General features: G+C 42.3%; 3 protein-coding genes across 7 annotated transcripts; 1 reads left to right on the top strand and 2 right to left on the bottom strand.

The window, feature by feature from the left end:
• The first annotated feature begins 8491 nt into the window (after window positions 1-8491).
• Window positions 8492-12200, top strand: LOC139584521 (putative nuclease HARBI1). Of its 4 annotated transcripts, XR_011676772.1 has the most exons (10): window positions 8492-9242; window positions 9330-9506; window positions 9597-9658; window positions 9741-9827; window positions 9909-9950; window positions 10001-10174; window positions 10254-10289; window positions 10388-10942; window positions 11224-11335; window positions 11430-12200. XR_011676772.1 is itself a non-coding variant. In XM_071416486.1 (6 exons), exons 1-6 carry the CDS (start codon window positions 9648-9650, stop codon window positions 11798-11800), a joined length of 972 nt encoding a protein of 323 aa, XP_071272587.1. In that variant the 5' UTR covers window position 9647; the 3' UTR covers window positions 11801-12200. The 4 variants fall into 4 exon arrangements, 3 of the variants coding, with proteins under 3 accessions (XP_071272587.1, XP_071272586.1, XP_071272585.1); XM_071416486.1 differs by lacking the exons at window positions 8492-9242; window positions 9330-9506; window positions 9909-9950; window positions 10001-10174; window positions 10254-10289 and adding an exon at window positions 11012-11127 and having other exon boundaries at window positions 9647-9658; window positions 10668-10942; XM_071416485.1 differs by lacking the exons at window positions 8492-9242; window positions 9330-9506; window positions 9597-9658 and adding an exon at window positions 11012-11127 and having other exon boundaries at window positions 9909-10289.
• A 4808-nt stretch (window positions 12201-17008) lies between these two features.
• LOC139584520 (caldesmon-like) lies at window positions 17009-19874 on the bottom strand. Of its 2 annotated transcripts, none has more exons than XM_071416481.1 (4): window positions 19338-19874; window positions 19057-19150; window positions 18655-18742; window positions 17009-18400 (listed from the first exon to the last, which is right to left on the bottom strand). In XM_071416481.1, exons 1-4 carry the CDS (start codon window positions 19387-19389, stop codon window positions 17468-17470), a joined length of 1167 nt encoding a protein of 388 aa, XP_071272582.1. In that variant the 5' UTR covers window positions 19390-19874; the 3' UTR covers window positions 17009-17467. The 2 variants fall into 2 exon arrangements, with proteins under 2 accessions (XP_071272582.1, XP_071272583.1); XM_071416482.1 differs by having other exon boundaries at window positions 19661-19758.
• Window positions 19875-50604: 30730 nt separating this feature from the next.
• On the bottom strand, window positions 50605-122407 carry LOC139584553 (guanine nucleotide-binding protein G(i) subunit alpha-1). Its single transcript, XM_071416553.1, has 9 exons — window positions 121945-122407; window positions 90747-90789; window positions 89822-89963; window positions 85174-85331; window positions 72471-72599; window positions 72113-72242; window positions 68453-68606; window positions 67966-68157; window positions 50605-51673 (listed from the first exon to the last, which is right to left on the bottom strand). Exons 1-8 carry the CDS (start codon window positions 122120-122122, stop codon window positions 67967-67969), a joined length of 1125 nt encoding a protein of 374 aa, XP_071272654.1. The 5' UTR covers window positions 122123-122407; the 3' UTR covers window positions 50605-51673; window position 67966.
• Between the last annotated feature and the right edge of the window lie 20646 nt (window positions 122408-143053).

The raw sequence follows: 143053 nt of genomic DNA, 5'->3' as shown, positions 1-143053 counted from the left end.
CTCACAAGATTGTACATACAGTGCCTTGAAAAAGTCTTCATCCCCCTTGTCGTTTTTCTTATTTTGTTGCATTATAACCTGTAATTTAAATAGATTTTTATTTGGCTTTCATATAATGAACATACACAAAATAGTCCAAATTGGTGAAGTGAAATGAAAAAAACAACTTGTTTCAAAATATTGAAAAATAATTCAAATGGAAAAGTGGTGTGTGCATACAGTTGAAGTCAGAAGTTTACATACACCTTAGCCAAATACATTTAAACTCTGTTTTTCACAATTCCTGACATTTAATCCTAGTAAAAATTTCCTGCCTTATGTCAAATAGGATCACCACTTTATTTTAAGAATGTGAAATTTCCGAATAATAGTCGAGAGAATGATTTATTTCAGCTTTTATTTCTTTCATCACATTCCCAGTGGGTCAGAAGTTTACATACACTCAATTAGTATTTGGTAGCATTGGCTTTGAATTGTTTAACTTGGGTCAAAAGTTTCAGGTAGCCTTCCACAAGCTTCCCACAATAAGTTGGGTGAATTTTGGCCCATTCCTCCTGACAGAGCTGGTGTAACTGAGTCAGGATTGTAGGACTCCTTGCTCGCACGCGCTTTTTCAGTTCTGCCCACAAATGTTCAATTGGATTGAGGTCAGGGCTTTGTGATGGCCACTCCAATACCTTGACTTTGTTGTCCTTAAGCCATTTTGCCACAACTTTTTGCAACCAAGCTTTAACTTCCTGACTGATGTCTTGAGATGTTGCTTTAATAGAGCCACATAATTGTCCTCCCTCATGATGCCATCTATTTTGTTTAGTGCACCAGTCCCTCCTGCAGCAAAGCACCCCCACAACATGATGCTGCCACACCCGTGCTTCACGGTTGGGATGGTGTTTACATTTACATTATACTTGCGTACTATTGTTTGTTTAGATGAACGTGGTACCTTCAGGCGTTCGGAAATTACTCCCAAGGATGAACCAGATTTGTGGAGGTCTACAATTTTTTTCTGAGGTCTTAGCTGATTTCTTTTGATTTTCCCATGATGTCAAGCAAAGAGGCACTGAGTTTGAAGGTAGGCCTTGAAATACATCCACAGGTACACCTCCAATTGACTCAAATAATGTAAATTAGCCTATCAGAAGCTTCTAAAGCCATGACATAATTTTCTGGAATTCCAAGCTGTTTAAAGGCACAGTCAACTTAGTGTATGTAAACTTTGGACATACTGGAATTGTGATACAGTGAATTATAAGTGAAATAATCTGTCTGTAGACAATTGTTGGAAAAATTACTTGTGTCATGCACAAAGTAGATGTCCTAACCGATTTGCCAAAACTAAATACATTTGTGGAGTGGTTGAAGAATGAGTTTTAATGACTCCAACCTAAGTGTATGTAAACTTCCGACCTTAACGGTGTGTATTCACCCCCTTTGCTATGAAGCCCCTAAATAACACCTGGTGCAACCAATTACCTTCAGAAGTCAAATAATTAGTTAAATAAAGTCCACCTCTGTGCAATCTAATTGTCACCTGATATGTCACATGATCTCAGTACATATACACCTGTTCTAAAAGGCCCCAGAGTCTGCAATACCACTAAGCAAGGGGCACTACCAAGCAAGCGGAACCATGAAGACCAAGGAGCCCTCCAAACAGGTCAGGGACAAAGTTGTGGAGAAGTATAGATCAGGTTTGGGTTATAAAAAAAATTCTGAAACTTTGAACATCCCACGGAGCACCATTAAATCCATTATTAGAAAATGGAAAGAATATGGCACCACAACAAACCTGCCAAGAGAGGGCCGCCCACCAAAACTCATGGACCAGGCAAGAAGGGCATTAATCAGAGGCAACAAAGAGACCAAAGATAACCCTGAAGGAGCTGCAAAGCTCCACAGCGGAGATTGGAATATCTGTCCATAGGACTGTCCATAGTACACTCCACCGAGCTGGGCTTTATGGAAGAGTGGCCAGAAAAAAGCCATTGCTTATTAAAGAAAAAAATAAGCAAACACGTTTGGTGTTCGCCAAAAAGCATGTGGGAGACTCCCCAAACATATGGAAGAAGGTACTCTGGTCAGATGAGACTAAAATTAAGCTTTTTGTCCATCAAGAAAAATACTATGTCTGGCGCAAACCCAACACCTCTCATCACCCCGAGAGCACCATCCCCACAGTGAAGCATGGTGGTGGCAGCATCATGCTGTGGGGATGTTTTTCATCGACAGGGACTGGGAAACTGGTCAGAACTTAAGGAATGATGGATGGTGCTAAATACAAGGACATTCTTGAGAGGAAACCTGTTACAATCTTCCAGAGATTTGAGACTGGGACGGAGGTTCACCTTCCAGCAGAACAATGACCCTAAGCATACTGCTAAAGCAACACTCGAGTGGTTTAAGGGGAAACGTCTTGGAATGGCCCAGTCAAAGCCCAGACCTCAATCCAATTGAGAATCTGTGGTATGACTTAAAGATTGCTGTACACCAGCGGAACCCATCCAACTTGAAGGAGCTGGAGCAGTTTTGCCTTGAAGAATGTGAAAAAGTCCCAGTGGCTAGATGTGCCAAGCTAATAGAGACATACCCCAAGAGACTTGCAGCTGTAATTGCTGCAAAAGGTGTCTCTACAAAGTATTGACTTTGGGGGGGTGAATAGTAATGCACGCTCAAGTTTTCAGTTTTTTTGTCTTATTTCTTGTTTGTTTCACAATAAAAAATATTTTGCATCTTGAAAGTGGTAGGCATGTTGTGTAAATCAAATGATACAAACCCCCCCAAAAAATAACATTTTCATTCCCTGTTGTAAGGCAACAAAATAGGAAAAATACCAAGGGGGTGAATACTTTCGCAAGCCACTGTACATTTGTCAAACCTTCTAATTTCAATAGATCCTTGGTTATGTGACCTACTGACCTCAAACAAGGTTCAGAATGTACACCGGCTACCCTTCTATATTGCACACTGTTTAGTTTGTCCATTTTCATCTTACAAGATTTTACATACATTTTTCAAACTTTCTAATTTCAATAGCTCCTTGTTCGTGTTACATACTGGACTCAACCAAGGTTCAAAATATCCACTGACTACCCTTCTATATTGCACACCCTTTAGTTTGTCCATTTTCATCTCACCTGGTTTTACATGAATTTTTAAACGTTTTAACTTTCAGTAGTTCCCTGGTCATGTGACCTACAACCCTCAAACTACTTTCAGAATATCCACTGACTAGTCTTATACATGGCACACCCTTTCGTTTGTCCATTTTCATCTCACAAGATTTTACATTAATTGCCTGCTCTGTTCCCCTGAAGGACAGTGTCACTCACACACCTATTCACTTGGGCCTTCCTGACCTCCAGGCAGGCACCCATTGACATGGTGACCTCTGACTCCAGGCCTCTATGCCTACACTCCCTGCCGCCTGCCTGCCCTCTCCCTGGGCCTGAGAGTGTATAGCTTACTCCCTGGAACTACAGACCTCCGGGCCTCTACACCTACTCTCCTTACCCGGTCAACACCCCTCTCACTGGGTATCACCCATCACCGCGTCCCGGCCAGGGCTCAGCCATCTCCATAACCTTGCCCATCAGGCAAACCGGGGCAACCACACTTAAGCACCCCTCCCCGGACACTAAGACGTCTATATTTCCGCTGTCAGGAACCACGTGCACCTGGTAACCCGAAACAGTCTCTGTGCAGTTGGTAACCCGTCCACTTTTTTCCACTCAGAGACTCTGAGTGGGGCTCCTGAGTGGCGCAGAGGTCTAAGACACTGCATCTCGGTGCAAGAGGTGTCACTGCAGTACCTGGCTCGAATCCAGGCTGCATCAAATCCGGCGTGATTGGGAGTCCCATAGGGCGGCAGACAATTGGACCAGCGTCGTCCGGGGTAGGCCGTCATTGTCAATAAATCACATTTATTTATAAAGCCCTTCTTACATCAGCTGATGTCTCAAAGTGCTGTACAGAAACCCAGCCTAAAACCCCAAACAGCAAGCAATGCAGGTGTAGAAGCACGGTGGCTAGGAAAAACTCACTAGAAAGGCCAAAACCTAGGACGAAACCTAGAGAGGAACCAGGCTATGAGGGGTGGCCAGTCCTCTTCTGGCTGTGCCGGGTGGAGATTATAACAGAACTAATAATAATAACAGTAGTTGTCGAGGGTGCAGCAAGTCAGCACCTCAGGAGTAAATGTCAGTTGGCTTTTCATAGCCGATCATTAAGAGTATCTCTACCGCTACTGCTGTCTCTAGAGAGTTGAAAACAGCAGGTCTGGGACAGGTAGCACGTCCGGTGAACAGGTCAGGGTTCCATAGCCGCAGGCAGGACAGTTGAGACTGGAGCAGTAGCACGGCCAGGTGGACTGGGGACAGCAAGGAGTCATCATGCCAGGTAGTCCTGAGGCATGGTCCTAGGGCTCAGGTCCTCTGAGAGAGAGAGAGAGAGAGAGAGAGAGAGAGAGAAAGAAAGAGAGAGAGAGAAAGAAAGAGAGAATTAGAGAGAGCATACTTAAATTCACAGGGGACACCGGATAAGACAGGAGAAATACTCCAGATATAACAGACTGACCCTAGCCCCCCGACACATAAACTACTGCAGCATAAATACTGGAGGCTGAGACAGGAGGGGTTGGGGGACACTGTGGCCCCATCCGACGATAGCCCTGGACAGGGCCAAACAGGCAATAAGAATTTGTCCCAAACAGTCCCAATAAGAATTTGTTATTAACGGACTTGCCTAGTTAAATAAACTCCATGGCCTCCGTGTCCGGCCGCCCCTGCTCGGACTCTGAGTGCCCCCTGCCTTGATGGAGTGCACCTGAGTGCACCTCCTCGTGCACCTGGTGACCCTTTGACTTCCACAGCGAGCCCCAACCTGACTCACAGTCCCACCAGAGGATTGGCCCGGGGTGGATGGGTGACCACCACCTAGCCCCCTACCTATCCAGAGACCCATGTTAATGTCTTACGCCTTCTACCTGCCTGCTTGGGCTCTCTCACACTTTTGGCCCCTGGCCCTTCTGCGTACATCTGGTAACCCATAAGTAAAGAAGGAGGATGGTGGAGGAAGACGCCTTCCGTCCCCAACAAAAGCTTGGATAGATGGCTGACTTTCAATAGATCGCAGCGAGTGAGCTGCTCTGCTACTTACGGAACGCTGACCCAGAATCAGGTCTTCTGCAAGTGATTTAGCACCATGTTCCCCACAAACATGCGGTGCGCATCAGGAGAGGGGCGGTAACTCATCCGGCCGCACCCCAACCCCGTCACAAACAGCTCTACTCACCTGCCAAAAGAGCCAGGCTATCCCGGGCCAACCGAAGATCTGTGGTGCTACGGTATCGTTACGTTTAGGAGGGATTCTGACATAGAGGCATTCAGTCATAATCCCACAGATGGTAGCTTCGCACCATTGGCTCCTCAGCCAAGCACATACACCAAATGTGCTTGTGTGATTTGAGTGCGACCGCGACAGGTGGATATGCTCCTTTGAATTTCATCAAGTTGACATTCAGTGATCCGTGCCCAGTGGGAACCTAGGCTTCACTCGTCCATTTTATGGGTCTGCAGCAAATCAATGGGCGTGGATGGTACTACCCACATCAGATGTAGGCCTCCCTCCCCAGACAAGCTGGAGATACCTCTCCCCACTTCGTAGGGCATGATCCAGATCCATTCAATGCCCTATCACTGTGGGGCCAATGGGTTTAGTCTCTGCCTCGAGTCTAGTGAGCGTAGAGGAGACCTCCCCACCTACAATGTGTGGTGTCCCGCACTCAGGCAAGCCTGAGGCTTGGTAGTGTCAGCTAATGGTAAGGCACACGCTACATGCTCCAAGGAGTGTGGAGGAGAGCCCTCACATAGAATGTGTAGAGTCCCGCACCCAGGCGGACCTGAGACCTGGCAGTGTCCATAACCGCTAAGCACATTCCATCTCCATTTAGTGCTCCACTGTTAGCGGGTCCAGCCGAAGCCAGCGTTCGATTGACACCTTTGCGGTTTACAGTTAGCTAAGTATACGGGGACGCGTGTTTAAACGTTTCACTACAGCCGCTCTGTGATAAGACTGATGCCAGTAGTACACTTTCATCAGCCATCCCCAGGACTTGACTCCTCCCCTCCCAGCCAAAGCCAGGGATAGGTTTGAGCCATCATTCTCTGATTGGCTTCCTGTCAAGGTCAGGATTCGTTTACAAGAGCCCCGCAGCAAATCATTGAGTCTGGTGGAACCGCCGTCACATTTTCATGCTTGAGCGAAAGTCCCATATTCCAGGACCGACTGCTGCCTTCCGTTAACTATCAACAGCCACCCCCATCTGCAGGACTCTCTTTGCGTACGTTAGCGACACCTGAAAACAGGTGACATACAGGGGGGGATTGGAAGAGCCCTACTAGAGGGCTACCTCGTTTTCTCCCTTACTAAGGCTAAGGACTCCTTAAGAGAGTCCTTGTTACTCCCGCCGTTTACACGCGCTTCATTGAATTTCTTCAGAGCACTGGGCAAAAATCACCCACCTCGGGCCTTCGTGATGCTTTGTTTTAATTAAACAGTCGGATTCCCCTGGTCCATACCAGTTCTAAGTCAGCTTCTAAGGGCCGGCTAGCACCGTAGCTGGGGAGATCCGCAAGAAGGGCCCGGGGCGCGTCCAGAGTCACTGTCACCAACCGCTGGACCCAACCCCCCACCGGTCCGCTTTCTGCCCGCCGACGGAGACCAGCCCGACGAACACCCGCACGCAGCCACTTGCGAGACCACGCACAGGAGACCGCACAACGAACTTCTAACGGTGGCGAGAGGAGGCAGAGCGGCTCGAGCCCCGCTTCGCACCCCAGCCCGGCCGACTCAGCCCTTAGAGCCAATCCTTATCCCAAAGTTACGGATCTGACTTGCCCACTGAGTGTACATTCTGAACCTTGTTTGAGGTCAGTCCGGTCATATGACCAAGGAGCTATTGAAATTAGAACGTTTGAAAAATGTATGTAAAAACGTGTGAGATAATGGACAAACTAAAGGGTGTGCAATGTGTAGGCTCACTGAGTGTACATTCTGAACCTTGTCTGAAGTCAATAGGTCACATGACCAAGGAGCTATTGAAATGTAACATTTTGAAAAAAAAATTTTTTCAATCGAGTGAGGGGAAAATGGACAAACTAAAGGGTGTGCAATATAGAAGGGTAGTTAGTGGACATTCTGAACCTTGGTTGAGGTCAGTAGGTCACATGACCAAGGAGCTATTGAAATTCAAATGTAACAAAAGTTTGTACTTTGTTTACCCTCCCTAACTAATTCAACTAGGAATACTTAATGCTGCTCACATTTCCAAATGTTTATTAGCTTTGGAAAGCGAATGAATGTCCAAATCGTGAAAATAAGACCTGTGCAGTGTTTTGCGCAATTTTTCCAACATCGTGACACTTATTTGGAGTCTGTGGCTCAAGTGGTTTGAAAGTGCGAATATCCAACTTGAAACTGTCTTTACCTCGGTTATGTTTCTGAACAACAGATCCTGCTACCTTGTTGACAACATAACTGAGGCGAATGGTGCTATTCTGGCTGCACTGTTTGACGTGACTGTAAATTAGCCGTAGTTGGCTAGCTAGCAACCATGGGATAAGAACGTTGCCAGCCAGTATGGCAATAGAACATTTAGATCGAACGACTGGGTCCATAGATGCAGAACAAAAATACTTAACGACTGGGTCGCGTCTCTGGCAAACGAACCGATAGAATGAACGACCAACCAGTTAGGGTAGCAACCCTAGATTTGTGTCGAGACTACATCTTGTTGAAGGAAGAATGAATTCATAAAAATAAAATATGTAATAAAAATATGTAAATCATTATTTGAATATGTTGGTAACCCGTTGTATAAAAGTGATCATGCCCTCAAAGCTGGTGTTTGGAGGATATATTGGCCAATATATCTTACAAATACTGGCTTCGAGGGCATTATTACTTAAGTAAGGTTGGCTTCTTAGTGTTCATAGCAATGGTTAGCAACTGTACCGCAGAAATGGAACATAAACCACAGAAAATAGATGTTGTGGTGGTAGCTGCAGAGAAGTATTTTGGTATACGAGATTTGACCTCAGAAGTTACAGGGTATGTTGAGTGGTGGTGTCCCGTCCTCCCAGGCCGTTGGCATGGTGCAGGAGTTGATAGGGTCAAAGTAGGGGAATGTGGTAGTGGGTTTTTAATGAGTGTAGGGTTAGTTTGAAGGGAGGGTATCTTTATTATTATTTTTAACCTATTTCTTTTCCCATTTTGTATTACAAAGCATAATATATTTATTTTATAGTCCAGTTGGGGGCGGTAATGTAACATATTGGATGCCAACCGCAGTTAATCCCCAAAGAAGAAGGGCGTGCCTCCCTCACAGCCTTCGGCCGGTCACGTGATGGGCCATAGCCCAGTGCACCCTGGGTCAGTTTAATAGAATCCCCTCAGTAAACACTTAATCGGGGAGGAAGAGGCAAAGCGAGAGGGGAAAAAATCTGTCTCCAGGGGCCTGTTGCACAAAAGTAGAATTAAGACATCCGGGATAAATGACTCAGCTGAGCTCAATGAAGCCAAAACATGTGCGTCCAGGCTTAATTGGTTGCACAAAGACCAAGCCAGGATGAGCAGACACGGATTCATTAAGCCAGGTGAAACCAATCCTGGATAGGTGCGCGCTCACGGCTCACTCAAATAGACCCCGCCACAGATCACAGATTAACTGATTTACCATGGCAACTAGAGCCGCGTACTTTTCCCCGTCGGAAGCACAAATCCTCATGGAGGCATACGAGGAGGTAAAAGATATAATTAAGAAGAAAGGCAACACCGCCACAGTGATAAAGCAAAGAGAAAAAGCGTGGCAAAGTATTGCAGACCGCCTGAATGCGTAAGTAGTGCACAATTACACACTCACCGCTCCGCTGAAACATCACAATTACAATTCAAATATTTAATTCACATCTCCAAAAATGCAGTTGTACTGTAATTATGAAACGGTTAAATTTTTAATTGAAATGCACTGCAGATATGAGTGAAATTGTGTAAAGTAACTCCATCACACTGTATAAAGCTATGATAAATTTTTTGATATTTTTACTGAAAACAAGACAAAAATACCAAGTAATTTTTTGCAGTGTGACTCCATTAAATGTGTGTGTGTGTGTGTAGATTAAACATGAACGGGCCAAAACGGACATGGCAGCAGGTCAAAATCAAATACAAGAACATTCTGCAGAATGGTATGGTCCCTGACTAATATTTAACAAAGCACAAGCATATATTGTACCCAGAAGGTGCCTGCTCACACATTGTCTGTACTGTTTTAGCAGTGAAAAAGAATACCCACAGACAAGGCACGGGTGGTGGGTCACCAAAGGCTGACCTTACCCCAGCAGAGGACATGGCCTTGGAGCTAAATAAAGGCAGGCCCGTCTTAGAGGGGATCCCTGGGGGGAAAGAGACGAGCATAGGTTCCTCCCAAGATGCCACCCGCTTCATTCAAGGTATGTCCTTCCATCTCTACATGGGATACAACCACATTCATATTGAATCAATTTGGACTGTCTGACTTTGGTTTACCTATTGCCTTGCAGTGTCTGGCAGCACTGTGTTCCTGTTAGAGCCACCAGCACAAGCACCAGACGATGCTGATCCAGTGAGTACTCCATCAAAGGCATACTGTAGGCCTGGCATGTCTTGTCTACTAGCTTCAATATGAATCCGATTAAATGTGATAGGGTGAAGGCCCCAGTGCAGCAGCAACAGCACATGATGGAGACGATGATGAGGAGGAGACCATCTCTCTGGATTCCAGAAGGCATGAGGTATCATGTTAAGACTGTGAAAGTACTATTTACTCTACAATGGTGAGGAGTCCTCATCAAAAAATCTAATTTCTTTTACAGGACCCAGATGCTATACAGTGGGAAAACCAGCCTGGCAACATAGTGCGTATTAATAAAAGGACACGACACCGCTAATTGTATTGTGTTCACAGAGCTCACAAGCTATCAGAAAGTTGTATGGCAACCACCTCCGGCGCCAAATAGAACTGGCAGACATAGACATTCAGTACAAGAAGAAAAAGATGGAAAATCTTGCACTGGAGTCCGAAATAAAAAAGAGGACAATTAGGAAACTGGACCTTGAAATAAAAAAACTTGAGAGGGAGGTGAGATATGCCTTCAATGTACACTGTATGCTAACTGTAACACAAATGTATTAATCATTATTTTTCTTTCCTCCCCCAGCTCCAAGAAGATGACACAGCTCAAAATAAAAATTAGGTATATTCTCGTAAAGTCAAGTGAGCCATGACATATGAGCTCTTATTGTGAGCACACAGGACGGTGGCATCTTTCTAAGGTTTTTTTTATTTTCCCAGCAATCAGTACAACCAAGTCATCGTTATAAGGCATCGCCCTCTTTTGCCCACCCCCCCAGCACCAGGTGTGGCCACTAGCCTATATGAAGGCCCAAAATTGTGTGTTCCTTTCTGCTCTGACAATGGCATGCCCATTCGTGCGAGATGTGGTGGATGAAGAAGCACTTGTGCTGAGGAGAGCCTTCAGGCGAGAAAGGGTCTTCAGGGACCGGTTGGACCCACTGGCCTTCCCTGATGACCATCTATATGAAAGATACAGGTTTTCTGCAGATGGCATCAGGTATCTATGCAGACTACTGGGTCCCAGGATTAAGCACCGCACTGCACGGAGCCATGCACTGAGTGTGGAGCAAATGGTTTGTGTGGCCTTGCGCTTTTTTGCTAGTGGAGCCTTCCTGTACTCAGTGGGGGATGCAGAACAGCTGAACAAGGCCACAATTTGCCGCACAATAAGGAGTGTGTGTCTGGCTATCAAAGCATTAGCAGATGTCTTCATCTCCTTCCCTGGCCACAGAAGACTCTGTGACATCAAAGAGGAGTTCTATAGGATTGCAGGTAAGAGGATCTACAAATTACAGGACAACTGTTAACACATAGTAGGATACTCATTACTTTGTGTGACAGGTTTCCCCAATGTCATTGGTGCAGTGGACTGCACACACATAAGGATAAAAGCCCCCTCAGGTGCCCATGAGGCCGATTTTGTGAATAGGAAATCCTTTCACAGCATTAATGTTCAGGTGAACATAACTTTTTGATATTGTCCATTGACGAACACTCTGCATTGCCAGTGATGTGCATTGATTGGTGTAATATTCCTCATCTTATGATTTCAGATGGTCTGCAATGCTGACTGTGTGATCAGCAATGTTGTGGCAAAATGGCCTGGCTCAGTCCATGACTCCAGAATCTTTCGGGCCTCTGAAATCTATCAGTGCCTATCACAAGGTAAGCCACACAACCCCTATTTATAACCATCATGGCTGTGTCAAGAATATCACTGTGTTTATGAGGTAGTAATGATGAGATTTTGTGTTGACAGGTGAATTCTCTGGTGTGTTGCTGGGAGACAGGGGGTATGGCTGCCAGCCTTTTCTCCTGACACCTTTCACAGACCCCCAGGAAGCACAGCAGGCCTACAACCATGCCCATGCCAGGACCAGGGCCAGAGTTGAAATGACCTTTGGCCTCCTGAAGGCACGCTTTCACTGCCTTCACAAATTAAGGGTCAGCCCTGTTAGGGCATGTGATATTACTGTGGCTTGTGCTGTCCTCCACAATGTGGCCTGCCTGAGGAAGGAGAGGGCCCCCAGAGTGCCACCAGCCATGGACTGGGACAATCCGGCAATCTTCCCTGATGACGACAGTGGTCGGCTGCTGAGGGACCAATATGTGTTGAATTATTTTAGTTAGTATGTGTGCTTTCAATTTTGGTTAAATATGTCCTGCGGTGGCAGAGGAATTTGGTTTTTTTTGGGTTCGTTTTTTGACGACTTTGGCCTCTTATGATGTTTGTGCGGTATACTGTGTGTAATACAAGGCTGCAGGGAGGCTACTGCATCCATTCATTTGTCTGTTCAGTTGATGTGTATGGATTTGTCCTGCATTTATTTTAGTGTGCAGACATGCAGGGTGTGTTATATACAGACCTTTGAATGTGTATGTATCATTTTGTATAATATGCTTGGATTCTGTGCTTTCCATCTTGTAGAGTCACTGTGACTTCAGTTTCGAAAGGAGCTGATGGTTTACCTGCTTTGTTTTGTCCTTATTCAATAAAGGAACATAATGTTACACATTGTGTTTTTATATTCATATGGAATGTGTATTTGTTTATATGACAGAGTACTAGGGCCACACTGAAGAAAAAGGATAAAGTCATAAATTTATGAGGCTGGTTCTTTTTGCAGAAAAGCTACATATTGTTTTTACAGTTTTGATACTTATGACAATGTGATACTTAATATTCTGGCACATCAGCATGTCTTTGTTTATGAAACCATACTGAAGTACAATTTCACGAAATGCCCCACATCTGTCATTTTAACAACTGTCCTCCTTTAAAACAACTGGTTACAATATTATGACTTGTGTTTTTTTCCCCTCTGTGGCCCTAATATTCTATCATTTTATATATAGCCTTATAGTCTATGGGAAACTGTAAATTATCTAATGATAGCAACATCATCTAAAAATCATTTTTTATCCAAAATCATTGAAATTAATGATCACAAACGTTTAAATAATAACAGTGGGTCTAGTTATATGTGATAACAATGTATAGTGAGCAGTGAAATAACTATTGGTTTCCATTTGTGGTGACTGCTGACTGACATTAGGGATGAGATTAAATAGATCCTGGAATTTAGCCTGGTCTGGAGCAGGCTAGCTCCACAGAATAAATCTCCATGGTAATTTATACCATAACATATCCTCCTGCCCCCTATCCATCTTTAGTGCAACCGGATTACGGATCAATTGAGCCAGGATCACCAAGATATCCTGGCTTAATCCCTTATCCTAGTTTTGTGCAACAGGCCCCAGGAGGCAATGTTTCGTTTGTTTTGCATGGAGGTCAATGAGAGTGGAATTTGGTCAACAAAAAAGTGTATGGCTTATTTGCTACGTAAGGTTTATTTAGATTGTTATGAGTGTACTGATATAGTGGTGCAGCTGTCTAAGGCACTGCATCTCAGTGCAAGAGGCATCACTACAGTCCCTGGTTCGAATCCAGGCTGTATTACATCTGTGATTGGGAGTCCCATAGGGCGGCGCACAACCGGGCTACCCCAGGTTTGGCCGGGGTAGTCCGTCATTGTAAATAAGAATTTGTTCTTAACTGACGTGCCTAGTTAAATAAAGGTTCAATACAAATAAATAAATGGACACGTGACATCCTAGGGGGGAAAAACACTATCGGAGTTGTCTCGAGATGGCATGCTGCATTCATTAAACGAGACTACTAGCATAGTCTACTAGCCTATGCCACGTTCATCTGCAAGTCGGAACTAGGAAACTCAGACATTTCCGAAATGCTAACTGATTGAAAGCGGTTGTTGACTACAATGAGTTAGCAAGTCTGAAATTTTTCGAGTTTCCTAGTTCCGACGAGCACGTGAAGGCGACAATAGCATATCCCAATTGAATACAGGCTGTTGACGTCAACAACCCTTATCGAATACTAAAACATGTATTTAAATAGATGTATCCACCAATCCAAAGAGAGGAATAGGCGGGAGCTTGACACAGGTGCCGCTTTGTGGACAACTACTCCCATTGAGACAAGTATCTTGTCAGTATATGCATATACTTCGACGTTATGGACGATCCGTATGAATTTGATGAGTGTCATGTATTTCAACCAATATGCTTGGTTGTTTCCTGTGTCGTAACCGTGTAACATGGGGTAGAAAAACAACGCACCTGGATTCAAATATTTGTTCATAAATTCTGCAGCAGTTTATAGTTGACACATCGCCGCTTTAAAAAAATAGTTTTTTCTTGCATATTCCGAGGATATTCAATATTTTCAACAAAACGAAAACATGAACAAAAATATTTTCTGTAGACGTCAATTCTGTGATATGCTAGCTACAATAGCCATTTGACAGAAAGGACCGTCCTAAACATAGATAACTTTTTCCCCAGGATATTAAAAAACAAACATTTGGTAGCTATGTGTTTTGATGCAATGGCTTTAAAATAACCACGAACATTCAGTCCTTGCTATCGGAAGTCGGTGAAAAAGCCAAGATGTTGCCAGGGAAAACAAGGTCCTTTGAACAGCAATCTGAAACTTCAGAGACAAAAACTACTCGTCATTAGAGCAATATCATGAAAGTACAGGCCAAAGAATCGCCATCACCGAGATGTTTATTATTGTGTCTCTGTGTGACGAGAAGAAATTGGGAGTACAATGTGGGCCTTTCACTTCGCCCCTTGGAACCATGGCCACGAATAATACTACCCAATATTTAATGAACATTGTCTACCAGGATATTTTCATTGATTCTGAAAGATTAGTCAATTCTACAGTTAAATGACCCCAGATAATTTTCTGCAAGTGTTTTCCTTCTCGCCACGGGACATGCATACATCAGCAGATAATGTGTTTGACTTGTCTTTAGACTTAACACACTTAAGATACTTTTGGTCATGTAGTGTATGTGGACAACTGCTCGTCGACCATCTCATTCCAAAATCATGGGCATTAATATGGAGTTGGTCCCCCTTTGCTGCTATAACAGCCTCCAGTCTTCTGGGAAGGCTTTCCACTAGATTTTGGAACTTTGCTGCTGGAACTTGCTTCCATTCAGCCACATAGTATTGGTGATGTTGGGCGATTAGGCCTGGCTCGTAGTCGGTGTTCCAATTCATCCTAAAGGTGTTCGATGGGGTTGAGGTCAGGGCTCTGCAGGCCAGTCTCTAAGCATTCCGGCAGGTAGCGGTTTCCTGGCACCCGCTAAACCCAGATTCGTCTGTCGGACTGCCAGATGGTGTAGCGTGATTCATCACTCCAGAGAACGTGTGTCCACTACTTCAGAGTCCAATGGCAGCGAGCTTTACACCACTCCACCCGACACTTGGCATTGCGCATGGTGATCTTAGGCTTGTGAGCGGCTGCTCGGCCATGGAAACCCTTTAAATGAAGCTCCCGACCAACAGTTCTTGTGCTGACGTTGCTTCCAGAGGCAATTTGGAACTCGGTAGTGAGTGTTGCAACCGAGGACAGGTGGTTTTTAAGCACTATGTGCTTCAGCACATGGCGGTCCCGTTCTGTGAGCTTGTGTGGCGTACTACTTCGAGGCTGAGCCGTTGTTGCTCCTAGACGTTTCCACTTCACAATAACAGCACTGACACTTGACCAGGGCAGCAATTTGACGAACTGACTTGTTGGAAAGGTGGAATCCTATGACAGTGCCACATTGAAAGTCACTGAGCTCTACAGTAAGGCCATTCTACTGCCAATGTTTGTCTATGGAAATTGCATGGCTGTGTGCTCGATTTTAATACAGGTGTCAGCAACGGGTGTGGCTGAAATCAAATTGCATTTGTCACATGTGCCGAATACAACCTTACAGTGAAATGTTTACTTACAAGCCCTTAACCAACAATGCAGTTAAAGAAATAGTTAACAAAATATTTACTAAATAAACAAAAAAAGTAACACAAGAAAATGACATAACAATAACAAGGCTATATTACAGGGGATACCGGTACTGAGTCAATGTGCAGGGGTACAGATTAGTCGAGGTAATTTGGTACTGTTTGCTGTGCGGCAGCAGAGAGAACAGTGACTGCATAGATAATAAACAGCGAGTAGCAGCAGTGTAAAAACAAAGCACTCTCAACATGACTGGCACACATTTGAACTTCGCACACACCGACTGCAGGCATCAAGGTGTGCAGTAAACAGGTATAAAAAATGACCAACATTTTATAGAGCTCCATCTTTTGTATATTGTATGCTCTTCTCTGTCTGATGACTCCTTCCAAGTGTTTATAGTTATTTTGATGTTTCAGAGCTTGTACTGCTAATGCATGGTGGATTATCACATGCACATCTCTATTTCCTCTTGGAGGGAAATTTTGAGTCACTTTGGATTTTCCGTCCCACAGCCATGCACCCGTTGCAACCTGTCAGTAGGGGTGCATTTTGTTTGGTCTTGCCCCTTGAAGTCAGCCAGTGTCTTCTCTGGCATGTCGTGCCACTGTCATGTAAATGTGTCACGTGTTGGATACAGGCATTTCCTCTAATGAACATCTATGCTGTGACAAGGTATCCCAGATGTTTTGTTTAGGCACATCACTCTTGTGAGGTAATGGCCTAACGTTTTTCCAATGACTTCAGGATCTCTCAGGCCCTGGTGACCACAGCCAACCAATGGACACTCCCTGGCCTGGCAACCAGCTATCTGTCAAGAAAAGGTCATGAGTGTTGAGTTGACTGGCAACTTTCTCTAGTTTTTTTGTATGTGAGCATTTTAAAATGCTAACACGTACAAACATTTTGCAAGGCCCGTGACACCTTTGGAAGTCTCCAGCCAATGGAATCTTACTGATTTTGCACAAAGCCAATAAGGTGTGACAATGCGTTTGGTGTTCAGAAAACATCATTACCTTTTTGACTTTATTAAACTTGTAATGCTGTACAATAGTGTCTCAGGAGCTGTCCATTAGGCACAGATGGAATTCGGCCACCGAAATAATAATTATGGAATGACTGTTGTCTAACAGATGTTTGAGATTATTTCTTTCTGCAAATTTTGACTGGATAAATACATATCTGGAAACCTGATAACATTAATCTGACTGTTTTTGCAAGATTCAAGCACACCTTTTTAAAGTAAATATAATGAAATGATCATAACATTGACATGGTGGCAGTGAGGAAGGCTATGTCATTATGTTATAGGTATTATTCCAGGGTCATAGAGGAGCATTACATTGTACCAGGTATGTAAATATAGGCAGTTGCATAGTGCTTATTGTAAAAGACTATAGGGGGAAAGGGGGGATACCTAGTCAGTTGTACAACTGAATGCATTCATGCATATTTACTAGCTTGGTAGAGGGTAATTACATAGTAATGGCAGTATATGACAACTACAGGAACGAAGAAAAAAAAAAGTGGGCTTTATTAACAGTATAGCATTACACTGGTACTCTGGCAGATCGAACAGAACATAAATAATGGTCAAATGCAGTTTAACAAATGCATTTAGGGAACAGAAATTCTTGTCATTTCTCATAGTGTAAACCTATACTTAAATAGTGGATGACATTTAATGGTAAACAATCTACAAAGAAAAAAAAAAACAGAACAAGCGCAACAAACATCGTAAGGGTTCTTTTTCCAGGTGAAACCTCACACTCAATGCTCATTTCACCCAGCACTAATTAAATGACTGCACTCCCAGTGTCTGCAGGGAGGATCTGAGAGCCACCACTAGTTAACTTTATGAAAATGATCACAATGATAAGGGGCCTGGTGACATAGAAACCTGTTTATGTCTTGTACGCACTGTGTCACCTATAGTATCCTTCACCTAGACACTTTTTTTGAATGATGTTTCATTTTCACAGCTTATCAACAAGTCTTTCAAATATGGAAAGCAGTCTTTCTCTCTTCTCTATAGTAGATGAGTCCAGTTCTACATCAGCAGAGCCGTTGTTCCTGGAAATCTTGCTTTTCATTAGGGCTTCCTTTTCTTTCTGCAGCTCTATCCTCTCTCTCTCGATTGACGCCCTATCCCTGTCCAGTATGGCTCGCTCCCGCTCCATCGCCGCTCGCTCCCTATCCATCGCCGCTCTGTCCTTGTCCAGTGATGCTCTGCCTCGCTCAACAGCCACCCTCTCTCTGTTCACCACATCCCTCTCTCTGTCCAGTATCAACCTCTCCCTGTCAAAATCAGCCTGCTCCCTCTCTAACACTTCTCTCTCCTTCTCCAAATCTGCTATCTGTCTCTCTAGTTCAGCAGTCTCCCTCTCAATGTTCCTGCCAGGATTTCTCACCAACATGGCTCTTCCGTCTTCAGCTATTGTCTCTACATCCTCAGCCATGGTCCTCCCGTATCCACCCACTGGCATCTTGTCAGGCGCGGCCCTCTCGTTCTGACCCCCACCCCTGCCCTCCTCTCGCAGGGCCCTCTCACACTCCACCGCAGCCCTACGGATCTCCTCTGTAGCTGCGTCTGTGTACGCCACTTGTCCATCTGCTACCGTGCTCGCAGCCCCAACACTCTCCCCCAACTGTGCTTTGGCCCAGAACTCAAAAATGTTTGTCCCCTCACCCCCCTCCGGCCTCATACAAAGTCTCTTGTTTGCTATGGGAGAGGTAGTGGGAGAGGATGCGAATGAAACGTCCCCAACTTCCCCAAAATCAAACAGTGAAGGGTTTAGGATACGGGCAGACCCAGACAGGCGACCCTCGATGGCATCGTCCATGAGGTGGAACCAACGCCAGGACATTGGATTGACTTTCTCCATGCCAAGAGGAGGGTACTTAAAATCCTACAAAGAAAGATGACAAAGGGTACAATCAGGTTAATGTTCTATTATTTGTCTTGGGTTGCATGATTTATGGTTATGACACACACTTGATTAAATGCGTCATTGAGTCCTTGATTAGTTACATCGGGTTAGTACTGGGCTGGAACCAAAGCCTAGAATCTGTGTTCAAGAGTGATTCAAATAGGAGATAACACATCTTGAGTTAAGGCCAAGGGTGTTTGTTTCCTGTTCTCAATTGCATTCATAATCATTACCTTATATTTCTTTTTAAGGTTTTCCCACTTCTTTTTCAATTGCCCAGTTGTAAGCTTTCCTTCGAGACCCAACTCCACTAACATTGCTCTGCAGAATCAAAGTGAGTTAAGTCAGATATTGATAGGGTTTCATCTTCATAACTAGCTCTTAAAACACTGACTTTCCTATAGGCCTTCATGTTTTTCAAATTCTATTTTTGTTAGGAAATGCACATCAGTGATTCAACATTGATTTATCAACAAAATTGATCAAATATAACATTCTCATATCAAATAAAGTGGCATACGATACAGTTTATTTTGAGGCAAGCATATAGATGAAAGCCAAAACTAATTGTCATTATCAAAGCCATCAAACATCCACTTTTGTTTTGAGTATCAGACATTGTATCACTCACTCACCTCCAGGCAGGCATGGCAGAGTTTCTCTTCCCAGTGAAGATGGCGTCATTCGTTGCACGCAATTTTATCAATCTGGATATGTCATTTTCCGACACTTATTGGGTGAAAAATACAACAATGTTAGCATATCCATCATCAGCAGTAAACAAATAACTTTGATAACTTTAACAGACTCCAAGTCGGCGACGTCGCAAAATAATACCATATTCTTAACATAAACAATTAACGTTAGGTTAACACACATGTTAGAAAACGACATTCGTGGTTGGCATAAAACTTACTTTTATAGTTATATTCTGAACCAAAAGGCCTTTTATCCATCGCTTCCATCATGAACAAATACAAGGGTACTAAAATGAAGGGTACACGAAACAAAGCACGTATCTCGTAGTGCACTAGCTAGCAAGAGAAAATATGGCGGCGTCCCTCGATCCCTCGTCGCACCCGCCTAGTCCTCCTTCGTGAAGTGCCCTATTTATATAATCCACAATAAAGTCCAATAATATACGGGTTTTCTTACTATTAATGATTTACATATATCTGATTACAGTCCGATGTTTAGGACTGATCAAATAAAAAGGAAGGATATATTCATTCCACTCACCCTGGAGGAGGGTTTTTCACAAGGGCAGTAGGGAAGAAGGCTCCGTCGAGAAATAGACGAATTCGATTGGTTAGGTTGTGCGCGATGCTTTCTTTTAGTATGCTCAGTAAGGGAGGTCCCAAAGGGTAGGCTACTTAAAGCATCTAGGCCACAAAATACTGCTAGGCCTACCATCTTTGGTAAACATATTCTATTTCAAACTAGCCCGAACTGCGTCATTTTGCAATTAAAGTGTGAAACCACACAGAACACAGCAACCCCACAATTTTGGCCTATGAACTACCCCTAATCACATGTCTGTGCCAACGTTATATAATGCATAACCTATTATAAAGTAAGCCTAAGCAAATATAAAACAGAGCGTTCCAGAGTCTGCTTTAAAACACAATGAAAGCTTTGGAGATGTGTACATTTATCACTGCATAGATTACAAGGGTTTACATCTCATTCTCACTTATAGAAGTTGAGAAAGTAAAACCTCATTAAAAATATTCATACATAATCAAATCAAATGTTATTTGTCACATGCGCCGAAAACAACAGGTGTAGACCTTACAGAGATATGCTTACTTACAAGCCCTTAACCAACAATGCAGTTTTAATAAAAAATAAAAATAAATAAAAATAAATAAAAGTAACAAATAATTAAAGAGCAGCAGTAAAATAACAATAGGGAGGCTATATACGACTGGTTAGTCGAGGTAATTGAAGTAATATATACATGTGGGTAGAGTTACTAAAGTGACTTAGGCATAGATAATAACAGAGAGTAGCAGCAGCGTAAAAGAGGTTCTACATTGGGCATTGCAAATAGTCTGGGTAGCCATTTGATTATGTTCGTCCAAGGTGGCTTAGCAGTTCAGACGTCTTTTTCTGTTCCGTATTGTCGTGTCCTGTATATATATATATTTACACCTTTCTTCGCATATCTTTTATTTATTTTATTATCCAAGAACTCAACTACAAAAGCTTTCCTGCAAAAGCTTTCCTGCAACCCGCTTCACCAATTACAAAAAGTATTATTTACCTCAATCTGAAAATCCATCGTGGAAGCTAGCCAGGGGCTAATTCAGAAGCTAGCCTGAAAGCTAACCAGAAGCTACTCCGATAGCTAGCCAGAAGCTAATCTGTAGCTGCCCCGAAATTAGCCGGTTTGCTGGCTAGCGTTGGTGTTTCAGCTGCCCACGTTTAGTGGTCATCAGCTATTCCTTTAGCTCGATAATCTACCGGCACTTTTGTGCAACGCGACTCGGACCGGAGCATTCCGGGACTCTTTTTCTCTCAGTTTCCCCGGATTCCAGCCGCAGGCTCTGGACACTTGCACCTTGATTTCGCAGCTAGCTAGCTGCAAACCGTGTGACTATTGGCTTACGTCGACCCCGGAGCAAACTCAAATCATTCTGGAGCTAGCCAGCTGAGGAGTTCCATCACCATCCGGACCCGTTTCTTTTGTTGCTGCTGCAGATACGGAACCCCACCGGGCCTTCACGACTGACTGCCGCGACTGACTGCCGACGTTATCTGCCCGAGGGATTTATCCAACTGGCACCTCCGTCCCGACGTTACCTGAACGCTCATCTGAGGCCCGCTAATCGTTAGCTGTCTTATCGGCTGCTATCTGAACAAGTATATCGGACAACTATTATTATTATTATTATTTATTTATTTAATTTTTTTCCTTGGGTCACTATATCTATTTTGCCAATTTGGATTGATCCCCTCTACCACACGGAACCCCACTACACGGAACCCCACTAACCTACCGACGGAAACGTACGAGGTATCTACAAACAGACCTCCATCCTATGCTGCTACCGATAGCCATATACCCGGCCAGCTGTCTGGGTCGCCACGACCCCAACCAACCTCTACTCACTGGACCCTTATTGATCACTCGATTAGCATGCCTCTCCTTAATGTAAATATGCCTTGTCCATTGCTGTTCTGGTTAGTGTTTATTGGCTTATTTCACTGTAGAGATTCTAGCCCTGCTCTCTATACCATATCCAACCTCTCAGTTCCACCACCCACATATGCGATGACATCACCTGGTTTCAATGATGTTTCTAGAGACAATATCTCTCTCATCATCACTCAATACCTAGGTTTACCTCCACTGTATTCACATCCCACCATACCTTTGTCTGTACATTATTCCTTTAAACTATTTTATCGCCCCCAGAAACTTCCTTTTACTCTCTGCTCTAGTAGCTCTAGGCGACCAATTCTCATAGCTTTTAGCCGTACCCTTATCCTACTCCTCCTCTGTTCCTCTGGTGATGTAGAGGTGAATCCAGGCCCTGCAGTACCTGGCTCCACTCCTTTTCCCCAGGCGCTCTCTTTTGATGACTTCTGTAACCGTAATAGCCTTGGCTTCATGCATGTTAACATTAGAAGCCTCCTCCCTAAGTTTGTTTTGTTCACTGCTTTAGCACACTCTGCCAACCCGGATGTTTTAGCCGTGTCTGAATCCTGGCTTAGAAAGACCACCAAAAATTCAGACATTTTCATCCCCAATTACAAGATTTTCAGACAAGATAGAACGGCCAAAGGGGGCGGTGTTGCAATCTACTGCAAAGACTGCCTGCAGAGTTCTGTTATACTATCCAGGTCTGTTCCCAAACAATTTGAACTTCTACTTTTAAAAATCCACCTCTCTAAAAACAAGTCTCTCACCGTTGCCGCCTGCTATAGACCACCCTCTGCCCCCAGCTGTGCTCTGGACACTATATGTGAACTGATTGCCCCCCATCTATCTTCAGAGCTCGTGCTGCTAGGCGACCTAAATTTGAACATGCTCAACACCCCAGCCACCCTACAATCTAAGCTTGATGCCCTCAATCTCACACAAATTATCAATGAACCTACCAGGTACCACCCCAATTCCGTAAACACGGGTACCCTCATAGATATCATCCTAACAAACTTGCCCTCCAAATACACCTCTGCTGTTTTCAACCAAGATCTCAGCGATCACTGCCTCATTGCCTGCATCCGTAATGGGTCAGCGGTCAAACGACCTCCACTCATCACTGTCAAACGCTCCCTGAAACACTTCAGCGAGCAGGCCTTTCTAATCGACCTGGCCGGGGTATCCTGGAAGGATATTGATCTCATCCCGTCAGTAGAGGATGCCTGGTCATTTTTAAAAAATGCCTTCCTCACCATCTTGAATAAGCATGCCCCATTCAAGAAATTTAGAACCAGGAACAGATATAGCCCTTGGTTCTCTCCTGACCTGACTGCCCTTAACCAACAGAAAAACATCCTATGGCGTTCTGCATTAGCATCGAACAGCCCCCGTGATATGCAACTTTTCAGGGAAGCCAGAAACCAATATACACAGGCAGTTAGAACAGCCAAGGCTAGCTTTTTCAAACAGAAATTTGCTTCCTGCAACACAAATTCAAAAAAGTTCTGGGACACCGTAAAGTCCATGGAGAATAAGAACACCTCCTCCCAGCTTCCAACCGCTCTGAAGATAGGAAACACTGTCACCACCGACAAATCCACTATAATTGAGAATTTCAATAAGCATTTTTCTACGGCTGGCCATGCTTTCCACCTGGCTACCCCTACCCCGGACAACAGCACTGCCCTCCCCTCTGCTACTCGCCCAAGCCTTCCCCATTTCTCTTTCTCCCAAATACAGTCAGCTGATGTTCTAAATGAGCTGCAAAATCTGGACCCTTACAAATCAGCCGGGCTAGATAATCTGGACCCTTTCTTTCTAAAACTATCTGCTGAAATTGTTGCCACCCCTATTACTAGCCTCTTCAACCTCTCTTTCGTGTCGTCTGAGATCCCCAAAGATTGGAAAGCAGCTGCGGTTATCCCCCTCTTCAAAGGGGGGGACACCCTTGACCCTAACTGCTACAGACCTATATCTATCCTACCCTGCCTTTCTAAGGTCTTCGAAAGCCAAGTCAACAAACAGATTACCGACCATTTCGAATCCCACCACACCTTCTCCGCTATGCAATCTGGTTTCAGAGCTGGTCATGGGTGCACCTCAGCCACGCTCAAGGTCATAAACGATATCGTAACCGCCATCGATAGGAAACAATACTGTGCAGCCGTATTCATTGACCTGGCCAAGGCTTTTGACTCTGTCAATCACCACATCCTCATTGGCAGACTCGACAGCCTTGGTTTCTCTAATGATTGCCTCGCCTGGTTCACCAACTACTTCTCTGATCGAGTTCAGTGTGTCAAATCGGAGGGTCTGTTGTCCGGGCCTCTGGCAGTCTCTATGGGGGTGCCACAGGGTTCAATTCTTGGACCGACTCTCTTCTCTGTTTACATCAATGATGTCGCTCTTGCTGCTGGTGATTCTCTGATCCACCTCTACGCAGACGACACTATTCTGTATACTTCTGGCCCTTCTTTTGACACTGTGTTAACAACCCTCCAGGCGAGCTTCAATGCCATACAACTCTCCTTCCGTGGCCTCCAACTGCTCTTAAATACAAGTAAAACCAAATGCATGCTCTTCAACCGATCGCTGCCTGCTCCTGCCCGCCTGTCCAACATCACTACTTTGGACGGCTCTGACTTAGAATATGTGGACAACTACAAATACCTAGGTGTCTGGTTAGACTGTAAACTCTCCTTCCAGACTCACATCAAACATCTCCAATCCAAAGTCAAATCTAGAATTGGCTTCCTATTCCGCAACAAAGCATCCTTTACTCATGCTGCCAAACATACCCTTGTAAAACTGACCATCCTACCAATCCTCGACTTCGGTGATGTCATTTACAAAATAGCCTCCAAAACCCTACTCAATAAATTGGATGCAGTCTATCACAGTGCCATCCGTTTTGTCACCAAAGCCCCATATACTACCCACCACTGCGACCTGTACACTCTCGTTGGCTGGCCCTCGCTTCATACTCGTCGCCAAACCCACTGGTTCCAGGTCATCTACAAGACCCTGCTAGGTAAAGTCCCCCCTTATCTCAGCTCGCTGGTCACCATAGCAGCACCTACCTGTAGCACGCGCTCCAGCAGGTATATCTCTCTAGTCACCCCCAAAACCAATTCCTCCTTTGGACGCCTCTCCTTCCAGTTCTCTGCTGCCAATGACTGGAACGAACTACAAAAATCTCTGAAACTGGAAACACCTATCTCCCTCACTAGCTTTAAGCACCAGCTGTCAGAGCAGCTCATAGATTACTGCACCTGTACATAACCCATCTACAATTTAGCCCAAACAACTACCTCTTTACCTACTGTATTTATTTATTAATTTATTTTGCTCCTTTGCACCCCATTATTTCCGTCTCTACTTTGCACTTTCTTCCACTGCAAACCAACCATTCCAGTGTTTTTTTAGTTTTTATTTTACTTGCTGTGTTGTACTCACTTCGCCTCCATGGCCTTTTATATTTTTATTTATTTATACATATATTTGTTTGCCTTCACCTCCCTTATCTCACCTCACTTGCTCACATTGTATATAGACTTATTTTTTTTTCACTGTATTATTGACTATATGTTTGTTTTACTCCATGTGTAACTATGTGTTGTTGTATGTGTCGAACTGCTTTGCTTTATCTTGGCCAGGTCGCAATTGTAAATGAGAACGTGTTCTCAATTTGCCTACCTGGTTAAATAAAGGTTAAATAAATAAATAAAAATTAGATGTTCAGTAGTCTTATGGCTTGGGGGTAGAAGCTGTTTAGAAGCCTCTTGGACCTAGACTTGGCACTCCGGTACCGCTTGCCGTGCGGTAGCAGAGAGAACAGTCTATGACTAGGGTGGCTGGAGTCTTTGACAATTTTTAGGGCCTTCCTCTGACACCGCCTGGTATAGAGGTCCTGGATGTCAGGAAGCTTGGCCCCAGTGTACTGGGCCGTACGCACTACCCTCTGTAGTGCCTTGCGGTCGGAGGCAGAGCAGTTGCCATACCAGGCAGTGATGCAACCAGTCAGGATGCTCTCGATGGTGCAGCTGTAGAACATTTTGAGGATCTGAGGACCCATGCCGAATATTTTCAGTCTCCTGAGGGGGAATAGGTTTTGTCGTGCTCTCTTCACACGACTGTCTTGGTATGCTTGAACTATGTTTGTTTGTTGGTGATGTGGACACCAAGGAACTTCAAGCTCTCAACCTGCTCCACTACAGCCCCGTCGATGAGAATGGGGGCGTGCTCGGTCCTCCTTTTCCTGTAGTCCACAATCATCTCCTTTGTCTTGATCACGTTGAGGGAGAGGTTGTTGTCTTGGCACCACACGGCCAGGTCTCTGACCTCCTCCCTATATGCTGTCTCGTCGTTGTTGGTGATCAGGCCTACCACTGTTGTGTCATCTGCAAAATGAATGATGGTGTTGGAGTCATGCCTGGCCATGCAGGCAGTCATGAGTGAACAGGGAGTACAGGAGGGGACTGAGCACTACCCTTACCACCTGGGGGTGGCCCATCAGAAAGTCCAAGATCCAGTTGCAGAGGGAGGTGTTTAGTCCCAGGGTCCTTAGCTTAGTGATGAGCTTTGAGGGCAATATGGTGTTGAACACTGAGCTCTAGTCAATGAATAGCATTCTCACATAGGTGTTCCTTTTGTCCAGGTGGGAAAGGGCAGTGTGGAGTGCAATAGCGATTGCATCATCTGTGGATCTGTTTGGGCGGTATGCAAATTGGAGTGGGTCTAGGGTTTCTGGGATAATGGTGTTGATGTGAGCCATGACCATCCTTTCAAAGCACTTCATGGCTACAGACGTGAGTGCTACGGGTCGGTGTCATTTAGGCAGGTTACCTTAGTGTTCTTGGGCACAGGGACTATGGTGGTCTGCTTGAAACATGTTGGTATTACAGACTTAGACAGGGAGAGGTTGAAAATGTCAGTGAAGACACTTGCTAGTTGGTCAGCACATGCTCGGGGTACACTTCCTGGTAATCCATCTGGCCTTGCGGCCTTGTGAATTTTGACCTGTTTAAAGGTCTTAATCACATCGGCTGCGGGGAGCGTGATCACACAGTCATCCGGAACAGCTGATGCTCTCATGCATGTTTGTGTTAATTGCCTCGAAGCGAGCATAGAAGTAATTTAGCTCGTCTGGTAGGCTCGTGTCACTGGGCAGAAATCGGGAGGGTTGGGCTTCCCTTTGTAGTCTGTAATAGTTTGCAAGCCCTGCCACATCCGACGAGCGTTGGAGCTGGTGTAGTACGATTCAATCTTAGTCCTGTATTGATGCTTTGCCTGTTTGATGGTTCGTCGGAGGGCGTAGCGGGATTTCTTATAAGCTTCCGGGTTAGAGTCCCGCTCCTTGAAAGCAGCAGCTCTACCCTTTAGCTCAGTACAGATGTTGCCTGTAATCCATGGCTTCTGGTTGAGGTATGTACGTACAGTCACTGTGGGGACGATGTCATCGATGGACTTATTGATGAAGCCAGTGACTGATGTGGTGTACACCTCAATGCCATCGGAAGAATCCCGGAACATATTCCAGTCTGTGCTAGCAAAACAGTCCTTTAGCTTAGCATCTGCTTCCTCTGACCACTTTTTTATTGACCGAGTCACTGGTGCTTCCTGCTTTAATTTTTGCTTGTGAGCAATCAGGAGGATAGAATTATGGTCAGATTTGCCAAATGGAGGGCGAGGGAGAGCTTTGTACGTGTCTCTGTGTGTGGAGTAAAGGTGGTCTAGAGTTTTTTCCCCTCTGGTTGCACGTTTTACATGCTGGTTGAAATTAGGTCAAACGGATGTAAGTTTCCCTGCATTAAATTCCCCGGCCACTAGGAGCGCCACCTTTGGATGACCGTTTTCCTGTTTGCTTATGGCGGTATACAGAGAACAAGAGAAAGGTACTGAAAATAGGTATTTAATCAACATTTAATCAACATTTATATTCATGAAGGCCCCATCCCATATGTGCTCTGCCCATGTCACATGGGCAGGGGCGGACTTAGAGATTTGGAGGCCCCAGGCAGAGACCCCCCCAATGTCAAAATGCATTACCTTTTATTGTCAGAGAGTGTCTTTGTCACACCCTGACAAAGACACTCTCACAAACTACGTGTTGATTTAAAGTGAAGTGTCACCTTTTATTCTCACTTTACTAATGGCTTATTGATATATGCATTCATTAATGGTATTTCAGAATTAAATCATTAACTTTTTGGACCCTATAGTAAAGTTGGACACATTCATGCTATATAAAGCTCTTATCTAAAAAAGGGGCAGTGCAGTCAAAAATGTGGTTTCCCTTTGTTTTATTTTCTAAACAATAGAATGACATGTTTGGAGTTTAACTATGTTACCTCCAAATAAATGAAATCAATAGTTCATTATTTTGTTCATTAAACAGAAAATACATACCTACCCCAATCACAGTAAACACACATATATTTTGTAGTAAGAATATAGGCCTAATGGAATATAACAAAATAAAATATAAATAATATTTTCCCCACAAAAACTTGTGTCACGGGAACGTGTGGAAACGCTGTCATGTAAAAAAGTTATATTTTGAAACAGACCGCAAGCCTATGCTTTATTTTTTTACCCCCCTTTTTCTCCCCAATTGCGATCCAATTTTGATCTCGTCTCATCGCTGCAACTCGAGAGAGGCTCGAGAGAGAGAGAGGCGAAGTCATGCATCCTCCGAAACATGACCGTCTAACCTCGCTTCTTAACACCCACCCGCTTAACTTCTTGTGGCTGCAGGGATAGTATTGAGTAGCTTGGATGAAAGGTGCACAGAGGTTCCCAGAGTAAATGGCCTGCTCTTCAGTCATAGTTGCTAATATATGCATATTATTAGTAGTATTGGATAGAAAACACTCTGAAGTTTCTAAAACTGTTTGAATTATGTCTGTGAGTATAACAGAACTCATATGGCAGGCAAAAACCTGAGAAAAAATCCAAACAGGAAGTGGAAATTATTAGGCTGGTCGATTTTCAACCAAGATCCCATTGAAATTACAGCAAGATATGAATGAGTTTTCACTTCCTACGGCTTCCACTAGATGTCAACAGTCTCTAGAACTTTGTCTGATGCCTCTACTGTGAAGTGGGGAGCGAATGAGAGAGGAATTAGTAAAGTCTGCCATGACCTGACCATGCTTTCACCATGCGCGTTCACATAAGAGGGAGCTCTGTTCCATCGCTCATCTGAAGTCAATGTAATTCTCCGGTTGGAACGTTATTCAAGATTTATGTTAACAACATTCTAAAGATTGATTCAATACATCGTTTGACATGTTTCTACTGACTGTTACTGAACTTTTGGACATTTCGTCAGCTTTTAGGGAACGTGCTTCGTGACTTTGGAATTGTTTACCAAACGCGCTAACAAAAGTAGCTAATTGGACATAAATAACGGACATTATCGAACAAATCAAGCATTTATTGTGGACCTGGGATTCCTGGGAGTGCATTCTGATGAAGATCATCAAAGGTAAGGAAACATTTATCATGTAATTTCTGGTTTCTGTTAACTCCAACATGGCGGCTAATTTGACTATTGTTCTGAGCGCCGTCTCAGATTATTGCATGGTTTGCTTTTTCCGTAAAGATTTTTTGAAATCTGACACAGCGGTTGCATTAAGGAGAGGTATATCTATAATTCCATGTGTATAACTTGTATTATCATCTACATTTATGATGAATATTTCTGTTGAAACGATGTGGCTATGCAAAATCACTGGGATTTTTGGAACTAGTGAATGTAACGCGCCAATGTAAACTCAGATTTTTTAATGTAAATATGAACTTTATCAAACAAAACATACATGTATTGTGTAACATGAAGTCCTATGAGTGTCATCTGATGAAGATCATCAAAGGTTAGTGATTAATTTTATCTCTATTTGTGCTTTTTGCGACTCCTATCTTTGGCTGGAAAAATGGCTGTGCTTATTGTGGTTTGGTGTGACCTAACATAATCGTTTGTGGTGCTTTCGCTGAAAAGCATATTTGAAATCGGACACTTTGGTGGGATTAACCCAGAAGCCAGCTGCACCAATGTGTCGGAGGAAACACCGTCCAACTGACTAACGAAGTCAGCCTGCCACAAGGAGTCACTACATGAGCCAATTAAAGCCCCCCGGACAAACCCTCCCCTAACCTGGACGACACTGAGCCAATTGTGAGCTGCCCTATGGGACTACCGGTCACGTCCGGTTGTGACACAGCCTGGATTGAACCCAGGTCTGTAGTGACCCCTCAAGCACTGTGATGCAGTGCCTTAGACTTCTGCGCCACTCGGGAGGCCCAGGCCATGCTTTTTTCAAATTTAAATTTAAGCTCTTTCCTACCCTCAATTCAGGATGTCAGGAGATGACGTGGAAACAGGGTTTCCGCTAGGAAAATGTGGCACCTGATATTTGACCATAAACATTTTAATTTACCAGACATTTGAGCAATTTACCAGATCCATATTCATTGCGTGCATAACCTGATAAGGGTGTCCACACATAGTGCTCAGAATGACATAAATTACATTTAGAATATGGTAATTCATATTAACAGAACATGCAAGTCAAGGATGCAATGACGTGCAGGCCTTACCGAATTATGATTTGCACATGTTAGAATAACTGTCCACATTTACTTTTCCTCAGCCAACAATGCAAGTAACGAACAGCAAAATCACTAGCCTATGTCAATCTACTATAGTAGAAAAGTTTAGGCTATCTATTCTATTGGTTAGCTTGTTGAGTAAGAAATAGCCTATTCCAAACCAGTAGCGGTGCGTGGGTAAAATTCTCAGTATGGAGAATTAAGTAAAACCAAATCCCTATCTCCATCCATGGCTAATTTACGAAAGGAACAATTTTATCTAGCTAGCTAGCCACCGGTGGACAACAACACAACAAGATGCAACAATTCAAGTTCTCTCTGTCAATGAGGTATGCTCTCAATGGAATTTGATAGGAGGGATGCCAAAATAAAAACTGGTTTCGCGAGGACTATTCACAGTTGAGGTCGCTCAGTTTAGCTCAATGCTGATCGGCAACTTTTTGTAACTTTTTTTTATCAAGGAAGGCCAAATGCTCGCTGGCTTCCCTTGCCTTCAATGTTACGGGAGGCAACAATGTCATACTCGTTTGGACCAGACAGCATCAGATAGATGGCCTACACGTAGAGACACAGAGGGGTGCCGCTTCGCTCGCTCTAATGCTTTCTCCTTGTATATGCATTCAGCCTCTTGCTAATTGAAGGAAGCTTATGAAACACAGAGAGATGAAAGAAACGATTTAATTTAGTTATTATTTATTTATTGGTCAATTTGTTTGGGAGGCCTGCCTTCCCTTGGCATCCATAAATACATGCCACTGTTCCAAACAGACTCTGTGACAGTTGTGGGACAATATTTTAAATTTGTTTCGGGTTCCCGAGTGGCGCAGCGCTCTAAGGCACCTCATCTCAGTGCTAGAGCTGTCACTACAGACCTGGTTCAGTTCCAGGCTGTATCACAACCGGCCGTGATTGGGTGTCCCATAGGGCGCGCACAATTGGCCCAGCGTAGTCCGGGTTAGGCCGTCATTGTAAATAAGTGTCACAAAGTGCACAAAAACCCAGCCTAAAACCCCAAACAGCAAGCAATGCAGGTGTAGAAGCACGGTGGCTAGGAAAAACTCCCTAGAAAGGACAGAACCTAGGAAGAAACCTAGAGAGGTACCAGGTTATGAGGGGTGGCCAGTCCTCTTCTGGCTGTGCCGGGTGGAGATTATAACAGAACATGGCCAAGATGTTCAAATGTTCATAGATGACCAGCAGGGTCAAATAATAATAATCACAGTGGTTGTAGAGGGTGCAACAGGTCAGCACCTCAGTAGTAAATGGCAGTTGGCTTTTCATAGCCGATCATTCAGAGTATCTCTACCGCTCCTGCTGTCTCTAGAGAGTTGAAAACAGCAGGTCTGGGACAGGTAGCACGTCCGGTGAACAGGTCAGGGTTCCATAACCGCAGGCAGAACAGGTGAAACTGGAGCAGCAGCATGACCAGGTGGACTGGGGACAGCAAGGAGTCATCAGGCCAGGTAGTCCTGAGGCATGGGCCTAGGGCTCAGGTCCTCCGAGAGAGAGAGAGAGAAAGAAAGAGAGAAAGATAGAAAAAGAGAGAGAGAATAAGAGAGAGCATACTTAAATTCACACAGGACACCGGATAAGACAGGAGAAATACTCCAGATATAACAGACTGACCCTAGCACCCCAACACATAAACTATTGCAGCATAAATACTGGAGGCTGAGACAGGAGGGGTCGGGAGACACTGTGGCCCCGTCCGACGATACCCCCTGGCAGGGCCAAACAGGCAGGATATAACTACACCCACTTTGCAAAAGCACAGCCCCCACTCCACTAGAGGGATATCTTCAACCACCAACCTACCATCCTGAGACAAGGCCGAGTATAGCCCACGAAGATCTCCCCTATGGCACAACCCAAGGGGGGTGCCAACCCGGACAGGAAGATCACGTCAGTGACTCAACCCACTCAAGTGACGCAACCCTCCTAGGGACGGCATGGAAGAGCACCAGTAAGCCAGTGACTCAGCCCCTGTAATAGGGTTTGAGGCAGAGAATCCCAGTGGGAAGAAGGGAACTGGCCAGGCAGAGACAGCAAGGGCGGTTCGTTGCTCCAATGCCTTTCCGTTCACCTTCACACTCCTGGGCCAGACTACACTCGATCATAGGACCTACTGAAGAGATGAGTCTTCAATAAAGACTTAAAGATCGAGACAGAGTCCGTGTCTCTCACCTGAATAGGCAGACCATTCCATAAAAATTGAGCTCTATAGGAGAAAACACTCCCTCCAGCTGTTTTCTTAGAAATTCCAGGGACAGTAAGGAGGCCTGCGTCTTGTGACCGTAGCGTACATGTAGGTATGTACGGCAGGACCAAATCAGAAAGATAGGTAGGAGCAAGCCCATGTAATGCGTTGTAGGTTAGCAGTAAAACCTTGAAATCAGCCCTTGCCTTAACAGGAAGCCAGGGTAGAGAGGCTAGCACTGGAGTAATATGATCGAATGTTTTGGTTCTAGTCAAGATTCTAGCACTAACTGAAGTTTATTTAGTGTCTTATGCGGGTAGCCGGAAAGTAAAGCATCGCAGAAGTCTAACCTAGAAGTGACAAAAGCATGGATACATTTTTCTGCCTCATTTTTGGACAGAAAGTTTCTGATTTTTGCAATGTTACGTAGATGGAAAAAAGCTGTCCTTGAAAGAGTCTTGATATGTTCGTCAAAAGAGAGATCAGGGTCCAGAGTAACGCCGAGGTCCCTTACAGTTTTATTTGAGACGACTGTACAACCAAGATTAATTGTCAGATTCAACAGAAGATCTTTGTTTCTTGGGACCTAGAACTAGCATCTCTGTTTTGTCCGAGTTTAAAAGTAGAACATTTGCCGCCATCCACTTCCTTATGTCTGAAACACAGGCTTCTAGGGAGGGCAATTTTGGGGCTTCACCATGTTTCATCGAAAAGTACAGCTGTGTGTTGTTCGCATAGCAGTGACTGTTAACATTATGTTTACGAATGACATCACCAAGAGGTAAAATATATAGTGAAAAAAATAGTGGTCCTGAAATGGAGCCTTGAGGAACATCGAAATTTACAGTTGATTTGTCAGAGGACAAACCATCCACAGAGACAAACTGATATCTTTCCGACAGATAAGATCTAAACCAGGCCAGCACTTGTCTGTGTAGACCAATTTGGGTTTCCAATCTCTCCAAAAGAATGTGGTGATCAATGGTAACAAAAGGACCACTAAGGTCTAGGAGCACGAGGACAGATGCAGAGCCTCGGTCTGACGCCATTAAAAGGTCATTTACCACCTTCACAAGTCCAGTCTCAGTGCTATGATGGGGTCTAAAACCAGACTGAAGCATTTCGTATGCATTGTTTGTCTTCAGGAAGGCATTGAGTTGCTGCGCAACAGCCTTTTCAAACATTTTGGAGAGGAATGGGAGATTTGATATAGACCGATAGATTTTTTATATTTCAAGGTTTGGCTTTTTCAAGAGAGGCTTATTATATTAATTACTGCCACTTTTAGTGAGTTTGGTACACATCCGGTGGATAGAGAGCCATTTATTATGTTCAACATAGGAGGGCCAAGCACAGGAAGCAGCTCATTCAGTAGTTTAGTTGGAATAGGGTCCAGTATGCAGATTGAAGGTTTAGAGGCCATGATTGTTTTCATCATTGTGTCAAGAGATATAGTACTAAAACACTTGAGTGTCTCCCTTGATCCTAGGTCCTGGCAGAGTTGTGCAGACTCAGGACAACTGAGCTTTGGAGGAATACGCAGATTTAAAGAGGAGTCTGTAATTTGCTTTCTAATGATCATGATTTTTTCCTCAAAGAAGTTCATGAATTTATCACTGCTGAAGTGAAAGCCATCCTCTCTTGGGGAATGCTGCTTTTTAGTTAGCTTTGCGACAGTATCAAAAATAAATGTTGGATTGTTCTTATTTTCCTCAATTAAGTTGGAAAAATAGGATGATCGAGCAGCAGAGAGGGCTCTTCGATACTGCACGGTACTGTCTTTCCAAGCTTGTCGGAAGACTTCCAGTTTGGTGTGGCGCCATTTCCGTTCCAATTTTCTGGAAGCTTGCTTCAGAGCTCGGGTATTTTCTGTATACCAGGGAGCTAGTTTCTAATGACAAATGTTTTAAGGGTGCAACTGCATCTAGGCTATTACGCAAGGTTAAATTGAGTTCCTCAGTTAGGTGGTTAACTGATTTTTGTACTTCGATGTCCTTGGGTAGGTGGAGGGAGTCTGGAAGGGCATCTAGGAATCTTTGGGTTGTCCGAGAATTTATAGCACGGCTTTTGATGAGCCTTGGTTGGGACTTGAGCAGATTATTTGTTGTGATTGCAAACGTAATAAAATTGTGGTCCGATAATCGACCATGGCTCCAAAAGCCTTTTGGAGTGTGTCTGTGGACTTTTCCATGTGAATATTAAAGTCACCAAAAATTTGAATAGTATCTGCCATGACTACAAGGTCCGATAGGAACTCAGTGAGGAACGCTGTATATGGCCCAGGAGGCCTGTAAACAGTAGCTATAAAAAGTGATTAAGTAGGCTGCATAGATTTCATGACTAGAAGGTCAAAAGGCGAAAACGTCATTTATTTTGTAAATTGAAATTTGCTGTCATAAATGTTAGCATCACCTCCGCCTTTGCGGGATGCGCGGGGGATATGGTCACTAGTGTAACCAGGAGGTGAGGCCTCATTTAACACAGTAAATTAATCAGGCTTAAAACCTCTACGGACCCCCCATCCCGGATCCGGGATCATTCTCATCAGAAACGCTGACTAGCATAGCCTAGCCTAGCGCCACAGGGATATCATATAATATAATTTCATGAAATCACAAGTCCAATACAGCAAATGAAAGATAAACATCTTGTGAATCCAGCCAACATGTCCGATTTTTAAAATGTTTTACAGCGAAAACACAACATATATTTATGTTAGCTCGCCACAATAGCCCAACACACAACGCCATTTTTTCACCACAAAGATAGCTTTCACAAAACCCACAAATAGAGATAAAATTAATCACTAACCTTTGAACAACTTCATCAGATGACAGTCTTATGACATCATGTTATACAATACATTTATGTTTTGTTCGAAAATGTGCATATTTATAGCTACAAATCGGGGTTTTACATTGCCGCCATGGTCACAAATGGCACCAAAACAGCCAGAATAATTACAGAAAGCAACGTGAAATACATAAATACTCATCATAAAACTTTTATGAAAAATACATGTTGTACACATAATTAAAGATAAACATCTTGTGAATCCAGCCAACATGTCCGATTTTTAAAATGTTTTACAGCAAAAACACAACATATATTTATGTTAGCTCACCACAATAGCCCAAAACACAACGCCATTTTTTCACCGTAAAGATAGCTTTCACAAAACCCACAAATATAGATAAAATTAATCACTAACCTTTGAACAACTTCATCAGATGACAGTCTTATGACATCATGTTATACAATACATTTATGTTTTGTTCGAAAATGTGCATATTTATAGCTACAAATCGGGGTTTTACATTGCCGCCATGGTCACAAATGGCACCAAAATGTCCGGAGAAATTTTAGACAGCCACGTAATCTAACAGAAAAACTCATCATAAACTTTGCTGAAAAATACATGTTGCACATATAATTAAAGATACACTGGTTCTTAATGCAACCGCTGTGTTAGATTTAAAAAAATAACTTTAGTACAAAGCACAGCATGCAATAATCTGAGACAGCGCTCAGCCATTCTCCGCCATGTTGGAGTCCAAAGAGTCCACAAAAATACGAAATAACATCATAAATATTCCCTTACCTTTGATGAACTTTCATTAGAATGCAGTGCCAGGAATCCTAGTTCCACAATAAATCGTTGTTTTGTTTTAGAATGTCCATTTCTTCTGTCGAATTAGCAACTTTGAATAGCATGTGTAGCTCACGTGTCCATGAAGATTTTACGCATGAACGAAAAATTCAAAAAGTGATAATAAAAGTCGAATAAACTGGTCAAACTCAGTTGAGAATCCATCTTTAGGATGTTTTTCACAAATATATCCAATAACGTCTCAGACGGAGCATTTCTTCGTGTCTACCTAACACATTGCAGACAACGATATGACAAACCTAAGTGCGTAGCCAAGTACTACCAATATGGCTGACCTCTCACTCCAACGACGCCCATCCGGTCCCACAGAAGGCTAGACACTTCATTCCACGTTCTACTGCCTGTTGACATCTAGTGGAAGGCATATGAAGTGCATACAGATCCATAAATACAAGACAATTGAATAGGCAATGCCTTTCACAGAGACCCATTTCAGAATTTTCACTTCCTGTTTGGAAGTTTGCCTGCCGAATGAGTTCTGTTTTACTCACAGATATAATTCAAACAGTTTTAGAAACTTCAGAGAGTTTTCTATCCAATAGTAATTATAATATGCATATCATATGATCTAGGACAGAGTACGAGGCCGTTTAAATTGGGCACAATTTTACCCAGAAGTGAAAAGGGTGCCCCCTATTTCCAAGAGGTTTTAAGCCATGTTTCAGTCAGGCCAATAAAATCAAGATTATGATCAGTTCATTGACTATAACTGTCTTGGAAGTGAGGGATCTAACATTAAGTAGCCCTATTTGGAGATGTGAGATATCACAATCTTTTTCAATAATGACAGGAATGGAGGAGGTCTTTATTCCAGTGAGATTGCTAAGGCGAACACCGCCATGTTTAGTTTTGCCCAACCTAGATTGAGGCACAGACGGTCTCAATTGGGATAGCTGAGCTGACTACACTGACTGTGCTAGTGGCAGACTCCACTAAGCAGGCAGGCTGGCTAACAGCACCCTATCTCATTGTGGAGCTTGGGGAGTTAGAGCCCTGTCTATGTTCGTAGATAAGATGAGAGCACCCCTCCAGGTAGGATGGAGTCCGTCACTCCTCAGCAGGCCAGGCCTGGTCCTGTTTGTGGTTGAGTCCCAGAAAGAGGGCCAATTATCTACAAATTCTATCTTTTGGGAGGGGCAGAAAACAGTTTTCAACCAGCGATTGAGTTGTGAGACTCTGCTGTAGAGCTCATCACTCCCCCTAACTGGGAGGGGGCCAGAGACAATTACTCGATGCTGACACATCTGTCTAGCTGATTTACACGCTGAAGCTATGTCGCGCTTGGTGACCACTGACTGTTTCATCCTAACACGGAACCCAAACCGGCTGCGCGCGTGCGCCATCGGACATACATTTATTTTATTCCCTCACACCAAACGCGATCACGGCACCCAGGTTAAAATATCAAAACAATATCAAAACTCTGAACCAATTATATTAATTTGGGGACAGGTCGAAAAGCATTAAACATTTATGGCAATTTAGCTAGTTAGCTTGCACTTGCTAGCTAATTTGTTCTATTTAGCTAGCTTGCTGTTGCTAGCTAATTTGTCCTGGGATATAAACATTGAGTTGTTATTTTACCTGAAAAGCACAAGGTCCTCCACTTCGCCAATTAATCCACACATAAAACGGTCAACTGAATCGTTTCTAGTCATCTCTCTTCCTTCCAGGCCTTTTCTTCTCTTGACTTTTTATTGCGATTGGCAACCTGCCCTGATTCGTCTTTCAGTCACCCACGTGGGTATAACCAATGAGATGGCACGTGGGTACCTGCTTCTATAAGCCAATGAGTAGATGGGAGAGGCAGGACTTGCAGCGCGATCTGCGTCAGAAATAGAACTGATTCTATTTTAGCCCTTGGCAACGCAGATGCTCGTTGGCTCAATAATTGAATAACATAGATTTCACAGCGTAGTCAGCTGTAACATCGTTGGTGCCGACGTGGATAACAATATCCCTATACTCATCCCGTCCTACACTTAAATTACCCTTGCCTAACGATTGCGTCTGAAGCTGGGCTTGCAGCACAGCTATCCTCGCTATAAGGTGATCGTTCTCCTGTATATTATGAGTACAGCGACTGCAATTAGAAGGCATAATGTTAATGCTACTACTTAGCTTCGGTAATTATCATGCCCATCTAGTGTGGAGGTTGACGGGAGAATAATAACAAAACCAGTTGATATTGCCAATAATTTTGCAGATTTTTTTACAAAGAAAATGTATTTACTGAGCAAGAATGTAAACATACATTCTTCCAAAAAAAGCTATTTTCCAATGGATTGATGATCATATTATGAGCAACAAGATCTGCTCTTTTAGTCTGCAAACGGTGTCAGTGGAGGAGGTGATAAACCTATTGAAGTCATTACCTGATGGTAAATCTACAGGTTATGGTCTTATGGACAATTATTTGCTTCGCTGTGCTGCTCCCCAGATTGCAGTTCCACTGAGATACATATTTAATTGGTCACTGGAAAAGGGGATGTTTGCAAATGTATGGAAGCATGCGAAACTGTGTCCTATTCCGAAAGACAGCAAAGAACACATTACTCCTGTCAATAGTCAACCAATTAGTCTACTCCCTACACTCAGTAAGATATTGGAGGGTATTGTGAGTAGACAAATATGGGAGTACATGGAAAATAATGATTTGATTACAGCCAATCAGCATGCTTATTGCAAAAAACATTCCACTACCACTACATTGGTTGACATGACTGACCAGTGGCTCAATGCTATGGATAATGGCAAGTTTGTGGGTGTACTATTTTTACAATTCAGTGCAGCATTTGATTTAGTGGATCATTAAATAACTTTGACAAAATTAATGCATTAAGGAGGTAGCATTGAATTGGGTACAGTCATATCTAACTGACAGGAAACAGTCCACCTATATCAATGGTTCATTTTCTACCCCTCATGTGTTAAACTGTGGAATACCGCAGGGCAGCTGCCTTGGGCTACTTCTTTATTTAATATATACCAATGACCTTCCCTATGCCTTAGCTGAAACTCAAGCTACTATATTTGCAGATGATACTACAATTTATGCAGCAAGACAATCGGTTCAACAGGTACAGCAAGCTTTACAAGGAGATTTGGAGAATATCAGGGAGTGGGTTTGCCAGAACAAACTTGTTTTAAACACCAAGAAAACCAAAGTTATGTTGGTCTGTTCCACTAGGAAAAGGCCAAAACAGCATGGGATTCAATTAAGTATGGGAGGAGTACAAATTGAAGAAGTGGCACTCCCAAACTATTGGGAGTGCAGCTAGACAACTGCTTATCATTGTCGTCTCAAATAACTAATCTATGTAAAAAAAAAACAGCATGCATAATCAGAAGGATAGCAAAATATTTACCAGGAAAAATTCTTAAGCAAATAACACAAGCATTAATTGAGAGTCAGGTGAACTACTGTTCTGTGGCTGGGGAAATGCATCATCAAGTGAAGTTAGGAGGCTGCAGATTGCACAGAACAAAGCAGCAAGGATTGTTTTAAGGTGGAGATATGGTTCTTCTGTTGCAGTCATGCTCAATGTTCTTGGTTGGTCATCAATCAACAAGATAATTGAAAAAAACATGCTTATTTTTTTCATAATATACATCATTTAAAACGGCCAAGTTCTATTCAAAACGGTATTCAGTTGGTAAGAGACAGACATTCCGTAAATACTAGGAATAGATTGTCCACCATCTATGCGTTATTCAGACAGAAAAGAGTAATAGGCAAAAGAACATTTCGATTTAGAGCAATAAAGAAATTGAATAAATTAACTGAGCAAACCAGAAACCTTTCAATATATTAATTTAACCATTATTTTAAAACCATTTAAATATAATACATAGAAATGTTGTGGGACTATAGTAGATGAAGAATCAATATTTTTTAGATTGAGTATTTATTGGGTCATTATGTTAGTATATTATGTATGTTTGTAATAGTGCGTTATACGTGAAAATGTGTTTGTATTATAAATTGTATTTTAATGTTTAAGGACTCTTGGAAGATTACTCCAAATGGGGACTAAAAGAGATCCAAATAAAATAAAATCAAACATAACAATCTGTACCAAAGCATAAAGATGGGCCACTCACCTCTGCAGCAGGCAGGTACAGGTGCTTGTTTAGGCTGCTGGGCAAGAGCAGCCATTGCTCCAGGGAGTCCCTAGTTGTGTGGGCTCCTGTCGAATTCTGGGTCGGGTTGATGGACCTGGGAAAAAAGCACAAAAGTCAACGGGTATGTTTGAGCAGTAAGGCTAACGAAGTCAACTGTAGACCAAAGTCGGCGAGTGAAGTCGGGGAAGGTGCATCTCCGACAGTCGAAAGTCAGACAATGTAGTGGTTTTCCAACAGCAAGGCTCAGATCAACATGGCAGTGTCAACATACAGTACATGGACACCTGCTCGAAGAACATCTAATTCCAAAATCATGGGTATTAATATGGAGTTGTTCCCCGTTTGCTGCTCCACTCTTCTGGGAAGGCTTTCCACTAGATGTTGGAACATTGCTGATGTGACTTGCATCCATTCAGTCACAAGAGCATTAGTGAGGTCGGGCACTGATGTTGGGCGATTAGGCCTGGCTCGCAGTCTGCGTTCCAATTCATCCTAAAGGTGTTCGATGGGGTTGACGTCAGGGCTCTGTGCAGGCCAGTCAAGTTCTTCCACACCAATCTCGACAAACCATTTCTTTATGGACCTCACTTTGTGTACAGGGGCATTGTCATGCTGAAACAGGAAAGGGCCTTCCCCAAACTGTTGCCACAAAGTTGGAAGCACAGAATCGTCTAGAATGTCATTGTATGCTGTAGCGTTAAGATTTGTGTGGTCTACCACTTTGTGGTTGAGCCGTTGTTGCGCCTAGATGTTTCCACTTCACAATAACAACACTTACAGTTGATTGGGGCAGCTCTAGCAGGGCAGAAATTTTACGAACTGACTTGTTGGTAAGGTGGCATCCTATGACGGTGCCACGTTGAAAGTCACTGAGCTCTTCAGTAAAGCCATTCGACTGCCAATGTTTGTCTATGGAGATTGTATGGCTTTGTGCTCGGTTTTATACCCCATCAGCAACTGGTGTGGCTGAAATAGCCGGAATCCACAAATTTGAAGGGGTGCTCACATACTTTTGAATATATAGTGTAGCTGCTTTTGTATATTATTATAACGGTTTGTCTTTATAAATATCAAAATAAACTTTTCTATACCCCCATATCATACACTCTCAAACTGAAAGCATAAAGTGTGTACAATTAATAGTTTAGAGAGAGGTCTCAAATATCACTTTAATTAGTATCCCCTGTAGCTAGCTTTAGAATCACTGCATAGTTGGTTCCTGTTTCAGTCACATCTTTGGACACTTTTGTGTGGGTCAACCAAAACACTAATGATTGGTTGATAAATAGTGCTTCCCACAATGCAGGTGATGGCTGTATGGTGCAGTTGGTGAGAACAAAGATGATATATTATATTGACAAGATAGTCGAGTGACCGCTCTAACAATGGAAATACATGACCTCAAAAATGGAATACAGGTGGGAGGAGGTGAGATCAGGTGGGACTAGGGCTGTGGCGATAACGATTGTCAAGCAAATAACTGTGGTCCCATGGTAATTGACCGTTAATTAACATAAACACATTTAGCATCTCCTGGCTTTCACACATAGCCTACAAGCCATCAAAAAAAGTATAATAAATACATGTAATATAGCCTACACCTTCATAATAAATCCATGAATTATTTTAGACAGGTCTAAAGAAGCATGATATCAAGAAAATGCAGTCTATTTCAGAAGAAAAGAATATCATACTCTGAGTTGTCTTTATGTTAGGTCCTGATTATGTTAGGTCCTGATGTGGCTATGTTAAATGGCTGTGGGTTACACTAGTTCATTTAGCAGACAAGACTTGCTTATAATTCCGTGGTATTATTTTATATTATGAAGAATACAATTGAACAAAGGACTTTGGTCCTTTATTTTATAAATATTTTCTCCAAACGATTTAAGGGAGTGTGCACATGCGGCTATTCTGTGTTGAGCGGTTAACAAAGAAATAGGTACTCTTATATGCTTAATTTAGAGTTAATGTAACTTTAGTTGTTCTTCAACCGTTGGGCTATATGTTTTGATTTTTAATACATTGTAAGGCTGCATGATGAGACTCTAATGATCATTTGAAAAAAGTTACTTGAAAGGCATGAGCACTGCTTTGTTTTTTTTGCAAGCTATACACACTCCAGTAGTCTCTCATTCACAATATGACAAGCACTTGATAATACCTTGAATTTCACGTTGGCATCCCCTTTGTGGCCGTAATGCACCCTAAAAAAATCCATGCCTTTTGTGGGCTGGAGTGCTGCTTTGTGCCCTTCTCCCTGAGTGTGCTGTGCAATCCGAAGTGTCTCTCACTCACACTGCTCTCCGTCATGTGATTGGGTCTTTCTCACAGGCTACAAGTTAAGACAGACACAACTGCGCGCATCCTTATCCAATTCTGAGGTGCATATTGAAGATATTGGATGAACTGTCCACATTTACTTTATGTCAGCCAACAAGATGTGTAGGCCTAACGAACAGCAAAAGCACTAGCCTATGTCAATCTACTATCCCCCATAGTACAAAAGTCGACCTATTCTATTCTGTGCAATAAATACATATTCCAAACAGTCTGGGACAGTTGTGGGATGCAATAGATCCCAAATTAATACAACCACTAGCATCAAAAAAACTTTTTTATGCAATGTGGCTGACAACAGATCAGAACGTTTAGCTTAAAATGTTGATAAACTATTAGGATATTTCTTCACAATATAAGGGCAGCAATGCACACATTGCAGCAGGCTAATTAGCGGAAAACAGTGACCACAAATGCAATTATGCATGTAATGCTTTTATTATAAAGGTGCATTTTTATGGGGGAAATGATCTTCCCCAAACTTGAAACTCACACGCTGCTTATGTATGCCAGTTAGGCTCTACACCCCTTGTAAAGCGGATTAATGTGCTTCATTTTAAGAAGTTATTTGGACACTTTAGTTCTGATACAAACCTTATTAAAACATATAGGCATATGGGCTAGAATACATGAGGTGTGTGACTATGATTCGAACAAGTTGCAACAAAAAAAGGCATTGTTTCTAATGCTGGGCATCATTCATAAGTGATAATATATAATTCACAAGTGATAGGCTAATATTGTCACCCATCAGACTATTCTTGATTTACTCTTGTCTTTACGTATACTAAATAATACATGTGTGACATTTGTTTTGGTTTAGAATGGACCATTACCATGCACATGTATTGAAACAGGTGCAGCAGGAAAAAAATACATGTCATCTATGCACTTAAATAGCGAATGGAGGACGCTTTTCCCCGTGGTTTATTTTCATGCCAGACAGGTAGGCTATACTCCTGTTGTAAATATAAGCAATGTGCTTAATATTAGGAAAGTTGAGAAAGCTGATGGGCACCTCCTATATTTATTAGCAGCCATCACTCTGTTTTCTCCTGCAATGGCATAGCCTATAGAAGTGTTGCGCAACATGAGCTGATGGCTCCCATGAAATGTTTGATTCGATTTTCATTGATGTCAGAGTGATTAGAGGGACAATAGAGTGCTGAGTACCAGGCAGTTAGCAAGTTTGGTAGGATACTAATGATCAGAAACAGCATCAGAGCTTGGAGAAGTATAATTACCATGACTAAACGGTCATGTGGAATTTGACTGCCTTCATAACTAGTGACCGCCGCTGTGGCGGTAATACGGTCACCGCATCGGCCCTAGGTGGGACCATTCTAGCCAATGAGATGGCAGATACGTGTGTGAATAACAGGCACAACTCCGATATAAAGTCATTTTTTATGACAAGTATGTCCTGTGTTGTTTTTTGCTAAGTACTTTGTAGCTGCTGCTTTTAAGGTATGTGTGTCCCCATAGGAGGCAGTGTTTCTGATTACTGAAATAGTTTACTTATGTTTGTATTCTATTTTTGTTCCCAGGGGGGAAGGGGAAGGCACCTAGGGAGTGCTTAGGCAAGAGGCCCGCGGGCATACATAACCCATAGTATTCACTGTCTATGCACACTAGGTAAGACCTGGGCGGAGCCCCCCTGTATTTTGGTTAGCGCACCAGGTGGTGCTAAGTTAGGTTAGTGGTGGGTGGGTAGGAGAGGGGGCTTTGACATTTACTTTCTTTGCTTTGGTTCCATCCAGCCCCTTTTCCCCAAATTACCATGGGACGGAATAAATTCCCAGTAAACGGTAATTCTCTGCTTTTGTCATCCTTACTCGCACCTACAATCCCATACCTCTTTCACTCCATGGGGAGTTGAGTTGTAGCAGGGTGCTGCGTTCCCTCTTCCTAGAGGCGTACGTAGCACCATGGAACACCTTGAGGCATGAGTGCAAGTGTTTACCAGGAAGTAAGGTATGCATGGCATCTTGGGAGTTGTAGTTTTTATGGACTTGGTCTGGTTTTAGATAGCCAGAAATGTTTAAACTCTCAGGAACCACATCAGTATCATAGCAATTGAAAGATTAGTGGAATCTGTGTGAGTAGCTGGACAGGTAGGATGACTGACAGTGAAGGTGAACAGGTGGTCAGGTGACACAGGAATGGATGAGACTGAGGCAGGAATTCCTTTAACCATAAAGTGATATATTTATTGAGTAGTCTGTGCTGCATAACAGAATAACATGTATCCGATCATATAACAATCATTCATGTTTAACATAATTAGGGAATTCAACAATCCAGTTCATTAAGAAGTCAATAGTAATCATCCGTGAGTCATTTAGGCTCGTAACTATTTATCATAAATCATGAAAGAATACAAACAGTGAATGGTTATTCAATCTATAATCCCCATTAGTTTGATATCAAAGTCGATCAGTTAGCAAACAATGACGTTTCTCATTTCACCCTTTCAATTGTCTTCATGTGTACATGTAATTAATTTAATTACATATTAACCATATCGATTGCATAATTGGCCTATGATGATCCGTAGGGCCGTGATCATTGACCATTCACATTACACAATATGTTTGAAGAGTGCGCTCCAAGCCGCGCTCCGCGGTAATAACTATAAACAATAACGGATGGCCCACTCTCCCGATCGCAACAGATAGTTCAGATGAAAGGTAACAGAGTTGGTGGATTTACGTGGATTCATGGACGCACAGGTCTTCTGGAGCAGACGAAGTTAGGGAAGAGAAAGCAGCGAGATCAGTCGATGGCGTTTTCCTCCTTTTATGGGGATGAGATCTGTCAGTCATTGCCACCTGACCTAATTAAAGCGCCTCTGGCCCAGCTGAGTAAGTGGCCATGAATTAAAGGATTATTCCACCAACTCCATGGGCCTTTTCTACAGCAATCTACTGAGATGTGTGCATGCAGAATTCTATATCAATGTGATTCCTGAGAAGTGGAACTTACACAATGGCAACTTGGGCAAGGCGTTGTTGAGACTCATGTGAACACGGGAGTGGTAGGTAGGTGCAAGGAAAGGGTCTAGGCTAGGGACCAAAGTCCAACCAACCATTGCAACTGACATGCATGTGGGTTAGAGCAGTGGAATCCTAACCAGGGGTACTTGACCTATCCACAGGGGGTACTTAAGAAGACTCATGAGGAAAAGGCGGATACCTAGTCAGTTGTACAACTGAACGCATTCAACTGAAATGTGTCTTCCGCATTTAACCCAACCCCCTCTGAATCAAAGAGGTGCGGGGGGCTGCCTTAATCGACTTCGCGCCTGGGGAACAGTGCCTTGTTCAGGGGCAGACAGACCGATTTTTACCTTGTCAGCTCGGGGATTTGATCCAGCAACCTTTCGTTTACTGGCCCAACGCTCTAACCAAATGTTCTCTGCCTGATTAAACAAAAATAGAACTGTTTGGCCATAATGACCATCGTTATGTTTGGAGGAAAAAGGGGGATGCTTGCAAGCTGAAGAACACCATCCCAATCGTGAAGCACGGGAGTGGCAGCATCATGTTGTGGGGGTGCTTTGCTGCAGGAGGGACTGGTGCACTTCACAAAATAGATGGCATCATGAGGAAGGAAAATTATGTGGATATATTGAAGCAACATCTCAAGACATCAGTCAGGAAGTTAAAGCTTGGTCGCAAATGGGTCTTCCAAATGGACATTGACCCCCAAGCACACTTCCAAAGTTGTGGCAAAATGGCTTGCATATTAAATGGCCCTGACCTCAATCCTATATTAGATTCTTCAAATAAAGTGGTGATCCTAACTGACCTAAAATTTAATGTCAGGAATGTGAAAAATGTAGTTTAAATGTATTTGGCTAAGGTGTATGTAAACTTCCGACTTCAACTGTATGTATTCCTCTTGTTCAGATGGGATAGGGCAGTGTGATGGCGATTGCATCGTTTGTGGACCTTTTGGGGCGGTATGCAAACTGAAGTGGGTCTAGAGTGGCAAGTAAGGTGGAGGTGATATGGTCCTGGACTAGACTCTTAAGCGCTTCATGATGACAGAAGTGAGTGCTACGGGGCGATAGTCATTTAGTTCAGTTATCTTTGCCTTCTTTGGTACAGGAACAATGGTGGCCATCTTGAAGCATGTGGGGGACAGCAGACTGGGATAGGGACGGATTGAATATGTCCGGAAACACACCAGCCAGACGGCTAGGGATGCCATCTGAGTCAGCAGCCTTGCGAGGGTTAACACGTGTAAATGTCTTACGTCTGCCACGTAGAAGGGGGGGGCACAGTCCTTGGTAGCAGGCTGCTTTGGTGGCACTGTATTATTCTCAAAGCAGGCAAAGGTGTTTAGTATGCAGTATGCATTTGTGTGAAATGGCTAGCTAGTTAGTGGTGCGCTTGTAGTGTTTAAAGTAGTTATTTAAGGGCCGCGGCTTTTGTGGAGTGATAATTATTCATGGGAAGCAGTTGACGTGACATCAAAAATTGTAATATCTTATCTTCCACGGAATCATGGCTGAATGACGACATGGATATTCAGCTAGCGTGACATACGCTGCACCGGCAAGATAGAACAGCACACTCCGGTAAGACGGTCTGTGCATATTTGTAAACAACAGCTGGTGCACAAAATCTAAGGAAGTCTCTAGATTTTTGCTCGCCTGAAGTATATCGTGATAAATTGCAGGCCACATTACTTGCCTAGAGAGTTCAGCTATACTTTTTGTGGCTGTTTATTTACCACCACAGACAGATGCTGGCACTAAGACCACACTCAGTCAGCTGTATAAGGAAATAAGCAAACAGGAAACCACTCACCCAGAGGTGGCGCTCCTAGTGGCCGGAGACTTTAATGCAGAGAAACTCAAATCAGTTCTACCAAATTTCTATCAACATGTTAAATGTGCAACCAGAGGGAAAAAAATTCTAGATCACCTGTACTCCACACACAGAGACACGTACAAAGCTCTCCCTTGCCCTCCATTTGGTAAATCCGACCACAACTCTATCCTCCTGATTCCTGCTTATTAGCAAAAATTAAAGCAGGAAGCACCAGTGACTCGGTCTATAAAAAAGTGGTCAGATGAAGCAGATGCTAAACTACAGGACTGTTTTTCCATCACAGACTGGAACATGTTCCGGGATTCTTCCGATGGCATTGAGGAGTACACCACATCAGTCACTGGCTTTATCAATAAGTGCATCGAGGAAGTTGTCCCCACAGTGACTGTACGTACATACCCCAACCAGAAGCCATGGATTACAGGCAACATTCGCACTAGAGCTAAAGGGTGAGAGCTGCCGCTTTCAAGGTGCGGGACTCTAACCCGGAAGATTACAAGAAATCCTGCAATGCCCTGCGACAAACCATCAAACAGGCAAAGCGTCAATACAGGGCTAAGATTGAATCATACTACACCGGCTCCGACGCTCGTCTTATGTCTTCATGGGCTTAAAACTATTACAGACTACAAAGGGAAGCACAGCCGCGAGCTGCCCAGTGACACGAGCCTACCAGACAAGCTAAATCACTTCTATGCTCGCTTCGAGGCAAGCAACACTGAGGCATGCATGAGAGCTTCAGCTGTTCCCGGACGACTGTGTGATCACGCTCTCCGTAGCCGACGTGAGTAAGACCTTTAAACAGGTCAACATACACAAGGCTGCGGTGCCAGACGGATTACCAGGACGTGTGCTCCGAGCATGTGCTGACCAACTGGCAGGTGTCTACACTGACATTTTCAATATGTCCCTGATTGAGTCTGTAATACCAACATGTTTCAAGCAGATCACCATAGTCCCTGTGCCCAAGAACACAAAGGCAACCGGACTAAATGACTACAGACCCGTAGCACTCACGTCCGTAGCCATGAAGTGCTTTGAAAGGCTGGTCATGGCTCACATCAACACCATTATCCCAGAAACTCTAGACCCACCCTAATTTGCATACCACCCAAACAGATCCACAGATGATACAATCTCTATTGCACTCCACACTGCCCTTTCCCACCTGGACAAAAGGAACACTTATGTGAGAATGCTATTCATTGACTAAAGCTCAGCGTTCAACACCATAGTATCCTCAAAGCTCATCACAAAGCTAAGGATCCTGGGACTAAACACCGCCCTCTATACCTGGATCCTGGACTTCCTGACGGGCCGCCCCCATGTGGTGAGGGTAGGTAGCAACACATCTGCCACGCTGATCCTCAACACTGGAGCCCCCCAGGGGTGCGTGCTCAGTCCCCTCCTGTACTCCCTGTTCACCCACGACTGCATGGCCAGGCACGACTCCAACACAATCATTAAGTTTGCAGACGACACAACAGTGGTAGGCCTGATCACCGACAACGACGAGACAGCCTATAGGGAGGAGGTCAGAGACCTGGCCAGGTAGTGCCAGAATAACAACCTATCCCTCAACGTAACTAAGACTAAGGAGATGATTGTGGACTACAGGAAAAGGAGGACCGAGCACGCCCCCATCGACGGGGCTGTAGTGGAGCAGGTTGAGAGCTTCAAATTCCTTGGTGTCCACATCACCAACAAACTAGAATGGTCCAAACACACAAAGACAGTCGTGAAGAGGGCACGACAAAGCCTATTCCCCCTCAGGAAACTAAAAAGATTTGGCATGGGTCCTGAGATCCTCAAAAGGTTCTACAGCTGCAACATCGAGAGCATCCTGACTGGTTGCATCACTGCCTGGTACGGCAATTGCTCGGCCTCCGACCGCAAGGCACTACAGAGGGTAGTGCGTACAGCCCAGCCCATCACAGGGGCTAAGCTGCCTGCCATCCAAGACCTCTACACCAGGCGGTGTCAGAGGAAGGCCCTAAAAGTTGTCAAATACCCCAGCCACCCCAGTCATAGACTCTTCTTTCTACTACCGAATGGCAAGTGGTACCGGAGTGCCAAGTCTAGGACAAAAAGGCTTTTCCTTTTTACCCCCAAGCCATAAGACTCCTGAACAGGTAATCAAATGGCTACCCGGACTATTTGCATTGTGTTCCCCCCCCAACCCCTCTTTTACGCTGCTGCTACTCTCTGTCTATCATATATACATAGTCCCTTTAACTATACATATGTACATACTACCTCAATTGGCCCGACCAACCAGTGCTCCCGCACATTGGCTAACCGGGCTATCTGCATTGTGTCCCGCCACCCCCTCTTCACACTACTGCTATTCTCTGTTCATCATATATGCATAGTCACTTTAACCATATCTACATATACATACTACCTCAATCAGCCTGACTAACCGGTGTCTGTATGTAGCCTCGCTACTGTATATAGCCTGTCTTTGTTTTTATTTCTTTACTTACCGATTGTTCACCTAATACCTTTTTTTGCACTATTGGTTAGAGCCTGTAAGTAAGCATTTCACTGTAAGGTCTACACCTGTCGTATTCGGCGCACGTGACAAATAAACTTTGATTTGATGTGTTTATAGGGTCCCTGATTCAAGCCTGGGTTGGGGCAAGGAGAGGGACAGAAGCAAGACTATTACACACACTCATTAGCTGTAGCTGTAGAGGGTGCTGTGAGCCAACTATTCAACTACACAGACAGATTGAGGTGCACTGAGCCTGTCATCGGCTGCATTTAGACAGCCCAATTCTGATATTTGTTTCCTCTCACTAATTGGTCTTTTGACCAATCAGATCAGCTTTGAAAAGGATGTTATGTCAAAAGACCAATTGTGGAAAAAAATATCAAAATTGGGCTGCCTGTCTAGGCAGTCCATCATGACCTAGAATGAGTTGTGAATACACGTCATGAATCAATGTTACTACTTAGAAACATTTAATATGCATGTCTTATTGGTTTACGTTACCACATGTATTGTCCATTGCAAATTAAATGAACCTCCAGTCAGTCCATTGCCATGGATACCTGGAGTGATGTCACAAGGCAGCGTGAGTTTGACCTGTTTTTCCAGGTGAACAATGCTTGGGTGTAAAACCACATGTATGCATGAGTGTTTGTGCGTGTTGGCATGTAGTGTCAATGTTGCAAACCAAAGGTGGCAGAAAAATACAAATATTAGTCCATAATCATCACAAGAAAGAAATTGAGGCCATCATTGTTGAAGGATGTCATCGTTTCACCACAGCATTTATTTTATTAACAAAATAATGGAAATTAGTCCACTAACGTCCCCATCCAATGGAAACAGACGGGTGGGGGGTTAGGGGGATATGTAACCTGAAACCATTATGAAACTTATCGTCAACATCATAACAGTGCACATCCACCCATTCACCTCCCTTTGTCCATCTATGCACTTTATATCTATGGTCCTCTCATCTGCTACAAGGCTGTAGTTGTCATCCTCTTAGTTTCTCTTTAAAATAATGATTTGGTGTAGGAATGTTACCATCCGCAATGTCACACCAACCATGTGACGTCACATTAAATATAAAGTTGCCTTTTTGGTACATGTTCCAGAAAACCAGACTGTGAAAGAGGATGACAAGTAAAAAGAAGAGTCCCTTTGTATTTATATCCACACATTCATGCATGCTACTCACTCACTCAAGCATACAGCAAAGGCACTCACACACAGTCATGCACACACACAGCTCTCAGTATGTAAGAGTGAGTTGGTCTTAATTGGTCTATTCCATCATTTCCATGGATACAATAATTTTGAGATGTCAGTCATGGAAACCATATTTGGAACCAAATAGAGATATTATTTGTGGAAACCACATTTGGAACCAAATAGAGATAATATTTGGGGAGGGTGGTGTAATTAATTATAACATCGAAATACATCTATTACAATTTAGCTAACAAAAACAAACACACTGCAACTAAGGCATGCAAAGGCACAAGTACCTACAAATAGAAAAGTGTCCATTCCTCTCCTAGAATAAGGAGAAACAAAATGCAAAGGCCCCCCCTTTAAAAAAATAAAAACTTGGCCGGTTAAAACAAAACCATTTTAAAAACAGTGAAAAACTCCAGCCTTAGTGACAGTTGTACAAATATTTAAATAAAATAAAACCTTTCAAATAAAACCTTTCAGAGCTCAACAAAAGTTAAGAGGTTAAAAGAGACGTTCTCTACAAAGTGTCCATGATCCGCCCCCCTCCAGTCACAGACGTCCCCAAGAAAGTCACTGAGCGCACTCTGGCCACCACACTGCCTGTACAGAAAGAGGGTAAAACAAAATGTTTAGATAACGCCTCTGATATGCTAGGTGCCTTGTCATAATGCCGATACAATCCCTTCAGACATACACACCAGGTTAGGGGGGGTTTATTTGGGCATCTGGGCAATTTATTTGGGCAATTGAGCATCTGTCCAGGCCTGACTCTAGAAAGTCTTAAAAGGTCCCGAACAGTTATTCCGATTCCCACGTAAAATAGCCTTTTGAGTGACCGAAACAATCACCCAAAATATTTTTCCCAATAAAAATGCTCAAATTCTTTCTTTTTTTACGACTTTCTCGCATGTCAAATTACCAGGAAGTCTGAAAAGAAAGACTGAGTGGGCGGGGAGCTACAAGGTTGAGTGGGTGGAGAGCTCACCTTCTCTGACAGTTCTTTGAAAACACCTATGGTGAGCAGTATTGCAGTGAGATTATTTCAAGCAAATTTGCTGATACACAAAGCAACAAACATTACAATTGCATACATCATCCAATCCTGTCATACATCACATAAGGCTCAACAAATTATTTGTTTATCCAACTGTTTGGTTATTATAACAGCATCAATATAGACAAAATGTTGGCTATATCATTTTGCTAGGTAGCCCAAATGGAATTGTCAGCACTGTTTATCATGCTAGCTAGCTCATCTTGGACAATTTGAGTTGAAAATTTGCAGGGTGAAGTCAGGGTACATGACATATATACAGTATATTGACTGTCAGACAATATTAAGATATCATAACTATCAATGATGTTAAAAAGTTTATAGGAGTCTCCCGTTTTACATGTTTCATGATGTAAATGACAACTGCGTCAGAGTTTTGAGAAACCCTTCCCCCGCTTTTGTTCCATGCAGGCTGAAGACCTAGCTAGCCAGTAACTAGCGAACACCTGACACAGATGAAAGCGGAACCCTATAAGTATATTTGCCTTACAGTGCCTTCAGAAAAGTATTCATGGTGCAGAGGTCTAAGGCACTGCATCTCAGTGCTAGATGCATCACTACAGACCCGGGTTTGATCCCAGGCTGTGTTGCAGCCGGAAGACTCATGAGGCGGCACACAATCGGCTCAGCGTCGTCTGGGTTAGGGGAGGGTTTGGCCAGCCAGGATGTCCTTGTCCACTCGCACTCTAGCGATGGCGGGCGCAGTGCATGCCGACTTTGGTCGCCAGTGTACTGTGTTTCCTCTGACAAATTGGTGCGGCTGGCTTCCGGGTTCAGCGAGCAGGGTGTCAAGAAGCAGTGCGGCTTGGCAGGGTCGTGTTTCGGAGGACGCATGGCTTTCGACCTTTGCCTCTCCCTAGTCTGTACGGGAGTTACAGCAATGGGACAAGACTATCTACCAATTGGATATCACGAAATTGGGGAGCAAAAGGGGGTAAAAAGTACAACAATGTGTTATGTTACAGCCTGAATTCTAAATGGAACACATTGTATTTTTTTCTCACCCATTATTGGACATTTTCCAGTACATATGTGCCCATTATACATTTTGTGGTATTCAGCAGGATAAGTGCACCCTGTGTGTGTGTGTGTCTAGGTCATTAGACACCATTGGACATGCACCTGTCTGGGGAGTGGGCATGTCTGTTTATTTTTGTACCATTGCTATGGCATGTTTCTATGCCCTAATGTGAAACCAAACTACAATTTGTGCAAGGCAAAAAAGATAATGGTGGCTAAATTATTAACATAAAGAAGAATTACTATGTGTGAGACGTAAGGATGAAACCTGTATAAAAAGTGTGTGCCAAGACTGGAAAGGGAATTACTTGAACCAGCTCGGCTTATATTACTTTGTAATAAAGTCTAATTGAACTCAGACTCCGGTATTTGAGAAATATTAGAGACAATATTTCCACGACATAAATGGCGAGCTTGCCAGGAGTGGCGAAAAGGGACCAGAGACGGTGAAAATCTGCAGCTGCGGAAGGGCTTCTTGGATGAACTGCACAAATAAATGGCCACTTGATAATAAAAGGTAAGCAACGTTCTTGCCTATAGTATAGAGTTTGTGTGGTTCGCTCTGGGGACATGCCTCAGCGGTAGGTCACCAAGTGGGTCCCTCCAAATTTGACGAACCAAATAAATATTGGGAGCTTTTTGGTTCAATGAAATACATGCAAAATAATGAGGGGATAAAAAGCTGAGGGTTGCAACAGTGAAAACAGAGGATAGTAATTGGTGTGTGACCACTGCAGAAGGAGATTTATGTGCTTCATCTGTCTTGACAGGCTCAGTTGAGTGGGGTTATTCACTAATTTGTTCAGGCAGTTCATCTGACCAGTTTGTTCAGTCTGTTTTGAGTTGTGACTGTTGTCTGATTCAGTTTGACTGGACTTATTTGTTTAGACCCGTTTGAGTTTGAACACAAAACGCAACCCATTCATCTTATTCAGTCAGTCCGAGTTGGGTGGGTCATTCAAGTCATCCAGCTCGCTCAGTCGCTCATCTGGGATGGTTGTTCCGTCTCGTTCAGGTAATCTGTCTGCCCTATTGACTGTTCTGTACAATCTAGTTTGAAGTGGCAACCATCTATCTGCATGGTCAAATAAAATTATATATAAATTAATTAATAAAGCCTGTGCAGACATATTTATTTTCCTGTGGAATCCACGTTATAAATTAATTGAGGACCGCTCAAACAGGAAAATAAATCTGTGGTTACTGCTTTATAAATTAATTGAGGACTGCTCAGACAGGAAAATAAATCTGTGGATAGCGCTCTAGGGTAAATGTATCGACAAGTAAAACCCTGTATTATCAGGTCGCTTAGGAAAGCGTAAGAGGTGTGAAAGTGAGTGTGTAAGTTCTCTGCTGTTGGTGGGGAAGGGAATGCGCACCTCTCCCGAACCGTTGCTTAAAGTGTAACCTGGTAGGGAGGACACACCCAGTCCTACACTAAAGGAGTGGACTGTGAATGGTACATGAATAACCATTGAAGTAATATGATACTAGAAGTTTGAATAGTTAAGATAAATTAAAAAAATACATGAACATTATAGTAAAATAGTAATAATGTCAAGATGACATCAGTGATTGCCCGGTAAGGCCATTAAAAATTGCATACTGTGTTGCAAGGTAGAAGAATATCCCGTCTGGATTACTGCAACTCGCTGTTGGCTGGGCTCCCTGCCTGTGCCATTAAACCCCTACAACTCATCCAGAACGCCGCAGCCCGTCTGGTGTTCAACCTTCCCAAGTTCTCTCACGTCACCCCGCTCCTCCGCTCTCTCCACTGGCTTCCAGTTGAAGCTCGCATCAGCTACAAGACCATGGTGCTTGCCTACGGAGCTGTGAGGGGAACGGCACCTCCGTACCTTCAGGCTCTGATCAGGCCCTACACCCAAACAAGGGCACTGCGTTCATCCACCTCTGGCCTGCTCGCCTCCCTACCTCTGAGGAAGTACAGTTCCCGCTCAGCCCAGTCAAAACTGTTCGCTGCTCTGGCACCCCAATGGTGGAACAAACTCCCTCACGACGCCAGGTCAGCGGAGTCAATCACCACCTTCCGGAGACACCTGAAACCCCACCTCTTTAAGGAATACCTAGGATAGGATAAAGTAATCCTTCTAACCCCCCCCCCTTAAAAGAGTTAGATGCACTATTGTAAAGTGGTTGTTCCACTGGATATCATAAGGTGAATGCACCAATTTGTAAGTCGCTCTGGATAAGAGCGTCTGCTAAATGACTTAAATGTAAATGTAAATGTACAGTACAGAGAAATATAGAAATTGGAACATTTGAAGTAAGAATATACTCAAAAAGAGAGAACAATTATAAAAAACTAGAGACAGGGGCAATAACCAATAGCCCGAGTACAATAATCAGAGAAAGAAAAATAACGTGGATATAAATTGGAGGGAATAGGTTGTGGTCAAGCCATCCAGGGCTTAAACAGACCTTTAGAAAGATTTAGCCCTGGACCTGTAGGGAGAAATCTAAGAAGAAGAGAAAGAGAGTGGTTTTAATAAAGTGAATAGCACAATAAAACAAAACTAGGGAGTGAGGAAATCTAAAACACCCTAGACACAGTAGGGAGAAGTTTAGGAACAATAACTATTCATATGTTGACAAATAGCCCGTTTCTCTCTTTAATATGGAGCTAGAGGATTTTAAAAAGCCATGGAGTCGCTGAAAGAAGCGCACGACAATTCTACCAATTTGGCTCAAATATGGGAAGAATTGCGCAAACTGGATAATATTGGGCAACATTTCCCTGCTGAGGGAGAATTCAAATCAAATAAAGAATTCAGGGAGGCAATGATGACTTGGCACAATCACATAAAACCAAAAGCTCAATATACCAGCGTATTGAAGTTAGCGTTCTATCAGCGTAAGCGCACGAACCGCACTATTTGAGTATGGATACTGTTGAATGGGGTACTTGGTAGAATCGCTCAGGCTATTTTGTTCGGATTTCAAAGCACTAGTTTGGATGTACCAGAGTGCAGAATAACTGATGAATTTACAAATGCTCAAAGCCGGGTTGAATATGGCCGGTGTCAGTAAGCGTCAGGGGAAATAACGTAATTTTAATTATTGCCAGCAGCACGGTTAGTAACCAACGTTTTTAAAGAGCTTAACCAGCTCTGCGAGGTGAGTAGAATGGAGAGTGAAAATGTATTCTCTTGTTTATGTCTGGAAGTAGCGATAGCTAAATTAGCTAGCCAACTTTAGCCAGTTAGCTTGGGTGCTTGACTGCCTTGTGTCAAGAAAATAATTATGCATCAGAGTTTGGATCAACACTGCTTCTTAGCAGAGCAGGGTTGAGTAATCCTTGAGAGAATCAAGGAGAGTGGATATTAGGTAACATATTAAAATGGGCAATATATGGGCGAGAGCACGAATGATGTTTAAAAATAGTCTAACTTTGTATCTTTGAACACCGCATTCAAACAATTGCTAAAAAGTTGTAGATTTGGGGGTTCTGTGTTGATACAATATGTAAGGTAGTGTATTTGTTATTGGCATAAAAAGACGAAGAAACTCATATGCCAAACATCGCCACATTAGTAAACTATGTGGTAGAGCAGGGTCACATGGAATTATAGCTATGGTAAAGTACAAGCGCCAAAACAAGAGAACATATTTGGGGGTTTTGAGAACCATGTGACTCAAGAAGAAAAACCTAGGAGTTTTAGACTCGTGAGACTATTTTGTTTAATTCTAAAAAATATTTATTGAATTGATGAAAGGGAGGAAGAGATTAGAGTAATTAACGTGGCCTCCCTGTGAACAGAAGTTGTTGTTTTGACTATAATTAAAGAAGAATTGTTCTCTTAGTAAAGTAACGTTAGTGGAAAGACAGGTGGAGTATGGTTAAGATTGTAGAGAGCTTTCTGAGTTTAAGGGAAGAGATGTAGACTAGGGAAGGTAACAAAGGAGAGATAGTCAATTGGAAAGGAAGAATTTCGAAGTTAAATTCTTTGGATTGATAAAAAAAAATTGGCTGATGTATTTTCTACATTTTGACATTACAAGTTAATCTTAAAATAACATGTTTAATGAGTGTGAATCAGTGGTTAGTAATAAAGAAGATTGATGTAAATGTATTGAGTGTTGACAGTATGTGAATAGTAATATGTTAGTGTTTTTATATCACTCTAATGATGTGATATTTTAGTAATTTGAAAAGCTGAGGTTTCAATACAAGGTTAAATGATGAGTAGAGGGATTGAGCCTTGAGATTGTAAAAAAGATTAGCTGCGGTTGAAAGCAAGCAGGTAGTGGGATATTTTAAGTAGCGGTATGAGAAACATTATTTGAAAGTTTCTGATTGTTGTTGCTTGGTTTTATAGTTGGGTAACACCAGTGAATTTGAGCAGGAATTGATTGTATTCTAAAATTATAATCTGTTTCCATTATGTAGAAGCGTGTCCAGTAATAAAAGTAGAATGAAATAAGTATTGACTATTAAGCTGATAAGACAACACCAGCTTTTTAAAGGTTCTACATTTGTTAAACAGTTTTGTCTTTTACTAAATTAATGCAACAGGTTAAACTGATAGGATTACCAGAAAGGGGTTCTGGGATTGTTTTTTTTAGCATTTTCACGTTTGGATGAAAAGCATACCCAAATTAAACTGCCAGCTACTCATCCGCAGAAAATAAGATATGCATATTATTAGTAGATTTGGATAGAAAACACTCTGAAGTTTATAAAACTGTTTGAATCATGTCTGTGAGTATAACAGAACTTATTTAGCAGGCGAAACCGAGGACAAACCATTCAGGATTTTTTTTTTGAGGTCACTCTTTTCAATTAGTTTTCATTGGGAAACCAGATTTCTAAGCGACTTGCTTGCAGTTCCTACGGCTTCCACTGGATGTCAACAGTCCTGAGAAATTGGTTGAGGTTATTCCTTTGTGTAATGAAGAAATATGGCCATCTTGAAGTCGAGTCACTCTAGGTGTCCTGTTTGATCGAAGCGCGTGAGCAGAAGGCATGCTACGGTTGGTTTTAATCCTGTATTGAACACAGATCATCCCGTCTTCAATTTTATCGATTATTAACGTTAAAAAATACCTAAAGTTGTATTACAAAAGTAGTTTGACATTTTTTGGCAAAGTTTACAGGTAACCTTTGAGATATTTTGTCGTCACGTTTGAGCAAGTTGGAACCTGTGTTTTTCTGGATCAAACGCGCCAAATAAATGGACATTTTGGATATATATCGACGGAATTAATCGAACAAAAGGACCATTTGTGATGTTTATGGGACACATTGGAGTGCCAACAACAGAAGCTCGTCAAAGGTAAGGCATGAATTATATTTTTATTTCTCCGTTTTGTGTCGTGCCTGCAGGGTTGGAATGTTGTCTCTCTTTTGTTTACTATGGTGCTATGCTCAGATAATAGCATCGTATGCTTTCGCCGAAAAGCCTATTTGAATTCTGACATGTTGGCTGGATTCACAACCAGTGTAGCTTTAATTTGGTATCTTTCATGTGTGATTTAATGAAAGTTTGATTTAATAGTAATTTTCTTAGTAATTAATTTGAATATGGCGCTCTGCATTTTCTCAGGCTTTTTGCCAAGTGAGACAGTAGCGTCCCGCCTAAACTCAGATTTTTGGATATAAATATGAACTTTACAGAACAAAAAATACATGTATTGTGTAACATGAAGTCCTATGAGTGTCATCTGATGAAGATCATCAAAGGTTAGTGATTAATTTTTTATCTCTATTTCTGATTTTTGTTACTGCTCTCTTTGGCTGAAAAAATGGCTGTCTTTTTCCTGTGACTTGGCTCATACCTAACATAATAGTTTGGTGTGCTTTCGCCGTAAAACCTTTTTGAAATCGGACACTTTGGCTGGATTTACAACAAGTGTAGCTTTAAAATGGTGTAAAATTTTGATTGAGAAATTTAAATGGGATTTCTGTTGTTTTGAATTTGACGCCCTGCAGTTTCACTGGCTGTTGACGAGGTGGGACGCTACCGTCCCACATACCCTAGAGAAGTTAACGGAACACTGTATTATCTGATGTCTTGAGTAGGATTCTTGTATCCAGGACTGATGGAAGGCCAATACAGTAGGTATGGTAATTAAGGGAGACATAAGAGACCATGTCTCAAACAACTTTTTATTAGATGCCTGGGATCAAATATCCCTGATTCCTTAAGCTGAGAAATTGACTACATTTGCGACAGGAAAAAGTATTACATTTAGAAAGGTTAGCAGGAACAATCTAAGGTGAAACAGCTATTACTTATGTTGATTGAACATTGGTCTAGTAAAGAAACCAGGATAATTGTACATGGTTACAGAAGAGAGACCAATCATATAATACCATATGGGAGTGAATTGTGTCTAAGGGTAGTACATGCTAAATAAAGAATGGGGTGGATTAAAAACAAACATTTAATGATTGGAGTAAGGATGTTTGGTTTATAAATAATACTTTAGGATTGCTGATTTCCAGAAGAGGGGGTTTCATTATCTCTTTTTGAAATGTTTCCTGAGGCTATGGTCTTGGGAGTTAATGAAATTCGGCAGTTTTATAGGTATAAAAGGTATCCGGATTCGGTGATAAAGAGAAGTTAACAAATTAAATAAGGCCTGGCCATTTTTGTTTGCTTTTGCCATATGGTTTACCACACACACACACACACACAATTTCCCGGTTATAAATATGCATTAGTGGTGTTGATACTGTGGGATTTATTTTGTATGGGTTTTTTTCAATTCAGTTTTAAATTGGGTATGCAGAAGGATGGCAATGCTTTGAAAGTTGTTTAAAACTTCTTAGCGCTAGGGGTCAGAATTGTTTGTTTTTCTTCAAAATACGTACCCAACGTTAACGTAAATTTTCTCTTGCCCAGATCGTAGAATATGCATATAATTTACAGATTAGGATAGAAAAAACTCTAAAGTTTCCAAAACTGTCAAAATGTTGTCTGTGAGAAAAATATTTATTCTGCAAGCGAAATCGTGAGAAAAAGTAACCCGGAAGTGATATAATTTTTATTTTATTTTTTTAATCTTTGTTTCCTGGCCTGTCTAACCTCCATTTAAAGGGGTATCAACCAGATTATTTTCCAATGGCTTCCTCAGGCTGTGACCAGGCTTTAGACATAGTTTCAGGCTTTTATTTTGAAAAATGAGCGAGATGTTTCAAAACAGGTCAGGTGTCCTCCAAATATTTCCTGCGCGCGAGAGAGTGGCTCTCCATTTTCTTTTTCTCTCTTATTGAATAGGTTATGCTCCGGTTGAAATATTATCGATTATGTTTGTTAAAGACAACCTGAGGTTTGATTATAAAAAACATTTGGAATGTTTCTACGACCATTTCGGATACTTTTGGGGATTTGTCGAACGGAACAAGGCTTTGGTTTCCTCAAAATATTGCGCAAACCAAATGGCGGTGTTTTGTGATAAAAGTAAATTTATCGAACAAAAATAACATTTGTTGTGTAACTGGGAGTCTCGTGAGTGGAACCACCCGAAGATTATCAAAAGGTAAGCGATTCATTTGATTGCTTTTCTTACTTTCGTGACCATGCTAGCCAAGCTAATATAAGGCTAATGTTATAGCATTGAAAGCTACACTCACAAAATCTTGGATTTCTTTCGCTGTAAAATATATTTTCAAAATCTGACACGATAGGTGGATTAACAACAAGCTAAGCTGTGTTTTGGTATATTTCACTTGTGATTGCATGATTATAAATATTTTAAAAATATTTTTTAATCTGATACGTTTGGAAATTTCCGTCTTCCTTTCAGGACCGGAATGAGGCTGTCGTTTTTTTCATCATGACGCACAACCCAAATGGCGTTTTTTGTGATAAAAGTAATATTTATCGAGCAAAAATAAGATTTGTTGTGTAACTGGGAGTCTCGTGAGTGGAAACGTCCGAAGATTATCTAAGGTAAGCGATGAATTTTATTGTTTTTCACACTTTTGTGACTATGCTAATTTGGGGTTAGCTGATGTAGCATTGAAAGCTACACTCACAAAAGCTTGGATTTCTTTCGCTGTAAAATATATTTTCAAAATCTGACACGATAAGTGGATTAACAACAAGCTAAGCTGTGTTTTGGTATATTTCACTTGTGATTGCATGATTATAAATATTTTTAGTAATATTATTTGACTGTGGCGCTATGCTATTCAGCGTTGCTGATGACAATTATCCCGATACCGGGATGGGTGGTTCAGAAAGGTTAACTTCTTTGGGGTAGGGGGCAGTATTTTCACGTCCGGATGAAAAGCATGGCCAGAGTAAACGGCCTGCTACAAAGCCATAAAAGCTAGAATATGCATATTATTAGTAGATTTGGATTGAAAACACTGAAGTTTCTAAAACTGTTTGAATGATGTCTGTGAGTATAACAGAACTCATCAGGCAGGCAAAAACCTGAGAAGAAATCCAACCAGGAAGTGGGAAATCTGAGGTTGGTTGATTTTTAACTCAGCTCCTATTGAAGACAGTGGGATATTGGTAATGTTGTACTTCCTAAGGCTTCCACTAGATGTCAACAGTCTTTAGAACCTTGTCTGATGCCTCTACTGTTTAAGGGGCCGAAGGAGAGAGGAATGAGTCAGGTCTGCCATGAGGTGACCATGCGCATTCACGTGAGAGCGAGCTCTGTTCCATCGCAATTCTGAAGACAATGGAATACTCCGGTTGGAACATTATTGAAGAATTATGTTAAAAACATCCTGAAGATTGATTCAATACTTCGTTGGTCATGTTTTTACGGACTGTAATATAACTTTTTAAACTTTTCGGCCATACTTTCCGCTAGACCTGCCCGCGCGTCGTGAGTTTGGAAAGTGTACTGAACAAGGATAAATGACAGACATTATCGAACAAAACAAACATTTATTGTGGAACTGGGATTCCTGGGAGTGCATTCTGATGAAGATCATCAAAGATAAGTGAATGTTTATAATGTTACTTCTGACGTCTGTTGACTGCATAATATGGCGGATATATTTGTGTCTTGATTGGGCTTGATTGGGCTCTGAGCCCCGACTCAGATTATTGCATGGTTTGCTTTTTTCGTAAAGCTTTTTTGAAATCTGACACAGCGGTTGCATTAAGGAGAAGTGCATCTAAAATTCCATGCATAACAGTTGTATCTTTTAGCAATGTTTATTATGAGTATTCCTGTAAATTGATGTGGCTCTCTGCAAAATCAAAGGATGTTTTGGAACTTCTGAACGTAAGGCGCCAATGTAAACTCAGATTTTTGGATATAAATATGAACTTTACCGAACAAAACATACATGTATTGTGTAACATGAAGTCCTATGAGTGTCATCTGATGAAGATCATCAAAGGTCAGTGATTAATTTTATCTATATTTCTGCTTTTTGTGAATCCTCTCTTTGGCTGGAAAAATGGCTGTGTTATTCTGTGAATAGGCACTCACCTAACATAATCGTTTGGTTTGCTTTCGTCGTAAAGCCTTTTTGAAGTCGGACACTGTGGCTGGATTTACAACAAGTGTATCTTTAAAATGGTGTAAAATACATCTATGTTTGAGGAATTTTAATTATGGGATTTCTGTTTTGAATTTGGCGCCCTGCAGTTTCACTGGCTGTTGAAGAGGTGGAACGCAACCGTCTCACGTACCCTAGAGAGGTTAAATGGTTTCAGAAGGTCAGGGAAAGGAAATATTTTAATGGTGTCGAATGCTCTGTATCCTGACTCTGGTGAGGCCTGATCAATCTCACTAGAAATGACAGAAAGAGGTGGGATGTAATTATAAAATGAACGAGAAACACCAGTCTCTATTCAAATTGTACCATTACTGTTGTAATTCTAAGTTGATTAGTTATTCGAATTAGTTTATTTTGATTTAACATGTTTTTGAATCATGTGTTCGAAGGGAAAAATTACCAGTTTTCTGGGGTCCTGGTCTTTGGGTAAATCTACAAATGTACTTTGTTCAGTCTGCATATAGAAGAAAATATATACGTTAAGGGATGACAGTTACTCCAAATGGGGTATGTCATGTGAAATGCTGATCATTTTTTTTGTTTCCATACAAATTTCACCAGAATGGGATTTATTGAGTGTTGGATTTCTGCGAGGGGTTAGGGTGATAACTTTCTGATCTGGTAACTCCGAGAGATCGCCAGTAAAATAAGATAGTATGAACTAATTTTGAAAAGGGTTTTAGTAGTAACAGTATGTTATGCTCTTTAACCTTTTCTTAATAACATATCTATGACAAATGTCAATGTAATAATTCATGCTTGCCTGGATTTCCTGAAACAGAAATTGAACTAAACTGTTGTTCTGATCTGTGCTTTTTTGAGGTTATCATCATGGAAGGTGACATCAAATCGTGTCTTAATGCATGGTAGGAATAATTTGACCACAAACAGTGTGTGTGAACCTCAAAACCCTCCCTAACCGGCTGAAGAAAGAGCGACAAAGGCGTGCACTGTGAAAGCGACTTAACACTTCTGAGTCCGAGCCATGAACCGCGGCAAGAGTGCTGAGAGCGCGTGTGGAGTGAGCGTGAAGAGAGAGAATGGCTTAGTTTATTATGTTTATTAGGTTATTAGGTTATTATGTTTATTAGGTTTCGTGGAACATCAGAGTGATAAATGTTCCAGAGGGATTGATGTATATTGACTAATTGATTTGAGAATGTTGTAGTATGTTTAAAACTAAAGTGCATTAAGAGGAGTAGTGACTGTGTTAAATACACTTAGGTCGGAGTCATTAAAACTCATTTTTCAACCTCTCCACAAATTTCTTGTTAATAAACTATAGTTTTGGCAAGTCGGTTAGGACATCTACTTTGTGCATGACACAAGTAATTTTTCCAACAATTGTTTACAGACAGATTATTTCACTTATAATTCACTGTATCATAATTCCAGTGGGTCAGAAGTTTCCATACACTAAGTTGACTGTGCCTTTAAACAGCTTGGAAAATTCCAGAAAATTGTCATGGCTTTAGAAGCTTCTGATAGGCTAATTGACAACATTTGAGTCAATTGGAGGTGTACCTGTGGATGTATTTCAAGGCCTACCTTCAAACTCAGTGCCTCTTTGCTTGACATCATGGGAAAATCGAAAGAAATCAGCCAAGACCTCAGAAAAAAAATTGTAGACCTCCACAAGTCTGGTTCATCCTTGGGAGCAATTTCCAAAGGCCTGAAGATATCATGTTCATCTGTACAAACAATAGTACGCAAGTATAAACACCATGGGACCACGCAGCCATCATACCGCTCTGGAAAAAGACGCGTTCTGTCTCCTAGAGATGAACGTACGGTGGTGCGAAAAATGCAAATCAATCCCAGAACAACAGCAAAGGACCTTGAAGATGCTGGAGGAAACAGGTACAAAAGTATCTATATCCACAGTAAAACAAGTCCTATATCGACATAACCTGAAAGGCCGCTCAGCAAGGAAGAAGCCACTGCTCCAAAATTGCCATAAAAAAAATCCAGACTACGGTTTGCAACTGCACATGGGGACAAAGATTGTACTTTTTGGAGAAATGTCCTCTGGTCTGATGGAACAAAAATAGATCTGTTTGGCCATAATGACCATCGTTATGTTTGGAGGAAAAAGGGGGAGGTTTTCAAGCCGAAGAACACCATCCTAACCGTGAAGCACAGGGGTGGCAGCATCATGTTGTGGGGTTGGTGTTGGGACAGCGTTGGTCTGGTCCACACACAGTACTCCTTACAGCACCTGCAGCGGTAAAGATAGTCATGTCTCTCCTCGTTGGGTGCATAGTTCTCACGAGAAGTTAGGTCCAGCGGCATAATGGGTGAGCTTGAAGACATGACAGAGGACGCGGAGCTAAAAAGAGAGAGACTAGATTCCACTGTAAACATGCAAATGGGTTGGGTCTAGGAGCTACTTAATCACAGTTGGGTTGGGTTCGCTGCTTTATTGGTTAATGCATCATATGAAAGAGGATATATGTTGGGGTAATTGTACTCTAAACATTTTGAAGACATTGGTGTGAAAGCATATGCAGTGCTGAGTTACCTCGTGCCTATCAAATGGCAATGAAGGAGATGGGGAACAAAGTGAAAATGACATGGCTTGGGAACACCTCTCGGAACCTGGGGCCGAAAAGGGGAAGACTGGGCGAAAGCATTAAGAGGCTTTTTAGGGCTTTCATTTTTGTGGAGTCCAGCAGAAAAGTATCCTGGAGGCATAGAGTCAGGTGAAGAGAGAGTGGGAATTGTCATGGTCTCAGACTTTGGTTTATGCATATATAATTATGCATAGCTTATCACATTGTTAATACTGTTATGTTTTGTGTTTCTCATTGCTTTGCAAGTCTTGTGCTCTTAGGAACCAGAAGGAGAAAGTGGAGAAACTAAAAGCAGCTCAGCTGAAGTGAAGGAAGTCACCAGCTTCAGCTGGAATGCCATTCTGTTGTGTGATGAGAGATAGAACAATCTTATTTCTATGATCACACCATACACAGAGGCCATCTGACTTTTTAAACCTCACGGAAAGAAGGTGAAAACCTGAACCAAGACCAGAGGTTCCCCGTCCAGTGATCCCAGGGGACCAGGTTTACATCCGAGTGTTCCGGAGGAAGTGGAACAAGCCAAGGCGAGAGGGTCTCTACAAGGTGGTCCTAGCAACACGAATAGGTGGAAGGAAGCACCACGTCATAACATCTAAACCACTGCACCAAAGCTCCATGGGTGATCGAACGACCATTGAGCCCGGAGGGAACGGAAGGAGAGGATGCTGATACTCCAGGCAGGAGTCCGGAGGGAACGGAAGGAGAGGATGCTAATACACCTTATCACAGCCATTAAACTCTAACTGTTTTAAAGTCACCATTGGCCTCATGGGAAAATCCCTGAGCGGTTTCCTTCCTTTCCGGCAACTGAGTTAGGAAGGACACCTGTATCTTTGTTGTGACTGGGTGTATTGATACACCATCCAAAGTGTAATTAATAGCATCACCATGCTCAAAGGGATATTCAATGTCTGCTTTAAAAAAAAAAAACATCTATCAATAGGTGCCTTTCTTTGTGAGGCATTGGAAAACCTCCCTGGTCTTTGTGGTTGAATCTGTGCTTGAAATTCATTGCTCGACTGAGGGACTTTACAGGCAATTCTGTGTGTGGGGTACAGAAAAAGTCATTCAAAAATTATGTTAAACACTATTATTTCACACAGAAAGTCCATGCAACTTATGTGACTTGTTAAGCAAATTTGACTCAAGACATTTCCGTTGTACATTTGTTAATTTGTACAAATTTCTAAAAACATCATTCCACTTTGACATTATGGGGTATTTGTGTGTTGGCCAGTGACACAAAATCTAAATGTAATTCAGGCTGTAGTAACAAAATAAGGAAAAAGTCAAGAGGTGTGAATACTTTCTACAGGTACTGTAGATGAGTAGAGGAAACCTGTACCGTAATTGCTGGACTATTAAGCGCACCTGAATATAAGCCGTACCCACTGATTTTTTAAAAAATATGTATTTTGTACATAAATAAACCGCACATGTCTATAAGCCGCAAGTGCCTACCGGTACATTGAAACAAATGAACTTTACACAGCCTTTAAACGAAACACGGCTTGTAACAAAAATAAATAGGCTTTAACGAAACACGGCTTGTAACAAAAATAAAAAAAATAGCAGTAAACAGTAGCCTACCAAGAAAGTCAAACTTCATTGCGGTGGCGATTGTTTTGGCTTTCAGTCGGATCTGCACAGTTGAAACACCTTGGCCGTCTGCTCTCTGTGTGTTGACCCAGTCTTCAAGCTCATTTTCTAGTTCGGGCCATCTGCTTTTCTTCTCTGAAAGCTTTTGTTGTCTTTTTGCACCGAGTCAGTTCCTCACGCTGCTGTTTCCAACGTCTTATCATCGACTCATTAAGGCCAAGCTCCCGTGCAGCAGCTCCATTTCCTTTTCCAACAGCCAGATCGATCGCCTTCAACTTGAAAGCTGCATCATATGCATTTCTCCGTGTCTTTGCCATGATGAGGGTGACAAAATGACTACCGTAATCAGAATGATGGGAAGTTTGAGCGCGCTCGATTTACGTCACATTATGTGACGGTGCTCAGTTTTTTGGCGGCGTGAATCTTGTGAGAAAAAAAATAATATATATCATAAATTAGCCGCGTCATTGTATAAACCGCGAGGTTCATAGCGTGGGAAAAAAGTAGCGGCTTATAGTCCGGAAATTACGGTAATTATATTTGCTGACACGCTGAACCAGTACACTAACTACTAGCTATGTAGTAAACCATGCCCCTTTGCGAACACGCCTTCTGCGATGTTGGTTACAAGGCGGTACTTATTCCAAGTGTTTGACATGGGGTAGGGAACCAGTAACTTTATGATCAAACTTTATCAGTGTAGAAGCAACTGTAATTTTTCATACTTTGATAGTTCTACTTTGATCTGGTGTCTTCCAAGTATCATCAAATTTCATGAAAAACATATTGACTGTTCGGAACCTTTATTACAACCTTTCTGTTATTACTGCACGTAATTAATTGCCTTTTATGAACAGAGTATTTATAACATTACGTTATACACGCTAAGTTATATTTAAGCAATAAGGCACCTCGGGGGTTTGTGCTATATAGCCAATATACCACGGTTAAGGGCTGTTCTTAGGCACGACGCATCACGTCGCAAATGTTATAAATGCCTTACTGCTATTATAAACTGGTTACCAAAGTAATTAGAGCAGTAAAAATAAATATTTTGTCATACCCGTGGTACACGGTCGGATATACGGCTGTCAGCCAATCAGCATTCAGGGCCGAACCACCCAGTTTATAATTATGTTTTGCCTACCCTAGAAGAGGCCACAGTCCTTCAGGTTGTTCTTGATGATGACGTCGGTGACTGCGTCGAAGACAAACTGCACATTCTTGGTGTCGGTGGCACAGGTGAAGTGGGTGTAGATCTCCTTGGTGTCCTTCCTCTTGTTCAGGTCCTCAAACTGACACTGGATGTAGGCCGCCGCCTCCTCGTACGTGTTGGAACCTGGGAGAGACGGGGCAAGGAGAAAGTGAGCGAGATAAATACCTATAAGATTAGGTATTTTAGGGATGTACTGTCTGTTTTTCCTTCACCATTAGGAGTTCCTGAGATGTTAAACACTTTTCCAGGTGTTGCGAGATCTAATAATATGCACAACGCGACTGCAATTAAGACGACTTGGAACGCACTGTGTGTTCGAGTCGATTGATCTGAGCAAGACTTCAGATTCACCAGAATTTTGAATTCAAGATGATTTGTAGATAGAGTAACAGATGGTGTGTGTGTGTGTGTCTCTTACCTGCGTACTCCGGGTAACAGATAGTGAGAGGACTCTTCTTGATCTTCTCCTCGAACAGATCCTTCTTGTTGAGGAAGAGGATGATGGAGGTGTCTGTGAACCACTTGTTGTTGCAGATGGAGTCAAACAGCTTCATGCTCTCATGCATCCGGTTCTGAGGGACAGAAAGACAACCACACAATGCTTTTAGTTACATGTCCAGTGGTCCCATTATAGCCTGGTCCCAGATCTGTTTGACCCGACTTGCCGGGAAAATGACCATTGTATTGGCAAGACAGCGCAAACAGATCTGGGACCAGGCAGGCTAGTCTAGGCTTGGACGTGTACCGTATACAGTGGCTTGCGAAAGTATTCACCCCCCTTGGCATTTTTCACATTATTTCCTTACAACCTGTAATTAAAATATATTTCTTTGGGGTCTATATCATTTGATTTACACAACATGCCTACCACTTTGAAGATGCAAAATATTTTTTTTATTGTGAAACAAACAAGAAATAAGACAAAAAAACTGAAAACTTGAGCGTGCATAACTATTCACCCCCCCAAAGTCAATACTTTGTAGAGACACCTTTTGCAGCAATTACAGCTGCAAGTCTCTTGGGGTATGTCTCTATTAGCTTGGCACATCTAGCCACTGGGATTTTTGCTCATTCTTCAAGGCAAAACTGCTCCAGCTCCTTCAAGTTGGATGGGTTCCGCTGGTGTACAGCAATCTTTAAGTCATACCACAGATTCTCAATTGGATTGAGGTTTGGGCTTTGACTGGGCCATTCCAAGACGTTTCCCCTTAAACCACTCGAGTGTTGCTTTAGCAGTATGCTTAGGGTCATTGTCCTGCTGGAAGGTGAACCTCCATCCCAGTCTCAAATCTCTGAAAGATTGAAACAGATTTCCCTCAAGAATTTCCCTGTATTTAGCGCCATCCATCATTCCTTCAATTCTGACCAGTTTCCCAGTCCCTGCCGATGAAAAACATCCCCACAGCATGATGCTGCCACCACACTTCCCCGTGGGGATGGTGCTCTCGGGGTGATGAGAGGTGTTGGGGTTGCGCCAGACAGTGTTTTCCTTGACAGCCAAAAAGCTAAATTTGTCTCATCTGACCAGAGTACCTTCTTCCATATGTTTGGGGAGTCTCCCACATGCCTTTTGGCGAACACCAAATGTGTTTGCTTATTTTTGTCTTTAAGCAATGGCTTTTTTCTGGCCACTCTTCCATAAAGCCCAGCTCTGTGGAGTGTACGGCTTAAAGTGGTCTTCTGGACAGATACTCCAATCTCCGCTGTGGAGCTTTGCAGCTCCTTCAGGGTTATCTTTGGTCTCTTTGTTTCCTCTCTGATTAATGCCCTCCTTCCCTGGTCTGTGAGTTTTGGTGGGCGGCCGTCTCTTGGCAGGTTTGTTGTGGTGCCACATTCTTTCCATTAAAAAAAATAATGGATTTAATGGTGCTCCGTGGGATGTTCAAAGTTTGATATTTTTTTTATAACCCAACCCTGATCTGTACTTCTACACAACTTTGTCCCTGACCTGTTTGGTGAGCTCCTTGGTCTTCATGGTCTTCATGGTGCCACTTGCTTGGTGGTGCCCCTTGCTTAATGGTGTTGCAAACTCTGGGGCCTTTCAGAACAGGTGTATATATACTGAGATCATGTGACACTTAAATAAAGTCCACCTGTGTGCAATCTAACTAATTATGTGACTTCTGAAGGTAATTGGTTGCACCAGATCTTATTTAGGGGCTTCATAGCAAAGAGGGTGAATACATATGCACACACCAGTTTTTCATTTTTTAAATTTCACTTCACCAATTTGGACTATTTTGGGTATGTCCATTATATGAAATCCAAATAAAAATCTAATTTAAATTACAGGTTGTAATGCAACGAAATAGCTAAAACACCAAGGGGGATGAAAACTTAAAAGCACTGTATACCATATACCTGGGAATTTTGCTTATATATTTTTTCTTCTTCAAAACAATTTCTTTTAAGTTTATTAATACATTTTTAGCTACTTTAAGTTAATACCTGCAGTCAACTTGTGCATTAAATTAGGAGATTACTTTACAGTGTGATGCTTTGTTCCCAGAACAGTTTTTTAATTTTATTTTTTACTTCACCTTTATTTATCTAGGCAAGTCAGTTAAGAACAAATTCTTATTTACAACGACAGCATACCGGGGAACGGTGGGTTAACTGCCTTGTTCAGGGGCAGAACGATACATTTTTAACCTTGTAAGCTCAGGGATTGATCCAGCAACCTTTCGGTTACTGGCCCAACCACTAGGCTACCTGCTGCCCCAGTTGAGCCAGTCAGGTGTTTGTAAATAGCACAATGAGAGAAAGCGGAAGCTGTCAAGTCCAGCTGTCTATTTGGTTTAACTTGCTAGTTCGCTAAGTAAGTAGCTGAATTAATAAGGAGACCGGGCATCATACAGTGTTAGCTTTCTGCAGTGTTTGAGAAGTCAAAGCGCTTTGGATGAGTTCTGTACAGCTGCCACTGCCATCTGGATTTTCTTGCGTTTTTTCTGCTCCTCCTGCTCCGCCCCCCTCTTCTCAGAGCAGAGCAGGCAGGCCCGTTGCCCTAGCGACTCCAGACAGACACAGCATGTACACATGCTGCTCCAGAGCCAGTGCTGAGCTTCCTTCAGACAAGCATGCCTCAAAACTATAATTTTCAATGTGTGCCAGTCGCTTGTAAAAGTCCAAACTCACCCAAAATGACATTCGGTAGCTACTAACTATACTTATATAACCTCATGAGCTGGATTGCCTGTTTAAGAAATTTGTTTATTTCCATTTGCGCTCATTAGCCTGTTTAGCTAGCAGCCTCTATGGAAACTCACTAGTACTTGTGCTAATTTTGTTAACATTCTGGTACAAGATGCCCAATGGTCTATTCCCACTTTTAGTGCCATCTTGTGTACTAAAACAGTAATACCGTAAATCCCAGAAGAGAGAAGGACGGTATGACGATAAGAAAATATGGATACCGCCCAACCCTCGGCTAGCCCCAGTCTCCCAAGAAGGGAAATTCATCCGGTTGTGTGTAACACACCATACAAGTACATTATTTGAAATAAAGAACTAACACAGCACAGGTTTTTAGAAATGCATATAACAGATATCACAAACGTTGCTACGGTTATGTAATTTGTCTTTGATGCAATAAAGGGAGGAAAATGTGAAACTCAATCCATGTGAATAAATATACACTTGTTTTATATGAGAGATCACTTGGAAAGGGGGATACCTAGTCAGTAGTAAAACTAAATGCATTCAACTGGAATGCGTCTTCGGCATTTAACCCAACCCTTCTGAATCAGAGAGGTGCGCGGGGCTGCCTTAAATCGACATCCAGTGTCATCGGCACCCGGGGAACAGTGGGTTAACTGCCTTGCTCAGGGGCAGAATGACAGATTTTTACCTTGTCAGCTCGGGGATTCAAACCAGCAACCTTTCAGTTACTGGCCCAACGCTCCTACCCGCCAGTAAGGGATGAAAAATGTGCAAAGCATGAGAAAGTGTAGGAGGGGGATGAGGAAAGGATGAAAATGAACAAGGGACAAGGATGACAGAGGGATAGTGCACAATAACAATGACTGATGAGCAGGGGCTGAGAGAGATAGAATGAGGGCAAGGGAGGGATGAATCTCACCATCTCCTCGTCCTCGGCCAGGACCAGGTCGTAGTCACTCAGCGCCACACAGAAGATGATGGCAGTGACTCCCTCAAAGCAGTGGATCCACTTCTTCCTCTCGGACCTCTGACCCCCCACGTCAAACATCCTGGGGAGGAAATATAAATATAGACTTAGCATGTACGCGCAAACACACATGGAAACTCAAAGTATTTTCAAACATCACACTACTCATTAACACTACAGCCAGCAAACTTCAGCCCTGAACTGAACACTCTAGACTATAGAGGGTGACGCACACCCAGTGGGTGTCGTGAGTTGGCTTAGACTATTGAGATAGAGTGTGTACACTAGAGACTAAGGGTCTGTGTCTCACTTGAAGTGGAGGTCTTTGAAGGTGAAGTGCGTCTCCACAATGCCGGTGGTCTTCACCCTGGTCCTCAGCACATCCTGCTGGGTGGGTACGTACGCTCCGTGGGATATCCTATTCAGGTCATTCAGATAACTGAGAGAGAAAAGGCGGAAGGAGAGAGTAGGAGTGAGATGAGGGGCGGGGGTGGATAGGGAGGTCTGTCGTAGTTGCAGTTGTGTGAAGGATGTTAGTGTACTCTGAAGCAGGAGTGTGTGTGTGTGCGCAAGGTTCTCCCCAAAGAATGTAAGAGGATCACAACAACTCCTTGTGGGCTTGTCTGCGCCACCATGTAAAAACCTCCCCTCTGAAAAAGATCATGTCCGAAAGTGCCCTGCATTTGTAATATACAGTACTAGTCAAAAGTTTGGACACACCTACTCATTCAAGGGTTTTCCTTTATTTTTACTATTTTCTACATTGTATAATAATAGTGAAGACATCAAAACTATGAAATAACATATGGAATCAAGTAGTACCTAAAAAGTGTTAACCAAATCAAAATATATTTTATATTTGAGATTCTTCAAAGTTCCCACCCTTTGACTTGACAGCTTTGCACACTCTAGGCATTCTCTCAACCAGCTTCATGAGGAATGCTTTTCCAACAGTCTTGAAGGAGTTCCAACATTTGCTTAGCACATGTTGGCTGCTTTTCCTTCACTCTGCGGTCCAACTCATCCCAAACCATAGCAATTGGGTTGAGGTTGGGTGATTGTGGAGGCCAGGTGCAGCACACCATCACTCTCCTTCTTGGTCAAAAAGCCCTTACACAGCCTCAAGGTGTGTTTTGGGTCATTGTCCTGCTGAAAAGCAAATGATAGTCACACTAAGTGCAAACCAGATGGGATGGAGTATCGCTGCATAATACTGTGGTACCCATGCTGGTTAAGTGTGCCTTGAATACTAAATAAATCACAATGTGTCACCATCAAAGCACCCCATACCATCACACCCCCTCCTCCATGCTTCACGGTGGGAACCACACATGTGGAGATCATCCGTTCACCTACTCCGCATCTTGCAAAGATTTGGACTCATCAGATCAAAGGACAGATTTCCACCGGGCTTATGTCCATTGCTCGTGTTTCTTGGCCCACACAAGTCACTTCTTCTTATTGGTGTCCTTTAGTAGTGGTTTCTTTACAGAAATTTGACCATGAAGGCCTGATTCACACAGTCTCCTCTGAACAGTTGATGTTGAGATGTGTCGGTTAACTGAACTCTGAAGCATTTATGTGGGCTGCAATCTGAGGTGCAGTTAACCTCTCTGGGGTAGGGGGCAGTATTTTGACATCCGGATGAAAAGCGTGCCCAAAGTTAACTGCCTGTTACTTAGGCCCAGAAGCTAGGATATGCATATAATTGGTAGATTTAGATAGAAAACACTAAAGTTTCTAAAACTGTTAAAATTATGTCTGTGAGTATAACAGAACTGATATGGCAGGCATAACCCCGAGGACAACCCCCCCCCCCAAAAGTCAGCTTACTACTATTTTCAATGGCTAGTACTATAATTATAAGCCCAAGTACTCCCAAATTGCAGTTCCCAGGGCTTCCACTAGATGTCAAGTCTTTAGAAAGAGTTTCAGGCTGGTTTTTGGAAAAATGACCCAGAAATTGTACTTTTTCTAGGTGGCTTCCATTTTGGCTGTAGTGTTTCCAAGAGCGTGGAGGAAAGCGTGTTCTTTCTTATCTCCGGTAATGAACATACTATTCTCAGTCTTAAATTGTATAGTTTATTTGCGTATTAGGATACCTAAGGTTTGATTATAAACGTTGTTTGGAAAAGTTTATTAGTAACATTTGGGATTCATTTTGTATGCATTTTGATGGAGGGAAACTGAGGGGATTATTGACTGAAGCGCGCCAGCTAAACTGAGTTTTTATGGATAAAAATGACATTATCGAACAAAAGGACCATTTGTGATGTAACTGGGACCTTTTGGAGTGCCAACAGAAGATCATCAAAGGTAAGGCATTTTTTATATGACTATTTCTGACTTTTGTGTTGCACCTGCCTGGTTGAAATATGGTTTGTATGCGGGGTGCTGTCCTCAGATAATCGTATGTTTTTCTTTCGCCGTGAAGCCTTTTTGAAGGCCGGATTAACAAGAAGTTAACTTCTTGTCAATACGGGGGCGCTGTTTCCACTTTGGAAAAAATCATGCCCAAATTAAACTGCCTCATACTCTATTCTAGATCGTACAATATGCATATTATTATTGGATAGAAAACACTCAAGTTTCTAAAACTGTTTGAATTATATCTGTGAGTAAAACAGAACTCATTTTGCAGCAAACTTCCAGATAGGAAGTGAAAAATCTGAAAACGATGCTCTGTTCCAGGACCTGCCTATTCAATTGCCTAATATTTATGGCTATGCATGCACTTCATACGCCTTCCACTAGATGTCAACAGGCAGTGGAAGGTGGAATGGGGTGTCTAGCTTGATCTGAGGTCGAACAAGAGCTCTTGGAATGACGTGTCCAGAATTTCCTTTCTCTACCTAGGCGCGGGAAGCACCTCCATATTGTCTTATGATAAGCGTTCGGTATACACGGCTAATATCTCCGGCTCTGTTTTTATTTGATACATATTAGAAAAACATCATAAAGTAGGTTTTTTCAACCGAGTTTCATCAGTTTATTCAACGTTTATTGGGACTTTGGAATTTTCCGTTCTTTGCGTCGAGAGAAGATGGGCATGTTCGCGCCACATGGCTAGCTAAGGTTGCTAATTCGACAGAAGAAATGGACATTCTAAAACCAAACAACGATTTATCCTCGACCTAGGACTCCTTGTACAAGATTCTGATGGAAGCTCAACAAAAGTAAGAACAATTTATGATGTTATTTCGTATTTCTGTGGAAAATGTTATTCCTATTCTCTGCCGTTTTGGCGGGCGCTGTCTTGCAATAACGCAAACTGTTTGTTATGGGAAAGTTATTTTAAAAAATCTAACACGGCGGTTGCATTAAGAACCAGTGTATCTTTCATTTTTAAGTATTTTTATGTAAAGTTTATGATGAGTTCTTTGGTCAGATTAGGTGAGTGTCCAAACTAGCTCCGGACATTCTGGTGAATCGATGCTACATATTCACAATGTATAACCACGGTTTGCAGCTCTAAATATGCACATTTTCGAACAAAACATAAGTGTATTGTATAACCTGATGTTATAAGACTGTCATCTGATGAAGTTGGTCAAGGTTAGTGATAAATTTTATATATTTTGCTGGTTTTTGCGAATGCTATCTATGCGGTGAATAAATGCGGTTGTGTGTTTGGCTATTGTGGTAAGCTAATATAATGCTATATTGTGTTTTCGCTGTAAAACACTTAAATCTGAAATATTGGCTGGATTCACAAGATGTTTATCTTTCATTTGCTGTACACCATGTATTTTTCATAAATGTTTTATGATGAGTATTTAGGTATTTCACGTTGCTCTCTGTAATTGTTCTAGCTGCTTTGGTGATATTTTTGATGGTAGCTGCAATGTAAAACTATGATTTATACCTCAAATATGCACATTTTCGAACAAAACATACATTTATTGTATAACATGTTATAAGACTGTCATCTGATGAAGTTGTTTCTTGGTTAGTGACTAATTATATCTCTATTTGGCGGTTTTGTGATAGGTTAACTTCTACCGCATAGGTAGCTTTCTAGGACACGTTCCGCTAGTGGAACCCCCTCCACAACATTCCGCTGAAAAGGCAGCGCGGGAAATTCAAAAATATTTTTTAGAAATATGTAACTTTCACACATTAACTTCTTATGGCTGAAGGGGCAGTATTGAGTAGCTTGGATGAAAGGTGCCCATATCAAACTGCCTGCTCCTCAGTCATAGTTGCTAATATTTGCATATTTTTATTAGTATTGGATAGAAAACGCTAAAGTTTCTAAAACTGTTTGAATTATGTCTGTGAGATTAACAGAACTCATATTGGCAGGCAAAATCCTGAGTTGAAATCAAAACAGAAAGTCAGAAATCTGAGCTTGCATGTATTCACCAGAGTCCCTAAAGAAATCCCCTTGAGCTATGAATGATTGTGCACTGCCTAGGGGTTCCACTAGATGTCAACCATCAATAGAAATTATAATGAGACTTCTATGATGTTGTGGGACAGAATGAGAGCAGAATCAGTCAGGTGTCCATCAAGCAGCCATTTTCTGATCATGCTTTTTCCTCGTGGAAGTCACTTGCGTTCCATGGCTCACGAAGACAAGAAGGAATACTCCGGTTGGAACTTTATTGAAGCTATATGTTAAAAACATCCTAATGATTGATTGTGTACTTAGTTTGAAATGTTTCTTCGACCGGTAATATCACTTTTGTCCGATATAACGCTGACCAGAATTAGCGTTTGGATATGTAAACCAGACGCGCTAACAAAAGAAGGTATTTGGACATAAATAAGATTTTTTTCGAACAAAACAAACATTTATTGTGGACCTGGGATTCCTGGTGTGCTTTCTGATGTAGATCATCAAAGGTAAGGGAATATTTATCATGTATTTTCGTGTTTATGTTGACGCCATCTTTGCAGCTGTGGTATTTTACTTTTGAGCGCCGTCTCAGATTATAGCGTGCGTTTCTTTTTCCGTAAAGTTTTTTTGAAATCTGACACAGCGGTTGCATTAAGGAGAGGTATATCTATAATTCCATGTGTATAACTTGTATTATCATCTATATTTATGATGAGTATTTCGTTAAAACGATGTGGCTATGCAAAGTCACTTGATGTTTTTGCAACTAGTGAATCTAGTCGCCTCAATGTAAACTCAGATTATTTTTATATAAATATGAATTTAATCAAACAAAACATGCATGTATTGTGTAACATGAAGTCCTATGAGTGTCATCTGATGAAAATAATCGAAGGTTAGTGATTCATTTTATCTCTATTCTGGTTTTTGTGAAGCTACCTTTAGCTGGGAAAAATGGCTGTGATTATTGTGGTTTTGTGGTGACCTAACAATCGTTTGTAGTGCTTTCGCTGAAAAGCCTATTTGAAATCGGACACTTTGGTGGGATTAACAATAAGATTACCTTTAAAATGATATAAGACACATGAATGTCTGAGGAATTTTAATTATGAGATTTCTGTTTTTTGAATTTGGCGCCCTGCACTTCGACTGGCTGTTGTCATATCGATCCCGTTAACGGGACTGCAGCCATAAGAAGTCAATACATACATAAAATCAATACATAAGTATATATTTTTAAACCTGCATATTTAGTTAATATTGCCTGCTAACATGAATTTCTTTGTGTCACTTCTCTTGCAACAGAGTCAGGGTATATGCAGCAGTTTGGGCCGCCTGGCTCGTTGCGAACTGTGTGAAGACTATTTCTTCCTAACAAAGACAGCCAACTTCGCCAAACGGGGGATGATTTAACAAAAGCGCATTTGCGAAAAAAGCACAATCGTTGCACGACTACCTAACCATAAACATCAATGCCTTTCTTACAATCAATACCCAGAAGTATATATTTTTAAACCTGCATATTTAGCTAAAAGAAATCCAGGTCAGCAGGCAATATTAACCAGGTGAAATTGTGTCACTTCTCTTGCGTTCATTGCACGCAGAGTCAGGGTATATGCAACAGTTTGGGCCGCCTGGCTCGTTGCGAACTAATTTGGCAGAATTTTACGTAATTATGACATAACATTGAAGGTTGTGCAATGTAACAGGAATATTTAGACTTATGGATGCCACCCGTTAGATAAAATACGTAACGGTTCCGTATTTCACTGAAATAAAAAAATATTTGTTTGAGATGATAGTTTCCGGATTCGATCATATTAATGACCTAAGGCTCGTATTTCTGTGTGTTATTATGTTATAATTAAGTCTATGATTTGATAGAGCAGTCTGAGCGATGGTAGGCACCAGCAGGCTCGTAAGCATTCATTCAAACAGCAATTTTGTGCGTTTTGCCAGCAGCTCTTCGCAATGCTTCAAGCATTGCACTGTTTATGACTTCAAGCCTATCAACTCCCGAGATGAGGCTGGTGTAACCGATGTGAAATGGCTAGCTAGTTAGCGGGGTGCGCGCTAATAGCGTTTCAAACGTCACTCGCTCTGAGACTTGGAGTAGTTGTTCCCCTTGCTCTGCATGGGTAACGCTGCTTCGAGGGTGGCTGTTGTCGATGTGTTCCTGGTTCGAGCCCAGGTAGGAGCGAGGAGAGGGACGGAAGCTATACTGTTACACACAATACTAAAGTGCCTATAAGAACATCCAATAGTCAAAGGTATATGAAATACAAATCGTATAGAGAGAAATAGTCCTATAATTCCTATAATAACTACAACCTAAAACTTCTTACCTGGGAATATTGAAGACTCATGTTAAAAGGAACCACCAGCTTTCATATGTTCTCATGTTCTGAGCAAGGAACTTTAACATTAGCTTTCTTACATGGCACATGTTGCACTTTTACTTTCTTCTCCAACACTTTGTTTTCGCATTATTTAAACCAAATTGAACATGTTTCATTATTTATTTGAGGCTAAATTGATTTTGATGTATTATATTAAGTTAAAATAAGTGTTCATTCAGTATTGTTGTAATTGTCATTATTACAAATAAATACATTTTAAAAATCGGCCGATTAATCGGTATCGACTTTATTGGGTCCTCCAATAATCGGTATCGGCGTTGAAAAATCATAATCGGTCGACCTCTAGTAAGTATTCAAGTAGGCCTATTTTATGACGTTTCCACTGGATCAGAGCATGACATTTTTCCCCTTTTACGTTGAGTGGTTATCGAAAAGGGAGAGAGCTGGAAATATTTTTCAAAATCATTGAGGAACAATTGTCATTCTCAATGAATTTAAAAACAGACTTACTTTGCCTCATACAGCAAGAAAACATTCCTTTGAGAAGCTCCACAGCTCATTTTTGGTGTTGCTTAAGCCAATCAGAAATACTATCAGATCCCCAAATGGGCACATCTATATGCCTATATTTGTGAGCAGGTCATGCAGCCTACAGGCCTACTTCTATACGCAATCCTTACTCAACATTGATAAGAGCGCTCCAAACGAAAGACAATGACTAAATTCACAAAACTCATAAATGGAATGAAATAAACCAAAACTTGTTTTCACAAGTGTTAGCATACGGTCTGCAAACAACGTGTCCACTACGACAATGAGATTGGTAAAAGACTGGAATAATATATTGAATGCTTTAACAGAAATGACCGTAACCAAACAAACATTGTAGATTAGAAATGAAAAGAATTAACGGTAAATGTACTACTACTGATGTGTGTAAATAGGAAATTGATAGACTAACAATCAAACAATTCACACAAGGAAGTTACGAAAAAATGTGTGTGCACAAATTGGTGGGAGAGAGCGAATTCTGGAGAGACATGCATTGTGCAGCAGATACAGAAGAAGAGAAGGTAGAGGAGTGAGTGAAAGGATGATCAGTCCCCAGGAAGTTTAGTTTTACTCAATTTTTCACTCAGCTGCCAGCAGCCTGTTCTGTAAGCTTGCAATGAGTCACTTGTCCACGGAGCAGGAGAGGAAGCCCGAGCGGAAAGGCGACAATGCGAATCATAGGACGCGGAAAGGGAGGAGAGTAGGGTCAAAGAAGCAGAATCAGGAGAGGTGACCGGCTGAGGGAGAAGGATTTAGCAAAAGGGAGAGATGATAGGATCACTTTTTATAGCTACTGTTTACAGGCCTCCTGGGCCATATACAGCGTTCCTCTCTGAGTTCCCTGAATTCCTATCGGACCTTGTAGTCATAGCAGTCATAGCAGATAATATTCTAATTTTTGGTGATTTTAATATTCATATGGAAAAGTCCACAGACCCACTCCAAAACGCTTTCGAGGCCATCATCGACTCAGTGGGTTTTGTCCAACATGTCTCTGGACCTACTCAATGCTACAGTCATACTCTGGACCTAGTTTTGTCCCATGGAATAAATGTTGTAGATCTTAATGTTTTTCCTCATAATCCTGGACTATCGGACCACCATTTTATTACGTTTGAAATCGCAACAAACAATCTGCTTAGACTCCAACCAAGGAGCATCAAAAGTCGTGCTATAAATTCTCAGACAACACAAAAATTCCTTGATGCCCTTCCAGACTCCTTCTGCCTACCCAAGGACGTCAGAGGACAAAAATCAGTTAACCACCTAACTGAGGAACTCAATTTAACCTTGCGCAATACCCTAGATGCAGTTGCACCCCTAAAAACGAAAAACATTTGTCATAAGAAACTAGCTCCCTGGTATACAGAAAATACCCGAGCTCTGAAGCAAGCTTCCAGAAAATTGGAACGGAAATGGCGCCACACCAAACTGGAAGTCTTCCGACTAGCTTGGAAAGACAGTACCGTGCAGTATCGAAGAGCCCTCACTGCTGCTCGATCATCCTACTTTTCCAACTTAATTGAGGAAAATAAGAACAATCCAAAATTTATTTTTGATACTGTTGCAAAGCTAACTAAAAAGCAGCATTCCCCAAGAGAGGATGGCTTTCACTTCAGCAGTAATAAATTCATGAACTTTTGAGGAAAATATCATGATCATTAGAAAGCAAATTACGGACTCCTCTTTAAATCTGCGTATTCCTCCAGGGCTTAGCTGTCCTGGATCTGCACAGCTCTGCCAGGGCCTGGGATCGGGAGAGACACTTAAGTGTTTTAGTACTATATCTCTTGACACAATGATGAAAATAATCATGGCCTCTAAACCTTCAAGCTGCATACTGGATCCTATTCCTACTAAACTACTGAAAGAGCTGCTTCCTGTGCTTGGCCCTCCTATGTTGAACATAATAAACGGCTCTCTATCCACCGGATGTGTACCAAACTCACTAAAAGTGGCAGTAATAAAGCCTCTTGAAAAAGCCAAACCTTGACCCGGAAAATATAAAAAACTATCGGCCTATATCGAATCTTCCATTCCTCTCAAAAATTTTAGAAAAAGCTGTTGCGCAGCAACTCACTGCCTTCCTGAAGACAAACAATGCATACGAAATGCTTCAGTCTGGTTTTAGACCCCATCATAGCACTGAGACTGCACTTGTGAAGGTGGTAAATTACCTTTTAATGGCGTCAGACCGAGGCTCTGCATCTGTCCTCGTGCTACTAGACCTTAGTGATGCCTTTGACACCATCGATCACCACATTCTTTTGGAGAGACTGGAAACCCAAATTGGTCTACACGGACAAGTTCTGGCCTGGTTAAGATCTTATCTGTCGGAAAGATATCAGTTTGTCTCTGTGAATGGTTTGTCCTCTGACAAATCAACTGTACATTTCGGTGTTCCTCAAGGTTCCGTTTTAGGACCACTATTGTTTTCACTATATATTTTACCTCTTGGGGATGTTATTCAAAAACATAATGTTAACTTTCACTGCTATGCGGATGACACACAGCTGTACATTTCAATGAAACATGGTGAAGCCCCAAAATTGCCCTCGCTAGAAGCCTGTGTTTCAGACATAAGGAAGTGGATGGCTGAAAACGTTCTACTTTTAAACTCGGACAAAACAGAGATGCTTGTTCTAGGTCCCAAGAAACAAAGAGATATTCTGTTGAATCTGACATTTATCTTGATGGTTGTAAAGTCGTCTCAAATAAAACTGTGAAGGACCTCGGCGTTACTCTTGACCCTGATCTCTCTTTTGACGAACATATCAAGACTGTTTCAAGGACAGCTTTTTTCCATCTACGTAACATTGCAAAAATCTGACATTTTCTGTCCAAAAAATATGCAGAAAAATGTATCCATGCTTTTGTTACTTCTAGGTTAGACTACTGCAATGCTCTACTTTCCGGCTACCCGGATAAAGCACTAAATAAACTTCAGTTAGTGCTAAATACGGCTGCTAGAATCCTGACTAGAACCAAAAAATTTGATCATATTACTCCAGTGCTAGCTTCCCTACACTGGCTTCCTGTTAATGCAAGTGCTGATTTCAAGGTTTTACTGTTAACCTATAAAGCGCTACATGGGCTTGCTCCTACCTATCTTTCCGAGTTGGTCCTGCCGTACATACCTACACGTACGCTACGGTCACAAGACGCAGGCCTCCTAATTGTCCCTAGAATTTCTAAGCAAACAGCTGGAGGCAGGGCTTTCTCCTATAGATCTCCATTTTTATGGAATGGTCTGCCTACCCATGTGAGAGACGCAGACTCGGTCTCAACCTTTATGTCTTTACTGAAGACTCATCTCTTCAGTGGGTCATATGATTGAGTGTAGTCTGGCCCAGGAGTGTGAAGGTGAACGGAAAGGCTCTGGAGCAACGAACCGCCCTTGCTGTCTCTGCCTGGCCGGTTCCCCTCCACTGGGATTCTCTACCTCTAACCCTATTACAGGGGCTGAGTCACTGGCTTACTGGTGCTCTTTCATGCCGTCCCTAGGAGGGGTGCGTCACTTGAGTGGGTTGAGTTACTGACGTGATCTTCCTGTCTGGGTTGGCGCCCCCCCTTGGTTTGTGCTGTGGTGGAGATCTTTGTGGGCTATACTCGGCCTTGTCTCAGGATTGTAAGTTGGTGGTTGAAGATATCCCTCTAGTGGTGCGGGGGCTGTGCTTTGGCAAAGTGGGTGGGGTTATATCCTTCCTGTTTGGCCCTGTCCGGGGGTATCATCGGATGGGGCCACAGTGTCTCCTGACCCCTCCTGTCTCAGCCTCCAGTATTTATGCTGCAGTAGTTTGTGTCGGGGGGCTAGGGCCAGTTGGTTATATCTGGAGTACTTCTCCTGTCTTATCCAGTGTCCTGTGTGAATTTAAGTATGCTCTCTCTAATTCTCTCTTTCTTTCTTTCTCTCTCTTGGAGGACCTGAGCCCTAGGACCATACGTCAGGACTACTGGGCATGATGACTCCTTGCTGTCCCCAGTCCACCTGGCCTTTCTGCTGTTCCAGTTTCAACTGTTCTGCCTGCAGTTATGGAACCCCTACCTGTCCCAGACCTGCTGTTTTCAACTCTTAATGATCGGCTATGAAAAGCCAACTGACATTTATTCCTGATTATTATTTGACCATGCTTGTCATTTATGAACATTTTGAACATCTTGGCCATGTTCTGTTATAATCTCCACCCGGCACAGCCAGAAGAGGACTGGCACCCCTCATAGCCTGGTTCCTCTCTAGGTTTCTTCCTAGGTTTTGGCCTTTCTAGGGAGTTTTTCCTAGCCACCGTGCTTCTACACCTGCATTGCTTGCTGTTTGGGGTTTTAGGCTGGGTTTCTGTACAGCACTTCGAGATATTAGCTGATGTACGAAGGGCTATATAAAATAAACTTGATTGATTGATTGATAGAAGACATGATGATGAAATATATATATGCGAGCGCGATAGAGAAGGTTCATGACCATCTGGGTAAGGGCTAAGATTGGAGAAAAAGAAACAAAGTAGTGACCAGAGACCTTGAGGGGGGTTGCAGTGAGATTAGTAGGCAAACAGCCTCTAGTAAAGATGAGTTCAAGCATATTGCCTGCCTTGTGAGTTGGAGGGGATTGGGAAAGGGTGAGGTCAAGAGACAAGGAGGGGAAAGAGAGAGTTGGAAAGAAATGAATTTAAGACCAATGCAGTGATGTTGAAGTCGCCAAGTACGAAGAGTGGTAAGCCATCGTCAGGAAATTAGCTTATCAAAGTGTCAATCTCATTGAGGAACTCTCCAAGGGCACCTGGTGGGCAATAGATGACAAAGTTGAGAGTGGAGAAGTGACAGCATGGAATTCAAATGAGGATGGAGCGGTGGGAGTGAGATGAGAAAATCTCCAGTTAGGAGAAATGAGTAGCCCTGTGCCACCACTGCGACAACCACATGCTCTTGGACTATGAGAGAAAACGTAGTCAAATGAAGAGAGAGCAGATGGAGTAGCAGTGTTCTCTGGGGTGATCTAGGTCTCCGTCAAGGCCAAAAAAGTCAAGGGACAATGGCAGCATAGGCTGAGATGAACTCAGTGTTCTTCACCGCAGATCGGCAGTTCCAAACGCTGCCAGAGATACGTAATTCCAATGGAGTTGTGCGTGCAGAGTACATTAAATTAGAAGGGTTGCAGCCAAGGCATGGGGAGCATCTGTAAAGCCTACAAGGAGAGGAGTAAACAGGTATAGAAAAACAGTTGCCAAAGCTACAAAAGAGCTAAATTAGATTAAAAAAATAACTAGGTAAGATACTGGTGTGGCGCCTTTCTCAAAGAACAACTCGTCAGAACAGTCTAAGTTTTGGCGACAAGACCGCCACGACTGCTGCTGAGAAACCAGGGGAGACTGAAGTACTAATTGCCTAGCAGAGGTGAAGAGCACACCTCCCTGTACATATTGCTGATTGCCTAGGAGAGGAGAAACCACTCCCCCTCCTAAACAGCCACTGATTACCCAAACAAGTCACAAATTGCCCTGCCCCTTAATCCTGGTTGATGTGTCAATCATCTGCAAGTTATGAGCAGTCAGTAGTCCACACACCAAGTAGGCACCTAGGAAGACAGGCAGCACTTAACGTAGACAGACCTAGCGAGCAAAAATATAGTACTATCACTCATCAGGGGTCCTCTAGTTATAGAATGGTTCAAAAACGCGCTGCGCCCCACCTCGTTACTCATCTACACCCCCTTGTTAAAGAACCTTGGGGCAGAACTCTGTTGTGTGTGTGTGTTTGCTACTCACTAGGCGGCGGAGTCGTTGAGCTGGTACTCTCGTGACCGGCTGAAGCAGGCCTGGACCCCACCGTCCTTCCAGAGGCGCTGGATGACTCCGGACAGTTCGCCGGTCATGAAGCCCTCCTCTGCCGATCCCGCCAGCACAAACAGCTGACGAGCATCATCCTGGTGGGGGACAGGAGACACAACCAACGGTTAGGAGGCAAAAGCAGTAAGGTAGGGTTTATTCTGACATTCTCCCTATTGTTTTAAACCTAATATGACTTGCAGAGCCTCTCCCACCCTAGCTGGGTGAAGTTTGGGATATTCAACTATATTCTTAGAGGGGCTAGATTTTAAAATGGTTATTAACTGGGGGGCCCCAGACATTTTCTACATGGGATTACACTTCCTAAAACAGCTATATAAAACAATGCACAAACAATTACAATCTTATAAAGCACTTTTATTAAAATTAAATGTTGCTAAAAGTGCTTTACAATTAAACAATTTGATGCACAGAATTAGGCTAAATAGTGGAACACATTTGTACTGATTACACACTTGACCTGTATCACGTCACATGTCCGTTTTACATAGCTTAATCTTTATTTACACACAGGAAACCTTTAACGCATGACATATCTCAGTTGACCAGAATCATATTGGCTCCCGAGTGGCGCAGTGGTTTAAGACACTGCTACTCAGTGCAAGAGAACTGCTGTACCTGGTTCAAATCCAGGCTGCATCACGTCTGGCCATGATTGGGAGTCCCATAGGGCGCCGCACAATTGGCCCAGTGTCGTCCGGGTTTGGCCAGGGTAGGCAGTCATTGTAAATAAGAATGTTCTTAACTGACTTGCCTAGTTAAATAGAAAGGTAATAGAAAATAATGAAATATTTTTATTTTTTAAATTAAATGTATTTGTTTTACACATAGAAACTTTTTATGCGTTGCATATATCTCAGTTGACTAGCTTTTGCAGAGAAGTCTCTTGCCCCCCACATTAGTAGAGAACGGGTCCCTATAACAAACTGCACCACCTCTGTGGGGATTTAAACTGAAAGCTAACTTTGCAACAAGATTTGATGAGTTTATCTAAAAACTCTGACATCACGGGAGTGATCTGTACTGATGACTGAATATAGTTGTAAGGAATTGAGTGTATTGTTTGGGCTCAAATCAGGAGAAAATAATGTTTGTTTTTCAATCATGTCAATAACAGTTTTAAACTTCCCCGTAGTCCCAAATTGAGTCCATTCAATTGATTGAAAATGTCACAAAAAAATAGAACATCTGATACAAACTCATCAAGCATTTGCTAGATATGTGTTGGCTGTCTTTTGGCGGCAATTGAGGAGAAAAGCATCTCCTCCCTAAGCTCACATAGGCTGCTCTCGAAAGCATTATTACCCTTGCTTAGCCACCGAACAATATGTAAAAGTAGATCATGATGCTCAGCAGAATACAAAACAAGCAATGTTGAAGGCTAGATGTTGATTGGATACAGTTTATTATAAACACCATGGACTCAGTTATGGCTAACTCACCACTGAGTAAAGTGTAAAGCACACTCTGGTATCAGGCAGTGTAGTGATCTCATCTGCGGTGAAAGAGCCAATAGGCAGGCAGGCAGACAGACAGACCCTGTTAGCAGTTCTTATTGGCTGTAACTGGTATGTTGAGTGATACTGATTGAGAGCACTTAAATGGGTGGGACTACAGAAAAAGAGAATTTTTTTAAATTCATGTTTTATGATGTTGATCAAGGGCCATTCTATTCTGGTTAGAGCCAGTTTGCGCTGTTCTGTGAAGGGAATATTACACAGCGTTGTACGAGATATTCTGTTTCTTGGCAATTTCTCACATGGAATAGCCTTCATTTCTCAGAACAAGAATAGACTAACGAGTTTCAAAAGAAAGTTATTTGTTTCTGGCCATTTTGAGCCTGTAATCAAACCCACAAATGCTGATGCTCCAGACACTCAACTAGTCTAAAGAAGGCCAGTGTTATTGCTTCTTTAAATCAGAACAACAATTTTCAGCTGTGCTAACATAATTGCAAAAGGGCTTTCTAATGATCAATTAGCCTTTTAAAATGATAAACTTGGATTAACTAACACAACGTGACTTTGGAACACAGGAGTGATGGTTGCTGATAATGGGCCTCTGTATATATTACATTTAAAGAAAAGAAAAAATCTGGTGTTTCCAGCTACAATAGTCATTTACAACATTAACAATGTCTACACTGTATTTCTGATCAATTTGATGTTATTTTAATGGGCATTTTTTTGTGTGCTTTTCTTTCAAAAACAAGGAAATTTCTAAGTGACCCCAAATGTTTGAACGGTAGTGTATGTGTTGCCACCCTAGGGTCACACACTACACAAAGCAAATGTAGAACTTTTATTAAATCAAAAACATGTCAAACCGTCAAAAATACCATATGCTATAGGTTGGCTATAACGCCCTAATCAACCCTACCCCTGCCTCTTACAGTCGAACCCTACCGCCTGCCGTTTAACCCCATTAACTCACAATCTCCACCCCTCCTAGACTCCCAGATCTAGGATCAGCTTTCCCTCACCAAATTTCCAAATTAAACTGCCTCGTACTCAATTCTTGCTCGTACAATATGCATATTATTATTACTATTGGATAGAAAACAATCTCTAGTTTCTAAAACCGTTTGAATTATGTCTGTGGGTGAACCAGAACTCGTTCTACAGCGAAAATCATAACAGGACATGCGAAGCTCTGAAAAATAGTCTCTGATCTCGGATCAGTTTTAAGCTCTGTGTATGCCCTATGGATCGAAATGAACTGCACCCGCCTTCCCCTGGATGTCAGTAACCAATGAGAAGTGGAATGGCGTCTCTACGTGTTTCTCAGAGTTTATAAAACGCAATGAAGTGAGATGTCCCTTCTTTTGGACGCTCGCCAGGACGCAAGGGAGGACATCAGAATGGCATGCTCAAAAGCTCTCGTTATTGATCAAAGATATATCCGTCTGTGATTTAATTCGATATAGGTGTTAGAAACATCATAACGAAGTTATTTGAAACCGATTTATATCAGTTTATGCGAGTATATTGCTATTTTTCGGAATTTCCTTAGTATTGCGTTTGAGGATTTGGACATGTGTGTGCCACGTAGCTATTGTTAGCTGCTAGTTCCGAAGTTGAAGAGGTCGTTTTACAACAAAGCAACGATTCTTTTGGACAAAGGACACATTGCCCAAGATACTGATGGAAGCTCGTCCAAAAGTAAGAGTTATTTATGATTTTATTCCGTATTTATGTGGAAAAATGTAAACGCAGTTGTCGGCCATTTTTTGCGGCACTAGTCTGGCTGTAACTCACAATGTATGTCTAGTAACGTTAATTTTAAAAATCTAAATCAGCGGTTGCATTAATAACCAATGCATCTTTCATTAGCTGTCCAACCTGTATTTTTTTAGTCAATCTAATCGATAAATAATCGTAAACATAGGTGCCTTTCCAAGATGGTGCCGGCCAGAATACATGCCATGTTTTGACAGATTACATTGCATAACCACGATTTGTGATGCTAAATATGCACATTTTCGAACAAACTCTATATGCATTGTGTAATATGATGTTACAGGACTGTCATCTGAAGAATTCTGAGAAGGTTAGTGAAAAAATTAATATATTTTGGTGGCGATAACGTTATCGCTCTTTTTGCCTTGATTCAATGCGGGGGTGATGTTAGCTCATGTGGTATGCTAATATAACGATATATTGTGTTTTCGCTGTAAAACACTTAGAAAATCTGAAATATTGTCTGGATTCACAAGATCTGTGTCTTTCAATTGCTGTAGGCTGTGTATTTTTCAGAAATGTTTTAGGATGAGTATTTTGGTAATTGACGTCGGTCTCTGTAATTATTCCGGCTGCTTCCAACGCTATTTCAGATTGCAGCTGCAATGTAGAACTGTGATTTATACCTGAAATATGCACATTTTTCCAAAAAAACATATGCTATACCATAAATATGTTATCAGACTGTCATCTTATGAAGTTGTTTCTTGGTTAGTGGCTATATATATATATCTTTATTTAGTCGAATTAGTGATAGCTACTGATGCAGGAAAAAAATGGTGGAGAAAAAAAGTTGTGTCTTTTGCTATCGTGGTTAGCTAATAGATTTACATATTGTGTCTTCCCTGTAAAACATTTTAAAAATCAGAAATGATGGCTGGATTCACAAGATCTGTATCTTTCATCTGGTGTCTTGGACTTGTGATTTAATGATATTTAGATGCTTGTATTTACTTGTGACGCTATGCTAGTCAGCTTTTTTACTGTGGGGGGTGCTCCCGGATCCGGGATGAGTACCAAGTAAAAGTTAACTGCTTTAGGAAAACAGCCCTAATGTTGGAAACCAACATTGTGTTGTCATCCAGAGTCACATGTATTTATTTTCCATACTATAGCACACCATTTTATATACAGAAGGTTTTTTTAAAGGACAAAAGAGTTTGGAAGGACCAAAGCGGTCTGCTTCATGTTTTCATTTTATCCATGGGAAAAATATTGCGATACTGGTATCATCCTAGCCCTAATCCTAACCTGAACTATAAGGAGTTAAAAGCACAAAACTGCTCTTGGATCAGTGTCTAGAGCTCCCAGTGTCCTATTCCACTCACCGCTCTGGCTGCATCGGAGAAATCGATCTTGAGGCGCCCCATGGCTCTGATGATGGCGATTATGGACTGGATGGTGTTGCTGTACACCACCGCTTTGTACTGCTTACACTCTTCCTCTGAATAGCCCGCCTCATGGATGATCCTGGGAGGGGGGGGGGGGGGAGGAGGGAGGGTTTTGGCTCTGTACTCAAGCACTTTGGATTTGAAAATGCTACAATGACTATGAGGTTATTAAGGTGCAGACTGTCAGCTTTAATTTGAGGGTATTTTAATCCATATTGGGTGAACTGTTTAGAAATTACAGCTCGTTTTGTACATAGTCTCCCCATTTTAGGAGACAAAGTATTGGGACAAATTCACTTGTGTATTAAAGTAGTCAAAAGTTAAGTATTTGATCCTATATCCATAGCATGCAATGATTACATCAAGCTTGAGTCTACGAACTTGCTCGAAGCATTTGCTGTTTGTTTTGGTTGTGTTTCAGATTATTTTGTGCCCAATATAAATTAATAGTATATAGTGTGTCATTTAGGAGTCACTTTCATTGTAAATAAGAATTTATGTTTCTAAACACTTCTACATTAAAGTGGACGCTACCATGATAATGTAAAATCCTGAATGAATCGTGAATGAAAAATGTATAGAAAAAAATAATAAATCATACCCCCAAGACATGTTTACCACTCACCATTAAAATAAACTTGGGAGGTTAGCATTTTTGGGGGGTATGATATTTGTGCGTCTAACTTTCCTCGCTCATTATTCAGGATTCATTCAGGATTATCTGTATTCATGGTAGAATGCACATTAATGTAGAAGTGTTTACAAACATATTCTATTCTTATTTACAATAAAAGTAACTACAAAATTACAATTTATGATGTGTGAATGTCCCAATACTTTGTGTAGATAACGAGAAACTTACTTCATCTGTTTGACAATTGTACTCTTCCCTGACTCGCCAGCACCTGAGACAGTGAGAGGCCAATTAGTGAGTGATAGGCAGACATTACACATTTAACACATTCATTCATTGTTTTTTTGACTTGAGAAATTGGGCTGATCATAACTTGTAGGCCTAACTCACGTTTTGCATAAGGCCCTACAAGAGTCACCTGTCCAGATACTGAGTAGCTAATAGCTATACAACGTTGGGAAACCAAGTGTCTGATCAGCCCCTTACAGGACAGTTAGACAGGCATTAGTATAAATTGGATTAATCAACTGGATCCTCCCACCAATGAGATTATAGCTTCAGCGTGGCAGACCTAAACTGATTTCACATAGGATTTACGGTATTTTTCCAGTGAAAAAAAAAGGCCAATGTTTATATGACCACCTTACAAACCGGCCCAGTTTTACCACATTGTTGCCTGCATACGCCTTTAATACCTCTTTTATATCTCCCATACAGATGCTGGTGATGAGTGATAGTAGTGGTGTGCATCTATTTTAATAAATCCAGTGAATATCCACCATCAAAAAGAAATCCATTATTAATTTGTTTAGGCATGTCCTAAAACACAAGACTAATAACATTTATTTTCAAAACAATAGTGGCATTTGAGTTGAATTATGCTACGTCCAAATTAATTAAATCAATGGTTCATTAAAGAGACAAGACACACATACCCCGATCACAGTAAACACACATTTTATAGTAAAAATTTAACACAAATATTTGTGTCACAGGAACATGTGGAACCGGTGTCATATAAAAGTGATATTTTGTAACAGAACTCAAACCCATACTTTTTCGATCTACCTTTCCTCTCTTTCCTACCCTCACTCCACTTAGTAAGGGAGCAGGCTTAGGGTCTTACATTGAGAGTATCCTCATGACACCGTTAGAAAATAATAGCAATCCTATTTTCAAAAGCATGTGAGTCTCATGTACAACTAGGCTTGCACATCTTGGGGAATATTCAGAGGTGGAAACTTGCCATGGGAATTAACAGGAATATAAGAAAATGAATATTAATGCCATTTAAAATGTAGATGTTTTTTGCATTGGATATATTTACCATATATGGAGACAAACAAACCTTTTACCTTATCATAAGTAGATAATTGCAAATGATTAAATCCTTCAAATAGAAATAAAAAAACAATTTAGTTACAAATTTAACTTTAAATGAGTTGACTCTTCACATGGGATGATTTCACTGAACAACAAAAGGGAATATTGAATGAGCCATCGCATCTCCCAAAAACGTTTTCAACATACATCTGTAAAATGAGTCTAGAAGCTAAAGCTTTGGTTGTCCATGTCTTCTCCCTGGACCTCCTCAATGTCCACCTCTTGAACATCAGACTCTGAGGCCTCATCTTCACTGTCACTTTCCAACCTTGAGGATGGCTCGTTGTCAGGCTCAAAAAGCCTAAAATTTGCCCGGATGGCCCCCAATTTTTCAACCCTTGTATTGGTCAGCCTGTTGCGTGCCTTGGTGTGTGTGTTCCCGAACAAGGACCAGCTGCGCTCTGCGGTGGCTGATGTTGGGATTTGTAGCATGATGGAGGCAACAGGGGAAAGAACCTCAGATCCACAAGTCCCTTCCACCAGGTGGCTGATGAGATATGTTGGCACGACTGCCATATTGCATCTCCATCCCAAAGCCCTTGCTTGGAAGTGTACTTCACCAGACTGCCAAGAACCTGTGGCGAGACACAGTAGTGATGACACCATAGGCCTTGTTGATCTCTGCACCAGACAGGATGCTCTATCCAGTATACCTGGGGTCCAACATGTACGCTGCAGCGTGTATGGGCTTCAGGCAGAAGTCTTCACACTTTTTGGAATACACACTTTTTGATGTATTCCAGAACTGCAGTTTCCTCTGCTTGGAGCAACAGTGAAGTGGGCAGGCTAGTATGGATTTCTTCTCTTACATCTGCAAGCAGAGTCTGAACAACAGACAGGATGGCATTATCTCCCTCAGTCCGTGCAATGGCTACTGCTATAAGTTTCAGGCTGCTTACCACTCCCAAAATACATCATCCAGGAGGATCCTCTTGATTGGGCTGTCCATAGTCGTAGACTGTGATATGGCCAGTTCTTGGAGAGACTCCTTCCCCTCCAGGAGACTGTCAAACATGATGACAACGCCACCCCAAATGGTGTTGCTGGGCAGCTTCTATGTGGTGCTCTTATTCTTCTCACCTTGCTTGGTGAGGTAGATTGCTGCTATAACTTGATGACCCTTCACATACCTAACCATTTCCTTGGCTCTCTTGTAGAGTGTATCTATTGTTTTCAGTGCCATGATGTCCTTGAGGAGCAGATTCAATGCATGAGCAGCACAGCCAATGGGTGTGATGTAAGGGTAGGACTCTTCTTAAGACCAAGCAGCCTTCATGTTTGCAGCATTATCTGTCACTAGTGCAAATACCTTCTGTGGTCCAAGGTCATTGATGACTGCCTTCAGCTCATCTGCAATGTAGAGACCGGTGTGTCTGTTGTCCCTTGTCTGTGCTCTTGTAGAATACTGGTTGAGGGGTGGAGATGTAGGTCATTATTCCTTGCCCATGAACATTCGACCACACATCAGAGATGATTGCAATACAGTCTGCTTTATCTGATTTGCTTGACCTTCACTTGTACTCTGTTGAACTCTGCATCCAGCAAATGAGTGGATAAAGCATGTCTGGTTGGAGGGCTGTATGCTGGGCGAAGAACATTCAGAAATCTCTTCCAATACACATTGCCTGTGAGCATCAGAGGTGAGCCAGTTGCATACACAGCTCGAGCAAGACATTCGTCAGCATTTTTCTGACTACGTTCCTCCATTGCAGCATACCACCCTGCATACCACTGCTGGCTTGCTTCTGAAGCTAAGCAGGGTTGGTCCTGGTCAGTCCCTGGATGGGAGACCAGGTGCTGCTGGAAGTGGTGTTGGAGGGCCAGTAGGAGGCACTCTTTCCTCTGGTCTAAACAAAGATCCCAATGCCCCAGGGCAGTGATTGGGGACACTGCTCTGTGTAGGGTGCCGTCTTTCGGATGGGACGTTAAACGGGTGTCCTGACTCTCTGAGGTCATTAAAGATCCCATGGCACTTATCGTAAGAGTAGGGGTGTTAACCCCGGTGTCCTGGCTAAATTCCCAATCTGGCCCTCAACCATCAAGGTCACCTAATAATCCCCAGTTTACAATTGGCTCATTCATCCCCCTCCTCTCCCCTGTAACTATTCCCCAGGTCGTTGCTGCAAATGAGAACGTGTTCTCAGTCAACTTACCTGGTAAAATAACGGTAAAATAAAAAAAATAAAAAAAATTGTGTCAAACTCCTGATTCCGGGAGGACCATGAGCTGTTGCTATCGATAAGGTGTCTGATTCATTATTTTCACCTCGACTAGAAGTAGAGGGACTTTTGTCAGAGGTTGCTTGTTGTGAGCGCTGAGGGAACTTGATGCACTTGTTAACTTCTTTGGGATAGGGGGGCGCTGTTTTCACTTTGGGAAAAAATCGTGCCCAATTTAAACGGCCTCGTACTCTATTCTAGATCATACAATATGCATATTATTATTACTATTGGATAGAAAACACTCAAGTTTCTAAAACCGTTTGAATTATATCTGTGAGTAAAACAGAACTCATTTTGCAGCAAACTTCCTGTCAGGAAGTGAAAAATCTGAAATCGAGGCTCTGTTCCAGGGCCTTCCTATTCATTTGCTTGAAATCTATGGATATACATGCACTTCATACGCCTTCCACTAGATGTCAACAGGCAGTGAGAGGTGAAATGGGGTGTCTAGCTAGATATGAGGTCGAATAAGAGCTCTTGGAATGACGTGACCACTATTTCCTTTGTTCAGCAAGGCGCGGGAAGGAACCCTGGATTGCCTTCTGAAAAGCTTTCGTTATAGACGGCTAATATCTCCGGCTTTGATTTTATTTGATACATGTGATAATATCATCGTAAAGTATGTTTTTTCAATATAGTTTTATCAGATTATTGAAAGTTTATCGGGAGTTTTGGCTTTTTCCGTTCTCTGCGTTTGGTGAAGATGGACAGCTTCGCGCCACTTGGCTAGCTTTGGTTGCTAATTCGACAGGAGAAAAGGACATTCTAAAACCAAACAACGATTGTTCTGGACAAAGGACCCCTTGTACAAGATTCTGATGGAAGCTCAGCAAAAGTAGGAACCATTTATGATGTTATTTCGTATTTCTGTGGAAAATGTTTAGTACTATTTTCCGCCCTCATTGCAGGCGCTGTCTCGCTATAACGTAAGCTGTATGTCGTACTAAAGTTATTTTTAGAATTCTAACACGGCGATTGCATTAACTAGTGTATCTTTCATTTGCTGTACAACATGTATTTTTTAGTAAAGTTTATGATGAGTTATTTGGTCAGATTAGGTGAGTGTCAGAAATATATCCGGAGATTCTGGGAAAAAGTTGCTACGTTTTCACAATGTATAACCACGGATTTCAGCTCTAAATATGCACATTTTCAAACAAAACATGTGTATTGTATAACCTGATGTTATAGGACTGTCATCTGATGAAGTTTGTCAAGGTTAGTGAAAAACTATATCTTTTGCTGTTTTTTTGCGATCGCTGACTTTTGCTGCTGATAAATGGGTTGTGTTTTTGGCTATTGTGGTAAGCTAATATAATGCTATATTGTGTTTTCGCTGTAAAACACTTAAATCTGAAATATTGGCTGGATTCACAAGATGTTTATCTTTCATTTGCTGTACACCATGTATTTTTCATAAATGTTTTATGATGAGTATTTAGGTATTTCACGTTGGTCTCTGTAATTGTTCTAGCTGCTTTGGTGATATTTGTGATTTTAGCTGCAATGTAAAACTATGATTTATACCTGAAATATGCACATTTTTCGAACAAAACATAGATTTATTGTATAACATGTTATAAGACTGTCATCTGATGAAGTTGTTTCTTGGTTAGTGACTAATTCTATCTCTATTTGGGGGTTTTGTGCAAGCTACCTGTGCTGTGAAAGAAATGTCTGTGCTTTTTTGTATTTGGTGGTGAGCTAACATAAATATACGTGGTGTTTTCGCTGTAAAACATTATTTTTTTATTTTTATTTTTTTAAATCGGACATGTTGGCTGGATTCACAAGATGTTTATCTTTCATTTGCTGTATTGGACTTGTTAATGTGTGAAAGTTAAATATTTCAAATTTGAATTTCGCGCGCTGCCTTTTCAGTGGAATGTGGGGGGCGGGGCTAGACAGGTTAACAGGCTCAAGCAAGCTAAAACCCACATGGTAGCAAAAACTAAAAGCAGAAATTGTTAAGTTAGAAATTATTTAAATACACTTTGCTGTAGGCTACTATTTACTAGTTAACAAAAAATAATGTATGTCATAAAATATATTCACCCCATCCAGTATTGTAATCAAAACCTACCAGAAAGCATGTAGTCCTTGGCTCAGACAGTGTAGTAGTGTCAGCTCAAAAGCATCTCATTAGTCTCACTATAGGCAACCCAAGCTCTTGAGAATAAGCTGTACATGTGATGGAAGAATGCACTGTGCATGCAGGTGGGGGGGTTGCAATTCCATTGAATTGGGGATAGTTTAACCAAAATATGCCACAAGACCTAGAATTGCCTTGTGTACCCGACAAAAAAAGTTCACTGTTATAAGCTAACTTTTTTTGATGAATTTAAGCAAAATTCCCAGGCTTAATTTCCTATGGAAAATTTCTGGAAATTTCCCTCAAAGTTTCCAACCCTATGTACAACATCTGCAGGCTTTTGGAGTTGCCTATAAAAGTGACAGAGAAAAATAATAGGCCTACACTTGATTTGGGCTACATTATTGGATGCTAAATGTTTCTGATCAGTGACAGATGAGCTATACCACTACTACTTATTTGCCCAGCGAGAAACCAATTAATCAAATAGCCTATACAGACAGGGATTCAGTGAAACAAAATTACATTGATTGAGACAAGTCAGTGAAGTCAGCCTTTTGCTCGTGAGTAGGCCTAGGCTACTAAGCGACTGGGAGTCAAGAGCAAAATAATCCACTTGTTAAACTACACTGAACAAAAATATAAAAACGCAACAACTTAATATTTTACTGAGTTACAGTTCATAAGGAAATAAATATAATCCAGCCCTAATCTATTTCACAAGACTGGGAATACAGATATGCATCTGTTGGTCACAGACACCTTAAAATAAACGTAAAAAGTGTATTAATTAAATAATAAGAAAAATGGGGTGCGTGGAATAAAAACTGTCAGCATCTGGTGTGACACCATTTGCCTCATGCAGCGCGACACATCTCCTTCCCATAGAGTTGATCAGGCTGTTGATTGTGGCCTGTGGAATGCTGTCCCACTCCTATTCAATTTCTGTGTGAAGTTGCTGGATATTATAAAAGAACTGGAACACGCTGTTTTACACATCAATCCAGAGTATCCCAAACATGCTGAATGGGGTGACATGTCTAGTGAGTACGCAGGCCATAGAACTGGGACATTTTCACCTTTTACAGATCTTTGCGACAAGGTGCCATGCATTATCAAGCATAAACATGTGATGGCGTCGGATGAACGGCACGAAAATTGGCCGTAGTTTATGACTGCATATACCATAATCCCACCGCCACCATGGGTCACTCTTCAACGTTGACGTCAGAAAACCACTCGCCCACACAACACTATACATGCCGTATGGCCGGTACAGTTAAAACCAGGATTCAGCTGTGAAGAGCACACTTCTCCAGCGTGCCAGTGGCCATCGAAGGTGAGCATTTGCCCACTGAAAGCGGTTACGACGCCGAACTGCAGTCAGGTCAAGACCCTGGCGAGGATGACCAGCATGTAGATTCGCTTCCTTGAGACGATTTCTGACAATTTGTGCAGAAATTCTTCAGTTGTGCAAACCCACAGTTTCATCAGCTGTCCGGTGGCTGGACGATCCCGCAGGTGAAGAAGCTGGATGTGAATATCCTGGGCTGGCGTGGTTACACATGGTTTGCGGTTGTGAGGCCGGTTGGACGTACTGCCAAATTCTCGAAAGCGACGTTGGAGGCAGCTTATGGTAGAGAAATTAACGATCAATTCTCTGGCAACAGCTCTGGTGGACATTCCTGCAGTCAGCATGTCAATTGTACAAAATGAGACATCTGTGTTGTGTGACAAAACTGCACATTTTAGAGTGGCCTTTCATTGTCCCCAGCACAAGGTGCACCTGTGTAATGATCATGCTGTTTCATCAGCCTCTTGATATGCCACACCTGTCAGTTGGATGGATTATCTTGGCAAAGGAGCAATGCTCACTAACAGGGATGTAAACAAATTTGTGCACACAATTTGAGAGAAATAAGCTTTTTGTGCATATGGAACATTTCTGGTATCTTTTATTTCAGCATTACAGTTTCATACTAAGCTGTAGGCAGATGTTTACCGAAATGATTACTAGGTTGTTAGGCGGATATACAATTTTCGGCTTTGATATCGGCAATACCTTTCAGATTTAAGGTATGGTAAAGTCGGCGGAGAAACATCTCAGTATTAAAGGCTGGTGCAGTTCAGATATTACCTAGCAGGGATATTCTACTCTTACCCTACGAGGTCCGGAACCTGCTGGTATTGTTCTACCTGATAATTAATTGGTGTCCGAGGTCTAAAATCAGTCCCTGATTAGAAAGGAACAATACATTTTTAAAAAGTGGGACTGGCTTCGAGGTCTAGAGTTGCATTTGAAGGACCTAAAACGTCCTTTAACAGTTCTGATAAAAGCGAAAGAAAAAGTAGCAAACCTTGAAGCGTGCCCTCAAATCCTCTGAAGCCTTGGTTGGTGTATTGAGCTCCTCACACATTTTAATTACCCCCGCTCTGCTGAGGGCTTGGTTTCCCTGGAGAGCACTGCTCTCCAACTCGCTGTCCCACATGACAACACACATGGCTAACTTGTCACTTAAGTAACACACAAACAAACACATGTCATGCACACACCTCAGTAAACCTCACTGATTACGTTGCTATTTAATCTAAAGTCAGAGCTCAAACTTAATGTCCCTGAACAAAAGGGGGGGTCAAAATCAAAAGTAACAGTCAGTATCTGGTGTGGCCACCAGCTGCATTAAGTACTGCAGTGCAGCTCCTCCACATGGACTGCACCAGATTTGACAGGTCTTGCTGTGAGATGTTACCCCACTCTTCCACCAAGGCACCTGCAAGTTCCCAGACATTTCTGGGGAGAATGGCCCTAGCCCTCACCCTCCGATCCAACAGGTCCCAGACGTGCTCAATGGGATTGAGATCCAGGCTCTTCACTGACCATGGCAGAACACTGACATCCCTGTCTTGCAGGAAATCACGCACAGAACGAGCAGTATGGCTGGTGGCATTGTCATGCTGGAGGGTCATGTCAGGATGAGCCTGTAGGAAGGGTACCACAAAGGAGGAGGATGTCTTCCCTGTAATGCACAGCGTTGAGATTGACAACAATGACAACAAGCTCAGTACGATGATGCTGTGACACACCGCCCCAGACCATGACGAACCCTACACCTCCATCAATCCCGCAGAGTACAGGCCTAGGTGTAACGCACATTCTTTCGACGATAAACACGAATCCGACCATCACCCCTAGTGAGACAAAACCGCGACTTGTCAGTGAAGAGCACTTTTTGCCAGTCCTTTCTGGCCCAACGACGGTGGCTTTGTGCCCATAGGCGAAGTTGTTGCCAGTGATGTCTGGTGAGGACCTGGCTTACAACAGACCTACAAGCCCTCAGTCCAGCCTCTCAGGCTTTGCGGACAGTCTGAGCATTGATGGAGGGTTTGTGTGTTCCTGGTGTAACTTGGGCAGTTGTTGCCATCCTGTACCTGTCCCGCAGGTGTGATGTTCGGACGTACCGATCCTGTTCAGGTGTTGTTACACGTGGTCTGCCACTGTGAGGACGATTAACTGTCCGTTCTGTAGCGCTGTTTTAGGTGTCTCACAATACCGACATTGCAATTTATTGCCCTGGCCACATCTGCAGTCCTCATGCCTCCTTGCAGCATGCCTAAGGCACCTTCACGCAGATGATCAGGGACCCTGGGCATCTTTCTTTTGGTGTTTTTCAGGGTCAGTAGAAAGGCCTCTTTAGTGTCCTAAGTTTTCATAACTGTGACCTTAATTGCCTACCATCTGTAAGCTGTTAGTGCCTTAATGACTGTTCCACAGGTGCATGTTCATTAATTATTTATGGCTCATTGAACAAGCATGGGAAACTGTGTTTAAACCCTTTACAATGAAGATCTGTGAAGTTATTTGGATTTTTACAAATTATCTTTAAAAGACAGGGTCCTGAAAAAGGGATTCCTTTTTTTGCTGACTTTATTATTATTATTATTATTGGCCAACACGAACACCACTGGCCCAGGGGACAGAAATTTCCTTCTGAGCATCTGTGAAATAGAAACATTTCTTCTAAGCACAATAAACAATGAGACTACTCACTACACAGCTCCAACACACAATCTGTGACGATCCACCCACTCAAAACACTCATCTGAAGATGATTTCATCTGATGATTAATGCCGACATCCCCAGCGCAATCCCTGGCATAGGAAAATCAATGTGCTTATGAGTCATAGTCTGACGGCACACACACACAAAGGATATCCCATTTAAAGCATTGAAGTGGATCAACGTGTTAAAGATTTAAGATTACAAACAACCACATGTTCTGTTGAAGACACTTGTCCACATACCCCCTCCTGTGGAGTGCTCCTGAACCGCTCACAGAGCCAGCCAGCCAAGCCCCCATACATGCCCCATGCAGGTGCTACTGTGGGCGAGGAAAATAACCTGCCATAAAAATTCAAATTAGGCTCATCTCAAATGACGCTTAGTCTACACATCACCATCAGAGTATGTGAGTGGTCGGAAATCCCACTCACTCATGGAGCGGAGCTTGGCGCTCCACATTCTTTCCAACCGCTCCGCTAAACACTCCGCTCACAGAAAAAAAAAAAAAAACTGCCGCTCAAAATCGCTCCATTCATAAAATGTAAATTTAACCAACACATCTATTTTTGTGACTACCTGGACCTACCATTTGGTTTTGAAGTATTGAAACCAAGCGATATGATTTGAAAGAAAAGTATTTTAATGTACATGAAAAGGTGAATGTAAGAAGCGCTCATCATTTCAAATAGGCTACATGTAGTATTAAAACAGCATATAAACACTAAATTAGGTCAGGAACCAGATAGGGAGCCTAAGAAGGAACAAAAATGAATTATTTTGGCTATATTATTTCAAGGCTATAGCCTACAAACAATTACATTGTGAAGCATTTGCGAGTGTGACACTAGGCTGGTAGGGACATAAAGCACTCAGCATTTCATTGTACGCAATCATTATAGTCTATAAATTGCGCATATATTCTGTGACTTACTTAGAATTAAATACAAATTAAACAAAAAATGCCTTAGTCTGCAGTGCCTTTGAATTTATTTTTAGAAACAGAGTTTGGCCAGAGTCTGTGGCTTCAGGGTCATGCAATAGTGCCTGGAGAGCAGGCCAGCAGTGGAGAACATCCTCTCCACGCTTGGAGAACCACTGGGGATGCTAAACACCCTTCGGGACACTCTTTCCAGGCTGGGCAGATAGGCCTACCTATATAAAAAAATATGCATCAAGGTTAAGGCAAAATAACCCAAACAAAACAGAAAGCTCGTTGATAGTGGGAATAAGCCAGGCCTATTGGGCCAAAATCAATTACAGTATAGCCTAGATAATAGAACAAAAATAAACAAAACTTTTAAGATCAGATTTTTTGTTTCTAAAATACTTTGCTACAATGACACACTTAGCTACCCACCTGGTTCCTTTCTTTTAGAATGTGCACGTAGTACACCATCATGCTTTCGGGATAAGTGTCTTTCCAGATTCCACAATTCTATAGTTGCGCACTACATCACTGCACTCGGTCCTCATCATTGTAAGTCACCTTGATTTTGCACCTGTGTGTTGTATCAGTTTCTTTATAAAAACATTTAGTGAACTCCATGACAATAGCTAAAGCAAGAGGTTATAGCAACAAACAAGTAGACTACAAATGCATGCTGGCCCAGGCATGCCCTGAGCTCGTGAATTGAGCGCTACTGGAGTGAAATTGGAGAGGCCTCTTGGCCCAGGCAAATTGGGAAAACTTTGCTCCAGCTCTGCTCACATTCTCTGATCCCCATACTGCTGCTGCAGTGAGCGTAATGTGCAGTGTTAAGGTCTCCTACTCTGACCATGGTTAACACAGGGTGGTCCACTGTGACAAAAAAACTCTGGCTATTACAGACAGGAGGTTGGTGGCACCTTAATTGGGGAGGACAGGCTTGTGTTAACGGCTGGAGTGGAATGATATCAAATAAACACAAGGGTTCCATTTGTTTGATACCATTCCATTAGCTCCTTTCCAGCCATTATTATGAGCCGTCCTCCCCTCAGCAGCCTCCACTGATATGTACTCATGAGCTTATTTCAACTGTCGTACCCCATCAGAACTAAAAATAAGCTTGTTTTACTGTTTGGAAACAAAGTAAATGTAAACAAACACTAGTCTCAAAACATGGATGGTTAGTCCTTGCATCCATAGCTCTAAGAATTCGAGAGTGGTTACATTTCTCCAGCCCCATCCCTCAGCTTTTTACCAAAGTGGCGGTGATAACACTATTGTTTTAACTGCTAACCAAAAAAAAAAACAATCCCAACTCAGAGTAGGTTTTAGAATGATGTTTTAAGACACTGCTCAGACAAACTGAGCCAGGAGTAAAAACAACAAAGGTATCTCAGCTGGTAATCACGACAGTTTGAGGTAACACAAAAGGAAAGCTAGTGATGACGGCATTCATTAACATTGGTTATTCTTCCTCATTTGCAACAATCTCGATGAGGTGTTGCCAGATGTGAACTCTATAGCACACTTTAGACAACCAGAGTGAATGTGACTGTACGTCAAAAATTGCAATGGTAAACCGTTTGATAAACAGTGCCTTCGGAAAGTATTCAGATCCCTTGACTTTTTCCACATTCTGTTACGTTACAGCCTTATTCTAAAATGGATTCAATAAATAAAATTCTCCTGTTTCCAATGATCATGCTTGAGATGTTTCTACAACTTGATTGTTGTCCACCTGTGTTAAATTCAATTGATTGGACATGATTTGGAAAGGCACACCTGTCTATATAAGGTCCCACAGTTGACCGTGCATGTCAGAGCAAAAACCAAGCCATGAGGTTGAAGGAATTGTCCGTAGAGCAGAGACAGGATTGTGTCGAGGCATAGATCTGGGAAAGGGTACCAAAACATTTCTGCAGCACTGAAGGTCCAAGAACACAGTGGCCTCCATCATTCTTAAAAATGGAAGAGGTTTGGAACCACCAAGACTCTTCCTAAAGCTGGCCGCCCCTTCAAACTGCGCAATCGGGGGAGAAAGGCCTTGGTCAGGGAGGTGACCAAGAACCCGATGTTCACTGACAGAGCTCCAGAGATCCTCTGTGGAGATGGGAGAACAACAATCTCTGCAGCAATCCACCAATCAGGCCTTTAGGGTAGAGTGGCCAGATGGAAGCCACCCCTCAGTAAAAGGCACATGACAGCCCGCTTGAAGTTTGCCAAAAGGCACCTAAAGGACTCCCAGATCATGAGAAACAAGATTCTCTGGGTCTGATGAAACCAAGATTGGCCTGAATGCCAAGCGTCACGTCTGGAGTAAACCTGGCACCATCCCTACGGTAAAGCACGGTGGTGGCAGCATCATGCTGTGGGAATGTTTTTCAGCGGCAAGGAATGGGAGACTAGTCAGGTTTGAGGCAAAGATGACCGGAGCAAAGTACAGAGAGATCCTTGATGAAAACCTGCTCCAGAGTGCTCAGGACCTCAGACTGGGGTGAACGTTCACCTGCCAACAGGGCAACAACCCTAAGCACACAGCCAAGACAACGCAGGAGTGGCTTCGGGACAAGTCTCTGAATGTCCTTGAGTGGCCCAGCCACAGCCCGGATTTGAACCTGATCGAAAATCTCTGGAGACCTGAAAATAGCTGTGCAGCTACGCTCCCCATCTAACCTGAGAGCTTGAGAGGATCTGCAGAGAAGAATGGGAGAAACTCCCCAAATACAGGTGTGCCAAGCTTGTAGCGTCATACCCAAGAAGACTCGATGCTGTAAATCTCTGCCAAAGGTGCTTCAAAGTACCAAGTAAAGGGTTTGAATACTTATCACATTTACATATAATTTTTTTGTGCATAAATTAGAAAAGAAAAAACACACAAAAAAACAGGTAGTGTGTAGATTAATGAAAAATAAACGATTTAATCAATTTTAGAATAAGGCTGTAACATAAAATGTTGAAAGTCAAGGGGTCTGAATACTTTCCCAAAGGCAATGTAATTAGCCTGACACGATCACTTTGCTTACTCTTAATTCTTGCCTAATGTTGACATGAATAACCTTTTAACCAATTCTGATATTTTGAATGCGATAGGCATATTGCACTGAATCATACATGGTTGTTAATAGCGGAATTTTGATAACACCCTAACTCTAAATCACTTTGGCACAGTAGGCATCAAGTCACTTGTCAATAATGTTGCAGAAAATGTTTGAAAGGTCTATCATTTTCACCGAAAACAATCAAAGTTAACATAGGCCCTAGGATGCTTTCAAATGCCCCAAGTATAGGCATCTAAAAGAAAATACAAGTGATATTGCGCTCCAAAGGGATAAGTTGAACTAACATGTAGGTTAATGAAATAATCAAAAATATATTTTTGATTTTTGATAAGCCTAGTTGATACTAGTTGGTATTTTGGCATTTCATGTGAATTAGGCCTCATGCGAAATCGTTGTCAAAATACTGTTGCATATAGGCCTAGATTATTTATGGGTCCGTCATTACAAAGATCCCCCCCCCCAAAATTCTACAACTCCAAAGAAAGTCTGTCTATTGTGCAGGAACAACTGACTCGCTGCCTACTTAATATGTCGACTAGATGGAACTCATAACTAAAAAGATTCATGCATAGCTTTTATTTTTACTCATATGAGTAAAATGTCTATTCTCAGTACTTATGACCAATTTTTTATACTTGAGACACTTTGTGGATACAGCACCTGATACTGCAATTAAGCCCTGGCCTAGAACATGCCCGATATGCAGAGAACCCAATGGCTGGGAAAAGCTGCTTTAATGCCAGAGACCCTATTGAGGCAGCTTCACAGCAGCTTCCCAGCAGTCAGGTAAGTTTGGTTCACCCAATCTTAGAGCTACAGTGACTTCAGAAACTTTTCCACATTTTGTTGTGTTGCAACATGAATTTAAAATTGATTACATTCAATGTTTGTGTCACTGACTTACCCCATAGTCAAAATTGAATGTTTTTAGAATTTGACATATAAAAAATGTAAAGCTGAAATGTCTTGTTAATAAGTATTAAATCCCTTTGTTATGGCAAGCCTTAAGTTCAGGAGTAAAAATGTGCTTAACAAGTCACAAGATGTATGGACTCAAATGAGTGCAATAGTGTTTAACATATCTTTTTTTAAAGCAGGCTGAATTAAAAACATACTTTATTGGCTGTGATAGGAGAAAACTGTTACTTCACAATACTAACCTAATTGACAGAGCGAAATGGAAGCCTGTAGAGAATACAAATATTTCAAAACATGCATCCTGTTTGCAACAAGGCACTTAAGTAATACTGCAAAAAATGTAGCAAAGCAATTAACTTTTTTCCTGAATACAAAGTGTTGTTTGGGGCAAATCCAATACATTACCGAGTACCATTCTCCATGTTATGGGTATGCTTGTAATCATTAAGGACTGTGGAGTTTCTCAATATTAAAAAAAAGAAACATAATGGAGCTAAGCACAGGCAAAATCCTAGAGGAAAACCTGGTTCATTCTGCTTTCCAACAGACTCCGGGAGATTAATTCCACTTTCAGCAGAACAATAACCTAAAACCAGTGGTGTAAAGTACTTACGTACGAATACTTTAAAGTACTACTTAAGCAATTTGTGGTATTTATATTTTTGCCAACTTTTACTCCACAACATTCCTAAAGTATATAACGTACTCCATACATTTTCCTTGACACCCAAAAGTACTCGTTACGTTTTGACATGAAAATGGTCCAATTAACACGCTTATCAACATAACATCTCTGGTCATCCCTACTGCCTCTGATCTGGCGGACTCACTAAACACAAATGCTTCGTTTGTTGGTGTGTGCCCCTGGTAATCCATCAATTTTTTTTAAAAATACATGGAAAATGTGCCGTCTGGTTTGCATAATAAGGAATTTTAAATGGTTTATACTTTTACTTTGATACTTAAGTACATTTACTTTTGATACTTAAGTATATTTAAAACCAAATACTTAGACTTTTACTCCAATAGTATTTTACTGGGTGACTTTCACTTGACTCATTTTCTATTAAGGTATCTTTTACTTATGTATGACAATGGAGTACTTTTCCCCCAACACTGCCTAAAACAAGGCCAATTCTACACTGAAGTTGCTTACCAAGTACACAGAGAATGTTCCTAAGTGGAAGAGTTTATAACAATCGGAAATCGGTATTTTTGGGCGCCGATTCTTTTTATACCTTTATTTAACTAGGCAAGTTAGTTAAGAACACATTCTTATTTTCAATGACGGCCTAGGAACGGTGGGTTAACTGCCTTGTTTAGGGGCAGAACGACAGATTTTCACCTTGTCAGCTCAGGGGATCCAATCTTGCAACCTTACAGTTAACTAGTCCAACGCAATAACGACCTGCCTCTCTCGTTGCACTCCACAAGTAGACTGCCTGTTACGCGAATGCAGTAAGCCAAGGTAAGTTGCTAGCTAGCATTAAACTTATCTTATAAAAAACAATCAATCATAATCACTAGTTAACTACACATGGTTGATGATATTACTAGATATTATCTAGCGTGTCCTGCGTTGCATATAATCTGACTGAGCATACAAGTATCTAAGTATCTGACTGAGCGGTGGTAGGCAGAAGCAGGAGCGTAAACATTCATTCAAACAGCACTTTCGTGCGTTTTGCCTGCAGCTCTTCATTGTGCATCAAGCATTGTGCTGTTTATGACTTCAAGCCTATCAACTCCCGAGATGAGGCTGGTGTAACCGAAGTGAAATGGCCAGCTAGTTAGCGCGCGCTAATAGCGTTTCAAACGTCACTCGCTCTGAGCCTTCTAGTAGTTGTTCCCCTTGCTCTGCATGGGTAACGCTGCTTCGATGATGGCTGTTGTCGTTGTGTTGCTGGTTCGAGCCCAGGGAGGAGCGAGGAGAGGGAAGGAAGCTATACTGTTACACTGGCAATACTAAAGTGCCTATAAGAACATCCAATAGTCAAAGGTTAATGAAATACAAATGGTATAGAGGGAAATAGTCCTATAATTCCTATAATAACTACAACCTAAAACTTCTTACCTGGGAATATTGAAGACTCATGTTAAAAGGAACCACCAGCTTTCATATGTTCTCATGTTCTGAGCAAGGAACTGAAACGTTACCTTTCTTACATAGCACATGTTTCATTATTTATTTGAGGCTAAATTGATTTTATTGATGTATTATATTAAGTTAAAATAAGTGTTCATTCGGTATTGTTGTAATTGTCATTATTACAAATACAATTATTTTTTAATAAATCGGCCGATTAAAATCGGTATCGGCTTTTTTGGTCCTTCAATAAATCGGTATCGGCGTTGAAAAATCATAATCGGTCGACCTCTAGAAGAGTTACAGTTTTGACTTAAATCTACTTGAAAATCTATGGCAAGACCAGAATGATTGTCTAGCAATGATCAACAACCAATTTGACAGAGCTTGAATAATTTTGAAAATAAAAATAGGCAAATGTTGTACAATCCAGGTGTGGAAAGCTGCCGAAGGTGCTTCTACAAAAGTATTGACTCAGGGGTGTGGGTACTTACAGTATGTAAATTAGATATTTCTGTATTTCATTTTCATTTCCAAACATTTCCCCCCCAAAATATTCAATTTGTCATTGTGTGTAGATGGGTGAGAAAATATATACATTTTGAATTCAGGCTTTAACACAACAAAATGTGGAATAAGTCAAAGGGTATGAATACTTTCTGAAGGCACTGTAGGCAAGTTCGGTTCATCCCCAAGCCTTAGAGCCAGGTAAGTTTAATTAATAACGCCCAGGTCTTCCAGCAGCAGTCAGGTGAGTGGTTCATCATGCCCCAGTTGCGTTTGTTTAGCCCGCTGTTGACCTCACTGCTGGTAATGTGAACCAGCCTGTGCATGTTGCCAAGCAACCGCCAACCACCAACTGGAGACAGGACTACCAAATGGGTGAGGGAGGTGACTAACACAATGTACTCAAAGATATAAATGAAGTTCATGGGTAAAAAAAATAAAAACTTACATATTTTTCTAATTGATATAGAATATTATAACATCCCTGAAATGCATAAATAGGAAATTATCAAAGTGTAATATGCTTGTGTCTCTCTGGTTTTATTTATTATACTGAACAAAAATAAAACAATGTGAAGTGTCCCATGTTTTTGTTTTATTTCTTTAAATTTTAGTAATTGGTAGTTAGTCTAGTCTCATCACTACAACTCCCCTATGGACTCGGGAGAGGCAAAGGTCGAGGGCCATGCGTCCTCCAAAACACAACCCTGCAAGCCGCACTGCTTCTTGACACACTGCTCGCTTAACCTGGAAGCCAGCCGCACCAATGTGTGGGAGGAAACACTGTCCAACTGACGACCAACGTCAGCTTGCAGGCCCCACAAGTCGCTAGAGCACGAGTCCAGGAAATCCAGGCCAGCCAAACCCTCCCCTAACCCGGACGACGCTGGGCCAATTGTGCACCGACTCATGGGTCTCCCGGGCACGGCCAGCTGTGACACAGCCTGGGATTGGGGTGGCAGGCAGCCTAGTGGTTAGAGCGTTGGACTAGTAACCAAAAGGTTGCAAGATCGAATCCCCGAGCTGACAAGGTAAAAAAAATATGCCGTTCTTCCTCTGAATAAGGCAGTTAACCCATTGTTCCTAGGCCGTCATTAAAAATAAGAATTTGTTCTTAACTGACTTGCCTAGTTAAAAAATATAGAATTTTTTAAAATTGAACTGGAGGCTGTAGTGACGCCTCAGCACAGCCTTAGACCACTGTACCACTTAATGAGCTGAAATAAAAGATCCAGTAAGCACAAAAAGCTTATTTCTCAAATTTCGTGCACAAATTGATTTACATCCCTGTTAGTGAGCATTTCTCCTTTGCCAAGATAATCCATCCACCTGACAGGTGTGGAATATCAAGACGCTGATTAAACAGCATGACCATTACACAGGTGCACCTTGTACTGGGGACAAAAGGCCACAAAAAATGTGCAGTTGCGTCACATAACAATGTCACGTGCAATTGGCATGCCGACAGCAGGAATGTCCACCAGAGCTGTTGACAGAGAATGTAATGTTGATTTCTCTACCACAAGAGAATTTGACAATATGTCTAACCGGCTTCACAAAACGCAGACGACCGTGTAACCACGCCAGCCCAGGACATCCACATCCGGTTTCTTCAAATGCGGGATCGTCTGAGACCAATCACTCAGGCAGAAATACTCGTTTCATCAGCTATCTGTAATAAAGCCCTTTTGTGGGTAAAGATACACTGATTGGCTGGACCAGGCTCCCCAGTGGGTGGGCCTAGGCCCGACAATGGCTCTGCCCCTGCCCAGTCATTTGAAATCCATAGATTAGGACCTCATTTATTTATTTCAATTGACTGATATGAATTGTAAACCCAGTAAAACTGTTGAAATTGTTGCGTTTACATTTTTGTTGCGTTTATATTTTTTTATTTTGGTCTTTTGTGAAATTTGTATATTGATCTGTACAATGTTCGTGTGATGCAATAAAAATACTTATGGCCATCCAAAGTTTAGGCTAAATCACAAGTTTAGGGAAGAAAGACTGTGGTAGACATTTCCTACAGAGGCTTTGGGTTGCACTTTTTGCAACAGATGTGTGTAATGGAGCTCGTCATGGCCCTCAAAAGGCCAGCATGCCAGGTACACTGGCCCCCTTCCAATTTGCCTACCGCTGCAACAGATCCACGGAAGATGCCATTTCCATCTCTATTCACACGACCGTAACACATCTGGACAAGAGGAACACTTGTGAGAATGCTGTTCATTGACTACAGTTCAGCATTCAACAGTAGTGATGCACCGATATGACATTTTTGGCCAATACCGATATCCAATATTTTCCTTGCCAAAAAAAACATACCCAATATTTAAAAAGATGTGCGGCCTTTTAACAATTTAACTGTACTAGAATGCTCAACACACACACAGCGGTCTAAGGCACTGCGTGTCGGTGCAAGAGATGTCACTACAGTCCCTGGTTCGAATCCAGGCTGTATCACATCCGGCCGTGATTGGGAGTCCCATAGGGCAGCGCACAATTGGCCCAGCGTCATCCGGCCAGTCATTGTAAATAAGAATTTGTTCTTAACCGACTTGCCTAGTTAAATAAAAGGTTACACACACCAAAAAGTTATTTTGTTGGCATTTACGTATGTCCCCATTACAAGTTAAACATAATCAAAACCTATTTCTTTCACTTACTTGCTGTGCTGTTTTGTTGTTCATTTATTCAGTCGTTTCATTCTCAACCAGGATTTCTATGGAACGCCGTTAACACTATTTGACATGTCATAAGCTTGTTGGCCAATCAGGACCTGAATATGACTGCACGTCACAATTTAACATGTTCATACATTTTTTACATAGTTATTACACATTGATTACACCATCGCTCGTATTCAATATGTCACAACGATTCATCGATACGTATGCTATGATGCTAGTAAAGATGTCTCGTGCACCTACAGTGCTGGTCATTTTAAAAAAGCTAGCTAGCTCATGGACGCAAACAATGTTCCCCAAAAACATTGCAAAACGACAATCTAGGTGTCACCTAAAATAACCCTAATTTATAAGACAGTTCTTATTTGATTATGTGAAGCTAGCCACAATAAGGATTAGCCACAAGAGTGGACGTGTGGTTAGCCTTCAAAATAAAAGTATGGCATAATTCTACTATTTGTATTAATTTGCATCACTGTCAATGGCATACTTTTATTTTGAATGCAAACCGTAAATTCCACAATTCTGCTTAATCCTTATTGTGGCTAGCTTCACAACACATAACCCGGTCGAGCATCACTAGCCAGATGATGTTTGCTGGCTGATTATAACATTAGCTTTGGGCAACAGGGTTAAGTAGCTGGCTAACTATTTATTTTCATGAACTGAAGTTCAATTTCAAAAGGCGAACAACAAGTGGCCACCTAGCTAATGCTTACACACAAGGATTCCTAAATCATTGCTAAGAATAATGAAAATCACTGCAGTTTCTACTAGTCATTGTTTTCAGGCTGGTTGTATTGGTGCTAGCTAGGTACCAAGCTAAAGCTAGCTACCCCAGAAGTTGCGGTCAAACAAATGTTATTACCAACGCGGTATTGTAAACACATCATTCGTGGCCGGTGTTTGCATACTTTTTTGTACAGCTTTGACAGTGCTACTGTATATTTGACACGCAAAGACCCAAACGGCGTTCTATAGTACGTATGTCATGAAGCTAATAGCAGTGACGATATTACTGTGCAACTCCGGTAGGTCAACATCTGAAAAATAGCGCAGTAGTGTGTACCGGTGCTCGACCAGTCGGCTAAAGCCAATATCACCCACGACAGAGAACTGCTGATTGTCAAGGGCAATGAATTCCATTATCTTGGCTTTAATGGATTTTGCATTCAAGTTCTCTTTCTTTTTTCGACTTGTTGACTGCTCGATCCACACAGCAGCCATTGTGTGGGCAAGGTTAGGAATGCTGTGTTGCACAACATTTTACGTGGCGTTATTACGTCATGTACCTACGTTATATAGGTATGCACGGTAGCTTTGACATCAGTTAACATCGGCGTTAAACTAGATATCGGGCCGATACCGATGTTGCCATTTTTAGCTAGTATCGGCCAATTCCGATATGTTCACCGATATATTGTGCATCCCTATTCAACACTATTGTCCCCTCCAAGATCGACACCTAGATCAGAGCCCTGGGTCTGATGCCCACCAATGACGAGTCAGCGTATAGGGAGGAGGTAAGTGAACTGCCGTTGTGGTGTCATGACAACAACCTCTCCCTAAATGTCACCAAATCAAATGGAGTTGAAGGTTACATTCACCGATCTACATCAATGGGACTGTAGTAGAGAGACTGATAAGTTCCACATCACCGAGGACTTATCATGGACCAACACCACTCTTGTCAAGAAGACAACAGCGTCTGTACTTCCTAAGGTGGCTGAAGAAGTTTGGCATGCCGCCCCAGGTCCTCTCCAAATACTACAGCTGCACCATTGAGAGCGGCATGACCGGCTGGATCACGGCCTGGTACGGGAATTGCTCCATCCAGAACCGCAACATCCAGATCCAGAACATCCCATCTAGAACATCTACTCAAAACGGTGCCGGAGGAAGGCACGCAGCATTATCAAGGAACCCCCACACCCCAGCAACGAGTTATTCTCTCCCTTAACATCGGGCAGACGTCTGATACCAACAGGCTTAGAAACAGTTTCTGGACAAGGAGTCTTGCAAATGGTTTAAGAACTATTTGACAGACAGGACACAGTGTGCTTTCTGATGGTGTCAAGTCTAGTTTCCTCTATTATGAAAGGTGTAATGCAGGGGTCAATTTTAAAACCTGTTCTCTTCACTATTTTCATAAATATTGGTCTATGTATTAAATCCTGTAATATTCATCTGTATGCAGAAGAAAAACTTATGCATGCCATTGCACCAAATGTTGACCAAGCTATGTTAGAGATGCAATCTGATTGTTACATTATCAAATTTATTTGTCACATACACATGGTTAGCAGATGTTAATGTGAGTTTAGCGAAATGCTTGTGCTTCTATTTCCGACCATGCAGTAATATCTAACAAGTAATACAACCTAACAATTTCACAACAACTAAGTGTAAAGGAATGAATACGAATATGTACATAAAAATATATGAATGAGTGATGCCCAAACGGCATCGGCAAGATGCAGTAGATGGTATAGCGTACAGTATATACATATGAGATGAGTAATGTAGGGTATGTAAGCATTATATAAAGTGACTAGTGATAAATTGATTACATCAATCTTTTCATTATTAAAGTGGCTAGAGTTGAGTCAGTATGTTGGCAGCAGCCACTCAATGTTAGTGATGGCTGTTTAACAGTCTGCTGGCCTTGAGATAGAAGCTGTTTTTCAGTCTCTCGGTCCCTGCTTTGATGCACCTGTACTGGCCTCGCCTTCTGGATGATAGCGGGGTGAACAGGCAGTGGCTCGGGCTGTTGTTGTCCTTGATTATCTTTTTGGCCTTTCTGTGACATCGGGTGGTGTAGGTGTCCTGGAGGGCAGGTAGTTTGCACCCGGTGATGCGTTGTGCAGACCTCACTACCCTCTGGAGAGCCTTACGGCCTGCCGTACCAGGCGGTGGATACAGCCCGACAGGATGCTCTCGATTGTGCATCTGTAAAAGTTTGTGAGTGTTTTTGGTGACAAGCCGAATTTCTTCAGCCTCCTGAGGTTGAAGAGGTGCTGCTGCGCGCCTTCTTCACCACACTGTCTGTGTGGGTGGGCCATCTCAGTTTGTCCGTGATGTGTACGCCGAGGAACTTAAAACCTTTCCCTTCTCCACTACTGTCCGTCAATGTAGATAGGGGGCTGCTCCCTCTGCTGTTTCCTGAAGTCCACGATCATCTCCTCTGTTTTGTTGACATTGAGTGTGAGGTTATTTTCATGACACCACACTCCAAGGGCCCTCACCTCCTCCCTGTAGGCCATCTCGTTGTTGATGGTAATCAAGCCTACCACTGTAGTGTCGTCTGCAAACTTGATGATTGAGTTGGAGGCGTGCATGGCCACGCAGTCCTGGGTGAACGGAGTACAGGAGAGGGCTGAGAACGCACCCTTGTGGGGACCCAGTGTTGAGGATCAGCGGGGTGGAGATGTTGTTACCTATCCTCACCACCTGGGGTGGCCCATCAGGAAGTCCAGGACCCAGTTGCACAGGGCGGGGTCGAGACCCAGGGTCTCGAGCTTAATGACGAGTTTGGAGGGTACTATGGTGTTAAATGCTGAGCTGTAATCGATGAACAGCATTCTTACATAGGTATTCCTCTTGTCCAGATGGGTTAGGGCAGTGTGCAGTGTGATGGCGATTGCGTCGTCTGTGAACCTATTGGGCCGGTAAGCAAATTGGAGTGGGTCTAGGGTGTCAGGTAGGGTGGAGGTGATATGGTCCTTGACTAGTCTCTCAAAGCACTTCATGATGACGGCGGCGAGTGCTACAGGGCGGTAGTCATTTAGCTCAGTTACCTTAGCTTTCTTGGGAACAGGAACAATGGTGGCCCTCTTGAAGCATGTGGGAACAGCAGACTGGGATAAGGATTGATTGAATATGTCTGTAAACACACCAGCCAGCTGGTCTGCGCATGCTCTGAGGACACGGCTAGGGAGGCCGTCTGGGCCTGCAGCCTTGCAAGGGTTAACACGTTTAAATGTTTTACTCACGTTGGCTACAGTGAAGGAGAGCCCCCAGGTTTCAGTAGCGGGCCATGTCAGTGGCACTGTATTGTCCTCAAAGCAAGCAAAGAAGTTGTTTAGTCTGTCTGGGAGCAAGGTATCGTGGTCCACGACGGGGCTGGTATTTCTTTTGTAGTCCGTGATTGACTGTAGACCCTGCCACAAACCTCGTGTCTGAGCCATTGAATTGCGACTCCACTTTGTCTCTATACTGACGCTTAGCTTGTTTGATTGCCTTGGAGGGAATAGCTACACTGTTTGTATTCGGTCATGTTTCCGGTCACCTTGCCCTGATTAAAAGCAGTGGTTCGCGCTTTCAGTTTCGCGCGAATGCTGCCATCATTCCACGGTTTCTGGTTGGGGAATGTTTTAATAGACGCTGTGGGTACAACATCACTGAACCAGCGTATTCGTCAATGTTGTTGTTCGACGTTATGCGGAACATATCCCAGTCCACGTGATCGAAGCAATCTTGAAGCGTGGAATCCGATTGGTTGGACCAGCGTTGAACAGACCTGAGCGCGGGTGCTTCCTGTTTTAGTTTCTGTCTATAGGCTGGGAGCAACAAAATGGAGTCGTGGTCAGATTTTCCGGAAGGCGGGGGAGGGCCTTATATGCGTCGCGGAAGTTAGAATAACAGTGATCTAGGGTTTTGCCAGCGCTGGTAGCACAATCGATATGCTGCTAGAATTTGGGGAGCCTTGTTCTCAGATTAGCCTTGTTAAAATCCCCAGATACAATAAATGCGGCCTCAGGATATGTGGTTTCAAGTTTACATAGAGTCGAATGAAGTTCTTTCAGGGCCGTCGATGTGTCTGCTTTGGGGGGAATATACACGACTGTGATTATGATCGAAGAGAATTCTCTTGGTAGATAATGCAGTCGGCATTTGATTGTGAGGAATTCTAAGTCAGGTGAACAAAAGGACTTGAGTTCCTGTATGTTGTTATGATCACACGGCGTCTAGTTAATCATAAGGCATACACCCCCGCCCTTCTTCTTACCAGAGAGATGCTTGTTTCTGTCGGCGCGATGTGTGAAGAAACCAGGTGGCTGTACCGACTCAGCGTGTCTCGAGTGAGCCATGTTTCCATGAAACAAAGAACGTTACAGTCTCTGATGTCTCTCTGGAATGCTACCCTTGCTCAGATTTCATGCGGTGCGCGATGTGCCCGTCTACGGCGCCTGACCAGAAGACCGCTCAGTCTACCCCTTCTACGGCGCAGTTGTTTTGGGTTGCCGGCTGGGATCCGATCCATTGTCCTGGGTGGTAGGCCAAACAGAGGATCCGCTTCGGGAAAGTCGTATTCATGGTCGTAATGTTGGTGAGTTGACGTTGCTCTTATATCCAATAGTTCCTCCCGACTGTATGTAATAAAACCTAAGATTTCCTGGGGTAACATTGTAAGAAATAACACATAAAAAACAAAATACTGCATAATTTCCTAGGAACGCGAAGCGAGGCGGCCATCTCTGTTGGCGCTGGAAGTTGGTGGTGCTAAGATCCCTCCCTTACAGAAACCCCTTGTTGATTTAAAACTTGTACTTAATGCAGGCAAAACTAAATAGAAGTTCTCTAATTCACGGAAGCATTTGTCAGATGGGTTACATATTCACTCATTGGATGGTTCTTTCATCGAGTTGGTTCCCATCTGTAAATATCTGGGCGTTTGGATTGATAAAGATCTGTTTTTTTTTTTTTTAACATACTGATGCTAGTTAAAAAGCTGAAATAAAATGTTGCCTCTCCATGAACAGCAGGCAGCAGATTGTACAGTCAACGTTCCTGCCAGTTCTTGACTATGGCGACACCATTTACCAGAATGCAGCAGCCACTACTCTTAAACCTTTGGATACCGTCTACCATAGCGCCCTTCGCTTTATTACAGGTGACAGTTTTGATACTCATCACTGCATCCTGTATCAGAAGGTCTGCTGGAATTCACTAAAATCCCATAGATCACTTCATTACTCCCTTCTCGTTTACAAAGATCTGATCCACAAGCTTCCAACATAGCTCACTTCCCTGTTGAAACAAAAATATGAGATACCAAACCCGTTCGAATGAAAGGTCCCGCTTGTCTCTACAGTTTGATAAATCCCCCTTTAGTTAACACAGCACAGTTATGGAATACCTTATAAAACAAATTACAACCTGGATTGCCTGGTGCTGATAGGGCAGTTTAAAACTCTTGTTGAATAAGTTCACTGAAGAGTGCAACTGTATCAATTGATTTGTACAACTTGTTGTAATAACCTGATGCAATGTATTTATAGCTGTCTTGGAAGTTATTTTTTGTTGTTTTGATTAAAAAAAAAAATTGTCCTTAGGCCACCATTATAAAATGAGACACAGGTCTCAAATTGGGTTCCACTGAACATATAAAAGTTGCTAAAAATATCTACAAGTGAGACTGCTGAACACTTGAACGACGACCTGCTCTGATTCTCCGTACCTTAGCACACGTCACAACTGCTACTACCAGACTCCTATTATACACTTGACCCCCACATCTCCACTACACATGTAAATATTGTTCTATAAATTGTGCCTTCCTGTATTATACTTAAGCTAAAATGTTTATTATATTCTGCCATTTACTATGTTCGTATTCCTTTTTTATTTTTTTGTATTTTTTTTTTACTATTCCTTATTGTTGCTGCATTGTCGATAAGGAACGTACAAGTAAGCATTTTGTTGGATGATGTGATGCATATTCCGTACATGAACTCAGCAAAAATAGAAACGTCCTCTCACTGTCAACTGCATTTATTTTCAGCAAACTTAACATGTGTAAACACTTGTATGAACATAAGATTCAACAACCGAGACAAACTAAACAAGTCCCACAGACATGTGACTGAATAATTGAATAATGTGTCCCTGAACCAAGGGGGGTCAAAATCAAAAGTAACAGTATCTGGTGTGGACACCAGCTGCATTAAGTACTGCAGTGCATCTCCTCCTCATGGACTGCACCAGATTTGCCAGGTCTTGCTGTGAGATGTTACCCCACTCTTCCACCAAGGCACCTGCAAGTTCCCGGACATTTCTGGGGAGGGGGGGGGGGGGGGGCCTAGCCCTCACCCTCCGATCCAACAGGTTCCAGATGTGCTCAGTGGAATTGAGATCGGGCTCATCGCTGGCCATGGCAGAACACTGACATTCCTGACTTGAAGGATATCACGCACAGAATGAGCAGTATGGCTGGTGGCATTGTCATGCTGGAGGGTCATGTCAGGATGAGCCTGCAGGAAGGGTACCACATGAAGGAGGAGGATGTCTTCCCTGTAACGCACAGCGTTGAGATTGCCTGCAATGACAACAAGCTCAGTACGATGATGCTGTGACAGACCGCCCGAGACCACGACAGACCCTCCACCTAAAAATCGATCCCGCTCCGGAGTACAGGCCTCGGTGTAACGCTCATTCCTTCGACGATAACCGCAAATCTAACCATCATCCCTGGTGAGACAAAACCGCGACTCGTCAGTGAAGAGCACTTTTTGCCAGTCCCGTCTGGTCCAGTGACGGTGGGTTTGTGCCCATAGTCAACGTTGTTGCCAGTGATGTCTGGTGAGGACCTGCCTTACAACAGGCCTACAAGACCTCAGCCCAGCCTCTCTCAGTCTATTGGGGACAGTCTGAGCACTGATGGAGGGATTGTGCGTTCCTGGTGTAACTCAGGTAGTTGTTGTTGCCATCCTGTACCTGTCCGCAGGTGTGATGTTCGGATGTACCGATCCTGTGCAGGTGTTACACGTGGTCTGCCACTGCGAGGACGAGCAGCTGTCCGTCCCGTCTCCCTGTCTTAGGCGTCTCACAGTACGGACATTGCAATTTATTGCCCTGGCCACATCTGCAGTCCTCATGCCTCCTTGCAGCAAGCCTAAGGCACGTTCACGCAGATGAGCAGGGACCCTGGGCATCTTTCTTTTGGTGTTTTTCAGTAGAGTCAGTAGAAAGGCCTCTTTAGTGTCCTAAGTTTTCATAACTGTGACCTTAATTGCCTTCCGTCTAAGCTGTTAGTGTCTTAACGACAGTTCCACAGGTGCATTAATTGTTCATGGTTCATTGAACAAGCTTGGGAAACAGAGTTTAAACCATTTATAATGAATTTGGATTTTTACAAATTAGCTTTGAAAGACAGGGTCCGGAAAAAGGGACAATTCATTTTTTTGCTGAGTTTATAACTAATTAAACTTTAATACTAGACTACCTGAGTTGCCAGTGGACGTTCTCTGGGAAACCAGGGTGTGGAGGCGGAGTCTTTGCATGTAAACACACCACACAGACAGCACTCATGAGCCCTATACTACAAATCAGGTTTGAGGAGTTGGCAAAGTAACTTTGGTCAACTGAATTCAAAATGGGATAACCAGTAACAAGAAAGTGGCTCACCTTTTATCCAGGTACATTTCTATAGCAATGAATCCTTCAGAACTAAAACATTTATCTTACAAATGAATTGTTTATTCTAACTGCCTAACTATTTATCTGTACATGGAATTGTATTTGTTGTTTTTTTTACAGGAAAATGCCACAGGCACTATCTAATGTGTGGAGACATTTCACTGCAGATATTATAGAAGGAAAATCTGTGTACATTTGCAAATACTGTGCCAAATCATGCAACAAAGATGCAGAATCATCTGGCCAGGTGCTCAAGTTCCCTCAGCGCTCACAACAAGCAACCTCTGACAAAAGTCCCACATTGCAGATGAGCTGAAGGCAGTATGCAATGACCTTGGACCACAGAAGGTATTTGCACTAGTGACAGATAATGCTGCAAACATGAAGGCTGCTTGGTCTTAAGAAGAGTCCTACCCTTACATCACACCCATTGGCTGTGCTGCTCATGCATTGAATCTGCTCCTCAAGGACATCATGGCACTGAAAACAATAGATACACTCTACAAGAGAGCCAAGGAAATGGTTAGGTATGTGAAGGGTCATCAAGTTATAGCAGCAATCTACCTCACCAAGCAAGGTGAGAAGAATAAGAGCACCACATAGAAGCTGCCCAGCAACACCATTTGGGGTGGCGTTGTCATCATGTTTGACAGTCTCCTGGAGGGGAAGGAGTCTCTCCAAGAACTGGCCATATCACAGTCTACGGCTATGGACAGCCCAATCAAGAGGATCCTCCTGGATGATGTATTTTGGGAGTGGTAAGCAGCCTGAAACTTATAGCAGTAGCTATTGCACGGACTGAGAGAGACAATGCCATCCTGTCTGATGTTCAGACTGTGCTTGCAGATGTAAGAGAAGAAATCCATACTACCCTGCCCACTTCACTGTTGCTCCAAGCAGAGGAAACTGCAGTTCTGGAATACATCAAAAAGTGTGAAGACTTCTGCCTGAAGCCCATACACGCCACAGCATACATGTTGGACACCAACTATGCTGGCAAGAAAAACATGTACATTTAAATTGTATTAATATTCATTTGCATATATTCCCGTTAATTCCCACGGAAAGTTTCCACCTCTTAATATTCCCCCAAAATGTGCAACCCTACTGGCTATCTTTAAAATAAAACATTTAATATTTTAATAATATATACAAAACATACATCTATTCGAGAAGCAAACAGAAACATAATAAATGATAAAACCTGACCATTACACAAATAACATGGGTAGTTGACTGACAAACAGACACATTATCATGCTGTGGGAATCTTAGAACTATTATTACAGCAAAAAGGAGAGTGGAAGAAGCCATGTCCATTTATAGCAAGAGTTTAATGACTCATACTTTTAGCTACTACGATTTGTCATATGGCTCATACTAGTAGCGATCTATGTTACTGTAAATGCAATTCCAAGTCTAGCTAGACTACTTAACCATTGGATGAATTCATTGCAGTTTTGTAGCCAAATTAGCTTGCTAATCTCATTCCAAAATCATGGGCAAACCCATATTCGTCCGTCGGAATGCCAGATGGTGAAGCGTGATTCAGCACGCCAGAGAACACGTTTCCACTGCTCCAGAGTCCAATGGCGGCAAGCTTTACACCACTCCAGCCAATGCTTGGCATTGCGTATGGTGATCTTAGGCTTGTGTGCGTGCACTGCTCGGCCATGGAAACCCATTTCATGAAACTTCCGACGATCAGCCCTTGTGGTGACAATTTGGAACTCTGTAGTGAGTGTTGCAACCAAGGACAGACGATTTCTTACACGCTAAGTGCTTCAGCAGTTGGCGGTCCCGTTCTGTGAGTTTGTGTGGCCTACCACTTTGCGGCAGAGCAGCTGCTGCTCCTAGACATTTCCACTTCACAATAACAGCACTTACAATTGACAGGGTCAGCTCTAGCAGGGCAGACATTTGACGAACTGACTTGTTGGAAAGGTGGCATCCTATGACAGTGCCATGTTGAAAGTCACTGAGCTCTTCAGTAAGGCCATTCTACTGCCAATGTTTGTCTATGGAGAATGCATGGCTGTGCTTGATTTTATACACCTGTCAGCAATGGGTGTGGCTGAAATAGCCGAATCCACTCATTTGAAGGGGTGTCCACATACTTTTGTATATATAGTGTAGCTATGATTCATTATTTTTCAAGCTATCTGAGTGCACACACAGTTGTGCACACTCAGCTAAAAATTTGAGAGCCCTTTGTTCAATAAATCAGTGTCAATCAGAAAAACTTGGCTGTAGTAGCTCAAACGGCTTTGCTATGGCAGTGCAAATCAAGACAGGATACTTTGCTAATTTAACATCAGCTAGGTAAATAATTTGGTTTACTAGCTAGGTAATGTTAGCCACCTAGTTAATCTGATCATTGAGACTAACATTAACGTTAGTTAGCCATGACACCTGAATCACTGAGATACCTAGACGGATTAGCTAGGCGTTTAAACTCAATTCCATCATTCACAATGGAGTTGAGCAGCAACTCGTGTAGGCGGACTGGAGTTCATACGACACAACATTTATGTTTTATTAAACTACTGATTTCATCACCCAAAGAATTTTCCGCAATTAAACACGACATTGTTGTGTGTACTTGCGGGATGTTCTTTAGGTGCGGAAATCAGTACAATAGTATATAAAATAAGTGACGTCCGAGCTCTAGTCCGCTCACACTAATTACCGCTCAACTCCATTGTACATCATTGAGTTAATCGGCTAGGGATTAGTTAGCCAATAAGGCTAGGGATAGTTACCTAGCAAGCTTAGTTAGTTCATTGCCAGTAGGACTAACTCAACAGGACTAGCTAACTATGTTAAGTAGCTAACGTTAGTTCGCTACTTAACATAGTTAACGAGCTAACGTTAGCTAGCTATTTGAATGAGTTAATTTTAATTCCATTCATAAAAAGTTGCCAATATTGGCACTATCAAACTCTTGTGCACCACCTGTATAAAACTAGCTAACGTTAGCTGGGTATATAGCTAGCTAGTTAACCAAGGTTAGCGAACTAGCTAATTTTTCATTCAACCATTCGTTCAACACTCCGTCTTGGTCTCACCGAGCAGAAGCAACTTAACCTCCCGTGCTGCTTTTTCCCCGTCGTCCCGTAAATTTCTGTCGATCATTTTACTGCGCTCCTGCGCCTGCTTATCATCCGTGCTCAGAGTACACCCCATCTTCAAGCCGATTCCCAAAACGTAACAGTTAAAGACCAAATATACACAATGCAATAACATGCACAAGCTAAAACAAGGAGGGAGCCTCCCTCTGAGATTCAAACACGCCCTTGCCTCGCACCCAGTCTAGCCAAATAAATTGTTTCTCAGCAGCACTTCTAAAATTACTTTCCTTCAAAAAAAGCTTTTCGTTGTGGTTTCTATTTATCTTCTATAACGATTTAGAGGTACTTTGATGATCATTTCCCAATTTTAAAAAGAGGAACGGTTAAGCAGCGTTTTTTTTGCCTGTTTGAGCTGTTGATCAATGGACTGTTTCCCGTTGTTCACGTACCCGATGTCTGCGCATGCGTGATAGCGCGCAGCCCTTTCCTCAAAATTGTATTTTCTGTCGGCACAGTGGCACCAAAGTTATAATATTGCTGCTTTCTTGAGGTGATTCGCTAAACTCTTTGAGATGAGGGCAAAATGTTGTACCTATGAGTTTACATACATGACAGGCTAAAAAAGCAGTTGGGTGCATTACATACAATATTTTATCTAACCTATCGCTGTGTTATCTTTACAGACATTCAGAAGTCAGGAAAGTAGCCTACCTAATAGTGCAGTGCCAGGTTTCAGAGCCTGGCCCAAAGATTTGACTACAAACAATGTAGATACAGTATCTGGATGAGGGTCCATTTCCCTGTTCAATTGCACTTTAATAGTCATTGATTTAACATTATCAATGTTAAATCCTAATTTAGAAAATGCTAATAATTCACAATATAGTTGATTATGTGTTGATATGTGATTATATGCTTTATAATGTCAAATGCATGGGGGTTGACTGTGTAGGGCCTATGGAGAGGATCCAGACAGGCTAGACAGCATAATCTAAAATGGATTATAGAGAGTTAACGGAGACTAATGGAGATTAGGCATTAAGTTAACTAATGAATGCCTTAATTTGCATGGCTGATGTTTGTTTGTTTGTTGGTTGCTGCGGGGGCATTGTGCCCAGTCAAGATGCTCAGCCACTTAGATGATGACACGTTGTAATGTTTTTATGGATCCCAAGACTCCCTGAAAAACAGTGTTAATACATCTGAATATTAATATATCTGAAGACAGTAGCCTATGTTTCACAGTCATATGTTGGCCCAAATTTCAAATCTCCATTCAATGTGTGCGTTTGTGTTCATATGTAGTACATGTTTTGCGTGCAAGTGTTTGTGGAGATTTTAATTCATATTTAATTTATTCTGTATAGTGCATAGTTTATGAGCAGGAGTGGATTTGCATTGAAAGCTACAGCCATAAAAATAAGAGTTATACACAGCAGCCTGATATACTGTCAGACAGAGATGCTATTCAGGGCCATCGGTTGAAAGCAAAAATAAGCTTTCTTATTGGACATGTTCAGGTAGTAGCCAAACTTCCTGTTTCACTGTTTCTACACCTTGCCTACTGAACATGACCCTGACATAAGGGTCATAACCCTAGGGTAGTTCTTCACTCCAACCACATCCAGAAGGATTAGACATTCAAATGACTGTATCCTGACAGATGCCTAATGGGTCATAGAATACAGAGAGGGTGAACCTCAATCATAGAAGTAGAATGAGTAGAATGGTCAAAGGACGTCCCATTCTAAGCAACTCTTTGTGGTGTGTGGACCACCACAGTCATAATGGGTCACGGCTGACCATTTGGAATGTTTGATTATCTCATCTTTGCTCAGAATACTGTGCCTCTTTCAGTGCTTCACACATGCAGCTATGGCATATTCCAGATCCATTAAATATTGTGTAAATAGGTGGCTTCATTCTATTGTTTATATATCTATGGCTTCACCATAGATATAGTCACACAGGTGCAATGCTTAGATATATAAAAAAGGCAATGGGAGATATGGTCATAATCCTCCTCCTTGCTTTACATGGCATTTCCATTTCAGATGGGGCCTTACATGCAAACTTTTTCGATCCACTCACAGGGAAAGATTTTCCTAAGCAACCACACAGGCTTAGAGAGCACAGACAAAAACAAAGACTTGGTAGGGCTCAACACAAGGGGCTTACATTTCAGCACAAAGTCTTATTTCCTTTTTCTCTGTTGTCACACATTTCTGTGCCCTCATTAGATTTATAATCTGAAGGGACAATTCACTGCTTTTACACCTCAAATTCATTATCTACAACACCATACCAGTGTCTACTCGCGTTTGAGTAAACAAACGTGTTATAAAGTATAAAGATGGTCTGTGATTTTTAGTGAGACTAACACAGTGAGTTAAATCTGTGAATAGGAGTTGTACCGGTTTCTTAGGGGGCGAAGACAGGGCAAGAGACTTGTTTAGTTATACACAGGCTTGCCATGTGAACAACCCTATCACTAAGGTTCCAGTTAAGCTGTGCTTTCTTTTAGCAGTAAGTAATAGCACCCCCAGTATGTGTGTATGTGTGAGGTTAATGGAGAGTTTAAATTAGTGCCTTGCTAGCACTGTGGTACTTATTATGCTCCCAAGAGAACATGACCTCCACGTGGGACTGACTAGTGTGTGTGTGTGTGTGTGACGTCTGTGTAATGTGCACAGGGTCCCACAGGGTGGAAAGAAATGTACAGACAGCCCAATATGTTTCTATTCAATTTCCTTTTGGGCTCCTTTAGGGGTTACATGGTCTTCCCACTGAGGGATGAGATTCCTCATTCTCGACCCTCCCTCACAATCTCTCTCCACCCTTTCTCGATGCTCTGTCGATATCCATTTCTTCTGTCTCTCTTTCTACTCTACCCCCTTTGCTCCCTCACTCCAGGACCAGTAACTCCTTGCTATACAGCAGAGGTGGATAAACCAGGTCCAGAGGAACCACAGTGTGTGCAGTCTTTTGTTCCAATCCAGCATTAGAACATCTGAATAAATGATCAATTGACCATGGTTAGTGTATTATTTAGATCAGTTGTGTTAGTAGTGCTGAGCAGGAACAAACGTTGTCACAACCACAGCCCTCTAAAACCAGGGTTGGCCACAAAACATTTAACTGCAGCTTTAAACTATTTTGTTTAAACTATACCCATAATCCCATATCATTATTCAAATACACTAACACACGATGCAAGGTGTGTTGGGGTTACCATGAGAACAAATCACTGTCTGAGAGAGTAACTCAGACTTTTAGGAGGTTGAACTGCTAGTTGCCCGATCACATGGTGTTGTGAAACAATGTCCCTTTGTGGTAGTAAGATGATTGATTTGTGAGTTGCCCCTTGCACACCCTATAATTCTGTATTTCTTTGTGACTAATTTGTATACAGGTACTCCAGAAAAACCACATGCCTGATTGGCAGAAGAGTGGCAACCCTGATTAGAAGCACCTGCTGCTCATCTGTGGTTCTTTACAAATGCCTTTTTGAATTCAAAGAAAATTGTACCTACACACTGAAGAAGGTGGTGAAGCTGAAACACTATCCCTGATGCAATGAAAATAGTTAAAAACATTGAATAATGAAGTAAGCGTTATGCAACATCTTTTTGAGTGCAAAGCTTTTACACCTCTTTGTTAATAAGATGAACAACAGCCTGGTGACCATTTGGAACTGAGGATGTCACCCCTTTTCACTAATCTTGACCATGTTTCTACTATAAATGGCCATGCTAGTCAAGAGTGTTAGTCTTGATATCAGGCTGGGTCTCTAGGTCTAAGTCTGGGTCTTGTCTTGATAAACAGGGTCTTGTAGGTCTCTCTGTGTCAAGAGGCTGTGTCTTGGTCTGGTCTTGGTCTGGTCTTGGTCAGGTCTGGGTCTTGAGGGTTCTAGGCTTGACTCCCATCTCTGCTGTCAGCTGGTGGTGTCCCATCAGTACTAAAACACTTAAACAATTATCCACTAGATGGCAGGGAAGTCGCTGAAAGACAACTCTGATCTAGGCAGCAGGTCAAATCAAATCAAATTTTATTAGTCACATGCGCAGAAATACAACAAGTGTAGATCTTACTGTGAAATGCTTACTTACGAGCCCTAAACCAACAATGCAGTTCCAGAAATAGAGTTAAGAAAAGACTTACAAATAAACTAAAGTAAAAACGAAAATAAAAAGTAACACAATATAATAACAATAATGAGGTTATATACAGGGGTCATCGGTACCGAGTAAATGTGTGAGGGTACATGTTAGTCGAGGAAATGTGTATATGTAGGTAGGGGTAAAGTGAATATGCATAGATAATAAACAGCGAGTAGCAGCAGTGTAAAAACAAAGTGGGGGGAGGGGTGTCAATGTAAATAGTCCGGGTGGCCATTTGATTAATTGTTCATGAGTCTTATGGCTTGGGAGTAGAAGCTGTTAAGGAGCCTCTTGGACCTAGACCTAGCGTTCCGGTACCGCTTGCCGTGCGGTAGCAGAGAGAACAGTCTATGACTTGGGTGACTGGAGTCTTTGAACATATTTTGGGCCTTCCTCTGACACCGCCTAATATACAGTGGGGAGAACAAGTATTTGATACACTGCCAATTTTGCAGGTTTTCCTACTTACAAAGCATGTAGAGGTCTGTAATTTTTATCATAGGTACACTTCAACTGTGAGAGACGGAATCTAAAACAAAACTCCAGAAAATCACATTGTATGATTTTTAAATAATTAATTTGCATTTTATTGCATGACATAAGTATTTGATCACCTACCAACCAGTAAGAATTCCGTCTCTCACAGACCTGTTAGTTTTTCTTTAAGAAGCCCTCCTGTTCTCCACTCATTACCTGTATTAACTGCACCTGTTTGAACTCGTTACCTGTATAAAAGACACCTGTCCACACACTCAATCAAACAGATTCCAACCTCTCCACAATGGCCAAGACCAGAGAGCTGTGTAAGGACATCAGGGATAAAATTGTAGACCTGCACAAGGCTGGGATGGGCTACAGGACAATAGGCAAGCAGCTTGGTGAGAAGGAAACAACTGTTGGCGCAATTATTAGAAAATGGAAGAAGTTCAAGATGACGGTCAATCACCCTCGGTCTGGGGCTCCATGCAAGATCTCACCTCGTGGGGCATCAATGATCATGAGGAAGGTGAGGGATCAGCGCAGAACTACACGGCAGGACCTGGTCAATGACCTGAAGAGAGCTGGGACCACAGTCTCAAAGAAAACCATTAGTAACACACTACGCCGTCATGGATTAAAATCCTGCAGCGCACGCAAGGTCCCCCTGCTTAAGCCAGTGCATGTCCAGGCCTGTCTGAAGTTTGCCAATGACCATCTGGATGATCCAGAGGAGGAATGGGAGAAGGTCATGTGGTCTGATGAGACAAAAATAGAGCTTTTTGGTCTAACTCCACTCGCCGTGTTTGGAGGAAGAAGAAGTATGAGTACAACCCCAAGAACACCATCCCAACCGTGAAGCATGGAGGTGGAAACATCATTCTTTGGGGATGCTTTTCTGCAAAGGGGACAGGACGACTGCACCGTATTGAGGGGAGGATGGATGGGGCCATGTATCGCGAGATCTTGGCCAACAACCTCCTTCCCTCAGTAAGAGCATTGAAGATGGGTCGTGGCTGGGTCTTCCAGCATGACAACGACACGAAGCACACAGCCATGGCAACTAAGGAGTGGCTCCGTAAGAAGCATCTCAAGGTCCTGGAGTGGCCTAGCCAGTCTCCAGACCTGAACCCAATAGAAAATCTTTGGAGGGAGCTGAAACTCCGTATTGCCCAGCGACAGCCCCGAAACCTGAAGGATCTGGAGAAGATCTGTAGGGAGGAGTGGGCCAAAATCCCTGCTGCAGTGTGTGCAAACCTAGTCAAGAACTACAGGAAACGTATGATCTCTGTAATTGCAAACAAAGGTTTCTGTACCAAATATTAAGTTCTGCTTTTCTGATGTATCAAATACTTATGTCATGCAATAAAATGCAAATTAATTACTTAAAAATCATACAATGTGATTTTCTGGATTTTTGTTTTAGATTCCGTCTCTCATAGTTGAAGTGTACCTATGATAAAAATTACAGACCTCTACATGCTTTGTAAGTAGGAAAACCTGCAAAATCGGCAGTGTATCAAATACTTGTTCTCCCCACTGTATAGGTCCTGGATGGCAGGAAGCTTGGAACCAGGGCCGTACACACTAACCTCTGTAGCTCCTTACGGTCGGATGCCAAGCAGTTACCATACCAGGCAGTGATGTAACCGGTCAGGATGCTCTCGATGGTGCAGCTGTATATCTTTTGGAGGATCTGAGAACCCATGCCAAATCTTTTCAGTGTTTTGAGGGGGGAAAGGTGTTGTCATGCCCTCTTCACGCTGTCTTAGTGTGAATGGACCATGGTAGTTTGTTGGTGATGTGGACACCAAGGAACTTGAAACTCTCGACCCGCTCTTCTACAGCCCTGTCAATGTGAAATGTAGCCTATATCACATGATTTGTAAACTTATTCATCCAACCAATTATAACCTAAAAGAGTACACATCTCTCATCATTAGAATTTATTTTATTTTATTTTATTGGGTTGCTTTGTAAGACTGGTTGATTCCACCCATAGGCCTAAACCCCTCACCCCTTTCATCTCCCTGTCGGTGTCTATGTTATAAAGAAAGATGATGATCCATAACAGTATTGCTTTAGAGCCATATATATAGTTTGGCTACCTATCCTGTAGGTTTGCAACACATGTTCCAAGACAATTACATTCTTGTGTATCGGTAACTGCATAACTGACAAGCATCAACCAATACAGAAGCCAGTGGCTAGTGGAAATACTAGGCCGGCTTTATCTTTTCTTATGAAGAGGAAGTCTCAAGTTAAATGTGGCCGCACTGAAGTCAGATGCTGTGGATATTACAGAGTGACCTCATTTCCTTTGGCACCTTGGGGCATTTCTCCATATAGAGTCAAACAGGAGAGCACTGCTTTGTTCACTGGTCTTCTCTTCCTCACACACAGATTAGTGGACCATCATCTTTCATGGGAACAGTGTAATAAAGGGGCATCCCACCATAGCACCACTCTTGAACTTAGACAGCAAGAAAACACTCTGGTGCGTGGGGGATGTGTGTGTATCACTAAGTCTTGGATTATAGTTCATGCGCCCTCGGCACTACTGCATCTCTTTTATACTGATCATGTGACATGTCCACTCTTTTACCTCTAAAAGCGCATTCATTAGAGCTTATGAATGTACACACAACATACAGTAGTACACTCTTAGAAAAAAGGTGTTCCTAACAGGCTCTTTGGCTATCCCCACAGGAGCACCCAGGTGGGTTCCATTTGGGTTCCATGTAGAACCCTCTGTGAAAAGGATTCTACAGGGAACCCAAAAAAGTTCTACCCTTCAAGGTATAAAAACAATTCTGAAGCCTATGGCCCTCTTGCATATGTTTATTATGGAATGAGACTGCTTCAGTGCCTATTGCCTATATGGCTAGTAGAACTGATGCAGGAACAGATTTCGTCCAAAAGTAAAACGTACTTTTTGGAATTTATGTCACTCATAGTCACATAACATATTTATCAAAGAGCAGCCTACAGAAAGGCACTGTCACAAACACACAAGTTTGCTTTGGGCAATAATGCAATGAAAATCCCAGGTAGAAACCCAGCAGAAAATAAAAGGGAGAAAAACCCAAGGCCTGACATTTAGTTGATTGGTAGGCTTGGATCAATCCTCTGACTATTCTAACCAACCGTTAGAAATCTAGGAAATCTACATACCTCAAGACTATTAACCCACTGATCCTAAGCCTATGTGTAAGAGATGGCAGCTAACACAAGTCTTAAGGTCTCAGGCATAAAAGTGAATCAGAGAAACTACCTCTGTTACACAAACACTGTAACAGAAAGCAAAGCATGATGCACCTTTGGACATTTATCATTCAATGAATGGAAATTTGCATTTGTTTTGTCACAATACAATACCCAGCACCCTGGGACACAGTCTACACATACACAAGAATGGAAGCAGACAGAGATGCTCCCCTGGAGCAGTTGATGGGCTACATTTCTTGTTCAAGGGCACATTGGCAGTATATAGCACCTGAGACAGTGATATCAGCAGCAACCCTGTCACGAATTCCGCCGAGGTCGGTCCCTCTCCTTGTTCGGGCGGCGTTCGGCGGTCGACGTCACCGGTCTTCTAGCCATCGCTGATCCATCTTTCATTTTCCATTGGTTTTGTCTTTATTTTCTACACACCTGGTTTTCATTATCCAATTACATGTTCATGTATTTAACCCTCTGTTTCCCCCATGTTTGTTGTGAGTGATTATTTCTATGTTCAGTTCGGTTTATGATGGCTGGTTTTACACAGCACCCGTGCGTAATAGTTACCATTGGTTATTGGTCAAGTGTATTTGTTTACCTTGTGCCTTTATTATTTGAGTAAAGTACATTGCTCACTCATTTTGCTCTCCTGCGCCTGACTTCATGCACCAGCTACACTCACCTTCTGACAAACCCTCAGGTTGCACGCTAACATCCCAACAGATTTGTCAACTGTCCAGTCACTGGCCCTCTTACACATACCATAAAGCTGCCCTTCTCAAATGATACGACAGTGATAAACAGGCATCAGATACAGTAGCTCTAAATATGGTTCTGGGTATCATATACCATTGTGCTGCCATCATTGAATACTGGTTAATGCTTCAGATGATCAAAGCTCTGTGTCTAAAAGACCAATCACAAAGTGACAAAAGAATGGGCCAACGTTTAGCATTGTTTGTCACCATGGAGAGACGAGGTCTTTGAATATGATGCTTACTGTAATAAAAATGACTGATCACAGACAATAAACACAATGTAATCAGAGATACATACAATTATATGGTAATAATGATGTGTGGAGCACAGGAGGTTGGTGGCACCTTAATTGGGGAGGACGGGCTCATGGTAATGGCTGGAGCGGAATTTCCATGTGTTTGATGCCATTCCAGCCATTATTGGGAGCCGTCCTCCCCTCAGCATCCTCCACCGGTGTGGAGTCTAATGGTGTAACGTAGACACAGGGAGTCAGGAAGCAGGTGCAGTGAGTTTAATAATGAACATGGAGCGATACAAAACAATAGAAGAGCCTGACATAGAAACAAACAATACTACCTGATGACTGATAACAAGAGTGCTATATTAAAAAGGGTAAGTAATCAAGGGAGTAATGAAGTCCAGGTGTGATTGAAGATGAGACGCAGGTGTGCGTAATGATGGTTGCCAGGTGTGAGTAGAGATGGGTTGCCAAGACCGGTGGTTAGTAGACCGGTGACGTCAAGTGCAGGTACGGGGGAGTGGGAGTTGATGTGACAAATGGGGTGGAAGCTGCAGACATGCTTGTGTTGTGGTCAGTAGTAGTCTCTGCAGAGACCGCGGCATGGAAACACTAAACCCTTTTTTTTTTACTTACTCATCTGTTATGTATGAATTGTATTGTGTGCATATTTGGGACATAACTACAAAGACCCATATCCAAAACTGAGGCACAATCTGATAGGATGTCAGATTACTATGTTACATTGTACAGAACAGTATGTACTATGCTACTATTAACCATGACTCGGGATGAGAATAACATGACAATGATATGTGAGCTCTTCCATTCTCACCCAAAATTATTTTTAGTGCCTTGTATGACCGTGTTCGATTTTTGGTGTGTAATTGTTTGAGTGTGGACGCCATTATTCCCTCTAGTAATTCCATCAGGGTAAGGTCACACTCAGACTGGGGCAGTTTACGTCAAACATGGTGAAGGTCAAGACAACAGTTTTAAAGGTTAACATCCTCCGGCTACAGAATAACTATGGAGATGAGCAGAGTCTCGTTCCCTCATTGTGCTGAGAGGGAAAACCAGACTGTTCTACATGGATCCATTTTGTTGAGCATTTTTCACATTCTCCATAACCATTTTTCTCTAAATACTTTTGTAAAGTCCCTCATATGATTGTTGGGATACAAGTAAGTGAGAAACAGCTAGGCCCATTAACATGGAATACATGGTTTATACAGCAAATAGGACTGATACAGGGATATATTTCATCCACTGAGTGAATGGAATAATGATTGAATGGTGTTTTATACATTTTCAGTCATAACAATCAACTCTTAGTATCAAACACCCTCTTCCACTGAACTGTCATTGTTCCGGTTAAAAAGCATAAAATTAATTCATTTTAATAAAAAATTAAATGCTTGGATTCTCAAACACTGGCAGGCTTTCTGTTTGTCAGAGCTTGTTGTAATGAATTCATGGCCAATGCAGTATAGCAAAGTTGTTTACCGACGTCCGTTCGATTGGTACCGTGAGTGAGCGCATTCCATAGTTGAAACAAAACCATGCACGCAGGGGCATTCGCCACACCCTAGCTCAACACTAACAATTTAAAAAAGCTTACTAAAATCATTCCAATCCCGATTAAAAAGCTAATTCAGTTTAGTGGTATTAGTGGGCTGACACACACACTTCCCACTACACCATAATAAAAATTAAAAAATTAGTTCACCAAGATGCCATTCGAAACGTGGAAACTGTACTGTTGAAGAAAACACCCCTTTACAATAAAGCCATGATAACATTTGTGATGTGGCATAGGCTACAGTTGAGCAGAGGTGGGGAGTTTTCTCACACATTCAGAACATTTGTTACCAGGGTCGGGAAAATAATTGGCCCAGGCAAATAAAGTGCCACACAGATTGTACAATATTAGGAGACATATTAATATATACTGTATATATACACAATATACAGTGCATTCGGAAACTATTCAGACCCCTTGACTTTTTCCACATTTTGTTACGTTACATGCTTTTTCTAAAATTGATTCAATATTTTTTTCCCCTGATCAATCTACACACAATACCCCATCATGACAATAAAAATCGGAAATATCACATTTATGTAAGTATTCAGTGTTTGTTGAAGCACCTTTGGCAGCGATTACAGCCTCGAGTCTTCTTGGGTATGACGCTACAAGCTGGGCACACATGTATTTGGGGAGTTTCTCACATTCTTCTCTGCAGATCCTCTCAAGTTCTGTCAGGTTGGTTGGGGAGCGTCGTTACACAGCTATTTTCAGTTCTCTCCAGAGATGTTAGATTGGGTTCAAGTCCGGGCTCTGGCTGGGCCACTCAGACATTCAGAGACTTGTCCCAAGGCCACTCCTGCGTTGTCTTGACTGTGTGCTTAGAGTCGTTGTCCTGTTGGAAGGTGAACCTTCTCCCCAGTCTGAGGTCCTGAGCACTCTGGAGCAGGTTTTCATCAAAGATCTCTCTGTACTTTGCTCTGTTCATCTTTCCCTCGATCCTGACTAGTATCCCAGTCCCTGCCACTGAAAAACATCCCCACAGCATGATGCTGTCACCACCATGCTTCAAATCAAATCAAATTGTATTGGTCACATACACATGGTTAGCAGATGTTATTGCGAGTGTCGTGAAATGCTTATGCTTCTAGATCCGTTGTTGTTGGTAATCAAGCCTACCACTGTAGTGTCATCTGTAAACTTGATGATTGAGTTGGAGGCGCGCGTGGCCATGCAGTCGTGGGTGAACAAGGAGTACAGGAGAGGACTGAGAACGCACCCTTGTGGGGCCCCAGTGTTGAGGATCAGCGGGGTGGAGATGTTGTTTCCTACCTTCACCACCTGGGAGTGGCCCGTCAGGAAGTCCAGGACCCAGTTGCACAGGGCGGGGTCGAGACCCAGGGTCTCGAGCTTAATGACGAGTTTGGAGGGTACTATGGTGTTGAATGCTGAGCTGTAGTCAATGAACAGCATTCTTACATAGGTATTCCTCTTGTCCAGATGGGATAGGGCAGTGTGCAGTGTGATGGCGATTGCATCATCTGTGGACCTTTTGGGGCGGTAAGCAAATTGGAGTGGGTCTAGGGTAACAGGTAGGGTGGAGGTGATATGATCCTTGACCAGTCTCTCAAGGCACCGTAGTGAGTGCTAGTCCGTTAGTTCAGTTACCTTAGCTTTCTTGGGAACAGGAACAATGGTGGCCATCTTGAAGCATGTGGGGACAGCAGACTGGGATAGGGATTGATTGGATATGTCCGTAAACACACCAGCCAGCTGGTCTGCGCATGCTCTGAGGACGCGGCCAAGGATGCCGTCTGGGCCGGCAGCCTTGCGAGGGTTAACACGTTTAAATGTTTTACTCACGTCGGCCACGGAGAAGGAGAGCCCACAGTCTTTGGTAGCGGGTGTGTCGGTGGCACTGTATTGTCCTCAAAGCACGCAAAGAAGTTGTTTAATTTGTCTGGGAGCAAGACATCGATGTCCGCGACGGGGCTTCTTTTTGTAATCTGTGATTTTCTGTAGACCCTGCCACATACAGTGGGGCAAAAAAGTATTTAGTCAGCCACCAATTGTGCAAGTTCTCCCACTTAAAAAGATGAGAGAGGCCTGTAATTTTCATCATAGGTACACTTCAAATATGACAGACAAAATGAGGAAGAAAAATCCAGAAAATCACATTGTAGGATTTTTAATGATTTTATTTGCAAATTATGGTGGAAAATAAGTATTTGGTCAATAACAAAAGTTTATCTCAATACTTTGTTATATACCCTTTGTTAGCAATGACAGAGGTCAAACGTTTTCTGTAAGTCTTCACAAGGTTTTCACACACTGTTGCTGGTATTTTGGCACATTCCTCCATGCAGATCTCCTCTAGAGCAGTGATGTTTTGGGGCTGTTGCTGGGCAACACGGACTTTCAACTCCCTCCAAAGATTTTCTATGGGGTTGAGATCTGGAGACTGGCTAGGCCACTCCAGGACCTTGAAATGCTTCTTACGAAGCCACTCCTTCGTTGCCCGGAGGGTGTGTTTGGGATCATTGTCATGCTGAAAGACCCAGCCACGTTTCATCTTCAATGCCCTTGCTGATGGAAGGAGGTTTTCACTCAAAATCTCACGATACATGGCCCCATTCATTCTGTCCTTTACACGGATCAGTCGTCCTGGTCCCTTTGCAGAAAAACAGCCCCAAAGCATGATGTTTCCACCCCCATGCTTCACAGTAGGTATGGTGTTCTTTGGATGCAACTCAGCATTCTTTGTCCTCCAAACACGACGAGTTGCGTTTTTACCAAAAAGTTATATTTTGGTTTCATCTGACCATATGACATTCTCCCAATCTTCTTCTGGATCATCCAAATGCTCTCTAGCAAACTTCAGACGGGCCTGGACATGTACTGCCTTAAGCAGGGGGACACGTCGGGCACTGCAGGATTTGAGTCCCTGGCGGCGTAGTGTGTTACTGATGGTAGGCTTTGTTACTTTGGTCCCAGCTCTCTGCAGGTCATTCACTAGGTCCCCCCGTGTGGTTCTGGGATTTTTGCTCACCGTTCTTGTGATCATTTTGACCCCACGGGGTGAGATCTTGCGTGGAGCCCCAGATCGAGGGAGATTATCAGTGGTCTTGTATGTCTTCCATTCCCTAATAATTGCTCCCACAGTTGATTTCTTCAAACCAAGCTGCTTACCTATTGCAGATTCTTCCCAGCCTGGTGCAGGTCTACAATTTTGTTTCTGGTGTCCTTTGACAGCTCTTTGGTCTTGGCCATAGTGGAGTTTGGAGTGTGACTGTTTGAGGTTGTGGACAGGTGTCTTTTATACTGATAACAAGTTCAAACAGGTGCCATTAATACAGGTAACGAGTGGAGGACAGAGGAGCCTCTTAAAGAAGAAGTTACAGGTCTGTGAGAGCCAGAAATCTTGCTGTTTGTAGGTGACCAAATACTTATTTTCCACCATAATTTGCAAATAAATTCATAAAAAATCCTACAATGTGATTTTCTGGATTTTTTCCCCTCATTTTGTCTGTCATCGTTGAAGTGTACCTATGATGAAAATTACAGGCCTCTCTCATCTTTTTAAGTGGGAGAACTTGCACAATTGGTGGCTGACTAAATACTTTTTTGCCCCACTGTACGTCTCGTGTTTGAGCTGTTGAATTGCGACTCCACTTTGTCTCTATAATGACGCTTTGCTTGTTTGATTTCCTTATGGAGGGAATAATTACACTGTTTGAATTCTGTCATGTTTCTAGTTGCCTTGCCATGATTAAATGCGGTGGGATGGTGCCAGGTTTCCTCCAGATGTGATGCTCGGCATCAAATCAAATCAAATTGTATTTGTCACATACACATGGTTAGCAGATGTTAATGAGAGTGTAGTGAAATGCTTGTGCTTCTAGTTCCGAGGCATGCAGGCAAAATAGTTAAATCTTGGTTTCATCTGTCATGGTCTGAGAGTCCTTTAGGTGCTTTTTGTCAAGCGAAAAGCGGGTTGTCATGTGACTTTTACTGAGGAGTGGCTTCCGTCTGGCCACTCTACTATAAAGGCCTGATTGGCGGAGTGTTCCAGAGATGATTGTCCTTCTGGAAGGTTCTCCCATCTCCACAGAGGAACTCACCTCCTTGACAAAGGTCCTTCTCCCCCGATTTGGCAGTTTGGCTGGGCGGCCAGCTCTTGGAAGGTTCTTGGTGGTTACAAACCTCTTCCATTTAAGAATGAGGGACCTTCAATGCTGCAGAATTTTTTTGGCACCCTTCCTCAGATCTGTGCTTTAACACAATCCTGTCCCGGAGCTCCAAAGACAATTTCTTCAACCTCATGGCTTGGTTTTTGCTCTGACATGCACTGTCAACTGTGGGACCTCATATAGACAGGTGTGTGCCTTTTCAAATCATGTCCAATCCATTGACTTTACCACAGGTGGACTCCAATCAAGTTGTAGAAACATCTCAAGGATGATCAATGGAAACAGGATGCACCTGAGCTCAATTTCGAGTCTCATAGCAAAGGGTCTGAATACTTATGTAAATAAGGTTTAATAAATTTGCAAAAACTTCTAGAAACCAGTTTTCACTTCGTCATTATGGGGTATTGTCTGTAGATTGATGAGGAAATGTTTTATTTAATAATTTTTACAATAAGGCTATAACCTAACAAAATGTGGAAAAAGTCAAGGGGACTGAATACTTTCCAAATGCACAGTTTACAAGAGTGTGTGGACACCCCTTCAAATGAGTGAATTCTGCTATTTCAATCACACCCGTTGCTGACAGGTGTATAAAAATGAGCACACAGCCATGCAATCTCCATAGACATACATTGGCAGTAGAATGGTCTTACTGAAGAGCTCAGTGACTTTCAACGTGGCACCGTCATAGGATGCCACCATTCCAACAAGACAGTTCGTCAAATTTCTGCCCTGTTAGAGCTGTCCCGGTCAACTGTAAGTGCTGCTATTGTGAAGTGGAAACATCTAGGAGCAACAGCGGCTCAGCCACGAAGTGGTAGGTCACACAAGCTCAAAGAACGGGACCGCCGAGTGCTGAACCGCGTAGAGCGTAAAAATCGTCTTTTCTCAATTGCAACACGCACTACCAAGTTCCAAACTGCCTCTCGAAGCAATGTTGTCAGCATAAGAACTGTTCGTCTGCAGCATCATGAAATGGGTTTTCATGGCCGAGCAGCAGCACATTAGCCTGAAGATAACCATGCGCAATGCCAAGTGTCGGCTGGAGTGGTGTAAAGCTCACCGCCATTTGATTCTGGAGCAGTGGAAACACGTTCTCTGGAGTGATGAATCACGCTTCACCATCTGGCAGTCCGATGGACAAAATTGGGTTTGACAGATACCAGGAGAACGCTACCTGCGCCAATGCATAGTGTGGTCTGGGGCTGTTTTTCATGGTTTAGGCTAGGCCCATTAGTTACAGTGAAGGGAAATCTTAATGCTACAGCATACAATCAAATTGTAGACAATTCTGTGCTTCCAACTTTGTGGCAACAGTTTGGGGAAGGCCCTTTCCTGTTTCAGCATGACAATGCCCCCGTGCACAAAGTGAGGTCCATACGGAAATGGTTTGTTGAGATCGGTGTGCAAGAACTTGACTGGCCTGCACAGAGCCCTGACCTCAACCCCATTGAACGCCTTTGGGATGAATTGGAATGCCAACTGCGAGCCAGGCCTAATCGCCCAACATCAGTTCCCAACCTCACTAATGCTCGTGGCAGAATGGAAGCCCCCCAGCAATGTTCCAACATCTAGTGGAAAACCTTACCAGAAGAGTGGAGGCTGTTCTGGCAGCAAAGAGGGGACCAACTCCATATTAATGCCCATGATTTTGGAATGAGATGTTCGACGAGCAGGTGTCCACATACTTTTGGTCATGTAGTGTATATATCTTATTATAGGTTATATATCCTATTTCGGACCACTAAATAACTATTGATTTGTCGCAAAGAAAACAGTAGCTGCCTCCACTATTCCAGCACCATTTCAACTTCAACATTTGAACATCATCAAATCACCACCGCTTAGTCTAATACAGTAACAACTCAAATATACCAAAAACAACGTAAGCTAAATCAACGTATGCTAAATATGATGTGGCTGTCCATGGTTCTGATTTCTGTGTGCGTGTGTGTGCGTGCGCATTCGTGCAAGTGGAAAAACATGCTGACTCACCCTACTTGTAGAGAAACGCAAATGCCATCCTCTTCTCTTTAATGTTGACAAAATGGTCTATCACGCTGTCACACAGTACACGCTTGTATTTTTTGTTGTCCTAGGCTACCTGGCTTAAAAGCTTGCTCGCTACCCTAACTTCCATTCATGGGCAATGTTAGCTAATTAACATTAGCCTTCTACATCTAGCTACGTATTGAACTTCCATCCTTTTAGGCCAGTGGCACAACAATGTATGAATTAATGGTTGGATCTGAATCGCTGTTATAATCATTGGCCAGGACAGAGAATTTACTAAAACCACAAGTATAAATCCCTATCTCCATCCATGGCTAATTTAGGAAAGTGCCAATTTTAGCTAGCTAGCTAGCCAGCGGAGGACAACAACACAACAATTCAAGTTTTTCTGTCAATGACGTATGCTCTCAATGGGTTTTGATAGGAGTGACTCCAAAATCCAGGCTGGCTTCTCATTAAACTTTTTTTGGTCCCCGACCATTCAGAGGTAACACTAGGTCTTCCTTTCCTGTAGCGGTCCTCATGGGAGCCAGTTTCATCATACGCTTGATGGTTTTTGTGACTGCACTTTCAAAGTTCTTGAAATTTTCCGGATTGACTGACTTTCATGTCTTAAAGTAATGATGCGCTGTCATTTATTTTTGCTTATTTGAGCTGTTCTTTCCGTAATATGGACTTGGTCTTTTACCAAATAGGGCTATATTCTGTATACCACCCCTACCTTGTCACAACACAACTGATTGGCTCAAATACATTAAGAAGCTGGTTGAGAGAATGCCAAGAGTGTGCAAAGCTGTTACCAAGGCAAAGGGTGGCTACTTTGAAGAATCCCCATGCACATACCACAAATAATGCTTTCTGGAAGAGGCTTCATGGCAATATGGCTTTTGAAACATATGGCCCTCATTTTTCATCAGCGAGAAAGAATCCTTCAAGTAAAAAATATACTTACTGTAGCAGTTTTGCACTGATCCATATGGCTATAGGTGCCTCAATCCAACAAAACGACTTCCTCTACACTTCCCTAGTTACGCTTAAACACAGGTGTTTGGAGCATGCTAGATATCTAATTAGCACAGGTAGTTTTGTCTTCCGTAAACAAGTGCTGTCACATGGAGATTTGGCCTTGTGGAAACGCTAACCCTATCAAGATGTGTATCAATTTAACCTTTCGTAAAAAAAAAAAAAGAAAAGATTTCTCGCTGATATGAAAGACAAGGTCCTTCCTTATGCTTCAAAAGCTGTACCGAAGTTTACATACACCTGAGCCAAATACATTTAAACTCAGTTTTTCACAATTACTGACATTTAATCCTAGTAAATATTCCCTGTCTTAGGTCAGTTAGGATCACCACTTTATTTTAAGAATGTGAAATGTCAGAATAATAGTAGAGAGAATGATTTATTTCAGCTTTTATTTCTTCCATCACATTCCCAGTGGGTCACTCAATTAGTATTTGGTAGCATTGCCTTTAAATTGTTAAACTTGGGTCATACGTTTTGGGAAGCCTTCCACAAGCTTCCCACAATAAGTTGGGTGAATTTCGGCCCATTCCTCCTGACAGAGATGGTGTAACTGAGTCAGGTTTGAAGGCCTCCTTGCTCGCACACATTTTTTCAGTTCTGCCCACAAGTTTTCTATAGGATTGAGGTCAGGGCTTTGACGTTGACGTTCTTGTCCTTAAGCCATTTTGCCACAACTTTTTTTAAGTATGCTTTGGGTCATTGTCCATTTGGAAGACACATTTGCGACCAAGCTTTAACTTCCTGACTGATGTCTTGAGATGTGCTTCAATATATCCACATAATTGTCCTCCCTCGTGATGCCATCTATTTTGTGAAGTGCATCAGTCCCTCCTGCAGCAAAGCAACCCCACAACATGATGCTGCCACCCCTGTGCTTAACGATTGGGATGGTGTTCTTCGGCTTGCAAGCATCCCACTTTTTCCTCCAAACATAACAATGGTCATTATGGCCAAACAGTTCTATTTTTGTTTCATCAGACCAGAGGACATTTCTCCAAAAAGTACGATCTTTGTCCCCATGTGCAGTTGCAAACCGTAGTCTGGCTTTTTTATGGCGGTTTTGGAGCAGTTGCTTCTTCCTTGCTGGGTGGCCTTTCAGGTTATGTCGATATAGGACTCGTCTTACTGCGGATATAGGTACTTTTGTACCTGTTTCCTCCAGCATCTTCAGAAGGTCCTTTGCTGTTGTTCTGGGATTGATTTGCACTTTTCGCACCACAGTACGTTCATCTCTAGGAGACAGAACGCGTCTCCTTCCTGAGCGGTATGACGGCTGCGTGGTCCCATGGTGTTTATACTTGCGTACTATTGTTTGTACAGATGAACGTGGTACCTTCAGGCATTTGGAAATTGCTCCCAAGAATGAACCAGACTTGTGGAGGTCTACATTTCTTTCCCTGAGGTCTTGGCTGGTATGTTTTGATTTTCCCATGATGTCAAGCAAATAGGCACTGAGTTTGAAGGTAGGCCTTGAAATACATCCTCAGGTACACCTCCAATTGACTCAAATTATGTCAATTAGCCTATCAGAAGCTTCTAAAGCCATGACATAATTTTTGGGAATTTTCCAAGCTGTTTAAAAGGCACAGTCAACTTAGTGTATGTAAACGTCTGACCCACTGGAATTGTGATACAGTGAATTATAAGTGAAATAATCTGTCTGTAAACAATTGTTTGAAAAATGACTTGTATCATGCATTAAGTACATGTCCTAACCGACGTGCCAAAACTAGAGATTGTTAACAAAAAATTTGTGGAGTGGTTGAAAAACGAGTTTTAATGACTCCAACCTAAGTGTATGTAAACTTCCGACTTCAACTGTATGTAATGGGGAATTTATAAAAGAAACAATCCAAAGGGCAAACAATTCACACGATGAAACAATGAATGTACAAGAATTGGCAGGAGGCAGAACAGTCTGGAGAGCTGAGTGCATGCATTCTGGAGAGATTCCCATATCTTTGCTACACACCCCTCCCCTTCTTCTTGTCTCAACATTTGAAATTATACTCAATATATTATCTTCACACATTTTAGATGCTTTTCACTGACGGCCTCAACTCAATAATCAGCTAGGTCTATTAACTTGAGATGACATCACATAGCATTTAGTATTACATCTCTGAGCGAGCTTAGCTTTGAATCTTTGAGTCATGAAATATTTTCTTAACATCATTTTTTTATTTACTAGTGCACTGTCGGAGACCGATCTTGTCCATATCCAGTCTCCAAAGTATAACCTTGGATTCCTTTGTCTGGTTTCTCCCTAAGAATCTCCCATGCTGTACTGTGTGTGTGTTTAACAGCTAAATTAGATTTTCTATGGACCTCCCTGGGAATTGTACATGGTAGATCTGATTATGTTTCCTAATGTTCTCATATTAACTCTCGTATTCCCTCCAGGCTGTCCTGGCTCAGACAGGCAGACTCTCTTTCTGCCTGTGTGTACAGTGTTTGGTAGAATCTAGTGTTGGAAAGTTGTTTCTGGCTCTCCTGCTGGCTCTGTGATGCAGAAGGCAAAGTCACGTTTGTTTTCACCACACTCTATTACACTTCTACACCAGAGCTGCAGAGCACACAGAGATGTGAAATGTCCCACCCCTCCAAGTGTTGCACAGACTTCCCAACACATGGTGGCAACTTTATTGGACTTAATAATAATAATGTCTCATTGTTTATTTGCAACTACCTGTGCAGATAGAGGAAGAAATGTGATCCAAGCCCTCAATGGAAAAACAGAGTAACTTGCGTTAGGTAGACTGAACAGGAGATGTCACACAAACATGCACACACACTCACACGTTCCCAGTCATGTCATTTGACATACTAACTGTGTTCCAGTGCCCCCTTGTCATTCTCTGTAACATGGTGGGACAGAATGTAGCAGCACACAGAGTCCTGCTCAGAGTCTCAGTGAGGAGAGAAGTCTTCCCTCAAAACCAACTCAGCAGGACTGCCAGTCAAACTAGCACATTACCGGAACCAGCTGTTGGGGAAAGCAGCTGTTGAATCAGATCATACTAGCTAAGGTAGTGGGCCTGTCAATTAAGTGTTTTGTTTCTACTCTCCAGATGCCCTCCATGACAATTAGCAGTATAGGAGCTTTAAAGAGATACTTCGGGATTTTGGCACTGATGTCCTTTATCTACTTCTGCAGAGTCAGATGAACTTGTGGATACCATTTTTATGTCTCTGTGTCCAGAATGAAGGACTATAGAGGTAGTTTTGCGAGCCAATGCTAACTAACGTTAGCACAATGACTGGAAGTCTATGGGTATCTGCTAGAATGCTGTTATGTTTGAATCAGAGGGTCTTTGTGTGAGGGGCTACAGGTGTATGTGGTATAAGGGAGGGAGGAGGAGCTTTGTCTGACCCATAGAAATACAGTGCATTTGGAAAGTATTCAGACCCCTTGTTCCACATTTTATTACGTTACAGCCTTATTCTAAAATGTATTAAATCTTTTTTTTCCTTCATCAATCTATACACAATA

The sequence above is a fragment of the Salvelinus alpinus genome, chromosome 9 (assembly GCF_045679555.1).
Source record: "Salvelinus alpinus chromosome 9, SLU_Salpinus.1, whole genome shotgun sequence".
NCBI classification, from domain to species: domain Eukaryota; kingdom Metazoa; phylum Chordata; class Actinopteri; order Salmoniformes; family Salmonidae; genus Salvelinus; species Salvelinus alpinus.
Note: the sequence above shows the minus strand (reverse complement) of the source record. Positions and strands in the feature narration are given on the sequence as shown.

Bases quoted from the DNA above. Each gene is read 5' to 3' on its own strand.
- LOC139584553 (XM_071416553.1), bottom strand. From the start codon at position 122,122: ATGTTATTGCATTGTGTATATTTGGTCTTTAACTGTTACGTTTTGGGA. The intron at 89,964-90,746 runs GTAAGTTTCTCG...CCCCCCTCCCAG, and splicing joins ACAATTGTCAAACAGATGAA to GATCATCCATGAGGCGGGCT. The intron at 72,600-85,173 runs GTGAGTAGCAAA...TTTCTCTCTCAG, and splicing joins CTCAACGACTCCGCCGCCTA to TTATCTGAATGACCTGAATA.
- LOC139584520 (XM_071416481.1), bottom strand. From the start codon at position 19,389: ATGATGGAAGCGATGGATAAAAGGCCTTTTGGTTCAGAATATAACTAT. The intron at 18,743-19,056 runs GTGAGTGAGTGA...TTGATTCTGCAG, and splicing joins TCTGCCATGCCTGCCTGGAG to AGCAATGTTAGTGGAGTTGG. The intron at 18,401-18,654 runs GTAATGATTATG...CTTTCTTTGTAG, and splicing joins ACCTTAAAAAGAAATATAAG to GATTTTAAGTACCCTCCTCT.
- LOC139584521 (XM_071416485.1), top strand. From the start codon at position 10,471: ATGAAGGCCCAAAATTGTGTGTTCCTTTCTGCTCTGACAATGGCATGC. The intron at 10,943-11,011 runs GTAAGAGGATCT...TTTGTGTGACAG, and splicing joins GGAGTTCTATAGGATTGCAG to GTTTCCCCAATGTCATTGGT. The intron at 11,336-11,429 runs GTAAGCCACACA...TTGTGTTGACAG, and splicing joins CTATCAGTGCCTATCACAAG to GTGAATTCTCTGGTGTGTTG.